Source organism: Canis lupus, chromosome 20 (genome assembly GCF_003254725.2).
Source record: "Canis lupus dingo isolate Sandy chromosome 20, ASM325472v2, whole genome shotgun sequence".
Lineage (NCBI taxonomy): Eukaryota > Metazoa > Chordata > Mammalia > Carnivora > Canidae > Canis > Canis lupus.
Window position 1 is genome coordinate 12,474,073 of NC_064262.1, and position 144,179 is coordinate 12,618,251.

A 144,179-nucleotide genomic window follows, 5' to 3' on the forward strand; every position below is an offset into this window, starting at 1 on the left:
GCTATTGTTATAAGGGTGATGCTGCTCTGGCAAATGAGCTTGAAAAAGCAGGAGCCTGAGCATAATTGAAGTTCATGTCTTGCTCAGGTTAAGTCTGTGGAGGGCATTCCTGATTGTTGGCCTTTTCTCCTATACCTGGTGAATTAGGAAACCAAGCTACTTCTATCTGTGGCTCTTCCATCCCCTAAAAATTCCTGGGGTCTACTTCCAGCTGGCTGATGGAGAAACTGTGTATATAATGTACACACACTTCTTACCACTGTGGGCCTAACAGGGATACTTCACTTCCACTCACACCTGATTGGCAAGATCTAGTCTTCAGGCCACATCTAGAAAGAAGGAAGGGTTGATCCATGGTTGAGGAACCCCAGAAGCAATCCTGTGCCATGGACAAACAGACTGAAATATTGTAAGACAGCTGGCTGCCTTTACAAGAGACGGTGGGCCTGGATTTCCTCTTCTAAAATGCAAAATAAATCTAGTCTTAAATAAAACATCAATCATGAGTCAATGTAAAGGAAAAATTATGTCCAATAGTAGTACAGGTGGTATAGGATAGACCACAATTTTGAGTGAATAAAATTTAGACAACTCAAGACTAGAGTACTATGTCAAACTACAAATAGGAACCAGACTACCTTCTTGCTGTTAATAGAGGTAACATTTTTTTTCTTCTAGTTTTCTACCCTCTTTAGGACAACACTATTTTTAATGACATATTTGAGAAAAGCATTTCAGCTAAGTTATTGGAGAAGCAATTAGCCACTTGACCCTTTCAGCAACAGGTAGAGATGGGACTCTCTCTCAAGGGCAATGTTCTCTGGGCTATTTGGGCTGGTGAAAAGAGAACACAGGTACAATCTTCAAATATGTTAAGTCCAGGCCCAAGGATACTCATAAGAAAGGTCTTACATTATAGTTGCATTTTTTTTGTTTGCAGACATTTATTTACACATTAAGAACTTATTATTAGCTTTCTCTTTATCAAGTACTCCTGTCTCTGTCTTTTTTTTTTCGGTCTCTGTCTTACTTGTTAACATGCTTCCATTTCTTATTTTTTCTCTCTGAAAATTCTTTGAGAGCTATTTCTTTTACTTCTCCCTTTGATGTCTTGCACAGAAATTGCACTTTTTAGACAACTGCATTTACTGAATGTATTTGTAAGCTTTTGCCACAATGTAGCTGTGTAAATAAAAAGATCCTACATTCTTAAATAAGCTTAAAAATAAGCATTTATTTCTCACTTGTGAGTCTGCAGGGTAGACTATGACTCTACCGAGCTTGGTTCCATCTGCCTCCAGGTTGTAGACTGCATTCTGATCAGATCCACATATCACCTTATTCTCCTTGAATTAGCTACCTGAAACATGTTTTTCTAATTGAAGAGGCCAAACCAACTACACATGCATATTTAAAGCTCTGCTTAATATAACATTCTCTTTTGATTCTATTCTGTTACATCCCCTTTTAGTTCTACTGACCAAAGCAAGTCACATGGCTATACTTAATATTAATGCAATGGGAATGTATCTTCCTCTTATTCTAGGGAGGCACTAAAATCATGTGGCAAAGGGTGTAGATAGATGCAGCAAGCTCTTACTGGCAGAGAATAAGGAATCTGGAGGGAAATAATCCAATCTACCTCTCAGACAAAATTTTCCCTTCTAAGCACCCTGAGAAAATTTACCACAGAGGCAGTTATCTTGATTCAAGAGGCAATGGAATGAGAAAAAACAGAGATCTTTGACAAATGGTATAAAACCAACCTAGGACGTCACTTGGAAACAACCCAAATACACTTAACTTTTCATGAGATATTTCTACTTGCATTTCATAAAGTAGTTAGTACCAATCCATCTCAGAACTGAAGGTAACAGAAAAGCTCACTTATCTCAATCCACTAACATTTGATTGGTGAAGTCTACTCTCACAGCTATCTTTAGGAAAAGTGGTTCCCTGGAGTCCTATGAGGACAAGGATTTTGGAGCCACACCTGGGATCATTGCCTGGGTTTTTACAATGGATTATTGATGTCTGAGGTTGTGAGGGGCAACAACATGTGAACATATTACTCAATGTAAAGAAAAAAACATTACATTAATAGTAGCATAACTGGTTCTTGACTGTGGCCATAATCTTGAGGATAATGTAAATCCAGAAAACTCTAGAACACAAAACTCTTAAAATATTGAACTCAATCCTTTTACCAAAGCAATAGATTTCTCACACATGAAAATATTCATGACCCCTTAATTCCATTGTTAAATTTCAGAAACTTAACCCAAGAATATAAACACCAAAAATTCATATAATTTTTAGCTAAGAAAATAATCCAAAACTCACACTGCATTAATCTAATGATAGCTTTAAGATTAACATAGGCAATGGAACCACCAACAAGTGCATATCTGGAAAATGAAGTCCAATTTGGATGCAATATTTTCTTCTCTTTTTTTTAAGACAGGGAGGGGATATGAAAGGAGGAGAGGAGGGAGAAGGAGAGAGAGAACTTCAAGCAGGCTACAAGCCCAGCATGGAGCCCAACATGGGGCTCAATCCAACAACCCTGAGATCTCGACCTGAGCCAAAACCAAGAGTCAGATGCTTAACCAACTAAGCCACCAGGCAACCACAGTATTTTCAAGCACACAAATGATATTAAAAGTATAGTGATTCAAACACGCAGAATTCTGCTACTCTAATAAATTAGCTCTTTAATTTTGTTTATCCTTATCCATATTTATATACAACAGCTAAAAAAATACAATCTTCATATGGTCACTATTTTATCCTCAGCTTATTCATTTAGTATGATTTTCACATATTTTCCCAAGTTGCCAAATTTTTTCCACATAAGAAACTTTAACATTTGCATAATAACTCATCAACCTATTGTTTGATATACCATAATACCACTTCATGTTCAATATTTTAATCAGATCCATTAATTATTTACAAAGCTTCAGTTAATTAAGTAACTAAATTTTGTTAAATGTTTACTGAAATTGTGTGGAAAATCCAAAAGACTCCCCCCTAAAATTGCCAGAATTCATATAGGAATTCAGCAAAGTGGCAAGATACCAAATCAATGCACAGAAATCTGTGGCATTTCTATACACTAACAATGAGACAGAAGAAAGAGAAATTAAGGAGTCAATTCTATTTATAATTGCACCAAAAACCATAAGATACCTAGGAATAAATCTAATCAAAGAGGCAAAGGATTTGTACTCTGAAAACTATAGAACACTCATGAAAGAAATTAAGGAAGATACAAAGAAATGGAAAAAAGCTCCTTGCTAATGGATTGGAAGAATACATGTTGTTAAAATGTCTATGCTACCTAGAAAAATCTATACATTCAATGCAATCCCTATCAAAATACCATCAATATTTTTCAGAGTTGGAACAAGTAATCCTAAAATTTGTATGGAACCAGGAAAGACTCCTAGCCAAAGGAATATTGAAAAAGAAAACCAAAACTGGTGGCATCACAATGCCAGACTGCAAGCTGTATTACAAAGCTGTGATCATCAAGACGGCATGGTATTGGCACAAGAACAGACACATAGATCAATGGAACAGAATAAAGAGCCCAGAAATGGACCCTCAACACTATGGACAACTCATCTTTGACAAAGCAGGAAAGAATATCCAATGGAAAAAAGACAGTCTCTTCAACAAACGGTTTTGGGAAAATTGGACAGCCACATGCAGAAGAATGAAACTGGACCATTTCTTCATACCATATACGAAAATAGACTCAAAATGGATGAAAGACCTAAAGGTGAGACAGAAATCCATCATAATCCTAGAGGAGAACACAGGCAGCAATCTTTGTGACCTCGGCCACAGCAACTTCTTACTAGATACGTTTCCAAAGGCAAAGGAAATAAAGGCAAAAATGAACTATTGGGACTTCATCAAGGTAAAAAGCTTTTGGCACAGCAAAGGGAACAGTTGACAAAACCAAAGACAACCTACAGAATGGGAGAAGATATTTGCAAATGACATATCAGATAAAGGGCTAGTATCCAAGATCTATAAAGAACTTAAAAAACTCAACACCCAGAAAACAAAGAATCCAGTCAACAAATGGGCAGAAGACACAGACATTTCTTCAAAGACGACATACAAATGGCTAACAGGCACAAGAAAAAGTGTTCAATGTCACTTGGCATCAGGGAAATACAAATCAAAACCACAATGAAATAGTACCTCACACCAGTCAGAATTGCTGAAATTTACATTAGGAAACAATAAATGTTGGCAAGAACACAGAGAAAGGGGCACCCTCCTACACTGCTGGTGGGAATGCAAGCTGGTACAGCCACTCTAGAAAACAGTGTGGAGGTTCCTCAAAAAGTTAAAAATAGAGCTACCCTATGACACAGTATTGCTATTGGGAATTTACCTAAAAAATACAAATATAGTGATCCAAAGGAGCACCTGCACCCCAATGTTTATAACAGCAATGTTCACAATAGTCAAACTATGGAAAGAGCTCAAATGTCCATTGACAAATGAATGGATAAAGAAGTGGTGTATATACACAATAGAATATTACTCAGCCACCAAAAAATGAAATCTTGCCATTTTCAATGATGTGGATGGAACCAGAGGGTATTATGCTAAGTGAAATAAGTCAATCAGAGAAAGACAATTATCATATGATTTCACTCATATATGGAATTTAGGAAACAAAACAGAGGATCATAGGGGAAGGAAGAAAAATAAGAATCGGAAAGAAACCATAAGAAACTCTTAATCATAGGAAATAAATTGAGAGTTGCTGGAGGGGCTGTGGGTAATGGAATGGGGTAATTGGGTGTGGATATTAAGGAGGACACATGATGTAATGAGTACTGAGTGTTACATACAACTGATGAATCATTGAGGTGTACCTCTGAAACTAATAATACACTAGATGTTAATTAACTGAATTTAAATTTTAAAAAGTTTATTTAAACTGAAACCTAGTTGTTATTGTTTTTGGTAATCTACAAATCTAATAACAGTATCCACCATGCAAACTTCCACCTAAGATATAGCTATTAGCCTTTCCTCAGAGTTCTTGTTCACTATAAGTGAACTGTGAAGTCTTTCAGGTTGGCATTCAAACACATTAATTATCTTGGTGAAAGCATTCCTCTTTAGAGAAGCAAAGACCAATTCTGAAATGGAATCTAAAATGCTATCATATATATATATATATTTTAAATTTTGATGTATCTTCATTAGAAATCACACCAGTTGGAGGTACCCAGGTAGTGTAGTCAGATAAGCATCTGACTCTTGGTTTCAGCTCAGGTCATGATCTCAGGGTCATGTACTGACCTGATCTCAGCCCTGTACTGGGCTCTGTGCTCAACATGGAGTCTGCTTGAGATTCTCTCTCCTGCTCATGCTTTCTCTCTCTCTCAAATAAATAAATAAGTCTATTAAAAAAAGAAAGGAAGGGAGGAGGGGAGGGAAGAGAGGGAGAAAGTTAGGAATCATACCAGTTGGTTACCAAAGGGAAAAAGGAATAGCTTCTTTTTTTCCCTTTTCTTTTCTTTCTTTCTTTCTTTTCTTTTCTTTCTTTCTTTCTTTCTTTCTTTCTTTCTTTCTTTCTTTCTTTCTTTCTTTTTTTTTTTAATGCATCAAAGAGTCTTGCAACTACTCTTGCCAGTGAGCATCAGGGCTGCGGAGAAATCTGAGAAGATAGCTGCATTGGTTATCTGTTGTTGCATAAAAAATTATCCCAAAATACAATAGCTCAAAGCAAACATTTACTATTTCACAGTTTTTGACCATCAGGAATCCACCATGTATGAGCTGGGTGGTTGTCAGGATGTTGGCAGGAGCTGCAGTCACCTGAAGGCTGAAACAGGTGGAGGATCAGCCTCTGAAGTAGTTCACTCACATGGCTGTTGGCTGGCGGCCTCATTCTCATGACATGGGCCTCCACAGGAATTGAGTGTCACTTGAGTGTCCTGATGACACGGCAGTGTGCTTCCCTCAGAGTGGTGTTCCAACAGAGAGAAAGGAAATCACACTACCTTCATAACCTAAACTCCAGAGTTGCACTCTTTCATTGTATTTTTTCTATCCTCCTGTTTAATAGAAGCAAGTCACAACATCCAGCACACCCCAGAGGAGAGGAAAATCAGGCTTCACCTCTTGAAAATATGAGTAAGAATTTGAGGACATATTTTAAAGCTGCCACAGTAACTGCTAAATTACAAAAAACAATAATGCAGTAAGTATAGATTTTGTATTCACATATACCTTTAAAATTCTGGCTTTGTCAGTTATAAGCTATATAACACTGAGCCAATCACTTGGGGCAATGCTCTTGACCTCTTTCTTTATTGCTATGCCTCAGATTATTTGTTGTCTACCTCTGCCTGCCTCACCAGATTATTATGAGACAAAAAAAGAAAGAAAGAAAGAAAGAAAGAAAGAAAGAAAGAAAGAAAGAAAGAAAGAAAGAAAGAAAGAAAGAAAAGAAGAAAAGAAAAGAAAAGAAAAGGTAACGTAAAGTGGTGGGTTTTCATAGTCACAAATAAAAATTGAATATTACAACAGTAAGCCAAGTAGGCTCTCTGTGATTATTACTCAGTACTCTTCAGGTAGTAAATGACCTCTCTTGAATCACACTCAACAAAAGTTAAACAGAAAACTGAATATATTGGTTCACATAAGCAGAGATACTTCAGGAATGGCTAGATCCAGGGTCTTAACATTGATAGAGCTCTTTTTCTTTCTCTCCTCCTATCTCAGCTTTCAGGGTTTCTTTTTCTTTTGTATTTCCCTCTTTATAGTGGCTCCTTTACTTCAGACTTATAACTGCCTCTCTCCATGTGGCCAGGAAAAGGATCGTAACCATTTCCATTTTATATCATCCTCAAAGCTCATAATCTGAAAGATAGGAAGCGCCCTCTCTCTCCCAGCATCCACATACCCCATCTTGGGGAAGATTCTAATTAATCCTTCTTTGTCATTGCTATATTCAAAACCTTCCAATGCCTTCTCTTCACAATTCAATCTACCAATGTCCTCACCATAGACTATAAGCTTCTGTATTATTTGGCCCCTGGCTACCTCTCTGTATTCATTCGTATCACTGTGCCTTCCTTCACATCATTCTAGCCACACTGCTACAGCCCTAGGGCCTTTGCACCTAGTTCCCCTTGCCCTAAAATACTTTTCTTCATATGCTAATATGGCTCATCCTCTCTCTTCAAACTAAATGTCATGTCATCCATGACAAGTCTTCCATGAACACTTTTTCTAAAAACACTACCTATCATCTTCATCACTTTCAACCCTCTTACATGCCTTTTAAGTAAAACCATTATCTGACACTTTGTTGTATTTCTCCTTACTGGTTTATTTTATGTCTTTTTCAATACAGCATAAATTCTGTAAGCACAGAGAACCTATTTGGCTTACTGTTGTAAGGTAACACTAACACAGAGTAGGTGCTCAGAAAATACTGTTGAATGAATGAAAATGCCCACCTGTGAACCAATCACTATGACTGGAGAATACAGTATCCTGGCCAGAACGAATGACATGTCATTCCCAGGGGGATCAAGATAATAGCACAACCAGAACAATGGATTTGGCAGTGAATCTCCAACCGAAAATCAAGGTACAACTTATCAGAAGCAGAGGGAAGGAATGCAGGGCAGGTAAAAACCACAGCTATCCCCCAGATCACATTTATACCAATTCCACACAAAACCCTCCAAGTAAATGTGAAAGGGGAGACCAGAGATAGATGGAGTAGATTTTAAAGCTGTTAGATATATACTCTTCAAGGCCAGCAGCCAAAAGCCACTGTGAAACTCATGCCAATTTCATAGACAAACACACATAACCAAAAATTACACAAATACAAAATTTATCACAATGCCTAATAAAAACTGCAACAAGCCCCAGCACTCTGAATTAATGATCATCAATGAGTGGCATGGCATTAGAAAAGTGAAAGGCATTTTGTGCAAAAGCAGATGTTGAGAGAGAGGCATTAAATCAAACCACAGTACCATGAAAAGGCAAAGTAGAGGTGGAAAGGATAATTTCTCAAAAAGTAACTTTCCAACTGAGAGAATGGATTGATAGTACTATCCGTTCTTTATAGGAAAGTTCCCAACAATGCATTTCCTTGTCATCATGATCTAATGTGGGTTACCAGCTATTACTCTCATTCGTCATGTTCCCCATCCGCGCTGTAGTATAAACAATATCAGGGATTTCTTCCCTCGTATTTCACGACACTTCTTGGAGGGGGTGGATTTTGCATTCAAGTGCAAACCAAAGTGTTCCAAATCTATCTAGGCTCATAAAAACTATAAATGACCTGGTCTGGGGCACACAGATGCCCACTGGTGCTATAAAATCTAAGTCTGATTTGCTGGAAGTCTTCCTTGCTTTAGAAAATTTACTTATCCTTACAATCTGATTTAAATTAGACTGGTCCCCATAAAACCAGATTGCTTCTATTCTCCATCTATGCAATTCCTTCACGCTCCAAGACAACTCAACTCTGATCTGCCTCCGTCTTGGAGCCCTATAAATTGTACCCCTTATTGAGTACCTAATACTTCCTGCTCAACTGCACACAATGTTTCAAACCCTCACAAAACAATCCTTTGAGCTACTGTCATCACCATTTTAGAGATAAACTACAGCTTCATGCCACTCATTTGCTTACTCAACCCACCCCCACCCTTCTCCCCTCTGACTAGTATTTTGGCAGAATGAATAACTCAACTCTGATTGGATTCAAAAGCCCATACTCTCAATTCTATCACATGCCCCACCCTGTTGGTTACAAAGTTTTCCCCTACTTCCTTCAAGTATTTCTTGACTATTACAAAAAATACAGTATTTCTTGTTGTTCTTGATTTTTTTTTATTTAAGTATAGCTGGTACACAATGTAATTAGTTTCAGGTATACAATGTAATAATTTGACAAATTCATATATTATGCTATGCTTACTCCAGGTTAGCTACCATCTGTCACTGTATAATGCTATTACAGTATCATTAACTAAATTTCTCTATGCTGTACTTTTTCTTCCCATGTATAATATTTTAACAGGAACTTCTGTCCCTCCTTTACCTCTAGGCGGGCAAAGCTCTCTGCAATCTGGCCCTATCTCCTTCAGTTGGAGGGCACTTCTTCCTGCCTCCATCATATTGATGTACTCTCCTCCCATATCCTTGTGACAGACAGAGCTAGAGAGACATAGAGACACAGAGCTAGACAGAGATATTGAGATGCAAAGATACAGATAGAGACAGAGATAGATACACAGAGAAAGAGAGAAACACAAAGAAACAAGGATAGAGAGAGAGACAGGGAGACACAGAAGGACACAGAGACAGACACAAAGACTCAAAGAGAAAAGGAGACAGAGATAGAGATACTGAAACAGAGAAACAGGAATGGAGACAGAGCAACAAAGATAGACACAGACATAGAAACACACACACACACACACACACACACACACACACACACACAGAAATAGATATAGCTACCCAGTGCAACTCACCCTGTTAGTTGTATGCAACTACTAGTTACATGGTGCTGTATGTAACCAGGTAATACTGACATAGTCTCAAAGCTATCTTTTATTGAGCTCTCACTGTCTGCCAAGAGTCTTATATGCTCTCAGCACCATCTGTACAATCATTTTAGGAAATATGTATTATTATCCCCATGTTATAAATGAGACACTGGAGGCTCTTACAGGTTGACTTTCTCGACTTGTAAAAGACAATAATAGCACTGGGTGTTATTCTGTATGTTGGCAAATTGAACACCAATAAAAAATTTATTATTAAAAAAATAAAACAAAATAGTTCAAATCAGGTGTGCACAACTCTCAATTCGAAGACTGTGTACAACAGCTGTTTCAAGATATTTTTTATTATCACATGGGTGGTGAGAGAAGGATATTGATATACAGTGAGCACAGGTCAGGGATGCTGCTTAACATCCTGTGGTACACAGGACAGCCCTCCACATCAAAGAACTGTCTGGCACAAAACATCAATACAGTGAAAGTTGAGAAACTTTGGTATAAACATACTACCCAAATCTAACATCCAGCTTCCCCCATATGCTTTAGCCCACACCACTCCTAGACATCAAATTTATCTTAATTATATATTTATTCATTAATTTAACATTTACTGAGAATTTCTGAATTCATAGGGACAGATGATAAAATGATTTGGACATAGCTCCTCATAATCTATTATAAAAAGCAATGAGATGGGCTTCTAGTTAAGGAACTACTATGTCACTGGAATAAAAGGCACAACGTGGAGATTATAGTCAATGGTATGGTAATAGGATTGTATGGTGATAGGTGGTAGCTATACTTATGGTTAGCATAACAGATAAATCTATCAAATCACTGTGTTGTGCACCTGAAACTAATATAACGCTGTGCATCAACTGTACTCAAAAAAATTCTTAAAGAAGAGAATTAAACATAAAGTTTCAAGTCAATGTGCCAAGTGCCATGATAAATATGTGTGCAAAAAACTACAGCAGTACTAACAAGGAGCATTTAACTCAGTAAATACAGAGCCATCATCCCCAATTCTTAATCCTAAAACCTGAAAAGTTTTGAAAATTGAAATGAACTCCACACAGCAAAGGAAACAATAAGAGGCAAAGGTAATCTACAGAATAGGAGAAATTATTTGCAAACCATCTATATGGTTAATATCCAAAATATATATAAGGAATTGTATAATTCAATAGCAAAAAACAAGGTATTGAATGGGCAGAGGCTCTGAATAGACACTTTTCCAAAGATGAAATACAGATGGCCAACAGACACATGAAAAGGTGCTCATCATCACTATCTTCAGGGAAATGCAAGTCAAAACCCCAGTGAGATAATAACACCACCCACCTGTCAGAATGGCTATTATCCAAAAGACAAGAGGTAGGTATTGGTAGAATGCTAAGTAAAGAGGTATTGATGGTGGGAATGTAAATTGGTATAGCCAATTAGGAAAAGGGGGAGCAGTTTCCTCAAAAAATTAAAACTAGAACTACCATATGACTCAGCAATCTCATCTCTAGGTGTTTATCTGAAGGAAATCCAATCAGTGTCTTAAGATAGATATATTTGTAGCCACATCTTCACTTCAGCACTATTCACAGTAGCCACGACGTGGTAACAACCTAAGTGCCGACAGATGAGTAGATAAAGAAAAAGTAAAATTTCACATATATAAAATATTATTCTGTCACAAAAAAAGAAGTAATTCCTGCCAATTGTGACAGCATGGCTGAATCTCCACAAGTAATCAGAGAAATCTTTTTCTGACAGATTCAACATTACTTTTTACCAGAAGCCTACACTGGACTGGAATAAAATTGTTCATCTGCATATCTCTCTGCCAAACTTCTTGTGAGAACTAAAGTTGTTGGGGTCTATTTCCTCACAATGTGATATTTATAATAAAGTCCTATTCTCAAAGAATTTTAGAGCCCATAAAGAATAGGTACAAGTACTTTTATTTAAAAAAATCTATGCCTACTGTATTCAATAAGGAACTAAGGGATTCAAGATTTCCTTCAAGAGTTCAATCTCGAGGATGACATTTACACAGTTAACGTTGGTACAACATTGAGAAATCAACATTAACGAATGCTTGGCACAGATTTTGAAATTGAAGGTTTGGAAATGGACTTGCATATGAAATTCAAAGGACTCCATGCAGGTAATAGAAAGTAGTAAACTGGGACACCTGGGTGGCTCAATGGTTGAGCATCTGCCTTTAGCTCAGGGTGTGATCCCCAGATTCTGGGATCAAGTCCCGCATCAGGCTCCCTGCAGGGACACTGCTTCTCCCTCTGCCTATGTCTCTGCCCTCTCTCTCATGAATAAAGTCTTTTTAAAAAGTAGCAAACCACCTTGCTTACCAAAGAAACTATCAAGTGAAAATAAGCTGCCACTGAAGAAATGCTGAGCTTTACTGATGATATACCAGCTGTGCTTTCTTTGAGTGATGGGCAAGGAACATTTGGTACAGGTAAATATAAGGACATTAGTAATGATGATGTGGATGTTACTGTGAACAGAGGTGAAAAAAATCTTTAGAGTTGAAAAGTTTAAAAAAAAAAAAAGAGTTGAAAAGTTAAAACCAATCCAAGCTCTCTGCTACTAATGGTTCTTTTCCCCTTTCTAACACATTTCAAACCACTCCACAACTCTACAGAGAAACAATATCTAACATATATACAAGTTCATTTTTAAGTTAGTAAAGGTTGGTTGTCATTATCAAAAAGACAATCTCTACTATATCCTGATAACCGGCGGTACAGGTGGTGAGAGTTTACTTCATATTCTCATAGAGCTTCCCTTGACTATATTCCAGTACTCTGCTCTTCCATGATTTAATGCAAAACTTGAGAAAGTTACTTGAATTTGATCTGAATTTCCCCCTGTGTAATGGCTATAATAATGCCTAATGTACCTTGTGCCAAGGTTATGAGAATTAAATGACAGTGGCTATAAAAGCTTGTTAATAAAGATAAAACTGTATGTATAATAAAACCTGAGTTCTACTTATCCCAAGACATATTTCTCAGAACACTAGTCTCAAGATAATTTGAGGGAAAAAATGGTTTCTGAAAATATGCTTGGAAAATGCTATTTTATCTTTCTCTTAGATATTCCAAATACATATAAAAGGACTAAAAGTTTTGGGTGGCTCTGAAATTTAAAAAAAAAAAATTGTGATTAGACCTTGACAGTAGGCTCAGATATGCTTCAGTTTCTGAACATTCCTATTTAGTGGCTGTGAATTTTGAGCAGATTATTTAACCTCTCTGAGCCTCCGCTGTCACATCTACAAACAGAAATGAGGTAATCCCACCCCCCTCATAAAATTTTAAGGAAATTCTATGAAGTGATGTGGATAAAACATTTAGAGTACCTGGCACATGGCAAGTGCCCAATGATTATATTTGCCTTATTAATTCTATTATTAACTTTTTTCTACCTCAGCTGTTTCCATACTCTTGGCCATGGCACCTCTTTTTACCTTGGGATAGATGAACAAACCTCCTCCAGCATAACTTCCAGGGAAGGCCATGTCATAGCTGAAGCAATGTATTTGTGTTCTAACCATCTCTCCTCTCTTCATTTTATAAATTCTTACTGTCATTAGTCTTAAACCAACTATGAGACTTCAGAGAGAAATTGCTCCCTTGCCTCAGGAAATGAAAGGTTTCTTCTGGAAATGGAAAACATTTCCAATGTCATGGGACAATATGTTATTAAGCGCAGATGAGGGTTCCTGAGAATAAGATGACATAGGTTTAGAGATGGAACGATGCCAGGAGGATCACATGGTAACAAGTGTGTGCTGGGGCATGCAACACTTAGGGTGAGTCTTGACATGAAGCAGGATTTAGCAGCTTTAGAAAGATGTGTGGGGGAAGAGGGAAAAATTCAAATTTTAGGACTACATGCAAGGCCTTTTGACCCACATTTTTGCCCTTGAACCCAAAAAAACTTAAAATGTTTTCCTTATGTAAGCTACTTGCCTCAGCTGATCTTCCCTATTGTCCATTACGCTTCTCTTAAACCAGCAGGAGTGATATGGCACCTTGTCTCCAACTTCAAGGGTTCCTGAGAGAAACCATGAGGGACACACAACCCAAAGTATTTCTTCCTGAAAGAGGCTTCTCTGCTAAGCCTGTCTGCTTTTCCACCCTCATCACCTGAGTGAGGGGCCAGAGGAGAATGGAGAAGGAAAGTTCATAATTCACAATTCTGTAAGTTAAGCCCATGTTTAAACCTTTTATCAAAATTCTAGGACAAGAATAGCCAAAATATTTTGACTCACATGCCAATTCACAATTCATCATTAATGGCTGTTCCAAGCCCTATGTTGAGAAGGATAACGAGGCCCCATCTGCGCTCAGCAAGGAAGGGCACTGTGATGGGTTTAGTTGACATCATCTGAGGATGGAGGAGTCTACAGTACCACATGGCTATCATCTACTCCAAACAATGAATTTCCTCTGCCCTAAGCTCTACTTCAGACTCCGAGAGCCAAGAGCCTTGGTAATGAGAAGGCACAGAGAATCTAGTGAGGATAAGAGGAACAAAGTACCTGCTTCCTCTCCCATGACTCCCATATGAATCCTCCTTCTTGGTGTGTAGCCAAGTGCATTCCCCCTGAAGAGGATGAGTGGAAGGGTGCTAAGAACAATCCATAGAGCTGGCCTTTTCCTGTGACTGCCTGCAGACCAGACTCATAGCCCCAGGTTTAAAATAAGCATGGGCTTCTTTGTGAACATAGGCAATCTCTGATTCATCTCTGAGACCTGCTCACATAGCTTGCTCACAGAAAGCACATTGCTCACAGAATAATGGAGCAATGATCAAGTGCTTAGACTCACCTAAAAAGCCCCGCCAATTAGCACTGAAATTTTCAGATTTCCTGCCTCATTGATCGTAACAGAGCTCCCCTGGGAGATCTTCCCATGAGCTGCCTCATTCAGCTTTCCTCTTCTTTTTAGCAAAATAGGTGCACCTTATAGGTTTACATCTCATCTCTATATGAATGGTCCTCTCCAGAGCAAACACTGTTTCATTTCTCTGACTTTTCCTGAGCTTGAGTGTGGCAGGTAATAAAGCTCAAGAAATGTGTATAAAAGGATTGAATAAAATAAACTAATAAAATCATCTAACAACAACAAAAATCAATGGATTAACTATTTTTAAAACGAGGAATAAGGAAACTCCTTGGAGTGTAAAAATTTCCTATACTCAATTTTCAGGTGGACTCTGAGTTTGTTAGAATCCTGCGTTCATTGAATTTGTTAGCATCAAACATTTATCAGTTCAGATTGAGAGGTGGGAAAGAGGATGAAAGAAATCAAGGAAAATAAGAAACCAGACTGAAAAACTAGAGAGAGAGAAAGTGAGCTAGAGAAATGAAGCGTGGCAATGTGTGTTTCTAGTCGTATTGCTAAGACATGATGTAATTCTCACGATGCTGACAATTATGAAAGATCTAACAACAAAGGCCTCGAGTAAAAACTATGCACATATTTAGACAATGTATGGTCTGGCTTAGAAATTGTTAAATTAACCTATAAACCTGCTGTGTTTTTAGTCTAAAATCATAAATCCTCAGAGATTTTGGCTTCATAATTTTTTTCGAAACTTAGAAGATGCAAAAGGCTTTAATAAAAATGATATATGCCATTTATAAAAGACCATGCAGATGGTCTGGGATGGGAGGAAGACAACCAAATGGATAGGAACTAACTTTAAATGTAAATTCATTTACAGGAAATTGTCTCTAATATGTGAAACATCCATGTCTGCCAAAGTTATGAAAATGTGGACATCCTGTAAATATCCATCTGATGCTTATTGTTTTTGAATTTCCATGAAATCTCATTTTGAGAAGTTAGTTTTCTGCTCAGTATAGTTATGACATACAATCAATTCAATAACATAGCACTGAATTTTAAAATAAAGTTAATGTGCTTGGATATTCAAAGCGTCAACCTGATTTCTTTTTCTCATCCTGAACACCCGTCTTTCAGATGAGATTTATGTTTCCCATGCCAAGTATGGATTTACAAATCAAAGTAATTGAAGCCATTGCATACAAGAAAAATACTTTGGGACCCTTATAACGTTTTCTGTAAATGCATTTTGAAATATGAAGTCTGAGACAGGTGTAACCTTGAATATGAATGCCTCTAAGAACTACAGATTTTTCTGTAATAGATATCACTGACCAGAACAGTCTCCTTTTACAAAAGGAGCAGCTCGAGAAGAATGGCCCCCAAGAAGTCAAGGAATTGTCAAGGTCCACGGTTAAAGCTAGAATCAGAAGATACTCAACATTCCCCTTTTAGTCCAAACCTTCTGCTACAGTGTACAGACTACACTCTACCAACCAGAACCTCCATAAAATTCTCTAGGCAACCATAGAGTAAGGTTTGTATGAGTTGTTGTTTACTGTTTTGCTAATGATAAGCAATTGCAACACAATGTCAACTCCATAACAGCACAAATTTATATCTGTTTTGTTCACTGTGGTATCTCTAGCACTGGAATAGTGCCTGGCATCTGCAAGGATTCAGTTAATTGACTTGTTTTATGTGTAAGTGGTCTCTATGTGTAAGACACCAGGATAACACTTCACATCCATGACCTCATTTAATGCTGAAAATATTCTACTATGAACTGAACTGTGTCCTCCAAAGTTTCTATGTTGAGTCACCCCCATTGCAACTACATGTAGAGGCATGGCCTTTAGGAAGATAATTAAGGTTAAATGGAGTCTAATCTAATAAAACTGATGTCCTTCTAAGAAGCAGCAGTGACAACAGGGAGGCACATAGAGAAAAGGACCAGGTGAGGACACAGCAAGAAAGCAACGTCTGCAACCAAAAGAAAGAGACTTCAGGAAAAAACAACCCTTTCAGCACCTTAATTGTGGGTCTAGCCTCCTGAACTGTGAGAAAATAAATTATTTCAGCCACCCAGCCCCTGGTATTCCATTCTAGCAGTCCAAACTGACTGACACATATACCATCATATCAACAGAATCTTCATTCCATTTTTTAAATTTTTTATCCCATTTTTTAGATGAAGAATCTGAGAGACTGGGCAATTTCACTAATGTTACCATGGCTGGTTTCTGAGTTTCTAGAAGGTTAGTAGTTAGTCAAAAACAAAGGAGATAAAATTTTAAATAGATTTTGATGTGTGATAAACTCTTATAGGTTCCATCAAGGAAGTACAAAAATAAAGAATAGAAAAGTGTTGTGGATAGCAATAAAATAGCTCTTGGTTTCCCAGTTTTCTTATTCTCCTCAAATTTTAGGCCACACATAATCATGGCCTGTTTTCCTTTCCAAGATGGCAATGTCAAGTTTAGGAATAACACCCACTCATGGCATCTTGAGTGGTGATGGGAGTAACTTTGACAGTCCAGAAAGGATCCTACACACCTAGCAGTACCTACGGGACAGTACACCATCTTCTGGGTCTCCCCTTTGGATCAGTAACCAAGGAAGAACATGCTTCTTCTCCTCAACCCACCAGCTTCCAACCAAAGCAAATTCCTTAGTGTCAAGTAAGATATTCTATTCCCACCTAAGTTCCTCAGTAAAGAACAGTGTAGATTCTAAGAATTCCTTATACTGAAAGGTATGTATGTTCATGTAAATCCATTTAATTAAAAACATAGCATTCATTTCAAGATTTCAGAAAAATGCCTCACTACTAAAAACTCTAGTCTTTTACATGCAACAAGATGAAATTTTCTTGGATCATCTTCATCCTAAGTCTGGGATCCTCCTTTCAGTTTAAGGTGGAAAAGCCTAACTATGTATCCCACATTTGGGAGGGTGTTGAAGAATGCAAACAAATGCACACAAAAACCCACAGGCAAAACAGCTTGTATGACATAAGCACGATTCATTTTGTCAGCAAGCTGATGCTTGATGAGTATTCAATCATAGTCCAGGACTCAACCAAAGTTATACTCCAAAGTGACCTTTCAACTTGACCACAATATGACCCTTGGAAAAAGACAAAGAGGTGATTTCTCTCAGGAAGTGTTCTTAAGTTTCCCAAGGGTAAGAAGTCAATTCTCAGACTCCACCCATAAATCGGCCTTGTTATAAGTCTGCTACAAAGCCACACAAAGAATCACATACCCCAAAAGTATTCTCTGAAGAACTTGGCAAAGTATAATTCTGAAGGGAAGCAACGAAAACAGAAGCCAGACTTGTATAATACATGTTCATGAAGTCCAAGTGCTGCAAGAATGCCTTGCAGTAAGGAAGAGAAAGCACAGTTTGAGGAGACCTCCTAAATTATAGGCTTCATATTCTTGCACTTGCAAACCAGAGGGGGCAGCACAGTACCACCCAGTCAAAACAATTCACCAAAAGAACATTCTGATAAGGCCTTCCAAGCCACTCTCTTCGAGAAAAAGTTTTAGCCTCCCTACACCTTATGTTATGAACTGGCAAAACATTTTGGCTAAATGTCTACATTCATAGGAAGTGCAAGATCACTATCCTAATAGCCAAAGAATTATATACCAGTTCCTCCTAATAGCATTGAGATTCTCCATTTTCGTCTGAAATAAGGAAATAAATGTCTCTACAGTTTAACATTTTCCCAGATCTTGTATCACACGGCAATATAATTGGCAACCTTGCCTTAGCAATATTGTGCTCAGGGAGAAAAGACATCCATCTTTTCAGTATACTTTTGTAGACCATTTAAAAGTGCAGAACTGAGCTGAAGAGCCACTTAAGGAGAAATCTGAGAGGGGACAGGACTTAAAACTATCATTATGCTGTCTTTCCAAGCTCCTAACTTGCCAAATGGAATATTCGAATCAGAACTAAGGCCCCCATCTGCAAACACATTGTAATCCGTACCTCTCAGGAGAGGAAGGCATATTGCTATCATGTAGAGAGAGATACAGTGTGCTCAATTAATATCAATTTATTCCCCCCTCCCCATAGAATTTAAATTCACCTAACACACTGAAAAGACTTAAGATATTTAGGCTCATAATACATTTTGTTAATATGTAGATAAAGAAACCACAAAAATGTTCTACTGCTCCTATCCAATTCTCCCCTCCTTACGGCTAGCTATCCAATCAGAAACCAGTTTTTTTGTTAATGTAAATCATTTTTGGGAGTTTTTTTTTGTTTGTTTTTGGTAGAGTGAATTGTTTAAGAATACAGCTCAGGAGTTAGAGTGTACAAGTCTACATAAGTCCAATGGATCTTCTGTATTAACCAAAATGTTCTCTAACGGTGTTGTTCAATCTGGGTGGCTATTAGCCGTGTGTGGCTCTTGGGTGTTTGAAGTGTAGCACAGGCATCTGAGGATCTGGTTTTTAAATATTTAAATTAATTTTAATATATATAGCTTCATGAGGCTAGTGTTCATATCAGACAGTGCAGTCCTATGCTCTACTCACTAGCTAAGTGTCTTTAAACATGTAACTTTTAAGTACTTTAGTTTCCTCACCCTTAAAACGGGGATAAAAATAATACCTCAAGGGGATTATGAGGGGATGAAGGATGGTAAACCATGCCTTGGTACAACACCAGAAACTCGGATTCTTCTCCCATAATGTCTTTTTCATTTCTCCCTTCTCTACCTTCCACTATGGTCCCCCCTCTGTCAAATTCTTAGTAAGCTCACACTATCAAAAAACCCTCTTTGGTGCACCTAGGTGACTCAGTGGTTGAGCATCAGAATATTTGGCTCAGGTCAAGATCCCAGGGTCCTGGAATTGAGTACCACATCAGGCTTCCCTCAGGAAGCCTGCTTCTCCCTCTTCCTATGTCTCTGCCTCTCTCTCTGTATCTCTCACAAATAAATAAAATCTTTTTTAAAAAACTGCATTTTGAATAAATACCACAGGAAGAAAATCTGGGTAAATATTTGATTACCAAACCAATGTACACCTTAAAAACAAAACCCTCAATCATTTGCTGCTAAACTTCTAAGTCCTGCTCCTGAAACTTCCCAAGTTGGATTTAAACATGTCTTTCCATCTCTTTCAGCTTATGGTTTGCTTGCTCAACTACTTTTCCACCTGTCTCTGAACTGCCCCTTCTCTTATCCTCTTGACTCTCCTATACCCAATTCTCCACCCTTGACTCCCCATCACATCAGCCAGCCCCACCTGGGAGAACTTCACACTTTTTCAGCCATCTGAGCTCCCATCCTCTAAAGCCTCTCTAAAACTCCATTCCAAACTATTTTCTCCCTTTCCATTGAGATGACCCTTTCCTACTTCCCTTAGCCAACAAAGAATTGAGAAAAGAGAAATATGAAGGTAACCAAGACAGAAAATATCTTGAAAGCTCACGTGGGTTACAGTATTAGTAGTGGTTTCTGGCACAGAAGAGATCTTTGATTTCAGGGAGAGTTGTCTACAAAATAAGGCTGCAAATAGCTTTTTGTCATTTGTACTCCCTTTCCAGACATTCTCTAACACTGTAGTTCTCCAACTTTGGAATGCATTCGAATCATCAGGAGTCCTTGGTGAAATGCTCATCTCTGGGCATCACTGCTAAAGAATCTACATTCATGTGTCTGGAGCTACCCAGAAACCCACATTCTAATGAAGACTCAGCCCCTTCTTCACAAGAGCAAAACCACACTGACAAACACTGCAAATGCCTCCTCTTCCCCTCTCAGCCAGGCTTCTGTTCCCTCTATATATGCCAAGGCAACAGGAATAACTACAGCAAAAAGACTTAAATCTCTTGGAAATAACAGACTCTTCCAAATGAGGGTAATTAGATGGAGAGGCTGGAGCAAGACATGATAAGCAGGCACACAAGGCAAAGACTAAAAGTCCTCATAGTAACCAGAGGTCAAAGCACATGGCAAATGACAAGTCCCAAGATAAGAGGTGGGAATTTCAGTATAAGCAGAAGGGGGTAGGGGGAAGAATTGCTACTATAAAAATTTAACCATGTGTGCAACATCACATTTAATTGCAAAATGTCAATTCTTAGAGGAGAAATTCACCACATTTTAACTCAAAGTATCTAAGCTGAGTCAGATTGAGTAATATGGTCCAAGACTCATCTAATCAGGTCATTTCCTGAGATCAGAGAAAGAGAACAAAGAAGAAAGGGTAATTTCCCAGCCTAAGCTGGGTCCTGCCATAGAAAGCAGATCAGAACATTTGCAGGAAATTGGAGGTGTTAAGAGAGAGAGGATCCTAATAATTATAGCTAGAGTGGCCACACATGCTTAGGCAGATGTTTATACCTGTTGTCCCAGCATCATTATTCATTTTGCCCCTTTACCTCCCAGAAGTCTTGATTTAGCAAATTACAAAGTCACCCTAATAATAGCTAACACTCAGTGCTAGGCACTGAGCTAGGTGCTCTACTCTTATCATTTAAATCCTGTTATTACACGGGACTGGCATTAATGCTCTTATTACATCCTTCATTGAGCTGAGCAATGCTAGAAGTTATTGGAAGTTAAATTACTTGCCCATGACCACACAGTCAGTAAATGACAAGACTTGAACTCATGTCTGCAGAGGCAGTTCTCTTAATCCAAAATTGGTAAACCACAGGCCACAGACCAAACCCAAACCACTATCTACTTTTTCCACATAGAGTTTTATTAGAAAACAGCTACCCCATTCATTGGCATATTGTCATGGTGCTTTCATACTACAAAGGCAGAGTCAAGGAGTTGCAACAAAGACCTTCCGGATCTCAAAGCTGAAAACATTTACTACCTGGCCCTTTTTGGAAAACAGTTGCTGATCTTAATTCTTCCTATTAGCACAGGAAAGGCACCCAAAGCACAAACTCACAAACTTGACTCTCCTATCAGGGATGGCCCAAGGTCAAGGAGAACATGACAAAAGAGTAAAATAATTTTTTCAGTGTAGATATTTCCAATTTATTTGGAAACGTATTTATTAGGCAGAAGGGATTTTTCGGGGGTCTTATTACCTTAAGGCTTATAACAGATTGAGCTATCAATAGCTACAATAAACAGAGCATTCTTGTGACAAAAAAGAAAAAAGATTATTCCAAAAAGCTTATAGTGAGGGCACATCAAGGGACATGGAAACCAGCTGGAAGAGCTCCCACTGGCCAAACGTTAAACAATTTAAGTGACAAAGTAATATTAGATTATAATCCAAAGTATAAATACCTGAAGCACCTGGGTGGCCCAGCTGGTTAAGCGTCTGCCTTCAGCTCAGGTCATAATCCCAGGGTCCTGGGATCAAGTCCCACTTTGGGCTCCCTGCTGAGCAGGGAGTCTGCTCCTCCCTCTGCCCCTCCCCCTTGCTATGATCTCTCTCATGCACTCTCTCTCAAATAAATAAAATCTTTTTTTAATTTTAATTTTTTTAAAGATGTATTTATTTATTCATGAGAGACATAGAGAGAGAGGCAGAGACACAGGCAGAGAGAGAAGCAGGCTCCATGCAGGGAGCCCGATGTGAGACTTGATCCAGGATCCCAGGATCATGCCCTGAGCCAAAGGCAAACACTCAACTGCTGAGCCACCCAGGCGTCCCTAAAATCTTTTTTTTTTTTTTTAAGTATAAATACTTATTAGTCCATAGTGATATAAATGACTGATTAAATAATAGGGTAGAAGAGAACTCCTGTGCAAAGTTCCAAATAATGTATGTAGATATTCCAACCTAAAGGAGGAGAAGCCAAACTCCTCATTCCTTTAGTGTGGCCCACATAGTGACTTCCTCCCAAAGAGTAAAGGATAAAATGGTGTAGGGGGAGTAACTCTGCAACAGAGTAACCTAACAAACATGACCTCAACTAGGTGGTCAAATCTAAAGTGATGAGTCATGTGGATAACCTATGCCCTTGATCTGATGTGATAAGAATGGTACTTTACCTCTGTGGTCTTCCTCCCTAGATCTATAACCCTCCTTAGTCTAATCATGAGGAAAACAGAAGACATATCCCAACCAACAAACACCCTACAAAACACCTGACCAGTTTCCTCAAAACTGTCAAGGTCATCAGAAACAAGAAATGTCTAAGAAATTATCACAGCCAGGACACCTGGGTGACTCAGTGGTCGAGCACCTGCCTTTGGCTCCCGGGGTCCTGTAATTGACTTCCACATCAGGCTCCCCATAGGGAGCCTCCTTCTTCCTCTGCCTGTCTCTGTCTCTCTCTGTGTGTCTCTCATGAAAAAATAAATAAAATCTTGAAAGAAAGAAAAAGAAAGACAGAAAGACAGAAAGAAAGAAAGACAGAAAGAAAGAAAGAAAGAAAGAAAGAAAGACAGACAGACAGACAGAAAGAAAGAAAGAAAGAAAGAAAAGAAAAATTATCACAGCCAAGAGAAGCCTAAGGAGACATGACAACTCAGTGTGACGTGGGATCCTGAATAGGATCTCAGGACAGATAAAAGGACATTAGGTCAAAACTAAGGAAATCTAGATAGAGTTTGTTCTTTAGTTTATAATACTTATCAATATTTGTTTACAGAGTATGACAAATATACCATATTAACTAATGTAAGAGGTTAAAGCTGGTGTCAAGTGTATGAGAACTCTACTTCCTGCATGATTTTTCTATAAATCTAAAACTATTCTAAAATTAAATTTATTCAAAAAAATAAGATGACAAAAATAGCACCTACTTTTCCACATTTAAACTCACAGAAGAAAAAAAAACCTCACAGAAGAATCTAATTTGGAAGAGATTTCCTTTCCCTGCACAGTTTACATACTGTAATTCTAATTTTGTCTGGAAGGTGCAAAGCACAGATTTCAAAATGATTCCCACATAAATAATGCAGTTTGTGATTAGTGCCTAAACAGAATAAATTAAACCTAGTATATAGATTACCAAGTTACTCTGAGCAAAATTCTGTAGAAGAAAAACAACACTTGGGATAAAGGAAACATTGCTTACTGAAATCCTAGACAATAGTACTCAGGCTTCAACAGGGTAGATGGTCTACTTTGCTTGGCTTTTGGATGAATACAAATAGGGCTAGTGTCACCCATTGTTCTTTGAAAATTGATTTTCCTTCTCAGGAAATGTCTGCAAGAAAAAAATACATCCAGCTTCAAACCTATATACCTTACTGTCCTCTCACTGCTAGAATGTCTAAGATTTCTCTGCAGATTGCTGGCAAAGGCCATTGGACACATGCTACACCAAGAGGATACGTGATCCAGCTCCTACCTCTGTCTTCAGCCACACCACCTTCTATTTCATAAATAGGCTCGATTAGCTTAACATGCTCTTTTCATTTTTTATATCACTGAATATAATTGTACCCAATTGTTTGTGTCATTATCCATAGAAGGCCCATCAGCCATCATCAGCTAAAAGCCTTGAGAGAGAACCATGTCTATTTTGCTCACTTCCATATTCTGAGGATTCTATGTACCCAAGTCCTGTCATGTAGTAGGCTCTCGATAAATATTTGTTGAATGAATGGATTTATCAATTGTAGGTTAGCTCAAGTCTACAGAAAACCCCCTAATTTCAAATCCATGCACTTCCTTCAGCAGTTATTTAATATATTTGTGAGGAACATCAAATTCTCATTAGCTTCATTTGTGCTAAGTCAGTGTTCTAAGTTCAAACTACTCAGTAAAGGAAGATAGATTAGCATTAGCTTCATGTTCAAAGTGTCAGAGGAAAAATATAGAAAGCAAAGAGTTATACGTGAGCTTCCAACCACATTATCGATTTCTATTAACATACTTACTTGTCTGGAGGCTAATTTCTCCTGGGCCTTAGCTACTTTTTTTAGACTATGTCACTGCAAGTCTGTGCTAATTCACATAGCTCTTTAAGCCATGATCTTATGTTTTAAATATTTACCTCCCAAATAACACCATGTCCAGCTTAGAAATGTTCATAATTTATAGAAAATTTAGATTCAGGGACACCTGGGTGGCTCAACAGTTCAGCGTCTGCTTTCAGTTCAGGGCATGATCCAGGGTTCTGCCGGGATGGAGTCCCATATCGGGCTCCTGAGCCTGTTTCTCCTCCCTCAGCCTATGTCTCTGCCTCTCTGTGTATCTCTCATGAATAAATAAATAAAATCTTTATTAAAAAAAAAAAGAAAATTTAGATTCAGTGTATTGCCATGGAAAGAGTATGCAACCAAGACTCAGAGGACCTTACTGAAGTCTTAGCTTAACCAATTTTACCAATTTCTTTTAACAGACTCAACTCTAGGCACACAGTGCAGTTGTAGGCAAATCATTTACACTATCTTAACCTCATTGCTAAATTAAGACAGAGAGATTAGGTCAAATATAGAATAAGTATATACAGCCACCATCCTGCCTACTCAAAAGTCCATAAAATAATATTAAAGTTATTAAAATAAATTTGTAGCATTCCACATTGTTTGGGTAGTATTTGCTGGATAAGAAATTGTGCATTGAAGCTCTTGGTGAGACAGAAATTCCAGGACTTCCTAAATGTGAAAGGCATGTAGAGGATCAATTCTAAAGGGATCCAAACCCAGAGAAAACTACAGATGACAATGCAATTTGCAAGAAGGCCACTAGAAAGTCTATGTGTTTCAGAAGAAATCTAAATCCAGCTAGAGATAATGAATAGGTGATTAATACAAGGAGGTGTTCATTTCACCAAGATGGCTGAGGGAGAAAGGAATGAGGATGGTAAATGACAACTCATATTTTACTGTGTATATTTAGGGGTTTATCTTGATTACAAAGAATATATTTAAGAGTTTATTTTGCATGTAAATAACACTGAAATAAACGTATTAATAGAATTAAGGGATAATTCATCCCAGCTCTAACTTCCTTTTCTTCTAAAGGTAGAACCACAAGAAAAGTATAAGCAAATTTCCCAGAGCTACTGAACCCATCACCTGGAAAAGAGCAGATGAAGGGACAGTTTTTAGGAATGTTACAAAATATCACATTTTATAATCAGAGTAACAGACTCTTGGTTTCTCCAGATGCAACACACATCTATGTTGTTGCTTCTTGAAGATCCCCCTTAAAATCTGAGCAGAATAATATGAAGACTTGCCTCTCCTGCTGTGAGTTTAAGTAAAGTCAGTACAGGTCATGAGAATTTTCCAAGGACAGAGTTGGTACAGGGCAAAGCATGAAAACATTTCTTGGTTTTCCTCCCATTTTGAAGCCCTGCTTTCCAAAGGCTGCCTATATCCGTTCAGACAAACCTCATTTCAATTAATCTCTTTCTCTGATTACAGGTTATCCCACTCTGTGGCTCCCAGATTACATAGCAGGAGGACACCAGAAAAATAAAGCTGGCATGTGGTTAGAAAAGTAAAAACTATAGAGGAGGCAGGTAGCAGAGTTATTACCCCCACAGTATGAATTTATCCACTGAATATCAAAAGGTCACTTCTCCTAATCTAAATTCGCCAGAGCATTACACAACTCCCATCCACTACTGAACCATTTCAAACTTAAACCCTAGAATAGGCTGCAAAAAAGGCTGAATATAAACTGTCTCCAGATGTCTTAAGTTGCTCTTAAAGGGTAAGAGAAATCAAGAGTTAAGTCTGGGACAATTGGTACCTTGCCCCTTTTACCTTTATACCATGGCTATCCCTTTATTTCTATAATATGGCAAGTCTCCTGGGAAATCAAAACTAAAAGGCAAGATTATGAATATAAAATATATCTCCATGCTATAGTGATAGACCAAAGAGACAGGCAGGAAATGAGGTTGAGGCTTTAGTGTCTGGGATAGAACAGAAGTTGAAATGCAAGGTAAGCAAAGAAAAGGGTTTGAAAAGGACAAAGAGAAAGAGGAATTTATTACATCTTTACCAAGTTGCTGTGGAGGAGGGGAGACTCTCAGACTCAAATAAAACCCACCTTTAGTGATGCTACACACTCAATATTGGCTTAGGCAATACAAACATGAGGTCTTTGACTTACCCCTCCTGACTTAGACACCCTCCTAAACAATAAGACTTAGGATATGATTTTACCCCACATTAGATTGACCATTGGATGTGCCGCTCATGGAATTCTGTCCTGTGTACTTTGTCCAAATAGATCCAAAATTCTGAGCCCAAGTATCATGCTTCTGTGCATAGCTCCTACCAAAGACATGAGCTCACATTGTATGTACATATGTGCACACATATGTACATGAAACAAAATCATGATTACTGACTCCCCGTTCTATTCCTTGTAGGCACATTCTTTCCAAGCAAAGTAGGCACATTCTTTCCAAGCAAAGGTAAGGGGAGGGAAAAACACTAACAGTCCTCTGAGGTTTCACAAACCCCCCTAACCTCCTCCAGGAATCAGAAGAAAGTATGTTCACCTTTTCTCACTCTGTTTCCTTAAATAGCCACAATGCCAATAAGTAGAACAGGAAGACAGAGCCTGCCATGTGATTTATTACCTGTGCCAACTCAAGTGGAGTTGATAGGTCAAGGAAGAAATTAGCAATATCCTAGGGTTTAAAACAACAGCCTCCACACACCCCTTTTGTTTATAACTCAATTTCCTACAGAGCTCATTTTGCATTACTTACTCCCCACCAGAGCTTTCCCACAAGGCGGAGCCAATCTAAGGATGTCTGACACCCCTTATAATTACAATTTCCTCATTTGGGCATCGTCTCTCTTATTATAATGTCATTATCATAATATGGGGTTTTCACTGACAGGGCAGCTAGCAGCAGAGTGACGGCTCTGACAAAAACCATTAACTCTGCTTAGTCACATGCCTGCTTAGTTCACGTCCTTCCTGATCCTCTCATGGCTGATTCCAGGCTACATCTTTCTCTCTTGCCTAGTCCCTGCTTTTCCACTCCCAGTGGCTGACCGATAAAGTGGCTCCTGAATTTGCTTATTTATGCTAATTTTTATGCCTACCATCTCTTTGATTCCTTCCCTCCACACAAGAGATTCCCCTAGAGGCATGTTTTCCTTTTTTTTTTTTAAGATTTTATTTATTTATTCATAAAAGACACAGAGAGAGAGGCAGAGACACAGGCAGAGGGAGAAGCAGGCTCCATGCAGGGAGCCCGATGCAGGACTTGATCCTAGAACCATGGGATCACAACCTGAGCTGAAGGCAGACGCTCAACCATTGAGCCACCCAGGCGTTCCTGTAGGCAATATTTTCTATTAAATAATAAGGAACAATACTATATTAGGATAACTAGAATTTATTAAGCATTTCTTTGTTTCTGACACCATGCTAGATGGCACATAGGATTTCCTTATACTACTGAATCTCTGTAACTATCTTATGAGAGGGATCCATTACTGTCTGCATTTGACAAAAGACAAGCTCAGAATGATCACTTTTCCAGCATCTGCCTGACTCCAACACCAGAGCTGTTAACCAATCCTCCACTGCCCACAGCAACTATAGGACCAGCATTCTGTATCAGGAAAAGGTCTGTACTATGGACTGCATGTTTATATTCCCACCCCACCCCCATACTCTTACACTGAAACTAACCCCCAGTGGGGAAAGTGTTTGGAGATGGGCCTATGGGAGGTTAGGTGATGAAGACGGGGCCCTGATAAAGGGATTAGTGCCCTTCTAAGAAGAGACCCCAAAGAACTTGTTGCTTTCTTTCTCTGTGCTTTCCAGCATGTAAGGGCACAGCAAGAAAATAGCAATCTATAAACCAGGAAGAGGGCCCTCACCAGGAACCTCATCAATTAACACTTTGCTCTTGGACGTCCCAGCCTCCAGAACTGTGAAAAATAAGTGTTTGCTGTTTAAGTTATCCAGTCTATGGCATGTTTCTTAAAGCAGCCCAAACTAATGGTTTGCCTCCCTCTATTTTCCTCTTAGTTTGATGACAAAGATGCTACAATGCCAAAAGCAGCAGCAGCAGCAGCCGCCGCCGCCGCCGCCACCCAAACTAAGACAATATATGTAGAACTGATTTAACGTTAATGCCCTAGGAAGACTGTTTGTATAAACCTATACAGATCTGAAAATGATCTTATTTGTATCCTAACTTACAGTTTTAAAAATTTAGCCACCACAGGCTAAGATGGGCAGGAAAATTATGATATATAGGAGGATTTCAAGAATTATTTCTTAGTTCATTTAGGCATATAAAGCTTCCAGGTGAGGTAGCTCATGATCCACAATTTCTTTCTGAGATTCTTAATAATTTTTTCCTTCCTAACAGGATTGGCTTTATTTATGGGCCCGTGGTACCTACTAATATTCACAGATGGGCACAGCATGGCTTCCAATACACAAGGCCAACAATTCTCCCCATTTTAACACCTAACATTCTACCATTTGCAGTTCTTTTGGGCTGTGTCCTTTTGCTAGATCCTCTTTAAAATATAAATAAATATATAAATTTATTCACTGGGAAAATAATACTAAGCTACTGATAGCTTACTGTGAATTACTACTACAAATGCTTCCTGGCCAAAATGAACTAGAACAAAAGGACAAAGAAGAGTCAATTCCTGGGGAAGAGAGGAGAGCCTTGAAATGCAGGAGGCTGCCCAAAGAGGATGGCAGATAATTCAAGCCAAACTCCCCCTGTTATGTTGGCCCAGAACAGTCCTGCTGTCTGTCATGAAATAGCTCAGCAGTGTTGTGTAGGAGGTGGTATCATTTATTGAAAGAATATTGGTCATAATCCTAGCCATTGGGGCCTACTTAGCCCCAGTGTATTAAGTCCAAAAAATAAAGTTGAAAGATTACACATGCTATGTTTGATCAGTTCCAATTGGCCAAGTGAGAGCCCCAACTGTAATAAACTTGACTTAAAGGTAGAAGTATTCAAGTATCATTTTTATTGAATCAAAGAGATCAGCTGCTTTTATCCTAATTAAAATTATACATCCTTTATTCATAAAACTTCAGTAACAATTTGAATTGCCAAAGTCTTTAATCCTGAAATTATTTGCCTTTCAGAATTGACAAGTAGTTATATTAAAAATGCCACCTGTCTTATCCAGTAGAGGTTGAGTGCAGCTCATTTAACCTGAATCTTTTACTAAATACATGGAGTATTTTATAACTTTAAAAGAATGGAGACTATGTAGAGAAATGTTTTTATTCTTCTTACCTCCTTAGTATCAGTTTATTTTTTTAAGAGGTATCTCAAGAGCCATATTTTACTAAATTATTTTTTAGTGTAATGTTCAAAAATACTAGATACCCAAAGGGCTCAGAAAACCAAGCATGTTCTTTCCTGTTCCAGAGCTGAAATCCATCAACACCAAAGCTATCAATATTGTTGAATTACAGTCATCAGAACTAAAATTTTAAGTCAAACAAACATCAATAAGCTCTGCCAGCCAGGACAGTTCAATCTTTAAAAACTCAACAATTTAAATTTTTCCTTAAACAGAAATAATAATTCTGGGCAACCCATCATATCTTAATGAGAACCAGAATCGTATCTTTTAAAATAACACTCTTTTTAAGTTGTTTAAAAGATTTATTTTGGGGGGCGGAGAGTGAGAAGCATGTACCTGAGCAGGTGAAAGGGCAGAGAGAGAGCGGGGAGGTGCAGACTCACTGCTGATCAGGGAGCCCTCCGTGATCTCGATCTCAGAACAGGGGCCTCGATCTCAGAACATGGAGATCATGAACTGAGTCAAAATCAAGAGACCTCGGCCTAACTTACTGAGCAAAGCAGTAACTCTTGATTATCCTATAATTTAGGGAGAGGAGCCAACTGAAATGGTATCTGAAAAAATACATTGAAATACTATCCAAAAATAAGGAATAACTATTGTAAATTTCAAAGTAAGCTCTTTCACTTTTCTAAATATCCAATTACAATGTCTGAAATGCCTCAATTTCATTGCACAGTAGGCTTCTATGCATTCTACAATCATGCAAGATCATCAGCATATATTCAGCTATCTCTGGAAAATATTTCTAGGTATTAACATATTCCTGAACCTGTACTGGAATCTCCTATACTTTCTGATCTAATTATCTTACTTCATTAAAATCTTAACTATCAGAAATAGGACTGAAAAGTCTAAGTAGAGGCCATAAAGCTTTAAGAAAAAAATATGTAAAGAAGCCAGAAAATAGCTAACATTTATTAAGCGATCATTTGGTTCTGAGCTCTTAACATAAAATTAAGCCCTTTAATCCTCACAATCACTCTACCAGGTAAGTATATTTATTCTCAAATAAAGATAAGACAACAGAGTTCACATAGCTAGTTAGTGGACATAGGCAAGTTATTAAAAGATAAGACAGGAATACCAAGCAATGCTAACTGTACAGAAGGCTTCTCCATCTCCCTTATCCATGGTTCTGCTTTCCGTGGTTTTAGTTGCCCAAGGTCAACCGTGATCTGGAAGCAGATGAACCTCCTTCTGAGGTACCATCAGACAATCATTAGTCACCTAATGCTACATCACTCAACTCACCTCACCTCACCTCACCATGTAGGCATTTTATCATCTCATATCATCACAAGAAAATTACAGGTGAGTACAGAATACTAAGATATTTTGGGAACTTTTTTCCTTTTTTCTAAGTTTTTATTTAAATTCTAGTTAGTTAACATACATTGTAATATTAGTTTCAAGTTACAATTTCGTGATTTAACATTTACATACAATTCCCAATGCTCATGACAAGTGTACTTTTTTTTTTTTTTTTTTTTATTAATGATAGTCACAGAGAGAGAGAGAGACAGAGGCAGAGACATAGGCAGAGGGAGAAGCAGGCTCCATGTACTGGGAGCCTGATGTGGGATTCGATCCCGGGTCTCCAGGATCACGCCCTGGGCCAAAGGCAGGCGTCAAACCGCTGCGCCACCCAGGGATCCCGACAAGTGTACTTCTTAATCCCCCCCCATCACCTATTTAACTCATGCCCCTACCCATCTCCCCTCTGGTAACTATATGTTTTCTATAGTTAAGAGTCTGTTTCTTGGTTTGCCTCTCTCTTATTTTCCCCCTACAATCCTTTGTTTCTTAAATTCCACTATGAGCGAAATCATATGGTATTTATCTTTCTATGACTTATTTCACTTAGTATAATACTCTCTAGCTCCATTTGCATCGAGAATGGCAAGTTTTCATCTTTATGGCTGAGTAATATTCCATTGTGTATGTATGTAATATATATGTGATAAAGATGTGTGTATATGTATATGTAATATACATAATATATAATTACATATATATACACACATATATATATAATAATTACATACACACACACACACCCTATGACTCACCAATTGTGCTACTAGGTATTTACCCAAAGAATACAGAATACTAAAATGTTTTGAAAAAGAGAGACCACATTCACATACATTTATTACAGTATATTGTTTTATTTTTTAAACCATATTACCAGTTATTGTCATTAATCTTTTACTGTGCATAATCTATAAATTAAACTTTATAATAGGTATGGATGTGTAGGAAAAAACATAGTATATATAGATTTCGGTACTATCCACTATATCAGGTATCCAGTAGGGATCTTGGAACATGTTCTCTATGGAAAAGAGAGACGACTGTATTTGCAATCAAGAAAGACAACCATATTTGCCCCTTGGTTCTTCTGTCAACACTGACTTCAGGCCCTCAAAAATATGGGGCTCACTATTATACTCTTCCATAATAAGACTAAGTCGTAGAATGGCACTATTTCCTGTTGAAACCAGTAGAAAGAATATAACTTTGTAACATCTTGGATGGGACAAACATCTCTGAACTGAAGACAGACAGGATGTTTTACCTAAAACATAAACTTCCACTGAATCTTAAACTAAAGAATCAGAAAATAAGCATCAAACATCCTTAATAATTAGAGGTGACAGATCTGATGCAGATTAAGTATTCAGAGAATTTAATAATGTATTACATGAGCTGTCTTGTTTTATTCTGAGATGGCTAAGACGAAGTAATAGAGATCAGGTTTAACTTCCACCTTAAACAAGTAGAACAATGAACAAAATCTATGAAACATCTTTTAGACACTGGATAATGAGAAATGCAGAACTGTGATCCCTGAGAGAAGGGAAACAAATGAGGTCATCCTAATGATTGTCCAGCTTTCCAACTAGAGGCAGACTCCTGACCACAGAGCAGGTATGGAGTTCAGGGCAGGGGCTGGGAGGGTCCCAAACATGGAAGTCTCACTGAATTGAGGAAATAAAGATTGGAGTTCAGGGTATTTCAAGGGGCTAGAGGTTACAGGGAAGAGATCTAGAGAGGAGAGTAGTTACAAACAAACAGAGCTTCTAAGTCTACATTGAGATAACCTGGACTCTCTACAGAACATGCATATGTGTAGAGTGAAACTTCAGGAGATAAAGCAAAGAGTAACCAGGGATCTATGAGATGAATGTCTTCCAGGTTTGCACAGATCTGGGTATCTTTTAAACTCCCAACAGCCAATGGGGAGAATCCCCAATGACCATTTGGAGAATTCAGAAGGGGCCCCCAAAAAGACCCCAAAGCAGTGAAAAATCGAAGTAAAACTAACTCCAAAAGTAGTGGAACTAAAGTATTCCTAAAGTAAAGGCTACATTCTCTCTGGCCTAACAAAGCTTTACAGTAAGACTGGAAAAGATTAAGCTGATCCGGGGGCAACTTAATTGTCTCCCAGAATAAAGCCCAACACTCTAAAGGAAGACAACAAAATCCCTACTCTCAACAAATCAAATATACAGTGCCCGCATTCAATTAAAAATTACTAGACAGTCAAGAAGTAGGAAAATGTGACCCACAAATTATTCAATAGAAACAGCAAGAAAACTATAGACTACATTAGAATATAAGCATCTGAAAACAGCTATTACATAGCTAATATTACATAATAATATTACATATTATTCCTAGTTCTGCTCTTAAATACTTTAGTATTTAAGAAAGACATGAACATAGTGAGAAGAGAAATGAAAAATACTTTTAAAAATACTCAAAACTTCTTGAGTTAAAAATATATTATCAAAAGAAAAATTCACTGATTAATATTTGTAACAAAGACGACATTGCTAAAGAAACGTAAGATTGAAGCTACATACAATGCAATAGAAACTATCCATAAATGAAGCACCAAGAAAAAAAAGAAAAGACTGAAAAAAATGAACAGCATCAGTAAACTGGGATGGTATCAAGCAGTTTTACATATGGATAATTGGAGTCCCAGAATTGACAGAGAGCAGAAATAATATTTAAAGCAATGATGGTCAACTTGAAATTTTATACCCAATTAAGTTATCTTTTAAAAATTAAGGTAAGGTACAGTCTTTTAAAGACACACAAAAACTGAGAGAATTTACAATGAGCAGTCTTACACTCCAAACACTGTTAAAGTGGAAGGTAAGTAAAATTATACCAGATAGAAACTTGAATCTACACAATGAAATGAAGAGTGCTGGAGATGGTAAATTTTCAAATAAATGTAACATGAATATGTGTTTCTGTTGCTCATATATGTAAAGAAGGAATGAGAGCTAGAGACTTCCTTATTTTGTGAGGAGAGGACCAACAGAAGTTTCTTTTTTATTAATTTTTTATTTTAATTCTAGTATAGTTAACATGCACAGTTACATTAGTTTCAGGTATATAATATAGTGATTCAACAATTCTATACATTATTCAGTGCTCATCATGATAGTGTACTCTTTAATTCCTATCACCTACTTCACCCATCCCCATAGCCACTTCCCTTCTGGTAACCATCTGTTATTCTCTATAGTGAAGAAAGAACTTTCTTTTTTTTAAGATTTTATTTATTTATTCATAAGAGACACAGAGAGAGAAAGGGGCAGAGACATAGGCAGAGGGAGAAGCAGGCTCCATGTAGGGAGCCCAATGCAGGACTTGATCCCCAGACTGGGATCATGCCCTGGGCTAAAGGCAGGCGCTCAACCACTGAGCCATCCAGGCGTCCCAGAAGTTTCTTTAAAAAAAAAAAAAAAAATCACATTGAAATATAAAGGCAAGTTATATGCATGCAAATGGTAATTATTTTTTCCCAGCTTTGAGATATATTTGACATATAAGATTGCCTAAGTTTAAGGTGTACAATATGTTGATTTGATACACTTACATATATTGTAAAATGATTACCATTCAGTGTTAGCTGACAACTGTGTCATGTCACATAATTACCATTTCTTTTTTGGGATAACACTTAAGATTTCCTCTCTTAGCAACTTCCAAATATACAATATAGTATTGTTATCTAAAATCACAATGTCATACATTCCATACCCCAGAACTTACTCATCTTCTAACTGGAAGCTCATTCCATTTAACCAAAATCTTCCCTCTTCCTTCATCCTCCAGCTTCTGATAGTTACTATTCTACTCTCTGTTTCTATTAGTTCAGTTGTGTTAGATTCCACATATAATTGAGAGCACATTTGCCTTTCTCTGTTTGACTTATTTCACTTAGCCTAATATCCTCGAGTACCATCCATTATATCACAAATGGCAAAATAATGTTCTTACCTATGGCTGATTATATTCCATTATATTCATCTTATTTATCCATTTTTATTGGTAATATGTTAGTTTGTTAGATGTATCATAATAAAACACCACCAAAAAGGCAGCTGAAAACCACACAATTTTTTTCCTTTCACAATTCTGGAAGATAGAAGTCTGAAATCAAGGTGTTGGCAAGTCTTAACTCCAACTGAAACTTAGAGAGATAATTCTTCCTTGCTTCTTCTAGCTTCTGGGGCCTGAAGCTATCCTTTGGCTTATAGATAAATTATTCCTAGTTCTGCTCTTTGTCACTAGACTATCTCTCCTCTTGTGTCTCTTTCCGCTTTTTATAATGATACCCGTCATATCACATATCACATTTACCTCATCTTAATTATATCTGTAATCATCCTATTTTCAAATAAGCTCACATTTTGTGGGACTGGGGGCTTAGAACATGTATTTTAAGGGTACACAATTCAATCCCTAAGAGCACTCCACTGCCCAGGAAAGACTGATTCATTGACAGTGTGGCCAGTCTCAGTTCTCAGGTAGACAGTGTGACCCGAAACCCTCATCCTAAATCACATGGTTGGTCTTTCTGGAGTAGTGAGGCCCTACTCCAGAACTAGCAAGTGTGGCCAGTGCCTGCCCTAAATAAAGACACTCCTACCAGATATAACAGAGATTACTTGCCAAACACAAGGACAAAGGCCAAGACTCTCTTTGGAGAAGGCCAAATTCTTTATTATACAAAGTTAAAAATGTTTGACACTGATCTTTCTTAAAGCACTAAATAAAAAGGTAAAAGACCCAGTTTTTTCAGGCTCCCTGCATGGAGCCTGTTTCTCCCTCTGCCTGTGTCTCTGCCTCTCTCTCTCTCTCTCTCTCTCTCTCTCTCTCTCTCATAAATAAATAAATTTTTAAAAAATTTTTTAAAAAAAGAAAAGCAGAAAAAAATTAGGGCAGCACGGGTGGCTCAGCAGTTTAGTGCCACATTTAGCCCAGGGCATGATCCTGGAGACCCGGGATTGAGTCCCACATCGGGCTCCCTGCATGGAGCCTGCTTCTTCCTCTGCCTGTGTCTCTGCCTCTCTTTCTCTGTCTCCCATGAATAAATAAAGAAAGAAAAAGAAAAAGAAAATCAGACCCAATTTTTTTGGAAAACCATGAATAGACAGTGGAAACATAGCAATTGCTTGCCAGCTTCTTCAATCAAGCCAAAAAATTAAAAATTAAAAAAAAATTAGTGAATCTATGGTCAAAGCTTTTAACAGAATTTAATTTCTAGAATTAATTAGAAAGAATTTCATTGTTTATAAATGCCAAGAAGACAGCAGTGAAGTCAGAGTGGAAAAGACAAGTATTAATGCATACTCTGAGAAATGTTTTAGGAATTACTTCAACATTCATGATACAAAATAACTTTTTAAAAATCCTCTTATACCCTGTTTCAACAAATATCAGTAACACAAGTTGGTATGGGACCCTGAGAGACCATCTTGATCTCTATATTCTCCTCAATATCCCTGAAAATTAAAGGCTACTCTGAATTGGAGATATAATCTCCTTATTAAAAGGAAGTGGGGGCAGCCCTGGTGGCTCAGTGTTTTAGCACTGCCTGCAGCCCAGAGTGTGATCCCAGGTCCCCGGGATTGAGTCCCACATCGGGATCCCCACATGGAGCCTGCTTCTCCCTCTGCCTGTGTCTCTGCCTCACACTCTCTCTCTCTCTCATGAATAAATAAATAAAATCTTTAAAAAAAAAAAAAAGAAGAAATGCTTAATTTAAAAAATAAATAAAAGGAAGGGGAAGCGTGTTGATGTTAGCACTTATGACTGGGTCCCAAGTAAAATCAGAAAATTGGTAAAGAATTTTTTAAATTTTTAAATTTTAACAAACTTTCTTAAAAGAAAAGTACCCTCAGTATTTGGGTTCCAAAACAAGTAATTGCCTATTTGAAAGAAATCTGCATAGAATTTTCCTTAAAAATTAGGAATATGTTAAATTTACATGAGGACAACCATATTCTAGATGAATCCACAGAAATTGAGTTCAAGAGACCACTCTTCACCTTCCCCATTTAATTCCAGCAATGCAAATCTGATGAGAAAAATAATTTTCCATAAATTAGGTTTAGGGTTTTCCTTGGAACACTGAATGAATCCAAAAAATATCCAAATTTTCTATTCTGCCCGGTTCCCACACCCTGAACCTGAGTTCTCTGAATATCAGACCACCCCTATCTAGCCTTTAGTTAACAAGCACTACCATTCTCTACTATCAACTTATGTGAGAAGAACACAAGGGTAACATTAAATGAGTATTACTTGCTTCTAGATCACCAAATTTGGGGATCTCAAACCACAAGCAAACTGAAAAAGTGAGAAGAGTAAAGAAAAGAGAAAAATTAAAAGTTTGGATTGGTCTTTAACATGCTTCCCTTACTGGATGCTAAAATGCCCTGCACCCAACCATTTTATTTTCATCTCTCAGGTAACAAGGGGTCACTCCCTCCAAGTACCTTCTCTGATTTATGTATTAAACTCCAACTCAACAGCAGCCTGAGTTCTCATCCTCCCTGCAGTAGCCTTTTATAGGGCTCACATGGCTGCACTGTTACTGTCTGTTTTCTTATCTCTTCATCAGATTCCAAACTAGGTAAGCACAAGACCTGTCTAACGTCATCCCCAGGTTAAGGATTTGTGTGGATCTTCGATACCTAATACAGTGTTTGGCACATAGTACTTGTTTTAGTCCATTCAGGCTGCTAGAACAGAATACCATAGACTGGGTGGCTTATAAACAGAAATACGTAATAGTTGAGGTGACTGGGAGGTCCATGATCAAGGCACCAGAAGATTCAGTGTCTGGTGAGAGCCTACTTACTGGTTCATAGACAGCCATCTTCTCACAGGGCTGAAGGGACAAGAGAGCTCCCTGGGTCTTTTTTATAAAGACAATATCATTCGTGATGGCTCCACCTTTAGGACATAATCATCCCCCAAATGCCCCATCTCCTAATACCATCACATCGTGGGTTGAGATTTCAACATATGAATTTTGAGAGACTCAAATATTCAATCAACTGCAATACTCAAGGGTTTTTTTTTTTTTTTTTTTTTTTTTTTTTTTAGAATGGAAAGGTATAGCAGGAAAGAAGTGGGACAGAATGGCAGAGCAAAGCATGGCAAGCAGTAGAGTGGAATGAGAGAACTAGAATCCCACAGATATCCCTCTTAGTGATCTAACTCCCTAAACGTAGTTTGTCTGACTCCCTAAACGTATGAAGATTGCCATGGGCCAAAAAGAAGTTGCATCAGATCCAGCTAACAACAGGTTAAGACAGCTTATTACATGACCCTTGAAGTAATGATGTAATCAACCAGGCAATATGGGAAAAAGACAAGTTCAACAACAGTATTTCTCTTGCCAGTGATGGTTAACTGTTAGCATGACCATGATAACAAGCAATACAGTAGTGCCTTTGGTTTATTCACAATTATTTTCTTTACATCACAAGCATATCGCAGACCCTTTCATACTATCTACATACTTCCCAAAGATGCATCCCCGAGTATCTCCTGCATTTTCTCCTTCAGCTTGTCATACAATCTAGATGGAGAGTCATTCACACATTCTCCAATTATTTATTGAGTTCCTATGATGTTAGATGTCTCTTGTTATTTTGAGAGACAAACTATTCAGAGCACAAGCTCTGGAGTTGGAGAAATGGATTTAAATGCTGGTTCCAGCACCAACTAGCACCTAGCACTGAGGGTCCCTCAGGCAGTTGTTGAACCTTTCTGCACCTCAGTTTTCTCACTTATAAACTAAGACTAAAAATATCTACTTCATGGGCAGGGTTACCATACACAGTTGGGTGTATTGTGCAGTTTTGTTCACGGACATAAGGGAAATAAATAAATGAAATGCCAAGTGCCTAACTCAAAATTAGCACTCTCAAGTGTTAGCTGATATTATCATGCTATGATGAATCAGTTATAGACCTTCTCCTCTAGAAGCTTCCATTGGAGAATGGGAAATGGGTCATGTGTAGATAGAAAGTAGAGCACCCACAACAACTGTCAGTGCAGATAAAGGATAAGTGAACGTGGGAAGAAGGGGACTCTTCCCAACTAAGAAGACTGCCTGACACTTTCTCCTTTGCCAGATGCAACGTTTAGGCACATACCCAGTTAAAAGAAAGTGTCAGTTCCAGGGCTGCCAAAATCAAAAGTGAAAATCTAAGAGGTCAAAATTCATCATGGTGAAGCCCCACATTGAGGACCAAGTTCACAGTGCAGACATAGGAGTACCGTCTGTCACATTCTGAGGTCCATGTAATAGCTACAGATGCAGCAGAAGTGGCCTGAATGCAAGGTGGTTAATAATTCATTTCAATTAAGGACCTGTCCTGGGCCTGCCTTTGAATATAAAACCCTCTGCCCATCAGCATTAATACTCTCATAACGCATCTTTTCCCCAGTAAAGGATTGAGCGGGACAACATAAGTCAGGATGGTCAGTTTAAAAATGCAGCTGCCTAATCCAGCTTTAGGAAAGCACGCTCAGCTCTCCTCGGGGGAACAGTTCCGATTGATGACAGCAGAGCACACTGAAATGAAAGACAAAGTGTGGCTTTAAACTCCAGCCTGTAGAATTAGGCTTGTTAGGCTTTTTATATATGTGTTTCAGACTTAACTTCAGCAGAACACAGAAGCTATTCCTCTGTTTCCTGTGTCCTCAGCAGGTAACTTCTTATGCATTACTAAAATGTAAGTAACTTTTCTAATTGCATGGCAAAAATATTCCACACAGCAACTGCTTCTAATAATATACTTACGGTTGGCCATTTCATTACCTGATAATTACCAGGTCACTAGAGCAAATAATACATTCTTGTGGGATAAACTTATGGCAGTAATTTCAGAAAAAAAGAATAGGAAAGCACTCTTACAGTCACCAGCAGACCATGTGTAGAATTAGCTATTGAAGGAAAGGAATATAAATGTCCTTTTTAAAAGTAAACAGCAATACAATGATATTTATAGCAATTTCTGGATTATGAAATTAGAAAGGAAATGGCTGGGTGGACATGGCTCAATCCCCTCATTTTACAGGTAAGGACAAGGAAGGAGGCCAGAAAAGTGAGATGAGCTCAACTGGTTCACAAAGCTATTATGGCAGAGTCCACATGATAACAGGTTTCTATCCCTTATCACAAAGCTCTTCCTTTTTCATCAAAAAAATCCTCTAAATGCAACATAGATTTGATTTTTTAAAATCTTGGTTAACTGAAATATTTAGGAAATGTAAAGAACTAGTAACTGGATTTTCTAGTTAAACTAGGTTTAACCAACCAAAAATTAATCTTTCTGAGTTACAGTTTTGTAGTGGCTGGAGAGCCCAGATTTAGCATGTCAAGTCTATCTTACCCTGGTTCTCAGCAGTGACCTCAGCCACCACTCCACCTGGCTCACTCTCCCTCATCCTCCTGATGGCAATATAAACACCCTTTTTCAACCAGGTCTTTCCTACATTCTAGACTAGGCAACCTCTCCCAATTATGTGCTTCTATAGCTTTATCTCCCATTGTGAAATCACAACTTTTTCCTATATATTTAATATTTCTTTCCCCCCCGGACCAGTTCTCAAATCTGACCATGCATCACAGTCCCCTGTAAGGCTGGTTAAAATACAGATTCCTGGGCCCTACCCTTAGACTTCCTAGATCCCATATATGGGATGGGGCCTGAGAATTCACATTTCTAACCAGTTCCAAGATAATGTTGATCCAGAGACCACAATTTAGAAACCACTAAGCTGTACTACTAGACTCATGAAGGCAGGGACTGGGTCTGTCTTATTCATTGTTCTATCCCTAGCACCTAGCACTGTGCCTGGCATATAACTGGTTCTCAGAAAAGACTCTAAGTGAATGACTTTCTTCATCAGGGCAAAAAGTCATGGCTCTGAAAGTTGTGTAGAACATTAGGGAAAACTTGGTGAATGATACATAGGAACTCTTTATTCTAATAGTATCATTGCAATTTTTCTGTATATCTAAGATTATCCCAAAACACATATGTATGCTATCAATGAACAAGAACAAAACTTTAGTATCAGGCCTGACCATGTGGTGAAGGCCTACACGTTTCCTTTTTTATTCAGTTTCCAGTAGAAAGAGATAGCTTTTCTTGGTTTTCTCTCGCTGGAGACTGCTGCCCACAGTCAAATGCTGAATAACTGAACATTCAGCTGGCTGGCTGCTGGTAAAGTGCTCAGTCAGTCCTTTCCCTGTAATTGTGGCAGATATATCTGACTTCAACTCCCCCGGACCAAATGAACCAGTGTGCACCTGGATGATGCTCTCCTTTATTCAATGTAAGCATCTTCACAGCAAATCACTGCCCAAGTGCCCTTTGAGAATGAGCAGGGCCTGTTGGATACAAAAGCTGAGACAGCAGCCATCTTTTGGATGATTTATAGGCTCTAGGAAAGCCCCTTGGCCCCAAATAGCCCCAATACTGCCACTGGCCTGGGATTTCCACCAGGAGAGAAAAGAGTCTCAGCTTTCAAGCCTTGCTTCTCCATAAGACTACTGCAACAGGGGCACTTGGGTGGCTCAGTGGTTGGGCATCTTCCTTTGGCTCAGGGCATGAGCCCAGGGTTCTGGGATCGAGTCCCACCTTGGGCTCCCCATGGGGAGCCTGCTTCTTCATCTGTCTATGTCTCTGTCACTCTCTCTCTCTCTGTGTATCTCTCATGAATAAATAAATTAAATTAAATCTTAAAAAAAAAAGACTATGGCAACAATGCCAGCATGGTAGAACTTTCAAGTATTAGCCATCATTTTGGCCCCAGATGAAATTAATTTATCAGAGTAATTGCTCTTATGACAGCCAGCCTTGGGATCCAGCAAAGGACACACAGGAGGCTTGAGTTCATGAGAGAGAGGCCTGCAAAAGGCCCTAAAAGGGAGGAAGCAGTTAAATGGTGAACACCTGCTTGCTGGCCAGCCCTGAACTCACCATGTAATTTTGCTGGATATCATACACAGAAAAGATCTCATCTTTGCTTTCTCAGCCTCCTTGGGCTACTATAACAAAATTCCATAGAGGGGCTTATAAACAACAAAAATTGATTTATCATAGTTCTGAAGGCTTGAAGCCAGAGATTAAGATGCCAGCATGGTCAGGTTCTCTGCTTGATGAAGGACCACTGCCTGGTTCACAGACAGCCCCTCTGTACCCTCCCCTAGCACAAGGGGCCAGGAGCGTCCTGACACCTCTTTTCTCAGGGCACTAATCTCACTCTTGAGGGCTCTGTCCTCATGACCTATCCAGCAGATCCCACTTCAAACACTACCACCTTAGGGATGAAGCTATAGCTTATGAACTTTGGGAGGACACAAACATTTAGACCATAGCACTTGTCTTCAATTCAGGTAAAAACCAAAGTGCAGAAATATTAATAAATAATAGAAGTTTAGCATGCCAGAGGCTGGACTAGTTCAACATGCCAGAGGCCTCACTTAATCAACATGTCCATGCATTTAACATTGCACAGGTACTCTGATATCTCATTAGATGCTGTTAACACCCTATGAGGTAGCTATTACTGTCTCCCCTTTAGAGTAAACGAGGCTTAGTGAACTGATTGACCCAAGCTCCCATGTTAGTTAAGATGCAGGAGTAGGGTCTGAACCTGGGGCTCTCACCATACTCCATGTTGTTTTCTTTGCTACTCTCCCCAAAATGAAAATGGATTATTGGGCACCCCGGGTGGCTCAGCGGTTTAGAGCCGCCTTCAGCCCAGGGCGTGATCCCAGAGACCTGGGATCGAGTCCCATGTCAGGCTTCCAGCATGGAGCCTGCTACTCCCTCTGCCTGTGTCTCTGCCTCTCTCTGTTTCTCAAATAAATAAATAAAATCTTTTGAAAAGAAAAGAAAATGGATCAGTATTGATAATGTGAAAAGCATCTGTCCAAACCTGACTGCTTCTTCTGGCTGCCAGTCCTTGGGAAAGTCATTAACAACTGCCAAGCCTCAGTTTCCATACCTAGAAAGTAGAGTTCCTGCTCCATAGTAAGCACTACTTCAGCCTTTGCTTTTAGTAACATTATTTTTTTTCATGCCTAAAATTACTTTCTTTCAAAATCCTGCTATTTGTGATCACCTGGATTGAAATTGAGGGCATTATGCTAAGTGAAATAGCCAGAGAGAAAAAGACAAATACTATATGTTATCACTGATGTGGGAATCTAAAAAAAGCCAAACTCATAGGAACAGAAAGTAGAATGGTGGTTACCCAGGACTGAGGGACAGAAGAAATGGGAAGATGTTGGTCAAAGAGTACAAACTTTTAGGTAGAAGACGATTAAGTTGTGGGGATCTAACGTACAGCATAGTACAATATTGTATCTTATATTGGAAAGTTGCTGAGAGTAGATCTTAAATGTTCTCACCACACACACACAAAAAAAAAAGGTAATAATGTAGTATATTGGAGGGGTTAGCTAATGCTTTGGGGTCATAATTTTGCAATATTTAATCAAATCAACACATCGTAGACCTTAAACTTACACCATGTTTTAAGACAATTATATCTCAAGAAAACTTGGAAAAAAATTACTGCCTTTCAGTTGAATCTCTATTCTAGAAATGAAGGATAGAGTGATAAATAAGGAAGGAAAATCCTGTAATTTCAGGGACAATACACTTGATAAGTACAAATTGATAAGTACAAATAAGTAAAACAAGATTACAGATGGTGATGCATGCAAGTTAGGAAGAAAACAGGATTCATGATGAATGAGTTGGGAGGCTGTTACCTTAAGAGAGGAGATTAGTCAAGGCCTCTCTGAGGAGCTGGCATATTTAATGCTGAATGTGACTGCTAAGTAGCCAGTCACATGAAGAGTTTAGGAAAGAGCACGGCAAGTAGAGGGAAATCCAAGTACCAAGGCCAAGAGTTGTAAAGGGCTGTGGCTTGTTGGAGGACTAGAATGAAGATGAGCATGGCTGGGCCTGGTGTGGAAGGAGGGAGGCAATGGCAGAGCAGACTGAAAGGCAGAAGGGAGCCAGAGGACACAGGTTGCTGTTGGTCCTGGTAAAGTCTGAGTGTCATTCAAAATGTAAAGAGAAGGGGCACCTGGGTGGCTCAGTGGTTGAGCATCTGTCTGTGGCTTCAGTCATGATCGCAGGGTTCTAGGATCAAGTCCCACATCGGGATCTCCACAGGGGGCCTGCTTCTCCCTCTGCCTATGTCTCTGCCTCTCTCGGTGTGTCTCTCATGAGTAAATAAATCTTTTTTAAAAATGTAAAGAGACGATATTAGACATTTTGAAGTAGGAGAGTGATAAGACTTGTTTTTTGTTTTTTTTTTAATCATTTTAGTTCTTGTGGAGAAAATGAAATGTAGGCAGGAGTACAAGAGAAATGGCCAGTTAGGATGCTTTAGGATACCCAGATGAGACACGGTGATGATGGTGATGAGAGAAGGGTACAGGTGGGAATATGGGCCAACATGCAAGGCACTTGGGAGATTCAACCTCAGTGACTCAGATTCCATGAGGAAGAAGAGAAAGGAAAAAAATCCCAGTTTGGGTCTAGAACCTAGTACACTGGTTTGAGCAATCAGTTATCGAAGACATAGAGGAAAAGAAATTAGGGGAAAAAAAATAAAATAGAAATCTGTCCTAGATATTTAGGTTTGAGATTCCTATGAAACATGTAAGTTGAAATGCTGCATAGGAGATACAAAAATCTAGAGCTAAGAGAGGAGAGGATGGGTCAAAGGTATACATTTGAGAATTTTCAGAATTCAGACACTTTCTAAAGCCAGGGAACTGGAAGAGAAACTCTGGAGAAAATATGTAGAGATGGAGAAAGGGGCTCAGGACCAAACCCTGAGGAGGGGAAGTCAGCCAAGGAGAACAAGGAGAAATGGCCCAAACAATGTGGCATAGGAGAGGCCTAGGCAGGAATGAATCAGGATGGAAGGAGTTCAAAGATGCTAAGAAGGTGCCAAGATGAAGACAGAAAAGGGCCCACTAGACTTGGCCTCAGGATGTTCAAGACAAGGCCCAGTTTTATGGGCCTGGTACATCTGGAAACCTGTCTTCAGGCAGTTGAAGGGAGAATGGGACGTAAGCAACAGGAAACAGCAAGGGAGATGCCTCTCACCATGTTTGCAATAAAGGGAAGAATTGGAATAGGGTGGAGGCTGGAGGAGGATGTGGCATCAGGCAGGCTGTTTGTTTTGAAGAGGAGTGAGAGCCAGAGCTCATTCATATACTGCAGCCAGCAAGCCAGTAGAGAGAGAAAGTGATGCAGGAGAGACTAAAGTTCCAGGCGAAAAGGGGCTAGATCCTATAGCATCCACAGAGAAGTCAGCTTTGGAAGGAGAGCAATAGGGACACTCTTTCTAGGCAAGCACAGTGAAACAAGGTAGGTGGGCAATGATGCACATGGGTTTGAGAGATGGATAATGAATGGCACCATCAAGACTTCCAACAGCCTTTGTAAAACACCCTTACTCTTGGTGTTCCAAGATGTCATGACTCTATAAGCTAGGATCACAAAACACAGAAATGGAATTGTTTTTTCCATGTGTGAAAGACGTTTAAGGTCAAATAATCCAGAGCCTGCCTTGCTCACAGAAGAGGTCCCAAGGAGTTGACTTGTTCATGACACACAGCTTCTTAGTAACATTGAAGAGAACAGAAATCAGTTTATCAAGATCTTAATCTTTTTGTATAACAAACTGTTCCATTCTCTGCCTTGTACTTTCATAGACTGAAAAGTTGTCTTAGTACATTGCAAACACTTAACATACCAACTTATGTTCCAGATATTTTCCCCCCTTTCCTGCTACAGATAAAATCATAGGGAATTAACCTTTGCATATAAATGTACCAAACAATGCTGCTGTGAAGGGTAGAAGAGGACACAAAAGCAGGAAACCTGCGGAAGGTCTCAATTAGAGCTCTGATGCTATCATCACAACAAGGGGTAATTGGGTATTTATGGAGCTATCCAGATTGAAATATTGCCATGGCAGATTTTTCTCTAGCCTCTCCACATACCCCTTAATCACAGTTCTGAAATGTTTGGCTTGAGGAAGAAAATGGGCTGGAAATCCAAGCCAATATGACAAGAGGCAAAGTTTACCACCAGAAAAAATGGTCTCTTGATCTTTTTGAAACCTGGGGACATCTTCCCACCAATAGCAGAACAAACCGGCAAGCTGATCAGCTCAAGCTAAAGGGAGGGGTTGAATAGACTCTTAACTATAACTTAACTAACTGATGATTAACTAGAAGGGAACTGGGTGGGGGGATGGGTAAAGTAGGTGATGGGGATTAAGGAGGGCACTTGTAGGGACACATGGGTGGCTCAGCGGTTGAGCGTCTGCCTTTGGCTCAGGGCGTGATCTTAAGGTCCTGGGATCGAGTCCTGCATTGGGCTTCCTGCATGGAGCCTGCTTCTCCCTCTGCCTACGTCTCTGCTTTTCTCTCTCTCTGTGTGTCTCTCATGGATAAACAAATAAAATCTTAATAAAAAAAAAAAGGAGGGCATTTGTCATGATGAGCACCAGGTGATGGATGAAAATGTGGAATCACTATATTATACTAATCTAACATTATGCTGTATATTGTGACTGAGTTTCTCCTACAAAATGGAGACAGGACATATTTAGCTCAAGGTACAAGGCCTAAGATACCATCAATTCATTAATAGATGTTAGAGGTTATGATCATTATTAAAAGTCACCCAGAATAGAAGAACAGCAGAAATTCAAGTATTGGCCTGATTCCTAAGCCTTGCTCTTAATTACTATACTGCCTCCTTTCTGAATGGCAAATGAAAAAACAGATGAACACAGTTACCTGATGATTTAACCCCTCTATCCCATGCACAGACGCCTACTTCCCTTCTGTGAGTCAGTACACCACCTCTGTACTAGTTTCCTAGAATTGCTGTAACCAAGTAGCCCAAGCAGTTGGCTTAGGCTAACAAATTCATTCTCTCCTAGTTATAAAGTCTGCAAGTCTGTAAACAAGATGTTGGCAGGGGCATTCTCCTCCAAGAGAGAGGCAAGAATCCTTCCTTGCCTCTTTCTGGCTTCTTACCCGCCTCGCCTCATCAGTCGTTGGCCTTCCTTGGAACTACACGACTCCAGTCTCTGCCTCTTTTGCTTCCATGGGGCCATCTTCTTATGGACTCCAGGGATATTGGACCAAAGCCCACCTATTCCAGTGTGACCTCAACTTTCATCTCCATCACATCTATAAAGATCCTTCTTCCAAATGAAGTCACACTCACAGGTACTAGGGGGCAGGACTTCAACTTCTTTTTTTAGGGGACACAATTTAACATGTAAGAATCTCTCAGATGGTTTCCAAAGTCATCCCAGACCCCATGTGCCCTTTTCTCCTCTCTTTTAGCACTGAAACCTCCTGTGCTCCCTCCTCCTCCATTCAAAACAAGCTTTTTGCAGTCCACTATTTATTAAAACATGGGAAGAGTCCACAGGCATTTTCAGCACAGATGGGCATTTCTCTCCAAGAGCAAGTTCAGCTTTTTAGCACAAAATCCACAAGCACAGGGGGCACTGTGCCCTGTTTTTATTTCAAGCTGCTTAAGTGATCATTTATGGCAGGACATAAAAATTATCACTGTTTTGAAACAGACACTAGGCTGGTATTCTAGGTAATGATACCTCTGGGCCAAGTCATTATTTTTCACAAGCTTTAATTATCAGGATGGGCACACTGTTATTTATTAAATCCTTTGCACTCCATAGACAGTGTCTGAATAGGATGAACACCATCTCTTTTCGCGGCTATGCTCAGTTTAAACAGATTCTTCTCACTTTCCCTCGATGCTGATCAATTAATGAAATCAAGAACAGGATCTGAATCAATATGTATACACATAGGACATTTTGTCCTAGTGCCCGTGGCCAAGTATGCATGCCTCAGAATGAAAGCATCCAGGTTCCAATCCTGGCTCTGCCACTTTCAGCTGTGAGATTTGGGGCACGCAGTCCCCCTCTTCCTGTTTCATGGATATGCAAGAACTATCTCCTGGGGTTTGTCCATAGTTGAAGTGGCATCAGAACTAATATTATTGTTTTATTCCTCGAGTTCAAAGACTTTTAAAGAAAGAAATGAAATGTATCCTCAGAGAGCTGGCCCATTTCCCTTTTCCAAGACCTGTAAATAGGCATTTGTTGCCCACTTTCTATTCCCCAATTCAGAAACAAACTCTTCACCTCTAAGTGGCAGAGGGCTGCTGCTCCAAAGAGAGGTCAGTCATATTTCTGAAACCTGCTACAATTTACCAAGCACTTTCAACTCTTATAGGGTCCCAGCAACCTGAGAGGTCGACCATTACTGTTACCCCCTTCATGTACTTACAGGTGTCCACAGCTTAAGTGTTTATGTGAGGGAGGCTGTGTGTAGAATGATTCCAAGTATAGATTCCAGCCCTCCTTTGTTTGGGTTCTAATCCCAGCCTTATCACCTATTTAACTTCTTCGTGACTCAGCTGCCTCATCTGTAATGTGGGAATAATACTAATACCAACCCCATCTCTTAAAATGCGGATTTTACCAACTTCATGGAGTTATCATGAGGATTGAAGCAGTTAATATGTGCAAAGTAGGGGCCCCTGGGTGGCTCAGTCAGCTGACCCTCTGCCTTCAGCTCAGGTCATGATCCCAGGGTCCTGGGATCGAGCCCTGCATCATCAGACTCCCTGCTCCTTGGGGAGCCTGCCTCTCCTTCTGCCTCCCTCTCTCTTTCTCTCTAATGAATAAAGTCTTTAAGAAAAATATGTGCAAAGTATTTGATCATTATCTGACTCATAGTCACTGCTATGAGTTAACTCATAATAAATGCTATGTAAGTGTCTGTTAAATAAATGAACAAATACATGGTAAGCTCTCAATAAATACTAGCTATTAATGCCTGTATATTACTGGCCATCTCAATGATTAGCAAATTTTGGGCCACAGGACAAATCTAGTTCTCTACCTGTCTGTGTAAATAAAATTTTATTGGAATACAACCATGTGTACTCATTTACTAAGGCTACTTTCCAACTCCAGTAGCAAAGTCGGATGGGTGCCACAGATACCTCATGCCCCACAAAGTCTCAACTATTCACTGTCTGGCCCTTTAAAAAGGTATTTGCCAACCCCTGGTCTCTTAATTCTTCCAGGACAAGATTGGGCTTTGTTTCACTCACCATTTTATTCCCAGCATCCAGCGCAGTTCCTAGCACTCAGTAGATGTTCTATAAATATTTGTTTCAATAATGAAGAAATAACTGAAACCCTATTTCACACATCAGGACATAAACAGTAACAGCCATTATTAAGCACTTCCCACATGTCAGACACTGCACTTCCCACATGTTAGACACCACGTCAAGCACTTTGTCTTGTGAAGCCATTTTAACCCTCACATCAAATCTTGAACTCAGGTACTAATATCATCCTAATTTGGGATAGGAAGAAACTCAAGTTGAAAAGGCAGAGAATTGCACAGAGACTTAGCTGACGTGGGGTCATGCTGAAGCTCCAACCCTGGTCATCTTACTCAAAATCCCATATTCATGTTACTCCCTATCCAGGACTGAACTATTTGAAAAAAAAAAAAAAAAACAAGCCATAGGGAACTCTGGCTATCAGCTTCAGACTGTATTCTGTATCCCTTTAATCTGGACTCTTGTTTTCCCTGATATAAGATTCTAGGATCAACGACCATATAAAAATCTGTCCAATTTACCTTAAAGGTTGAAGTGAGCCCCCAACTACACCAACCTTGCCAGTTGCAAAGTAACAAACAAGTCTCACCATCACTCATCTTCTCAAAACTACAAAATGCAAATCAATAAATGACTGGTTTGAATTTCTGCAGTGGGTCAGGTCAATTTTTTTTTTCAGCTCGTGATCTGCACTAGACTCCTAACAATATTTTTTGTGTTGGGAAAACTAATAGTAGGAATGTCTGACGTCTTAGAAATCAAACCAGAAATTTATTCTGATAAGTAATTTGAGGTTCATTTTATTTTTTGCACTTATGTTTAACATAAATCTTGCCTACACATAGATTTGCCACCTGTTCTGGACCTATTTTATGCTTCTCTGTGGATTTGCTCATCCCCACCTACCCTCCTCAGAGCTCAGCCCTGTGCTCAATGGAGAATGCAGCCTGCTGCTCCTTTCACCTCTTTCCCTATCACTACCAGGTGTCTCAGCCTCCTCCAGATAGAAACAAGCCAAATTCTGGAGTCACCTTTACAAGATGATCATCAAGGACAACTCTAGCAAGCATTAAACTGTGATGTGGTTAGTGTGTTATTACAGCATAACCCGGCATTAGCCTAACTAAATCCATTATCATTTCTCTTTCCACTCTGCCAAGAGTTTGAGACTCTCTGCCTTCAGCTATCCCCACAAGGCAAATTGGAACATGTTGGGCCATGGTGAGTAACCATCTTCTGAGATATTAGAGTGCTGGGTGGGAACAGCCCCATGATGTCCCAGTAATAAGTGACCTATCTTGTCTAGTGGCAAGCTCAGCTCTTAAATTGAGTTTCCCCAGAAACATACCTGAGGCAAGGATTCAAATGAATTAGTTCAACTGGGAAGTGCTGGCCTGGAGTGGAGACACGAGATGGGGACAGGAAGAATATCAGTTAAAAGTGTGGTTGGAGTAAATTATAACCGTGGGCACTGGGATCTCAAGTTCTTTGGAGAGCTCTGCAAGACAGAGTGACACCTGTCTCAGACTTTTCCAACCCATAAGCAGGGGATCTGTAGCTCTTATTCATCAGCTCTCCATCTGCCTTTAGTTGAAGACTATCCCTCCAGGATAGCCCAGAGCACCATTCCCCCACCCTAGACACACACAGCAGACTCAACAACAAAGAAGTCCCTTGGGCAGAGGCACAGGGTTATGTATGTAGGCACATGTGTCCTGTGTGTAGAACTTACTGCCAAGAGTGTGAGACACACCCCATGTCAGCTATACCCTCTAAATCCAAATTATGCCAAACTCAAACTTATGCTAACAAACTGTTCTCCCCTAGGCAGAATATATTGTGTCTGTCTATTCAAAATGACCTAAACAGGGCAGCCCCGGTGGTGCAGTGGTCTAGCGCCGCCTGCAGCCCAGGATGTGATGCCAGGGACCCGGGATTGAGTTCCACGTCAGGCCCCCTGCATGGAGCCTGCTTCTCCCTCTGCCTGTGTCTCTGCCTCTTTCTCTCTGTGTCTCTCATGAATAAATAAATAAATATTTTTTTAAAAGTTCAAAATGACTTAAACAACTCAAATTTCCTATCACAAATATACAAAGTTGTGAAAAGGTGATTAATCTCTAGGTAGTGTCTACACATCAATTTAGTGCTGCTCATCTCACTTGTCAGCCCAAGGCATTTTTGGTGGGTTGAAAAGCCCAGTGCCCTGGCTACTCTGCAAATGCCTCCTAACTAAACTCTTTAGGTCCAGATTTCTTGGCACAATGTGGCCTTCAGCAGAGCTGAGGCATCCTGAGAAAAAGCTATTCCTTGGAAGCAGCATGAATGTAATCAACAGCATTCCATTTTCCGTTCTAAGAGTCCTCTCTCAACAAGTCCCCATTTCTGTAATGAACTGCCTAATCTTGGACATTTTCCCCATGGAGAAGTGATTAAGTCTATCACCATTATTGTAGGGGCGTCTTAGTCCCATTAAAATGACCTCATTGCCGTTGTTGATTCACAGACCACTGCAATTATTTGCTGAGTCTTTGTGGGTTGAAAAGGCCAATTGAGATCACTTTACCTTCCTTTCCTATGCATGAGTTAACTTAGGAAGGTTCTGGAGAAGTATAGGAGTCACAGTTTAGTTCTCTTAGCACTGATACTGGATTGCGTGGGGCTGGGGTGGCGGGGGGGGGGGGGGGGGGAGAGTTACACAGAAATTTTAGCACCAACTTTAGTTTTAATGAGACAACTGTTTGAACTCAACTCCTCCAGCTCAGCAAATCAGCTACGGATGGCACAGAAGTGTCATTTTTTTTTCCACAATGTAGATATTCAAGGTGACATTGAGATGGCTCCTGTATTTTTTAACTAGGTAATTAAAACAAAAAAATGATTATTTGCAAGTGTAGGGGCATGTCTGATTAAGTACCAGAGTTGAGAATTACCATCAATTCACTGATGCTGGACCAGCCCATATTGGAGAGCCATATGGATGACATTACTAAAAGAGGCACTAATATACAGTTTAATTTTAGATAAAATTGTCTCCTGGTTTTATTAAAAAGGAGGGGGTGTTTAATGATCTAATTATTTGGAAATAGGTCAGTTAATTTAATTGTACCATACAGAAAGGAGGGTTCAAGGGAAGACGACATGATTAATAAGCTCCTACCAGGCAGAGAAGGCAGCAGAGTGTCCAAGCCATGTGAGTTATGCTTCCTTGACAGCTTTGGATTATTAAGAAAACAATTGCCAAGACATAAACTAATATTCAGAAGCAGTTGCCAGATAATATGTTGTCTTTCCAATGGTTAGAGTATCTCATGAAAAGCCCTCTTGACAGAGCTACTCTCTTCTAGGGCTGATTTACAGAGCATCATTCCCAGGAAAAAGCAGTTAAGTTTAATTTATAGTGACCCAGGGCTAACCAAGGAAGTGGAGTCAGCAGATAGCTGGCATGAGAGTGAAAGATGAGTTTAGCTACGCATGTAAATCTTTCTCTATTTTATTAACTACCGGACATCAAAGACAACCAGCTTTCCAGCTACTTATTAGTACTTTGCCCCTCCATCAAAATGACATTAGCCATCCAAATCTTAAATGATACAATGTATCCTGTCCTTGCTGAAAGGGATTTGAAACATCATCTAGTCCAACTCTTTGGGTTTCCAAGTGGGAAAAGTGATGTCAAAATGATTAAGTGGCCACCTGAGATCAAACCAGGTAGTATGTGGCTGAGTAGTGCTATAACTCTGGATCAGGTCCCTACCTTTGGCTTAGGGCTCTTTCCACCACTTCCTCCATCAAAGAGCTCTGGATTTTTTTAAGACTATTACTAACCATACCAGACTGGATAAACTGTAACATCTATTTAGCCAGATCTCCAGCCAGGCCTTTTGGGTCAATTTAGGTACATTCAGAAGCTTGGTTAATAATACTCAGATCACCAGGTTACGGGTACACTGAAGAAGTAACTTACTAAGCAAAGTCCATATGAAATAAACATCCAGTGATCTTTTTCTCATCACAGCAATAAGATATGAAGCTACCAAGGGAGAGTCTGGCCATCCTGCAGGAGCAAATAAGTAGTTTCAGGCTTCACCTGTTCGAGAACAGAGACAGGGCCCAAGTGATCTCCAAATACCTCCCTTGGTTCTAAGATTCTATAAATTCAATTTATATATTTCAAGGTTGAATCTGTCTAGCTCTTCACCGGTTACAAAGCGTGTTCATTTATATAAACTCATTATCTTCTAATAACTCTTAGAGGTGAGAAAGGCAGGAATAATAGGTTTTGAACAACCCTGGAAGAGAGCAAAGCATAAAGGTAAAGAATAACAAGACAAGAAATCTGCATACAAGCCTCAGCCCTGCTCCTCGATACCAGTGACCTGATGAACTTCTCTGAGCCTTGGTTTCTTCATTAGTAAAATAACTATCACTGTATCCAAGATGTGATCAGCAAGTCTTTTTAAGAAAGTAGTCCAAGTCCCCTGAACCCTATTCCAGATGGTTTCTATCTCACCACTCTGCCTCTCTATTGTCTTTCCCCACCTGCCCCTGGCATTAACCAGGTCTTTCATTTTCTGTATTCAGATGCTTTGACAGGCCTTAAGGGCCTCCCCCTCCAGAGCTAGTCAGTTCCTAGAAATAATGAACAACTCACCCAAAGATACACATTTCAAAGACAAACCAATCCAGAGCCCATACTCTCCCCACCAGCTCTTTCATAGGACTCTCCAGACCACTAGCCACTTTCCCTAAATGGCCCAGGGCCAGGCACCAGAAGACTATGGACAGCCCCTATGCCCCCCAGAGCCCACTGAAACTGTTCAAATCAGCCAATCCTCCATTTTCCCGCCCTGCCTTTCCCATTCCTTCCCTCAGAAACCATGATAAAGACTCTCACCACAGTCTCATCCTTTCCCTCTGCCCCTGACTGACTCTGATACTTCCTTCTGTGCTCCTCTCCTCTTGGGAGCTGCCAATGACTATTCCTTCAATGACAATCATCTCTGTCTTTTGGCCTCATTATACCTGAACTTTCTGATAATACACTGTACTTTGAGGTACCCCCACTGCATTTTAGCCACCCTACCACCAGCACAAAAGGTTGCGTTGTAGATAATCAGTAAGCGACTGTCATAGTCAATTTTATGTATCAACCTGGGACACAGTGCCCAGGTATTTGGTCAAATATTATTCTGGATGTTTCTGTTCAAGGGTGAGGGTATTTTGGGGTGAGATTAACATTTAAATCTTAGAGTTAAAGCAGTTTGCTCTCCACAATGTGGAGGGCTCTTCCCATTAGTTAAAGCCCTAAAAGAAGACTGACCTTCCCAGGGAAGAAGACTGCCATCAAATCACCATTAGATTCAATCCACAACTTTTCCCTAGATCTTCAGCCTGCTGGACTACCCTGCAGATACTGAAATTATGGGCCTCTATAATCACATGAACCAATTCCTTAACATAAAAAATTATGCATATATACCCTTTTGATTCTGTTTCTCTGGAGAACCCTAATCTAGTAATAGTGAGATTAAATGGACAAAAACACACCTTCTATGAAAAGAATGCTCATAGCAGCCCTCTGTAATAGGCAAAAAGAAGCCAATGGTTACTCACCAGGGTTTGGATATATGATGGTCCACTCATCAGATGCAATACCAGACAGTGGAAAAAATAAACTGGAACTACACTCAACATAGACAAGTCTGCAAGCATATCATTGAGCAAGGCAAAAACCAATCTGTGGTGCCAGAGGCAGGACACGATTACCCTAGCCAGAGGAACTGGAGGAGGTGGGCACTTTTGGAGTGCTTCCCACAATGTTCTGTTTCTTGACCTGGCTTTTGGTTACCATATGAACCAATTAGTGAAAAATGCATTAGTCTGTATATTGATGATCTGTGCCCTTTCCTGCCTATACACAACCTTTACAAAAGGATACAAAGATAGAAAAAAATAATTTTTGAAATAATTCATTATTCTAATCTGCAGCTCCCCTCAAGAGAGAGCCAACGTTCATATGTTGGAAACTCAGCAACATAGAAGGGAAATGTTAAGCTTGCAATTATCTTACATAACTGAATGTGTTATATGTTCCCTACACTGAATTTTGGAAAGCATGCTATGGCATCTGTGTCTTATCACTTGAAACACTGAGAAAGATCAGGCTTTTGAGCCTTGGAATCACCCAGCAGATATATCAAGTGCTCTTTTACTTCCACAGGACACAAAGTCCCACAGAGAACTTGACAAAATAACCCTCCCAGCATCTAGGTTTTTTCAGAATATGGAATTTCCCAATGTAATTATCTCAAGTTTCCCTGGGCAAGTTGAATAAATTAGACATGCAATCTGTACTGCATACTTCAAGAACTGTGAGTTATTCCCTGAACTGGAAAAAAATAAAATTAAAAGCCAAGCAATCTAGAAAACCATTTTATTGCCCAGACAATGACAGGAAATGTGCTTGAATGTGAGGCTTGTAGGCAGGGGGAGTGGTTCACCTTTCCTCTTTTTTAGTAGTTATGAGAGGTGGTTTCCCTCAGGGAATGTTGTTGGTTTGAAAATGTGGCTTCAGCTATCACCTGGGAAAGGAGCAATGTGGGCAGAGGAGATCTATGTGGGCCAGAAGGTCTTCAGGCCCTTGTGTCTGTAGCTCATGGGTTATGGCCTTCTCTACTGGCCAGGGCCCTGCAAATACAGTCTGCACTGCTTAGGCTGCACCCTTGCCCTGCCCCATTCCACTCTGTCCAGCCTCTCCCAGCTGCCCTGCCACACTGCCCTGTTCACCATAGCACTCTTCACTTCTGACAGTTACAGCAAGGCTCCAGGCATCCAGACAGGCACACTTTTTAGATATATGGTGCTTTATCCGGAAAGCTAAAACATGACAAACTCCTTCTCACAGCCTCCAGACCTGGTTCTCCTTCCAAAGGCTTTCCCTCACCCTCCCTACACAGGGTCTGTCCATGCCAGACACCCCGCCGTCCTCAGTACATGCCTTTCCCAGGGTACTAGCCATGATACATCACAACCCATGGGTACCTGTCTACCTGTTTGGCTGGATTCTGAGCACCTTGAGGGTTGAGAATGTCACTTTCAGTTCTGAATCCCCAGCAACCTCTCTCTGGTCCTGTCCATCAAGGTGTGTGTCTCTCTCTGAGCGTCCTCCCCAAACTCCATCCCCATGTGTGTGTGTCCTCTTCCCTTTCCTATCCCCCTCCTGCTCAGTCTCTCCCCCGCTTCCCCTCCCGCTCTGCCTCCCTCCCTCTCTTCCTCCCTCCTATCCTTCTAATCCTACCTCTCTCTCCCTACCCTCCACCCTGCCCTCTCTCCCTCTCATGCTCCTCCTGCTATCTCTATCCACATAACCACTCCCTCTCTTCCTCTCTCCATCCCCTCCACACTCTTTCATATTCCTCTCCATCTGTCAGCACTGGTCTCTCAGAATTAACCCTCCCATGTCAAGGGGCTTAACCATGTGGTCATTCTTATAGCTCCATGACCAGAGAGAAAAGAGAGTCTCCTTTGGTCCTGAATTCAGTAGAAAAAGTCCTGGGGAAGAATTCTGATTTGTTTAGCTGGGGCTCCAGGCCTTTCCTTCAGACCAGTTACTGCAGCTGGAGATGGGACATCTCACACCCTGAGTTGGGAGAAAAGGGAAGAAAGGAGAAAGGTGCTGAATCAAAATAGCATATATTTAGTATTTTAAATATGCTTATTAAATATCTGAATGAAGAAAGGAGTAAATGAAAGAATAGGGATTAGACAGCTGGATGCTTAATGATAATTTCTTAAGGCAACTTGAGAACTTCTCTCCACTAAAACAGATGTTCAGTTTTTAGGGTATAGATCCTTTACCTCTTTGATTAGGTTTATTCCTAGGTATCTTATGCTTTTGGGTGCAATTGTAAATGGGATTGACTCCTTAATTTCTCTTTCTTCAGTCTCATTGTTAGTGTATAGAAATGCCACTGATTTCTGGGCATTGATTTTGTATCCTGCCACACTGCCGAATTGCTGTATGAGTTCTAGCAATCTTGGGGTGGAGTCCTTTGGGTTTTCTATGTACAGTATCATGTCATCTTTGAAGAGGGAGAGTTTGGCTTCTTCTTTGCCAATTTGAATGTCTTTTATTTCTTTTTGTTGCCTGATTGCTGAGGCTAGGACTTCCAGTACTATGTTGAATAGCAGTGGTGAGAATGGACATCCCTGTCGTGTTCCTGATCTTAGGGAAAGGCTCTCAGTTTTTCCCCATTGAGAATGATATTTGCTGTGGGCTTTGCATAGATAGCTTTTAAGATATTGAGATTTGTTCCCTCTATCCCTACACTTTGAAGAGTTTTAATCAGGAATGGATGTTGTATTTTGTCAAATGCTTTCTCTGCATCTATTGAGAGGGTCATATGGTTCTTGTTTTTTCTCTTGTTGATGTGATCTATCACGTTGAATGTTTTACAAGTGTTGAACCAACCTTGCATCCCAGGGATAAATCCCACTTGGTCATGGTGAATAATCCTCTTAATGTATTGTTGGATCCTACTGGCTAGTATCTGGTAAGAATTTTTGCATCCATGTTCATCAGGGATATTGTTCTATAATTCTCCGTTTTGGTGGGGTCTTGGTCTGGTTTTGGAATCAAGGTAATGCTGGCCTCATACAACAAGTTTGGAAATATCCCATCCCTTTCTATCCTTCAAAACAGCTTTAGTAGAATAGGTATTATTTCTTCTTTAAACATTTGATGGAATTCCCTGGGAAGCCATCTGGCCCTGGACTTTTGTGTCTTGGGAGGTTTTTGATGACTGCTTCAATTTCCTTGCTATTGGCCTGTTCAGGTTTTGTATTTCTTCCTGTTCCAGTTTTGGTAATGTGTGGTTTTCCAGAAAAGCATCCATTTCTTCTAGATTGCCTAATTTGTTGGTATATACCTGTTCATAATACACTTTTAAAATCATTTGTATTTCCTTGGTATTGTGATCTCTCCTCTTTCTTTCATGATTTTATTAATTTGAGGGTGTTCTCTTTTCTTTTTAATAAGGCTGGCTAAGGGTTTATCTATCTTATTAATTCTTTCAAAGAACCAACTCCTGGTTTTGTTGATCTGTTCTAAAGTTCTTCTAGTCTCTATTTCATTGAGTTCTGCTCGAATCTTTATTATCTATCTTCTTCTGCTTGGTGTAGGCTTTGCTTCCTGTTCTTTCTCCAATTCTTTAGGTGAGGTTAGCTTGTGTATTTGAGGTTTTTTCCAATTTTTTGAAGGAGGCTTGTATTTTGATGTACTTCCATTTTAGTACTGCTTTTGCTGTATCCCAAAGATTTTGAACGGTTGTATCTTCATTTACATTAGTTTCCATGAATCTTTTTAATTCTTCTCTAATTTCCTGGTTGACCCATTCATCTTTTAGTAGGATGCTCTTTAATCTTCATGTGTTTGAGTTTCTTCCAAATTTCTTCTTGTGATTAAGTTGTAGTTTCAAAGCATTGTGGTCTGAAAATATGCAGAGGACAATCCCAATATTTTGGTATCAATTGAGACCTGGTTTGTGACCCAGTATATGCTCTATTCTGGAGAAGTTCCATGTGCACTTGAGAAGAACGTGTATTCAGTTGCATTTGGATGGAAAGTTCTGTATAAATCTGTGAAATCTATTTGATCCAGTGTATCATTTAAGGCCCTTGTTTCTTTGGTGATGTTCTGCTTAGAATATCAGTTATTTGCTGAAAGTGCCATGTTGAAGTCTCCTACTATTAGTGTATTATTATCTAAGTATCTCTTTACTTTGCTTATTAATTGATTGATATACTTGGTAGCTTCCTCATTAGGGGCATAAATATTCATGATTGTTAGGTCTTCTTGTTGGATAGACCCTTTAACTATGATATAGTGTTCCTCTTCATCTCTTACTACAGTCTTTGGTATAAGCTTTCATTTATCTGATAAGAGGACTGCTACCCCTGCTTTCTTTTGAGGACCATTTGAATGGTAAATTGTTTCTACCCCTTCATTTTCAGGCTGTAGGTGTCCTTAGGTCTAAAATTAGTCTCTTGTAGACAGCATATAAATGGGTCTTGCTTTTTTTATCCATTCCAATAACCTGCATCTTTTGATGGGATCATTTAGCCCATTCACGTTCAGAGTTACTATTGAAAGATATGAATTTAGTGTCACCATATTACCTATTCAGTACCTGTTTTGTGGATTGTTTCTTTGGGCTCCCTCTTCCTTTTACAGGGTCCCCCTTAATATTTCTTGGCAGAGCTGGTTTGGTGGTCACATATTCTTTCAGTTTCTGGAAGCTCTTTATCTCTCCTTCTCTTCTGAATGAGAGATTTGCTGGATAAAGTATTCTTGGCTGCATGTTCTTCTCATTTAGTACCCTGAATATATCCTGCCAGCCCTGTCTGGCCTGCCAGGTCTCTGTGGAGAGGTCTGCTGCTAATCTGATATTTTTTACCCCATATAAGTTAAGAATCTCTTGTCTCACACTGCTTTAAGAACTTTCTCTTTAGCTTTGAAATTTGCAAGTTTCACTATTAAATGTTGAGGTGTTGTACGGTTTTTATTGTTTTTTTTGGGGGGGGACCTCTCTATGTCCTGGATCTGAATGCCTGTGTCCTTCTCCAGATTTGGCAAGTTCTCAGCTATGATTTGTTCAAACATACTTTGTGGCCCTTTCTCTCTCTCTCAGCCTCTTCTGGAATCCCAATTAGACATATATGCTTCCTTCTCAAGCTATCATTTATTTCCCTAAACCGTTCCTCATGGGCTCTTAATTTTCTCTTTTTTCCTCAGCTTCCTTCTTTACCATCAACTTGTCTTCTATGTCACTCACTCTCTCTTCCACCTCATTAACCCTAGCAGTTAGAGCATCCAGTTTGGACTGCATCTCATTTAATCTATTTTTAATTTTGGCCTGATTAGATCTCAATTCTGCAGTAACAAAGTCTCTAGGGTCCTTTATGCTTTTTTCCAGAGCCACCAGTAGCTTTGTAATTGTGCTTCTGACATTGCATTTAAATCCAAATTCTGTAACTCTGTGGCAGAGAGTATTGTTTCCTGTTCTTTCATTGCTAATTCTTCCTTCTAGTCATTTTGTCCAGGGCAGAGTGGCTGTATGAGTGGGCTGAGTCAAAAACATCAACCATAATCTAAGTACAATACACTCTAGATGATTCTGAAGAGGTCAAAGACTGGAAAATAAAAGAAAAAGAACAGAACAAAATAAAACAAAAGGACCATTAAAGTGAAAAACAAAATTTAAAACAAAGTAGTAGGGCACCCCGGGTGGCTCAGCGGTTTAGAGCCACCTTTGGCCCAGGGCATAATCCTAGAGAACTGGGATTGAGTCCCACATCAGGCTTCCTGCGTGGAGCCTGCTTCTCCCTCTGCCTGTGTCTCTGCCTCTCTCTGTGTGTCTCTCATGAATTAAAAAATAAACTTTAAAAAAAATAAAAAAACAAAGTAGTAAAAATAAAAATCCAAAAACCAAAAACAAAGAAGAAAAAAGAAAAATAAAAGTAAAGAAAAGAGAAAAAAAGAGGAATGGTGGTGGTGAGGAAGTGGTAGTGGAGGGAGAATATAGTCTACCTGAGTGGTCCTAGAGGGTGATCTTCTTGGTTCTGAGTGTATTTTGTTCTGTATGTTAGGAGCTGCTCCATCCCAAATTTATATAAACCATCAATACTTATATAAATCCCCAACACTGGGATCCCTGGGTGGCGCAGCGGTTTAGCGCCTGCCTTTGGCCCAGGGCGAGATCCTGGAGACCCGGGATCGAATCCCACGTCGGGCTCCCTGCATGGAGCCTGCTTCTCCCTCTGCCTGTGTCTCTGCCCCTCTCTCTCTCTCTCTCTCTCTCTCTCTCTGTGTGACTATCATAAATAAATAAAAATTTTAAAAAAAGAATTTAAAAAAATAAATAAATAAATCCCCAACACTGACCACAAAAACATAAACAAGATAAAAGAGGGGGGCAAAATGAGAAGAGAGAGAGAACATAATCTCAGAATGAAGCAACACGTATTCCACTTGGTTCTGGGTGTATGTTAGCCATGTTTTAGAAGATAGTAACTTCCACCATTGTAAAACAAAACGAGGCAGAAAAAAAACAAATACCCATGTCTCATATATCTACGAAAATTAAATCGAATATGTTGAAAGGAATCCAAAGTGAAGAATATATCTAAGACAGTAATTGTAGAAATATGAAAGTCAGAAAGGAAAAAACTTAAAAATGAAGAGTTGGTTAAATATTGTAGTTAAGGTGGGAAAAGAGAAAAAACATTGGAAATTTTTAGTCTGATATAAAAACGAGTCATAATGGAAAAAGAAAAAAGAAAGAAAGAAAAAGGACCCTCTAGTTCTATATACTAATTTCCTTCAGTCCTAGAGCTTTCCAGCACTGCTTGCTTGTTCAGTAAACTTGCTCTTCCCTTGTTCTTCCAGCTGGTCTTCTGGGGGAAGTGTCTGCTATGCTGATTCTCAGGTGTCTGTGCCTGGGTGGAAATGTCCCACCCCTCACTTGGTGCCGGGCTCCAAGTGAGCTGTTTATCCTGTGAGGCCTCTTTTCCCTGGCAGCCCCACCTCTCCCAGGCACATGGTGAAACAAGAGGAAAAACAACAATGGCAGCGGCCAGATTTCCAGCTCTAGAGTTGAGCTCCCCAAGAGTAACTAACCTCAGTCTCCCAGTCCACACTGGTCTAGATGCCCCCCACCCCTGGGGGCAAGAGGGAGTGTGCTGATCTGCACAGCTTGCGGGGTGCCAAGCAGGAGACTTCTTGTTGTCCTGTGCCCTCCCCACTTCCACCTGTCCCAGGGGGAATGCAGGATCACCAGCTTTGTCCACTTGGGCACCCTGGGATCTGGGGCCCTGTGCTGCTGGACCCATGCCCCTGGGGACTGCCTCTCCTGGAGGGAACAGGGTACAGCCACCTCCATCCATTGCCAGCCTCTAGGGTAAAGGCAGTTCCGGAGTTAGCCCACCTAACCGACTGGGTCCTCCCAAATGCCCCAAGGCATGCGGCACTCCAGCCCTTTACCGGTATCAGACCACAGTTTGCAGTGAGTTCCCCTCCCCCCCGGGCGCCCCTCCTCTTATAGTGACACCGGGAATCTTGAGGCTTCACTGGCTCTCCTCTATTCTGCCCAATTTCCCTGCTGAGCACTTTTCCATCAGGGAAAACTCCAGCACAGATTTTTAAAGTTCCCGTTTCTCCAGGGCTCGGCTTTCCTGTCCCGGAGGCTCTTGCCCCTCCACTTTAGCTCTGCTAGTCTTGGTTCCCCTCCCCCACTTTATTCTTTTTCCTTTTTTTCCACCTTCCTACCATGTTAGAAGGGAAAACTTTCTTCTCTGTAGCATTCCAGCTGTTTTCTCTTTAAATCTCAGGTTGAATTGATAGATGTTCGGGATGTTTTGAAAGTTATCTAGGTTAAGTTTGTGGGGCCAGGTGAGTTGAGGACCCCTACTCTTCCACCATCTTGCCCCTCCCTCCCACCTGTAGCTCTTTCTGCTGGTTCTTTCTTGGACTGGTTTTCGTAAGAAATCCTGAGTGTCTGACCTATGGGGCCTCTGAATGAAAGAATCAGCCCAGGATTCCACCTGCCAACATGGTCAAACTAAAACAGGCTGAAGCTCAAAACAAGAATCTCCCTTCCTAATGTCATGTCTGACCCAAGCTCAGGAGGCAGATGAAAGTGAGGACAAGATCATTAGGAACCAAATCTGTACAAATAGGGATGCTTACAAATAAAAAAATCAACACAATGACCTCTTTCTGGGCATTGCATCATTTCTGACATGGCCCCTTTGGAAACAGCCTCTCATGATACAGCAGGCATCAGAAGGACCACATGAAACCGAATAAAACATCAGTGCTGGACAACTATGGTTCATCATGCATTTTTAAAACCCCAGTCTGCAAAGAACAGAGAATTGGCTCTGATCAACCAGACACACATACAGCCTTGTTTTAGCTGGATGAAACTTTCATCTTTCAACTCACCTCAGGGCTTTCATATTTAAAAACCAGGCAGGAGTGCAACTAAAACTGCAATGTATGTTCAAATACCAGTTCTTTAAAAAAATTTTAAAATAAAAATAAAAGATTTATTTATGAGAGAGAGAGAGGGAACAAGCAGGAGAGGGAGAGAGAGAAACTCCAGCAGACCTCATGCTGAGCACAGAGCATGATGCGGGGCTTGATCTCATGACCCCTAGGTCACAACCTGAGCTGTAAATAAGAGTCAAATGCTTAACCGATGATACCACCTAGATACCCTGACACCAGTTCTTTCTAATGCGCCTATTCAGCACGTATCTTGGATGTGTCAGAGTCACTGCCACCCCTTCTCTCAGTTTCCACATTTATACCACTAGAACAATATGCTCACCATAGGTCTGCAGAGACTTAGGACAAATTAAAAAACAAACAACAATGCCATAAAGTACTTTGTGCTCCTCAGCTAAAACACAGTCAGTAGATTCATGGTGTCGGGCAAGTGAGCTAGGGTTGTTAAGCATTATTTTTTTCTTATCTCTAGAATAATATCTCCTTCTTCTCATGGTGACTCTGATGACCAAACCTAAAATAATGTAGGGAGTGGGGGGTGAACCACCTGAACCAAGGCAGTGCTTGGCCTTTGGTCAGTATTTCAAATATGTTAGTTTAAACCTAAAGAGAGAGAGATCCCGAACTTCCATTTCATTGTTGTATTTCAACACAAATGCACACACTCAACACTCTAAGAGGCAGAGATCCACAAGGTACAAAGCTAGACCTTCAATCGGGACCCTGCCCCTGAGACTCCACCCCCATACCAACCCTACATTTATTAAAAACAAAACACAGATAGCAGGAACCCCATTAGTCAAGGAGAAGGGAGGACACCAAGACAGAGGATGGTACAGAGAGAAGAAGTAACAGAAAATGACAACCAAGACAACTGAAATAAAATTTTCTATTAAAAAGGGAAAGCAAGCAAAGGATATAGGAAGAAAGAAGAAGGGTTATGGGGACAGAATTCTCTGTGAGCTAGTCCAGGTGCTCTGCACAGTACACAGTAAGATGGGATTACCCCTTCAAGGATCTTATTAGGGGAAATGCCCTGTGGCAGAACACAGAGGGAGTCGCCACAAGGAATGCAGGTCTGCCCCTGGAGTGAAGGGAAAGGAAGGTAGGTCAGGGGACTGGTTCCCAGCCCACCCTGCCATCTAATGGAAGCTCGTTAAGGTCAGGATCAGCTGCACAGAAGTGGGGGAGGTTTGCCTCCAGTGCTCATTGCAACACTTCCACAAGTCAGCATTTTCCTTAATAGGGCAGACAGCTGAGCTTCTCACTCCAACTTGGTGACACATGAGCCTGTCTTATAGCACAGGTCAAACAATGAACAAAATGACAGGCAATAGGGCACCTGGGTGGCTCAGTGGTTGAACATCTGTCTTTGGCTCAGGTCGTGATCCCAGGATCAAGTCCCACATCTGGCTCCCCACAGGGAGCCTGCTCCTCCCTCTGCCTATGTCTCTGTCTCTGTGTCTCTCTCATTAATAAACAAACAAAATCTTTAAAAAAAATAGCAGGCAATAGAACACACCACACTAGGACTTAGAAAGCTTATTAAGTGAAGGGAAGAACTTATGGCTCTTGTTCCAAACAGAATAGTCAGGGGAGACTCAGTGATGTGAGACTCAGTGAGTCTCAGGGTTGGGGGAAGAGACAAAAAAAAAAAAAAAAAAAAAAAACACATCAGAATATACTCTCGTCTTGATTTGGGTTCTCTAGAAGCAGAACATGAGACAAGGATTTGGTTGGCAAGTATTTTATTTAGAAGATGAAGCAGGGAGGCAGGAGTGAGGGGGTGAGGAGATGGAGGCAGGCAAAGACGCTAATGTAAGATGTGCTACTGAGGTAGCTTCAGGCAATGGGAGCTCAGGTCACCCCAGGACCAGAGAAATGCAGTGCACCTTACAGATATGGCCCAAAGGACCACAGTCTACAGCATTTATCCACGGACTGGCATAGAGCTATCCATTGGGAAGCTGCTCCCCTAATTTTCCAAATAGGAATGTTCCCTATATTGGAGAAAGCCTCAGGCAGAGAGCCAACTCTTAGGGTAAGACATTGCCAGTGGCAACCAAGTCTGAGTGTGCATGAAACTGCCCATCACAGCTACAGCAAATACCAGAGCTGGGCCCAGAGCTGAGGTAGCATAGCCATTTGGTATAGCTCCAAGGACAAATGGTATATGAAGGGACTGTTAACCTTGCATCTTGTTTCACCTTTATGCAACACTCTCCATTACCTTCGGTCCCAATCCCTGCTATGCTGTGGCATGTAACACTTTACCCACCACAGCCATCAGGGCATTCACTCAATAATGGAGGAATCTTAGATTCAGCCCTGTGGCCCAGTAGACCAGAACTCAGGGTAGGGGTGAAGGAAATGGGGCAACACCAGGCCATTCTTTCTAAAAAAATTTTCTAGAGAGAGCATGCAGCAGTAGGGTGGGGCAGAGGGAATGGGAGAGAGAGAATCTCAAGCAGGCTCCATAACCAGGGTGGAGCCTGCCTGACACAGGGCTCAATCTCATGACCCTGAGATCATGACCCGAGGCAAAATCAAGAGCCAACTCTTAACCAATTGAGCTATCCGAGCACCCCAACACCAGGCCATTCCATCTTGAAACCAACCCCCCTCTGCGTAACTCCCACCCAGAATGAAAACATACCTTGCAGGAGGGTGGATGCACAAGGACTTGGCACTTGAGGTAGGATAGGTATCTGAGTTCTGGCTCATATCACAGCGACCTCTTTGCCACTGCAGGTAACAAACTTGTAACCAAGCGGTTTGGAACACCAGCAGACAAAACTACTTCTCAGACCCCAAGCTTTGCTCCTGCCACACTGCAAGGAGATTTCAGACTGGTGAGAAGCTACCACCTTCACCTGTTGCAATTAACTAAACATTTAAGTCCGGTGGTATTCCGACTGTGGTGTTTATCAGGACCTGGAGCGCTAAGAAATCCCACAGAGAACTCTGCTGGTTGAAGTGGAAAGGGCCTCAGAGTCTTGACCATTCCCCCCAGGAGATTCTGATCCACACCAAAGCTTAATAACCACTAATGTAATAATCCTGGATCAGAGAGTCTCACATTTTACAGTGCATATGATTCACCTGGGGACTTTGTTCAATTACAGATTGGCAGAGCAGGCCTGCTGTGGGGGCATGAGCATCTGCATTTCTGATGGCTCCCAGGCAATCCCTACACAGCTGGTCCACAGGCCACTTTGAAGAGCCAAGGCCTTCAAGGCCTTACAATGGCTTCACAGAGAATCTGTAGAATAGTTTTCCTGGGTACTGTTTTCCCAGTCCCTTGGTTCCCCTACAGTGCATGTGGCTCCCAGTGACTTTTTGGGTGCAGATAAGGAAAAAAGTTTTTGCTATGCTACTGCCCTTTTTTGAAATTTAATAACATATTTTATTTAACCCAGTATATCCAAAATATTATGTTGACATTTAATCAACACAAATGTTATTAATGAGGTATTTGATATTCTTTTCTTTCTAGTGCTAAGTCTTAGAAATCCAGCATGCATTTTATACTTCCAGCCTATCCCATTCCAAATAATAACCACATGTGGCTACTGGCCCCTACACTGGATGACCCACTGCCCTCTTACTCTCTGACTTACTTCACAGTCTGGAAGTTCTTATTCTGTCAACTGATGTCCTTCTTTTCAAATACTGGGCACTCCTAGTGTTCAAGCCAAAATGGCATTAGAAACAGCACACTTATCCAGAGAAAGAAAAGGTGCCCAGGCATCCCTGAACAATTTTTTTTTTTTTTTGCCTCTAGTTTTTCAGTGGCCTCCTGGAGGGTCTGGGGTGACCCACCATCCTAGGTGGCCTTGGGCTGTCCCAGGTTTAGCACTGAAAGGTCTATATCCCAGGAAATGCTTCAATCCCAGGCAAACAAAGAGAGTTGGTCACCCTTGCAAGTCTATTTCTGTACGGATCACTTACTGCCCCTACTAGGGACTCTTTTCCATGAGTTCCAGAGCTTCCCAGGTTCAGCCCAGGATGGGAAATGTGTTCAAGTTCCCTTGAACACATAAATATCTGCACACAGGAATTGTAGCACAGTCAGGGCCCCTCCAGGCCTATAAGGCCCCCAAAAGTTATATAGCTTCTCTCTACTCCCATCTGCTATAGTTCTGATATTGATTCTAAGCCCCAGCTTATTTCACTAGGTTTCATGGGCATTTTAAGAATGTGAAAGCATTTTGAAAACTGTCAGGTATTAAGTAAATGTGTCTATTATGAATACTAACTAAGCAAGTATTAGATGCCAAGTCCTAGGTTAATGCCTTTATGTTCATTATAGGACTTAATTCTCACAACAATCCTATGAGGCAACCCAGACATTATTTGGAATGGGATAGGATGGAGGTGTAAAATGTATGCTGGATTTCTAAGACCCAGCATTAGGAAGAAAAGAATGTAAAAAAAGCCTGTTGTTGTCTTTATTTTAAAGATGAGGCAATGAAAGCTCCAAGAGGTTACATAACTTACCTATGGTCACAAGCCTTATTCAGTCTCAGATGTATAGTTTGAACATAGGACTCTGATTCCAAAGTCTAGAAAAACAACAAAGCAAAATAGGAAGACTGAGAATGGAAAGATACATTGATGACAAGACTAATCTCCATACTGCAGGAAAAACACTCTAGATATAAGAGTATATATTACTAACTTTAAATGGATTTGAAGCTTGTGAGGCCTATTCTTCCCTCTACCCCCAGCTCTGAGTAGGAGCACCTGCTGTTCCCTATGCCTGGAATACTCCAGGCCCTAATCTTCAGGTGAAGGGAGCTCCCCTGGATGGAGATCATCATTCTGTCCCATTCCTCTGCTTTATTTTGGTGTAATACTCATCAGAGATCTGCTGTTAACCTTATGTCTGTATTAATGAAGTTTGTGTGTTATAAGAACAAGGTCCCAAAACAAACAAACAAAAAAAGGACATCACCATGTCCTGGAGGCCTAAAACAGGCCCTCAAACTTTTGTTGATTATTAAACAAACATAGTACCTGAAAAATTGTGGAATAAACTGACAACAGGGAGGGAAAAAAAAAAAAACTTCTATGTGATTTTTTTAAAGAGGCCTGCAATCAACACAGAAAATCACCCGTGGTGCAACAGCTTATTTTCTTAGGATTGATATATCCCCATTTGCAAACTGACCAAACCACAAGAACTATATTGAAATCATCCCTTGTGGGAATGAGTTCACTCTCTGATTACAGACTAGAGCCAATTGATTTCAATTACCAAAAGTGTCACCACAAGAGACAAAGGCCTTGGCTCTGTAGAAGTCAAAACCCAAGTCAGCCAAACCAGAAACACCTTCATGGATCTGGTTGTGTTTTGAATCATTTCCATAGAAACGGGAAGCATTCCCAACAGAGGCTTCCTAACTTCCAGTAATTATCTTAAGGTCTGATTAGCATTTTAAATGTCACCTGTATAAATTAAAACTGTTTACAGCTCACAATGGCATTATTTTGTGATTCATGATTCTGCAGCAGTAGCCAAAACTCACTTTTTGGAAAATCCCATTCTGAATGTTACCTGCTAGATTGGGCCTGGTTAACTATCCAGCTTCCCTTTTCATTCTTCAATGTGGTAATCTCCCAAGAACAATTTGAGTATTGGGGTTATCAAACTTGTCAGGCAGGCTACTTGAAAAGAATTCTTCAGGTTATATAAGTTATTCAACACAATTTCCTGCTGGCTTACAGAAAACAAATGACGATTTCTGCGTGTAGTTCTAGATCAGTCAAGCACCACTCATTATCATCTATCTTGTGGGCGTGTAGTTAACTTTCCCAGAGATTAGGGGATGGGACAATGAGTCTTTGAGGTCACTTCTAGTCCTGTTCATTTTTTACAAAAATGGTACTTTAAAATAGCTCCCTTTTATGCATACTTTATGCCACCAGCATATCACACTGATTTTACTTAGTTTTGTACCACAGTTATAGAGTATAGAGGCATTTTCTGCTCCTCTGGCCAGAGGCAGCTGGGGAGAGAGAAACACTTGGGCTGCAAAGTCAGTTGGAGAGGGATTCCAAGCTTTCCTCCACCACTTAATGCTCTTGGACCTTAAAGTCCCTTAGTCTCCATTTGCCTCAGCTGTCTCACGTCCAGCTCCACAAAGGGAGCAAAACAGAGTATGGCTTAACACTCAGACCAACATGGGAGAAAGCTGGATGGAAGCCCCTAATGCCCTCCCAGGCACCGTAGTGATCTCTCCAAACTTCCACTTCCCTGCTTTTAATCCTTTAAAGCAGAAGTTAGCAAACTTTCTCTGTAAAGGGCTAGATAGTAAATATTTTGGGGTTTGTGGGCCATACATTCTCTGTCTCAGCCACTCAGCTATGCCCGAGTTAGCACAAATGAAGCCACAGACAATATGGAAGGAAAAGGGAGGCTATGTCCAGTAAGACGGATCACCTTTCTAGCCCCATCTACCAATCTGCCCTGCCTCCACCATGCTTCAGCCACACTCTTTCTGTTTCTGGAACAATTCAAGCTCTTGCCTTGAGGCTTCGCACTCGCTATTCCCTTTTGGGGGCAGCCAGTTCTGCTCCCAAATTGGCATATGCCTGATATCTCTCAGTTTATCATCAGTTCAGAGAAGTTTCCATAACCACCAATTGGTCAGCAGGTCTTTAACAGTTGTCCCCGCTTTATTTTCTCATGGTGCTCACCAGGCTCTGATAAATGACATAGAGGAAGCAGATCCCACAATAATAGTTATGCATACAGACCACTGAACCTTTCTCAATATTATGTGTAAAGTTTAACAAACTTGTTATCTTATCCATTTCTTTGTTTCTCTAAGTCTTATCTTTAATTGTGGTAAAATCACATAACATAAAATTCATCTTACCCACTGTTAAGTTTACACTCAAGTGGCATTAAGTACATTCACATCATTGTGTGACCATTACCACCATCCATCTCCAGAACTCTGTTCATCTTGCAAAACTGAAACTCTGTCCCATTAAACAACTCTCCTGCCTCTGTCTTCCCAGGTCCTGACAACATCTTATCAAGTTTTAACATTAAACCTTACTGGGCAAAATTTAATTAAGGAAATATCAATGTCTCCTGAACAATTTTACTACCAAATTTCTACCCCTGAGTCCCTTCAACGTGGAGGTTCTGGGACTACCACTGAGATCTGATACTTCCTTACCTGCTTTTTGTCTGTTCCTGTCTCTCTCCCTCACTACAGGATAAGCTCCATAAGAACAGAAACATCATCTTTTCCCTCACTGGGTGACAAACAACTAGCACAAGCTAATACTGAACAACAAATGTTAGTGAAATGAGTAAAGAAAGATGGGAATGATCATGATTGGGTTAGACCTTGAGCTGGGCTCTCCAGAGGCTTTGGATGTGTAAATAAGACAGGACTTCAGCTAGAGGGTAACAGTAGAAAACATAAGCTCCTGGAGGCCTGGGTAGTATCTAAATTGTATCAGCAGAGGCAGGTACCAGCAGGTGGAGGAGGAAAGAAAGGAGAGAAAGTGGGAAGAAGCAGGTAGGAATGTAGAAAGAAAGGAAAATCAGAATGTACTGGAATCTCTGCCCAGAGTATGCATTTGAGGGTCATGGAAAGAGAGGACTAAGGAAGTAGGGAGTGTGGTTGTTAAAGACCTAGGAAGCATGGTCCTTGACCAGGGAAAGTCACGATGCTAGCTGGTGAATAAGGAAAATGTCACTTGCAGCTTTGGCAATATCAAGGTGAAGAGGTGTGTCCAGGTGTCACATTTCTCATAAAAACTTCATTTTCTGAACTATAGCAACAACTGGAGGCAAATGTTGACATTTCCATGGCAAGAGTCTCATCGTAATGAATCTTCTCAAAAAGTAGAGGGAGAAAAATGGTACATCTGTGACAATGTACCGACTGATCTTTCCCACCAAAAAGAAAGAGAAAAAAACCTGTCCCATGGAGCCCGCATCTCCTTGATACACCTCTGATCTTGGTTCTGGCTTTTAGACCTAATGTCCCTGTGATCCTGGACTTTGATCAGATAGATGAGATGCTAATCAACAGTGTGTAGGCTGGGAGGCTGTGTATTTCCTTACCCAGGAATGATCATTCACAAAGGATGTGACTCACCAACGAGCTCTGATCGTGATTTTGTGCATCAGGCCTCCAGGAACCCTGACTCATGCACATGCCATAAAGAGATTGTTTTAAAGTGGTTGAAGGCTCACAGCAAATTTATACAAACAGAAGTGAGTTAAGTGTGGGATTTACTGATGTAAATCTCTACTCAATGATTCAGATAGTGTCCTCTCATAATTAGTCCTATGTGTAATATCTACCTGGAGGTATTGTTCCTGTTGGGCTTAATAAGCCTTGGCTGAAAAATTATTCTGTGTAACTGATCCTATTAGGGAGTTGAGTCGGATAACTATACATCTAAGCTCCAAGTTCTTGAATTTCAATCCAGTAGGGGAAATTAGCTCAATTGAGCCAAGAGTTGTTACAAGGATGGTGTTGGAAGGAAAGTTAAAAACCAGCTAGTCCCACCTATGTATTTTGCAGTCTGGGAAACTGATTGGCTAAGGTTAAGGTTCAGGAAACTGACACACAGCTTCATGATCTGACCCACAAGCATGGGTCTTTATACCCTTTATATACTGCCAGTGAGCTGCATGCTAGAGAAGGAAAGATTAGATGAAACTAAGACCTCTACCTTCCTTAAAGAACTTAAGCTTCCTTAAAAAAGCTTAAAGAACTTTGAAAGAAACCAGCCTTAACACAGAAATGAGTGATGTTAAGTGGCAGGTGGAAAAGTTCAAGAAGTGGGCAGGAGTAGTCAAGGAGGACCTCCTGGAGGAGAAGATGCTTGGTCTGGGCCTCAAAGGAAGGGGAGGATTTGAGAGGAAGGAGTGATGCATGACTGCAGAAAGTTAAGAACTGCAAGTGCAAAGTCTGACACAGGCAGGGCAAGAGCAGACAGAGAGCCTATAGCACACTCACCTGCAGAAGAGCATGATCACATAAGGTCACCAAAAGTCACAGCTTTGACCCATCCTGCACCTCTTGTGCTGGTAAATGCTTAACAGCCAGCTTTTGAATAAGAAGGAGACCTGATTTACAGCCTCTGCTAATTGCCATGGCGTAAACACTCTCTCCACAGATGATTACAAAGATGGATGACTTTAACAAAAGGCTCACAAATTTTCTGAAATTTTAACTATTGGATCTTGCAAGAGGCTCCAGCACAGTTCTGCCTGGGACCTCTGTTTACATGGATTCCTCTCTCCTCATGTTCTTTTTAATAGCTGCCCCTTACTGAGAACTTACAGATCAGAGTCTATGCTAACACTTGACATTCATTAGCTTCTTAATTGTTTACAAGAATCTCATGGGGTAGTTAATTTTTAATAATTACTATTGCTGTTTTGCAAAAGGAAAAGTGATACTTAAAGATATTTTAAAGCCAAACGCTTATCACTCTAAAACTCATACTCTCAGCTTTTTTAAATTTTTTTTTTTTATGATAGTCACAGAGAGAGAGAGAGAGAGAGGCAGAGACACAGGCAGAGGGAGAAGCAGGCTCCATACAAGGAGCCCGACGTGGGATTCGATCCCGGGTCTCCAGGATCGCGCCCTGGGCCAAAGGCAGGGGCTAAACCGCTGTGCCACCCAGGGATCCCATACTCTCAGCTTTTTTTTTTTTTTTTTTTTAATTTTTATTTTTATTTATGATAGTCACAGAGAGAGAGAGACAGGCGCAGAGACACAGGCAGAGGGAGATGCAGGCTCCATGCACCGGGAGCCCGACGTGGGATTCGATCCCGGGTCTCCAGGATCGCGCCCTGGGCCAAAGGCAGGCGCCAAACCGCTGCGCCACCCAGGGATCCCACTCTCAGCTTTTATACTATACTCCTCCTTCTCCTCTGACCACTACTAATACTATTGTTCATAGTGTTATTGCTCTTCTATTACTGATCTTAACCCTCAGAACTCTTCTGACCCAATGCTGAAAAAACCACCCAGAGAAATGACTTGCCAGCGGATCCACTGTCTATCTTCAAATATGAAAATTAATGAGGGTAGCTGTCTACCTTTCTAAGTATATTTTATTGATTAGATTTTGAAATCTTTATATTTCAATAAACAGGTTGAGGAAGTGAAGCTATGCCTTATGAGAAAATGCCAATATATGAGTAGATGAAATGGAAAAGAAACTTTGGCTTCTGACCTTTAAGTTTTAGATCTCACAGTGTTTTTAGGAACAAGTTAGTAGAAATGCATGACTACTGAATTTTGTCCTCTTAACAATCCAAGTTATTCTACGACAATGTCTTCAGTGAGGTTCCCTGGAAAAAGAGCCTGAGAGGAGGATTCTTTTAGGAAGGAAAAAAAAAAAACTAAAGGAAGTGAGAGAGACAGAAGAGGCAAAGTGAAGATGTGGTTTCAGCTGGAGTCTAGCCCCAGCCTGATCCTGTATGAAGTTCTGGAATACAAATGGTATCATAGCCCTGCCCCTCCTCAAGACAGGAATAAAAGACTTCTATATCATACCATTGGCTGTGGGAACCATAACCTCCCAGCCATTTCCCACTGAGGTTCTGACTGTTGGCCTGTGTTTTAGAGAAAAACACATCCATGAGTCTTAAGCCAACACTCGTAACAGGTAAGGGAGGTGGGGGTAAATTGGGCACAGGGGGACATTTCTTTGGAGATTGTGGATGGCCTAAGTGGAAAGATCACTGAAAGTTCCCCATTTAAAAGTGGTGTGTCAATGGCAAGTCGGCTTTGTAAAGCTGCAATGTTAAGTCGATTTAACCTGCTTGCCAAAGAAGCTAAAAAAGAAGATTTACTTGAGGCTAGTACATACCATGCAGCAAAGTGTATGTCTGGATCCTATCAAGAAGCTAAAACTTTGTTGAAATCCTACTTGCAGCAGCATGGCTATGGCTCCTGGATTGTGAAATCTCTATAGAACAATTTAGTATGTGATTTAGGCAATCCATTGTCATATTAAAAATCTTTTATTTTTTGGTGTCTTTGACTAGTAAAAAAAAAAAAAAAAAAAAAAAAAAAGGATCAAAGATCCATTGGTTAAGAAACCAGAAACTAAACTCAAACAAGAGACAACTTTTCTAGCATTTAAGAGAACAGAGGTCAAGACGTCCACGGCTTGAGGTGAGGTAAATGAGAGCACACAGAGCATCAGACAGGTAACAAACTAAACTCCTAATCTAGCCCAATTTGCTTTTGTTCAATCAGTCAATCACAGAAATTTGTCAGCAAGGTTGGATGCATGGGAAATCTTGCATCCTGGGTTAAGATTTCACATCAGCCATAGACTCAAATGTTTTTAGTAAAATACAGAATTTCTTGGTAGGGACTGAAATTGTCTTTGTCTTCATATGTCTAAAGATCTTCTAGGGCAAGGACAGAGTTTTATTCACTGTGGGTCCCTGGAAACTAATAGTTAGCATATAGTAGATGCTAAATAAATATACTGATAAGTCAAATGCTTAAAAATCCCTTATATATATGGTGACTAACTCAGTTTCCCTAGAATTGTTCAATTTTAAAACTAAAAGTCATGCATCCTGGACACGTGCCTCAGTGACAGGCAAACCAAGACAACTAGTCACCCTACCCTGAGTCCTCTCTGCTTCTGCATTATGGCTGCATTCAAATCAATTAATCCCTTCATCTTTCCTACATGTCTCCCCAAAGGGAAACTTTTAAAAGTCTTTGTGTAATAAACCCATAGGAATATCTTCAAAATGACTAATAAATGTTTCTACTGCAATTTGAATCATTTCTACTTTTCTTGACTCTAAAAGAAATACGACAACCACCCTCAAGCCCTTTCATAGGAAACAGTAACCTGTAGTCCTTCTGTCCTTCCTTTTCACCTTCCTTGTCACTGCCGAGAGTAGCCAGTGTCCGTGGGTGGGTCTCTGAAGGACCCCAAAGCCTTCCTTCAAGCTTAAAAAAAGGCTGACTACCACTATGGTTCCAAAAACTTTTCTTCTACATCCCCTCTATCAAAATGTATCTGTCCTGTGTCACACTCTCCTGCCCAGATAGTAATGATTTGATCCTCAGAATAACATAATGGTTTGACCTAGTTAGGACAGCAGAAAGGTAAACACTGGGGCAGCTTTTCTACTAACAGGGACCCTTGGCATGTATAACAATATTAATAATAAAAAAAAAAAAGGTTAAGGAATAAGTGAATTGAAATGAACAATGAGGTGTTCATATTGGCTTGCATAACCCAAAAGACATGGCTGGTTTAGGACTACCCATTCTGCTCTCCTCTACCTTGCCATCTTTCTGTTCCAAACTCTCTTCATTGGGGGACAACTACATCACTGACAGAGTCAGGCTTCTACGGTCCTTGCTGCCCATATTGCCACAGAAATAGGGAACCCCTCCTTTCCAGAATCCATACAACAAATCCATCTCACAGGAACTCAGGTTGTGCCCACCAGGGTATGTGCTTGTCCTGAGCCAGTCATTCTGGCTGAAGAGAGCAGGTTCCTCTGACTGGTCAGGTTGGGATCACTTGCCCCCTATGTGGCCAATGAAGGGAAACAGAGAGAGAAAGCAGAAGGAATAGATGTGGGCCCGACAAAAACTAAAGCTTTGAAAACCTCAACCATCTGGCTCCATAATTCACCTACCAATGGGGTTTTGCCTCATCGCCATCCTTATTCTATCTTAAAATATTCTGGCCAAGGTCCTGGAGCCTTTTTAGAACACTTTGGGGAAGGGGCAAAATGTGCTATTGAAAGTAATAATTGCCTGTGATGAATTTTAAAAGTCAAATAAATATCATAGCTAAGGTGCTCCAAAAATGTGGGAAATTTTCCTTAAGAGTGGGAGGTTGTGTTGGAGCAGCCTAGAGAAGTTTACAGGTGTTTTGGCAAAGCTATCCCTGGTGGATGCCAGAAAGACCTGCCCCCTCCCAGCTGCATTCTCCATTTTTGGGGGCCCTCAGTAGCAACTTCACTCTCTAATTGCCTGGAGTTAGTCATTATGTCTCAGCTGCAAGACTTGGGAATGCCAAGAAACCAGCTCACCCAGAGGCCTTTTGTGTTTTAAGTGTTTAAACCAAAAAAGAAATTTCCTAAGGAAAGTTACCACTTAGATTTATGTGGGCCAACAGGCTCTGGTTTGGAGACATTTCCAGGCAATCCAACTTTGAAATCCTTGGGGTTCATAAAGAAATTCAGAGTAGCAGTATACATAGAAACGAGAATTTATAATCCTTTGCACTTATTCTTGTGTATGGCACAGACTACTAAGTAAGTTGGCCAAATCAGTTTGGGGAATTCAATTCAATTCTATGAACATTAATTGAGCTCTGTTCAGTGAGGATGCTTTCAGCTGCAAATAACAGCTGAAAGAGCCAATTAAAATTGGCTTTAAATAATAAGAATTAATTACCTCACATAACACAAAGTTGGAAAGAGGCAGGTCCAGAAGTTGGTTAATTTAGCAGTTAAACAATGCCAGAAATATTGGTTGGTTTTTTTGAGATTCCCATGGAAATAGAGTCATGATTCCAAAATGGCTACCACAGCTTCAAACATAACATCCTCACACAACAACATCCAAAGGTAGGAAGTCAGGTGGGATTTCTCCATGAGCACCTCTTTCTCTTTTTCTAAAAGAGGAAATCTTTTCCACAATTCATCTCAACAGACTTTTCCTAGATCTCTCTGGGGAAAATCAGATCCCATAGCCATCCTTAAACCAATAAGGCAGGAAAGAGGAATATGAAGGCCATAATGCTTTAGTCGATTGTGATTCATTCTTAGGTCTGGGCCCGCCTTCAGAATTTCTAGAGCCCTCGCCTCCTAAATAAATGGAGGGATTTGTTGATTAGGAAGAAAAGGTGAAGCAGTGGCTACAAAGTAGGCAACAATTAGTATCTTCCACAGCTACCTCTGAGCTCTGCTTTGGACATATGAAGATGGATAAACCATAGCCCCTTTTCTCAAGGATCCACAGTGATAGAAGCATTCACTCAATAATCTTTATTGCTTAATAATAAAATGTATTTGAAGTGGTAAAGAGCTATGCCAGACTTCATTTTTTTTAGAAATTTCTACAAGCGTCTCCCATCCCACATGCTCTTCTTACAATGTGGTTTTAACATTCTTCCTATCAAGAGGTGAAATCTACATTTTCACCCTTTGAATCAGGGTAGACTTCAAACTCCAGCTGAAGTGGCACCACAGGTCTCCTAATGCTAAATTTAAAAGTCAATGCAACTGCCACCTGGTTCTTTTTGGAGGCTCTCTCTTGGAACCCAGCCACCATGCTGTAAGGAAGTCCAGACTTCCCTGTGGAAAAGCCCTGTACTAACCTGCCAGCCATGCTAGTAAGCCATCTAGATCCTCCAGCCTCAGTTAACCCACTGTAGCTGATGCATATAGAAGAGAGATGGATTGCTCTATGGCCTCTAGCCAAATCATAAATTTGTGAGCAATGTAAACAATCACTGTTTTCATAAGCCACTAAATTTGAGGGGAGGGGGATTGTTAGGCAGTAACAGATTATTGGATCTGAGCTAACTTTAGAGCTAAAGAAAGGAGTTTGAAGATGGTATAAATTACCTGCTATCAGAGCACAAAGGAAGGAAAAATAAATGTTTACAGGGGAGAAGAGAAAAAGCAATTACAAAGGGATCAGACACCAGGGAAGAGTGGTCAATGTTAAGTCTCAGAAGATAAGTAGACTGCAGAAGATGGACAAAAGAAATGCAAACAAAGTGAATGTTCACTGTGCTTTTGGAAACCATGGAGTATATATGGTAGATATCTGTTGGGTTTGACTCCTGGGGTAGACCTTGCTGGCACTCACTGAGATTCTTGGTTCTCCTCTCCCCTTCAAGACACACATCCTCTTTAAGTGAGGTGTGACCATATGACTTCCTTTGGCCAGCTAATTGTCATAGGAAGTGTCATGAGTCTCTTTTGGTGAAACATTTAAGAGTCCATATGCAATTCTCCATTCTCTTAACTTCAACCAATCTTGAGGTGTCATGTTGAGATGAGGAAATCATGAGACGATAGAGTTTCTGTTAGCCTGAGTCCCTGATTATAAAAGTTTCTCGAGTTTTTTAAATGCCCTGACTCAGTTTCAAGGTCCTAGCTAGAGGCCCATCAGTTCCTCTTCTAGAACAGCTGATGAAGTTCACACCCCCAACCACTTTCCTTATCAGCCTTTCACACCTCAGGTCACTATACTTCCACCCTAATTCCTCCCAGGGCCAAGTTCCAGACAATGAAGGATAGCCCCTATGCTGCAGAGTTCACTGAAATTATTCCAGTTAGCCAATCATAAGCCTGCTTGCCCTGCCTCACCCTTTTCTTTCCACATAAACCACAATAAAAGTGCTTGCCCATAGTTCTCTCTCTTCCTCTGGCCCCATGACCAAGCCCAGTGCTTCCCCATTTGGCCATTCATGGGGTGCTATGTTCTCCTTCTGGAAGTTAGGAGTAAAACAAAACTGTGACATGCTTTCTGGTTTCTCTCTTGATCTTCATCGAGCCTCATTTAACTCAAGTTAAAACACTAAACTACTATAATAAGCATGGGTTTCCTGCTAATCTATGTTGGACATGCAGCTGGTGCCTCAAGTAAAACTTGCTTTAAGCCACTGAGGTTTGAGGCTGTCATCGACTGTAACATAATCTAATCCATCCCAGCTGAGAACTGCCCAATTTCTATTTCCCTTCCTCTTGTGACAACACATCAAATTTTCATTGGTAAACCATCTCTTTCTGACTCCCATGTGGTTAAGGTGTTGACTTCAGTTCCCTGACTCCAAGAGAAATGTCACCCAAGCCCAATCAGCATAATTCATTTACCTTCAAAAAATATCCCAAATTTGATCATTCCCTTTTACCCTCATCAACCTGGTCCCTGACAACTTCATTTCATCACTGGGTAACTACATTTGCCTCTTCTCTGGTTTCCCTAGTCTCTTCTATAGTCTGTTTTCAACAGAGTAATCAGAGGGATCATTTTGAAAAATAATTCACATCATGTCACTCCTCTGCTCAAAACCCTCCTACAACCACCCATCTTCCTCAGTAAAAAAGCAAAGTTGGAAGGACTTTGGTCAACAAAGTCATACCTGATTTGCCCCTTCTCACTTCTCTGTCCTCTTCTATTTCTTTCCCCCTAGTTCACTCTTTTCACTGGCCTCCTTGCTTTTCCACAAATTTTCCAGGCTTCTTTCTGCCTCAGGGCCTTTCTACTAGCCATTTCTTTGGCCTGGAGCACTTTTTCTCCATATCTATATAGCTTACTCCTTTATCTCCTTCAAATCTTCGTGCAAATGTAACCTTCTCGGTAAAGCCTTCTATGACACTGAATCAAAAATTCAAATCTGCGAATCCCCAATATTACCTATCCTTTTTTTTTCTTACTTTATTAATTTTCTTACTTTATTAATGACCACAACACCATCTAAAATGCTGTACACCTTAGTACTTACCTGGCTTCACTAGTATATAAATTCTATGAGAGCAGGAATTGTCATCTGTTTTATTCATTTATATTCCCAGAGAGGAGCATAGTGTTTGGCACATAATAGTTGTTGTAAATATTTTTTAATGAATGAAAAAATTAATGAAAGACTTCCATCTCTAAGGTTATAGTTATTAATCTAAGGATGACCCAAATCAGACTAAAACTTAACTTCAGAGTCTTTGGTTGGAAATATTAGAAATTTGTGGCAGACTGACTGCTGACAATCAAAAATGTATGCCCTCCTAAAGAATTAATGTCAATCCTTCTCAAACTTTTCCAAAAAATCAAATAGGAGGAATCCCTTCCAAACACATTTTATGAGTCCAGCATTGTTCTCATAGCAAAGCCAGATAAGGATATACAAGAAAAGAAAATTATAGACGAATATCCCTGATGAACATAGACGCAAATATTCACAATAAATACTAGCAAACTGAATTCAAACCACATTAGAAGGATCATACACTATGACCAAGTGGTTCAACATATGCAAATCAATGAACATGACACACTGCATTAATGGAATGAAGGGTCTCAATGGATGTAGTAAAGGCATTTGAATAAATTTAATATCCTTTCATGACAAAAACTCTCAACAAATTAGAATAGAATGAATAAACCTCAACACAATAACCAAGGAGTTCAAAGATCTACATGCTGAAAACCATAAGAACACTGGTGAAAAACACTGAAGAGGATAGCAATAAATGGCAGGATAACCTATGTCAATGACTTGGAAGAGTTAATATTGTTATAATGTTCATACAACCCAAAGCAACTTACAAAGTCAAAGCTATCCCTAACAAAATGCCAATGGCATTTTTCACAGAAATAGAAAAAAGGCATAAAATTTGTATGAGAATACAAAAGACCTCAACTATCCAAAGCATTCTGAAGCTGAAATAATAAATCTGGAGGCATCACTCCTCCTGATTTCAAACTAGAGTGCAAAGCTATGGTATTCAAAATGGTATGGTATTGGCATAAAAACAAACTCATAGGTCAATGGAACCCACACATATATGGCCAACTAATCTCTGACAAGGGCACTAAGAATACACAATGGGAATAGAATAATCTCAATAAGTGGTGTTAGAAAGACTCAATATCCATATGCAAAAGAATGAATTTGGACCCTTATTATACACCATACACAAAAACTAACTTGAAATGGATTAATGACTTAAATATAAAGCCTGAAACCATAAAACTCCTAGAAGAAAACATCAGGAAAGAACTTCTTTTTTTTTAAGATTTTACTTATTTATTCATGAGAGACACAGAGAGAGAGAGAGCAGGCAGAGGGAGAAGCAGGCTCTATGCAGAAGCCCCACATGGGACTCCATCCCAGGACTCCAGGATCATGCCCTGGGCCAAAGGCAGGCACTAAACCACTGAGCCACCCAGGGATCCCAGGAAATAACTTCTTGATGTTAGTCTTGGCAATGATTTTTTGGATATGACAATGAAAGCACAGACAACTTAAGCAAAAATAAACAAGTGGAACTACAGGAAAATCAAAAGCTGTTGCACAGCAAAGGAAACATCAACAAAATGAGAAGACAGTCTATGAAAGAGGAGAAAATACTTGCAAACTATATCTGATAAGGGATTAATGTCCAAAATATATAAGGAATTCATACCACTTAATAGCAAAAGAAAAACAAAAATATATGACCTAATTCTAAAATAGGCAAAGGATCTAATGTATTTCTTTCCAAAAAAGACATGAAAATGGCCAACAGGTTTATTAAAAGATATTCAACATCACTCATGATCATCAGAGACATGGAAATCAAAAAATGAGGTTTTGCCTCATACCTAGTAGGATGTCTATTATCAAAAAGAAAGGAGATAACAAGTATTGGTGAGAGTGTGCAGAAAAAAACTGGTGGGAATCAGGAACACCTGTGTGCAACCGTCATGGAAAAGAAAAAAAAGTTCTTATTGTACTGAGACAATAAATCGTAAGGGCTTGCTTGTTATACTAGCTAGCATTATGCTAACTTATTCTGAAGAAGCAGCTTTGATGGGTGCCTGGGCGGCTCAGTTGATTAACTGTCTGCCTTTGGCTCAGGTCATGATCTCAGCGTCCTGGGGTCCACCCTCACATCAAGCTCCCTGTTCCGTGGTGAGTCAGCTTCTCCCTCTCTCTGTGATCTCTCTTGCTCTCACTCCCTCTCAAATAAATAAATAAATAAAAATCTTTAAAATAAAATAGAAAAAAAGCAGCTTTGATTGCTCTGGCTGCTGAGCAGACAGGTTGCAAGCCTAGGGGTATTAGGGCTACTGCAAGGGAAGAGCCTGCCTGAACTAACTGGTCATGGAGTAAAGCAGATCTGAGAAAACATCAAATTCACAAAGACATCAATTTGAGCCCCTGAATAAAGTCACTTCCACCAATGAACTTTTTCCAGTAACTCAGCCAGTAAATTCTCTTTTGCTCAAGCAGGTTTCAGTTGCTTTTACTCAGAAAATTCCCAAGACAGAAAGTCTCGACTGACAGTAGATGAGTGGAGGAACATAGGGGGAAAAGGATCCAAAAGGAGTTTGAGTCAAGATCATGGTAAACCTGCCCCACCCAAAGACTTTGGAATTTAGAATCATTCACTTAAAGCGAAAAGGACAGGAGATTAGGATTTGAGAATCTGCAACATCTTGTTACTTAACTAGCAATAGGCAGTGTTCTTTTCCAAAGGGGTAAACCACATCAAAACTGGAATTTCTTTCTTGCCTAGAAGCAATTTGTTGCTCCATCCATGTACCCTTCTGGATCTGGCTTGCAACTCTATAGCAGTAGATCTCTACAATTTACCTCTAGGATTGAGAATTTTCAGATTTTAAAAGACAGGAAGAAAACTGAGGTCCAATTTTCTTCAAGCAAGTAGGCATCTTAAATATTTTTGGCAATGTCACCATAGAGCAAGTACTCTCCCGTGATCCATCAGTGCTTCAGGTCAGTTACCTTCCTGGTGGCTACTATGGACCACAGTTTTCCAACCAGCTGGAGAACACCTCAAAGCTGTTTAAAGTCCTAGAATGTTAAAGCTAAAGGAAAATTACTACAGTATGACGTATTTTTTACCTCACTGTGCTCCAATGCCCTTGTAAAAAAAAAAAAAAAAAAAAAATATATATATATATATATATACACACACACACACACACACACTCATATATATGGGTTATTGTAAAGAACATAAGACATATTAGATATAGCACCTAGACATGTGCCTCCTACATAATCAATCAATAAATGTTAGCTATTTTTTTCCAACAAATATTAAGTACATACTATATTCCAGGCTCTGGTTCTGTGCTATATACTGGGAATATAATAGCATGCAGATAGATTCTGCCTTTGTGGACATTACAGTATAATGAGGAAAAGAACTGAGAAAATAATTATGCAGACAACCGCTAAGTTACAACAGGAATAAATGCTATCAGGGACCATACAACAGAGTGGCCTGCTCACATTCCATTGGCCCACCCAGAAGTCAGATGGCTGTGTATATAAGAATTCCCACATGGAAGATAATCAAACTTTCTGGACTTCTTCATACACATTTTCAAGTTTAGTGTTGTTTTCACTCTGAATCACACACAGCAATTAAAGTGGGTATAGGCATAATCTTTTTTCAGGGCTCAAGACCTCCAAAGAGTCCTAACATGGCAGAGAGACAGGAGGAGTGAGTTCTCTTTTAATAAGAGATAGTCCAAATTATTTTACTGTCATAAAAATTGCTTGAAATAATTGGTTATTTAATGGACACTTAAAAATCTTAAGAAACATAAATTTCTGTCTAGCAGTACATTATAATGGAAGCTTGATACACTCTTCAGTAGGCAGACAGATAGATGCAAGAAAAATGCGAAGATTGTTCTAAGGAGCTCTTTATAAGGCCTTCTTGTTCTTTAAGGCTCTAAGTACACAAGTGAGGGCTTATTCCTTGGGAAATCTTTGTGCATGATAGTTAATGGAAAAGATTATGAAAGTAGATTAGATGAGGGGACTAAATACAGCCAAAATTTTCCCCCAAAATTGCTTTACATTTTACAGCATTAGACTCAAGGAGAGTAACACTCATTATATCTTCATTTCCTATGGGACAATCCAGTTCAACTAATTAAGGTTTAACTGGAAATTCAATACATTATGCAAATGTCCCATTTACGTACTATCATGTCAAGCAGGTCCTGAAATGTAGTTGTAGTTAAAAGGAGTAGGATGATACCCTGGTTCTCTTCCGGAGACACTTCAGAAGCCATGAGTGGCACTCTACAGCCCAAGCACAGTAGAATAAATCTTGAAGATAGCTATGGTCTTGTTACTACAATGGCTCTCTCTCAGTGCAAAGGTGCTACAGGAGAGGGATTCTCAATTTCCTTATTTTTAAAGAAACTGAGGTATAATTGGTTGCTTCTAAAGGGCAGCATGACTTTTTGCGGCTTGTCAGGAACAAATATACAAAGCAGGCTAGCCAGTCTCACTGCAGGATAGAGAAATACAAGCCTGCCAGGCAAGGGCCAGGGCCAGAGTACAGTGAGAGATTTTAGGAAGTGAACCACATTTTAGCAACAGAGGGAATGAGAGATGAGGCCCATATTTTCCCCTCCCCTAATGGGACCCTACATATATCCTAGACTACCATGACTCACTATGCATGCACTAGGCCAGGCCTTTGCTCACACCATGCCTAGAACGCCCTCCTATCATCTCCCCGTGCAAACTGCAAACTACTTGCTATGAGAACCTGCACAAGTCATTTAAGAAGTGACTATACAAAAAAAAATAAAATAAAATAAAATAAAAATAAAAATAAAATAAAAAATAAAAAATAAAAATAAAATAAGAAGTGACTATACTAACTACTCGACTGGCTTAGTAAGAGGATTAAATACGATCTTGTATTTAAGTACCTATCACATTGCCTAGAGTACACTAAATAATGTTTAGTCATAATAAAATAATTACAACCTATAGAGTACTCACTATGTGCCAAGCCCTGTCCAAAGGGCTTTACATTATTACTTTATTTCATATCAAATCACTAATCATCAGGGAAATGCAAATCAAAGCTACAATGTGATATCACCTCACACCTACTAGGATGTCTATTAACAGAAATAGAAAAATGTTCTTCATAGAGGGAAACCACGTGCAAATGGCCTGTGGTGGGAAAAATCAGTTTATATATGAAGGATTAAAAGGGCCAGTGGGGCTGGAATGCAGAGACAAGGAGAAGCACTGCAAACTATGTATTTTGAGAGTAAAGTGGGGACCAGACACATGGGACCTCTCCAGCTACGTTGAGGAATTTCATCTCCCCTAACCATTCATGAGCTTTATTCGGTCTTAGTTTCAAGTGGCTGGTCATTTACACTTAGCCCATTCTACTTCTGTAGAAAATTCTTTTTCACATTGGGTTAGAATCATGTTTCCTTCGGCTTCTAGCTGTCGGCTCTGTCCTCTGGAGCCCTACAGAGAAAACCTACTGATTGCACTGTTGTCTCTCCAGATCACATTTCCTCTAAACTTCCTGCTACTAAGTTTAACCCATCCTCATATTACAAGGGTTCAAGATCATTTTCCATCAAAGTTACTAGAGTGGAACACACTCTAGTGTGTCAGTGTCCTTCCTCCAATGTGATGCTCCGAACCAAACACTGGAGGTTGGGCCAGGTAGGTAAAGACTTTCACCTCCCTCGTTTAGGATGCTTCACTTCTGTTGATGAAAGTCCTCTTTTGAATGCCACCTCAGTCTGCTGATTCATAAGAAGCCTGCAGACAACTAAGACCTTTAAATCCATTTTTTGTAAACTCTATTAAGCCAGGTGTTTCTCATCCAATATGTATATAGGCATTTATTTTTAATTTATACTTTGTTTATTTTGGAAATGACTGTCAACCTAGAAGTGAAACAAAGTATATATCCACACATTTAAAATAAAGATCCAAGGGAGGGCAGAAACATTACATTTTCAAAGTAGTTTTTCTGAGTTTAAGGGCAGGAATGTATATGTTCCCCCATTCAATTTTATCCTATTGATTTAGGACTCTTGGCACTGTTTTCCCAAATCTTTCCTTTTTTGAGACTTAAGCCACTCTCAGCAACGAACCATCTGCCAATTTGCTGTTGATCTATCACCATCCTTACCTAGCTCTTCATTCTTAGGTCAGAAATCTCAGTTCCATTATTTATTAGCTGCGTGACCGTCAACTGGTTAATTAACCTTTTTGCACCCCATTGCTGTGAGCAGCATAATTGTGCCCACTTCACAGAGATGTCATGAGGATTAAATAAAGAAATTGATGGGATTTTTCCATACTTTCTTTCCCCCTCTTGCTAGCTAGATGAAAAGGATTCTGAGCCTAAGGGAGGGTGAGGCCCTGAATCTCTCCAAGAAGAAAAGCCACTCACCAATCAGGGACACCTGCCTCCAACTGTCACGGGAGAGAAAACTAAGCCAGTTGTAGAATGTCACCTGCCTCCACAGTCCATTCTGCCCAAGTCGAAGAGGCACTGCCTGCTGCTTTGTGAGTTCAGAGGCAGAGACAGGGCTGCATTGGTCCTGGACCTATTTGTCCCCAGGTCCACTCCTCCCCATCCTCCTGCTTTGTCCTGCATCACAGCAAAGCCTATAAGATGTGCTTTCCAGGCACCTGCCTCAGCTTGCTTCCTGTGGCTTTGGCCAATGGGAAGCACTGGCAAAGCAGGAAGAGAGAACAGCCAGGGGTTATTTCCCGGGCCTCACTGGGAGTGGCTGTATCCCCTCCCTGCAGACACACCCACTGGTTCTACCAGCTTCCTAAGGTGACCCAGCCCCTAGGGTCCAGGTGTACATCTCTTGCCTTTGCCCCTAGAGCTGGGGAGTACAAGGGGCTTCCCCCTATTCTTATTTCTGGTTGCCTCGCTGTCTCCTGCTAGGCATGTCAGTCCTCTGTCACCCATGCATCTGGCTGTCTCCATGAAAGCGCTTCTATATTAAATATTCAAGGGATTTCTGTTCCCTGGCGAAATCAATACCCTAAAAAAGGGAATCATCATTCTTCACACCATGATTGAGACATTTACTAATAATGAGCTTTGATGACTTTCTATTTCACCTCTGATTCAGTAAATGGCACATTCATCTCAGACAGTGAACATTCTTTTGTTCGTTGGGAGTTTTTGGTTGGGAGTGTGTTTTTTGTTTTATTTTAGCCAGACACAAGGAGGCATATTTTAAAATTCCTCTGCCTCCCCTAACTCCAGTGTAATCTTGGGACCCACAAGATCCTCCTAACTTGTCTTGCTCCTCCTACTCTTGGCCCCTCAATAATCTGTTTTCAACATGCAGCCAGAATGAGTCTTTTTAAAATGTAAAAGTCTGGGATGCCTGGGTGGCTCAGGGGTTGAGCATCTGCCTTTGGCTCAGGTCATGACCCCGGGGTCCTGGGATCCAGTCCCGCATGACACTCCCTGCAGGGAGCCTGCTTCTCCCTCTGCCTATGTCTCTTGCTCTCTCTGTCTCTCATGAATAAATAAATACAATCTTTAAAAAAAATAAATAAATAAAAGTCTGATCATGTCACTTGTCTACTTAAGCCTGCTAATGGCTTCCCATTACACTTGGAATAAAATCCATACAACTCATGGGGTGCCTGGGTGGCTCAACTGGTTAAGCAGCAGACTCTTAGTTTTGGCTCAGGTCATGATCTCAGGGTGGTGAGATGGAGCCCCACATTGGGCTCTGCACTAAGCATGGAATCTTCTTGGGATTCTTGCTCTCCCTATCCCTCTGCCTCTCTCCTATTCACATGCATGCTCTCTCTAGCAATCAATCAATCAATCAATCAATCAATCCATTTAAAATCCAAACAGTTTGGGTGGCTCAGCGGTTTAGTGCCTGCCTTTGGCCGAGGGCGTGAATCTGGAGTTCTGGGGAGTGCCACATCGGGCTCCCTGCATGAGGTCTGCTTCTCCCTCTGCCTGTGTCTCTGCCTCTCTGTGTGTGTGTGTGTCTCTCATGAATAAATAAATAAAATCTTAAAAAAAAAAAACAAAAAACAGTCCACCATGGTCAGCATGACCCTATGTCATTTCCAGCTTTCCTGTCTTCCCATCTGGATCTCCTACCTCTGCTGCTCCTTGGCTCATCCTACTTCTAGCACATTACTTCCTCCTGTTCTCTCAGTCCACTTGTTCTCATCAGCTCCCCTGCCCCCCAGAACCTAGCCTAGCTTTCTTATCATTCAAATCCAACTTAAATTACCTCCCTACCCCTTGGTCACTTTCTATCTCTTCAACCTATTTTTCCCCCATAGAAGTGCTAATTAACAACAACAACAACAACAACAACAAAAATAGCTGGTTCATTTATCTGATTGCTTATGTGAGAGCACAACCACAATGATCCTATTCTTCCGCTGTCTCCCCAGCATTCAGAACACTTAAGACACATAGATACTTATTGAACAAATGACCAAATCTCATATTCTCAGATGAGGAGACTGAAGCCCAGTAATGTTGATTAACTGGCATAGGACCTCCCAAACTAAGATCTGATGTTATACCTTCTTGGCCCCTCTGCCATACTAGTCCAAACATACCCACCTTCCATCCTAGAACTTCTAATGCTATATGGCCAACACTTTACACAGTTTGGACAAAAGATCACCCCAGAGTTGGGTTGGACTCTTCTGTGGCATATTTGTTTAATAACATGGCTGCCTCTTAGCATTCCACATCTCAATGAACTTGGGCTTCATGAAAGCCAAATAAACAACCACTATTAATTGCACATTGAATTTTGTTGTGAATACACTCATTGTTGAAATATAATTTTTCCTGGTTATAGATCCTCACATAAATGAATTTATGTTTGCAACTATACATAAATGTTTAAATAATACCTCCTTCTCCCACAATCTTGTGCTTGCCCTTGGCAATTGGCTCTTGAACTTTTACCTGGCTGAAAGATCCACCATGGTGCTTTGTTCTTTAAAAGGTATTTCCCTTGAGGGCAGCCCCGGTGGCGCAGCGGTTTAGCGCCGCCTGCAGCCCAGGGCATGATCCTGGGGACCCGGGATCGAGTCCCGCGTCCGGCTCTCTGCATGGAGCCTGCTTCTCCCTCTGCCTGTGTCACTGCCTCTCTCTCTCTCTCTGCATCTCTATGAATAAATAAATAAAATCTTAAAAAAAAAAGATTTAAAAAAAAAAAAGGTATTTCCCTTGAGGTCCTGGATTTTCTTGTTATAATTTGACATTAAAAATAAATAACAAAATTGTTCGGCCAGCTCAGGGATCTTACCCATCTCAGCTGAGCTTCAAGCTCACACCAAGAATCTAAAAGGTCTGAAAGAACTCCCAGCCTATTCTTTAGGGAGTGTGGAAAACTGAAAGAGTTGTACCACATACATGCTGGCAGCCAGACTAACAGGGAGCAGTGTTGTCACATTTCATCTGCCGAAGGAAAAGAGAAAGGACTGGACGTGGACTTCAAGATCAAGTCTTGCTTTGGAGACTGAATTCTGAAGACATTCCCCAGGGCAACTCAGAGAAAATGTCTCAGGTAATCATATTTTCCCAGACTGAAAAGGAGGACACACAAATATATGAAAGAAATTCCCTTTTTTTTTAAATTTATTTTTTGCTTTTTGTTTGTTTGGATGTGTGCAAATACAAGTAGGTGTGTGTGTGTGTGTGTTGATTCTGTGTATATGAAGAAACCAATCAAATTTAGAATATATTTCCAATGTTGGATTTTTCAGGATCTTGGGATAGATTGGTTTTATTTATCAAAATGGAAAGATTTTAAAACATGATTCTCAAAAAGTGCTATATGTAATATACACTGTTAATGTCTACCTTTAATTCAGCTTCAAAAAGAGACAAATAAAATACTTTCCATTTCTCGCAAAAAAAAAAAAAAAAAAGAACACTTTAAGTAGTTCAACTTGCCTATATAGTAGATTGGAAAATTCTTAGGCCAAAACTCAGGATTCTTTCAATTTTATACATCTAATTTTACCTCTTTTATAACTATTAGTCAGCATAGGCTAGGCTTTTGCTGCAGTAACAAATAACCCTCAAATCACAGCCTCTTAACTTGGCAAAGGTGTATTTCTTGCTTAAGCTACGTATACATCAAAGATACAGATCTGCTCCATAAAGTTATTCAGGAATGCAAGCCAACAAAAGCTTCATGATCCTATAATGGATCATTAGAAGTACTGTCCCTCAGTCTGGAAACCAGTGGCCCCTGAGGGTGGTGTAGTCACAAGAATAGACTGGGAGCTTGGTTTCCCTGGACTTTCTGGGCACTAAGCCTCCTGGGATGCTCCTCTGAGGAAGTGCTCTACTCTTTCAATGTATTTTTTTTAAATTTCTCACCAAATGCCTTAGGAAACAGTCAAAATGTCAACTAGTGCATAAGGCAAACACGGAGGAAGGGTAGAAATCCCAGAGGAAAGACAGCCTGGGCCTGTCTTTTCAACCTATTTGAACACAAATCTACCCTCTGGATCACCCAAGCAGGGGAAAAGAAGCTGGAGAATTATGTACAGGTCATTCAGTGCCTGAGTCCAGAAGATATACCTTCTGCTCACATTTCTTTGACCCAAATTAGTCATGTGGCCTCACGTAACTGCACAGAGGCCTCAGGAATGGAAAGGAACAAAGGCAATATTGGGGTGATCACTACTGGCTCTGCTACACACAAACCCTCCAGCCCTCAAGTAGAATTGACCAAGAGCCCCTCAGAATCAGACAGACCTAGTTCCCAGTTCCTCTTAATTACTTGCATGACCAGTGGCAATTTATTTAACCTCTCTAAGCCACAGTTTCTTCATGTATAAAATGGCACTACTACTACTAATACTAATACTAATGCTAATAATAGTGGATATGTTATCAGGTTTTTGCTAGAATTAAGTGAGCAGATTCATGTAAAGTACTCAAAACAGTGTCTAATGCATAGTAAATCCTCAATCCATGGTATTTATCTTACTGAGGAGCATAAAAAGGAGGATATCCAATTCCACAATTCTTAAGGTGCCTTCAAGAATCTGTAGCCCCAGGTCTTTCCCATTTCCACATCCACTGTGGCTTATCATGGATGGTCAGAAAGTTTAAACAAATGTTAACTCAGCTGCCATCTCAATACTTCTCAATTCTTCTCCCCTGTGTGCCACAGCTCTCCCTACTGCTGTCTCCTCATCTAGAATGTCCGGCTCATGTCCAGCTGCCTTTTCAATACTATTCATCCTTTAAGCCCACTGCCACCTCAAAGCTTTGTCACACCATACTGATGCATAGGCACCCATTTCTCCTTCCTCACAATTTCTACTCTCTTCTGTGCTCACTCCACATTCAACACTCTGATCTTCCTGTTAACAAGACTGTTTATCTCTTAGAGTAAAGACTGTCTATTTTGTGCTCCCAGCAATAATTCATAATAACAGCAATGATAAAATACCACTATTTTGAGCATCTACCAGCCAGTTTCTGTACAATAGCATTTTGCAAACTTGAGCACGTCTCGGGGTCACCTGGAGTGAAACACAAATCACTTTTGTTAAATAACAGATCACCACACTCTGATTCAGTAAATCTTTGATAGAGCCTGAGAATTTGCATTGCTAACAGGCTACCAGGTGAGGCAATGCTGGCAGCCCAGGAACCACACTTTGAGAGCTCCAGTGACACAAGGTGTTTGTCATTGTGTTTAATCCTCACCACGATCCTTTGAGGTGGACAGACAGAGCTTACTTGGATATCTAGCTGATGACACTGTAGCTCTTGGAGCAGAGAACACTTGCCCAAGCCTACCCTACCGGTAAGCAGCAGATGCGAGACTGTGACTCAGCACTGGCTAAGGCTCTGCTCTTCATCACCAGAGGGATGGTGGATATTGATTCTGTCATGATATACAATAGTTCATTACTTACTGAAAGAAAGGTCCCCTTTCCCTTTGTATTAAAATTTTCATCAAATTTGAAAACCCAGAGCTCAGGAACACTAAGGTATTTTTTGCTCTTAGAGAAGTTTGCCCTAGCTCAAGATAAAGATGAATCTTCCCTGGTAACTGCAGCCCTAAATCAGAAGCATAATAATAGCAATGGATACAAGAACAACAAAATGTGAGCAGCAGCCACCACCCAGGCGGCTTCCTCTCTGAGACCCAGGCTATCTTTCCTCTGGGACTTCTACCCTTCCTCCAGTGTTTGCCTTATGCACTGGTTGACATTTTTGACTGTTTCCTAAGGCATTTGGTGAGAAATTTAAAAAAAATACATTGAAAGAGTAGAGCACTTCCTCAGAGGAGCATCCCAGGAGGCTTAGTGCCCAGAAAGTCCAGGGAAACCAAGCTCCCAGTCTATTCTTGTGACTACACCGCCCTCTAGGGGCCACTGGTTTCCAGACTGAGCAACAGTACCTTTGCTTCTCTGCCTGGATAAATGCTGTTGAGATCCAAAGATGGGGTGACCCCAAGGATCTTAGTAGCATGGCTTGTGATATTCAGAGAGATTTGCGCATTGAAAATAAAGAAAATGGCAATAGCCTATGTGACCCCCTCCTCTTCCATGATTCTCTTGCTGCACAAAACCCAGTATCCTAGGGAATGTCTAGCCTTGTTTAAGTCTAATTGTCCAGTATACCTAGAAACATATGCTTGCTCAGTTACAGAGTGGACAAAAGCAAATATAAATGCATGGAACACGTGGAGGTAAAATGATCATGATGGTAAAAGAGACTCAAAATCATGGAACATAGTTAAAAGAATAATATTTAGCAAGAGCAGATTGAGGACATTGAAGCCTTTGCAAATGTTTCAAGTGTTGGCAGCACTTCCAAAATGGTGTCCTGTAATATATTAAGGGTCATTCCCTGCAGGAAGGCTCCGAGGGCAAATACATTTAAGGAATTTGGGTGAGCAAAGTCCAAAAGATTTCTAAAATGCAGGACTTCTCAGGGCCTTTCATATTATTACAGGTCTTGTGACTCTCCAAGGGGGTCATAGGTACAGTGTGTTTGCCAGGCTTATTTAGTGAGAAACTCTCTTCCCCTAGAAATACCTTTCATATTTTTCACAGGATACTGTGTTTTCCTGGAACACACACAGATTCACATACAGGACACTAGTTTCACTATGTCCAAACTTGTTCAAACTTGAGAATAATTGTACTAGATGACTACGGTTTGGTCTGCACAGCCCTAGGAAACAATAAAAATAAGTTGCCATATAGCACTTTACAAGGCTTATATCTTCTCTCATTTAATCCTTACAGGAATCCTGTGACAGATGCCAACCAGCAAACCTATTATTTAAAAGTAATAGATCAGCGCCTCGAACTAATGTCACCTCACTCCCAGTTCATTGGGCATTTTCTGAACTGACTGGAAGAAGTTAGTGAATCCTCCATCCCTCCAAGTATCTGAGCCTTTTCCAAGTCTACACAACAGCCTTAACTGCTAGCTTTTATTAAGTTATTAGCATCCTGTGCTAAGCTCATCTCATTAATTCTCACAAAAATCCTATGAGGTATAAACTAGCATTACATTCATTTTCCAGATGAGGAAACTGAGGCTCACAAAGATTAGGGGACACACCCTCTGTCCTACAGTCAGATTTATGTTAATCCAGAACTGCTTGTCGAACCAGCTGACCTGTCTCAGGGAAGCTCGAAGAATAAAAAGGGGATTGGTGACATCTGCTGTTGTGATGCTCTCTGAGAGTCATATCTTGGTACAGGTTTTCACTGCCCAGGGCCCTATCCATTCCCTACCCTTCCCTTCCCGCCACCCCCTCCCCCAGCCTTAAATGCAGACTCAGCAGTTCCAGGAAACACCTGCTAGAAACAAGCAATGCCACTGTGTCTAATTACCTACCCCACAATGGTTTGCAAAGTATGTGGTCTCTCCTACTTCTTTCTTTTTAGTAATTTATGGTGAACAAGTTAAAGTCACTTTGGGGAACCAGATACAGAAAGAAGCACCTGCTTCTTCCAGAGAAATGATGACAGTGGCAAAAACCCTTACTATTCACAGGGTTTGTTTAAAGAGACATTCTGTGAACACCTCCTAATGATTACCTGAGGTATTAATTAGCTTTATAGGTTTGTTGTTACCCCATGCTTCTCCTTTGTCCCTCTGCTTTGTAAAAATTAAAGTTGGAAACCAAAAAGCTTCCAAACATTTTAACAGCAAAAGTTTAAGGGCTAGGCAGGAGGAAGTGATCATAGATCACACGCAATTCAGAATCTGTGCTGTGAAACAGAGTAAATTCTCATGACTTGTTATCTCAAATCAGTAACCATTCAAGATCATTTGGGGTCATCATTCAAGATCAGATGAGGTTTTCATCCCTCATCTTTCTTTCATAGAATGTCAAATGTGTTATTTCAAGTGAGTTAGAGCCACAAACTCAGAAACACCATACCTCGGTATGATGATTTTTTTTTTTTACTTAGTCCGTGTATTAGTTTGCTTGGGCTGCCATAACAAAATACCACAAACTGGGTGGCTTAAGCAACAGATGCTTATTTCCACATAGTCCCGGAGCCTAGAAGTCTGAGACCAAGGTGCCAGTAGGGTTTGTTGCTCCTGAGGTTTCTCTCCTCAGTTTGCTGGTGGCTGCCTTCTTGGCTTTGTCCTCACCCAGTCGCCCTCTGTGCCTATACATGTCCTAATCTCCTCTTAATAGAACACCAGTCATACTGGACAGGGCCCATCCACATGACTTTCTTTTACCTTTATCCCTCTTAAAGTCCTATCTCCAAATACAGTCACATCCTGAGCTATTGAGGATTAGGATTTCAGCATATGGACTCGGTGAGGACACAATTCAGCCCATAATAATCCCCAATATATACTCAGCATCAGCCATGTATGTGGGACTGGAGATTCAATGTGGAGAAGATGCAAAGATCCCGCCCTCTTGGAGCCTATAGTTTGGTGGAGACACCAAAATTAATGCCTACTACAGTACACGGCAACTGGTTATCACAGCCATACACAAAGGTGCCATCAGTCACAGCCATAGTCATGAGGGAGCAGAAAGCAAGCCACCGGCAAAGTACAAACTGATACCCCACATCCTACCCTCCAGGAGGGATACGTGTGGCATTCCTCAGGCACTTCTGGCTGCCCTAGAACAAAGGAAAGGGAAAAACAAATGGTGAACTGAAAGAGCTCACAATCCCGCAGGACATGAGTCTTCATCAGTCTGCAACTGAGAGAAAAAAAGCAATCTCCAGAAACCTGTAGACTCAATTTCCGGGAGCCCTAACATCACCCTCCCTTCCACAGGATAGAAAAAAATCTTATATAATCAGCCACCCCTCCTAACCCCAGTGCAGCTCTACCTGCCCACTGGTCCTGTCCCCAGGCTTTAATAAAACCACCTTTCTGCACCAGAGACCTCTCAAGAATTCTTGCTCGGCCATGAGCTCCAAACCCCAGCACTCTAAACTGTATCAGCAGTTGAAGTCCTGCTCACAGCCTTTCATTAACAGTGCTCTCCTGGTGATTTCTCCACTTTTCTGCCACGCTGTTGGTTGACCAACTAAGCTGGCGCCTCTGATAGCTCACTGTGAGCATAAGGATTTGTTCCCTCTTATGTTTCTTGCACTCAGCAGATGCACCTGACACGGTGACCCACGCCTGACAGCCATTTTTGTATGGGTGGGTTGGTGAGGCCCTGGAGGCCAGGAAGCGTCTAAAATAGCAATAAATTGGGGATCCTTGGCTCAGGGTTTAGCGCCTGCCTTTGGCCCAGGGCACGATCCTGGAGTCCGGGGATCGAGTCCCACGTCGGGCTCCCGCATGGAGCCTGCTTCTCCCTCCTCCTGTGTCTCTGCCTCTGTGTGTGTGTGTGTGTGTGTGTGTCTGCCTCTCTCTCTCTCTCATAAATAAATAAATAAATAAATAAATAAATAAATAAATAAATAAAAATAAAATAAAATAAAATAAAAAATAAAATAAAATAGCAATAAATTGAGAGTCACTGCTCCGGCCTTCAAAACCCACCTTTGTTACTGATTTCTTGACGTCGTGCCACTCACATCACCTTGGGCCTCGATCTGGTGTGTATGCGAGAGGTCTAGAGCAAACCAAGGCTCCACGGCGCTCCGAGGCAAGCGAGCAGGGGGCCTGCAGGACAGCGAGCAGCCCCGCCCCACGGGACCCGCAAGGCTTTCTGGGAAACGACTTCTGGCCAGCGCAGGAGGCAGAAGCCAGTCATGGGCCTGGGCTTCAACCAGGAGTCACCTTTCTGTCTCACCTCCTGCACTTTGCATAAAATTCTGTGAGGTAGGCCGCCCGGATGGCCCAGGGATTTAGCGCCTGCCTTCAGCCCAGGGCGGGATCCTGGAGACCGGGTTGGAGGCCCACATCGGACTCCCCGCATGGAGCCTGCTTCTCCCTCTGCCTGTGTCCCTGCCTCTCTCTCTCTCCTTTCTGTGTCTCTCATGACTAAATAAATAAAATCTTAAAAAATAATAAAAAAAAAAAATTCTGTGAGGCTTCTACAGCTAAAGAGCTTTGAAACCCACTACGGATTCTAAAGGTCATTCTGTTAATATCCGGGTAATGACTCTGTGTCCGGAAGCCACCCCGAAGCCACACCGGAAGTCGTTGTGGGCCGCGCCATTCCCAGCAGCCCCTCCGAGGGCCCGAGTGTCCGGTGCAGACTGTGCGTGACCCTCAGCGCCCTGGACTGCCTCAGGGATGCGTGAGCTGATTGTACCCGGAAGTAAGAAAGAAGTCACGTTGCCCAGAGAGGTAAGGGGTGGGGGGAGGGGAGAGGGAATATCTCCCTCCTGTCCTGGGAAAATCCCATGTCACTTGTTCCCTCAGGCTTTTCAGGCAGTGATAGAATCCCCCCCTCATCAAACCTTCTAAATGCATTCCTCTTCTTCGCCTCACAGAGCTGCATGACACCTGGTGCTGTCACAGCCTGCCTGAATTGAGGAAATCCCCCATTGCTGTTTATTTTTAGCTTCCTTGCTTACGTTCTTATTTCCGACTCAAGCTGGATGTTTTCTCTTCTTCACGCTCTCAACCTGGCGAGAAGACCCAGATCTTTGGGCGCAAGCGTTTGAGCCTGCCAGTCTTTTGAAGGTTTGACCTCTGTGGTCGATAGGTGGCAACCCCTACATGTGTCTCAGTAAATACATTTAGGCACTGGCTGTTTACTCTGTGCAAGTCTCTGTTCTAGAACACTAGAGGCTTCGAAAATGAATCTGGTATGGATCCTGCCTTGACAGACTTCAGAGCAAAGATGGGGGGAGGGGGGACCGGAAGTAACGAGGAAACTCAGGGCCTCAGGCGACAAAGCTGGAAACCTCCCCTCTGCAGCCCACAGGAATGTGGTTAGTGAGCGACAGTCGGCCTGGCCGATGAACAGTGCGTGCCATGAAACGGAAAGTCACTATTCCCGGGAGGCTTGTACTCTGGGTCCCCACACCCAGAATGCCTGTGGTTCTCACGCCACCAGGAAACACGATGCAGAAATATCTCAGGGCATTCTTTGCAGGCATCCAAAATAAGAATCCCTCACCTCTGCAAGACTCTTCCTAATACCAGAGGGGCAGCCATCCCAATTTTTGACAGAATTATGGTTTAGGCAACTGTATAGACAAAAGTTTAACACAGCAGGTCTGCAGCTGCTATTCTTAGAAAGGATCTGCTAGCAAAGGTAGCCCTTAGCTGGGGTTGGGGAAACTGGACTTCAGGAGGGTGCCACCATTCCCTAATTGAGGAGAGTGGCCTCAGTGTGCCTAAATATGTTGTACAAACAAAGTTATGCTAGGAGCCTGGAATTTTGTTCCAGGCCATACATGACCAGCCCCAGTAAAAACCCTGGGCACTAGGTCTCTCATGATCTTCCCTGGTAAACAACATCCATACGTATGTCACAACCCAGTGCTTGAGGAAGTAAGCATATTCTGTGAGACTCTGTGAGGAGAGGGCTCATGCCTGGTTTCCTCAGGACTACACTTTTTTTTTTTAAGATTTTATTTATTTATTCATGATAGAGACAGAGAGAGAGAGAGAGAGGCAGAGACAGAAGCAGGCTCCATGCAGAGAACCCGATGTGGGACTTGATCCCAGGTCTCCAGGATCACGCCCTGAGTCAAAGGCAGGTGCTAAACCGCTGAGCCACCCTGGCTGTCCCTTTTTGCTGATTTTGCTTTGCATCCTTTCCCTATAATAAATCTTAGCTGTAAATATGATTTTATGCTGAGTCTTGAGAGTCCTCCTAGAAAATCAATGAATCTTAGGGACCCACAATGCAGTGACCCTATCCAAAAATCCCAAAATTCACGGGCTTCTCTGAACCTCTCTTCTGAAATATTGTATGGACATGTACCTACCCCAAGCCCCCACCACCAAACACATCACTTGAGTCATAGGATCTATCTGGTTCCCTGCATCACATACCTTCCCATGGCTGGCACCATTTGTATATCACCAGAAAGCTCAAAATCCCCCCAACATCTAAAGATCATTCTCTCCCTGACCAGGGGAACTTTTAAATCTCCGGTTCAACAAGTCACCAGATTCAGCATGAAGCTTTCTTGCTGCTAATTGTGCTCTTACTTTATACACTAATCTTATTCCAAAGACCAAGGCTCTATCCTGTCCCCTCAATTTGGTCACTAAACCTGTCTTGATACCATTTCCAGCCCCTCTTGAGTCCTGCTTGAATTGTTTTATTGACCAGCACCAGCAATTCACCACTCTAACTGTGACTCTGACGTCTCTACATTCCATAGACATTCCAGTGGATTTGGAAGCAAACAACAAAAACAACAAAACTAATGGAAATACAACAAAACAAACTAAGGAGTGAGGAGCACACACAGGTACATCCACACTGGCCTTAAATTATTGATGGGGTTAGGCTATTACTCACATATACTAGTTGATTACTTGCAATGTTGTTGCTGGCTTTTGTGAAGCAGGAAGCATACTTGGAATTAAAGTACCCTGCTCTACAATGCTACTGTTTCTAAAATGAGTACTTAGAGGATAGCATACCATAACCTGGTTGTATAGAATGGTTGGGATTTGAGATGCAATAAAGATCATAGATTTTGGTCCTCCATACCTTCTTTATTCTCTATAACATCAGAATTGTTGATCATCCATGAATATAAAAACTGCTTATTTATCTAGGATCTAGCCAAGAAATGGTGAAAACTCTATTTCCTTTATGCACTGTGATAAGCACAGTAGAGAATAAAGGGGTGGAGGGATAAGCAAAGATAGAAAGATAGGTGCACAGGATGCAATGTTGGCAAAACTGTGACCAGCACCAAGCATATGTGTGGAATGAAGGATCTTGAGGACAAGATTGACTTCTAAATAGCCACAAAATGGAGATAATTTTTTCCCCTTACAGATCATCACTATCTGGGCTTCTATTTCCTTACTTTAATTATTGGGTATTAGTAATCACGCTAGATTTGTTTTCCTCTTTGTAAGTAATGCAATAATTTAGATAGTCTGTTACCAAGTAGTGATGATCCACCAGAGATGGACATCAAAACTCAAGTCTTATTTGGAACATGGGACTACAATCAATGATAACTCTTTGTTTAGTCACCTGCTATGACAATGAAATGAAATATATGTACATGGATTCAAATATGTGTATATATTCAAATATGCCTTCACTACACATTTAATGTACATTTTAAATAACATTCAAATATACATTTCATACATATATCAAATCTTGATGAAACACATTAAATGTCTATTTCTAAAGCAACTCTGAAGTTAGTAGACTCTAAAGTATAAGTTAGTAACTTTGCTTTATGAGTTTACTCTTTCTTTGGCTACAGCATTCCTTTTAAGTCACCCTGATCCACAGCCCAAAGTCATAACCTCAGACCTATGTGTCACTGAGGGATTAAAGTAGTTTAGCTTCAAGAACTCCAGAGCACCTTCTCTTTGCTGCTGGCTAGCACTACCAAGTCCCAATTGACAGGTGAACTCTTCACCTTCCTAAGCAGTTTGAGTTGATCAAAGGAAAATCTTTACTTTGTAGTTCTATCACACATCTGAGTAGCAACTAGAAAGATGCTTCCCACTCCCTCTAGTCTCCTAGAATATAGTCTGCCTCGTTTTTCCCTTTGGAGCAGAAAGATAAACAAAATCTCTCTCTCTTTGAGCAAGGCTTCCTTTATCCGTATTGGAAAGTGGCATTTCCCCCATCTTGTTTGCAGTGGCGTTCCCTCTAATTTCAATCCCCATACCTGTCTTTCCTCCCTTCTTCAAACACTGATTAAATCTGAACATAACACCAAGGTGATGTACTTGGACTTTTGACTTTACTTAAAACCCATTTTAAATATAAAATGTTTCCACTGGTGTCAAAGAATTCCTTCTAAAAGAATTGAATATTTTTTAAACATTTTTATTTGAGAGAGCACATGAGAGAGCACAAACAGAGGGAATGGCAGAGGGAGAGGGAGAAGCAGACTCCCAACTGAGCAGGAGTCCAACGTAGGGCTGAATCCCAGGACCCTGAGATCATGACCTAAGCCGAAGGTAGATGCTTATCCAACTGAGCCACCCAGGCACCCCAAGAATTGAATATTTTAACACAAATATTTTAATGAATAAAACTGGAGTTGAACTTGAGTTTTGGATTAACAGAGGTAGACTTAAATATAGATGCTCCCACATAGTTCTGTGACCTTGACAATGACATGAAATTCACCTCTCTCAAACTTCATTTCATTATTTATGAAATAGGAAGGATAATATTGACCTGAAAATGTTATGAGAACTAAGTGAGGTGAGGATGGCATGCAACAAATGTCTAGTGCATTATTGGTAACCACAGGAAAACGAGCAGCTGCAATTGTCAGAGTCCCACACTGTATCTAATGTATCAGGACTTTGGGAAAAAGCAAATGGCTTTGAGTAAGAACATCTGGCTTCCAGTAATGCCCAATCCAAGCACCGACTACAGATCTTCAAATAAAGCAACAGTGATCATATATGTCCACTTGCTAGGGCCAGCCTGGCTGAACACCTCTCATCTGGGAGTAATAATAGCACCATCTTGCACTTTCCAAAGGTCCAGTTTGGGAGTGTAAACTATACAAGTACTCTAGTTAAATAAAGTTAATTTGTTAATTAGGCAATTAGTTATGGCTTTGTGCTTCATTTTCTTGTAAAAATAGGAAAATACCTGTCTAATATATCTCACTGATTTATGAGGAAGAGCCTGAAAGTGTTATTTTTATCATAAGAGCTATCGAGGAAAATTTATGTTTTTAGGACAACAAATGAGGATTTGCACTGTCACATAAGAAAACAGAAGATCCTCTATTTATAAATTTTTCCTCCTCCTAACCTCATTTTGCGGTAAACAGAGCTAAAAGCCAGAATCAGCAAAACTCTATAGCCCTTCTCCTGAAAATAAACTATGAAAAATGACAGAGTCTTCACACCCTGTTAGCTCATAGCACACTCACCATTACCTCCTGTCTGTGTCCAAGGCAGACATTACTAATCAATCACAAGATTTTACTGCATAGCCCAAAGCCGAATGCAGACTCCTCTGGGCACTTGAAGCAACCACTCTTCTGAACTAAAGTTGATACACAGAACAAATATTTCCCCTCCCAATTTAGCCTAACAGCTTCATTTTATGTTCAAGGACACTAAGAGAGAAATGACCCAGTTAGGGCTGAATCTGAGAGTTGTACCCAGGCCGATTATTTTCATTATACCTTACTGACAGATGACTGGCCTTAAAAACACATTTTGTGGATCAAATCAAAGCAGACAAAATTACACTGGGGCAAATGGTCTGCTAAGAGTTTGGTAAATATATCCACAAAATGTATGCATATAAAGTAAGAGTCTCCTTTCCTTATATATTCATCAGCATCTAAACCAAGGCATTTACAGTGGCTTTCAAGGTTATAAGTAATCTCTGATTGTATTTCCTCCTGTTCCCTACTCCAGCCACGGCCTCCTTAGGAACTTCTTCACACATACCTAGTTTGTTCCCCGCTCAGGGGGTTTGCACTGGCTGTTCCCTCTGCCCAAAATGCTCTTCCCCAGATATCTGCATGGCTCACTCCCTTACCTCCTCCAATCATTGCCTAAATGTCTCCTTGTCTCTGAGGTCTCTCCTAACAACTAATGTAAAATGATAACCCACTCCCATTCCAGTGGCACCTCCAGCCCCCTCAGCCCTGGGCATATCCAGAGCCCTGATTACCTTCTAACATTCTATGTCATTGAATTATTTATTATGTTTTCTATTTATAGTATGTTTCCTCCAGATAGAATATAAACTCCAGGAAGGTGCATGTGTGCATGTTTATCTGTGCACTCATGTATGTGTGTATGTGTGTGTACTTCACTGTATTCTCAACATCTAGACTAGAATTGGGCATATTGCTGGCACTTGGTTCATGTCAAATTTCCTAGTTATAAGGAAGCAATATATACCAATAGAGATGTAGAAGATCCATATATTTGTGATGAGTTAGCTACACAAAGCATCAAATAATTTTCTAAGGTATTTGTCTGAAGAATGCCAGGAATTCCACAGGACTGGCTGAAAGTCAGCCCCTCTTCCCACCCCCATCAGCAGAAAAGAAGTCTGAACACAAGCACCCAGGAAACAAAACCTCACGTAATTAGGAATGAGTAGAAAGATGTGCATATGTCTTTGTGATCTCACAAAGTCAAGGGTGAATCTACCGGACAGGCAGAGACCATAAATACCCTATAATTTGTGAATCTAAGATAGACAAGAACCTAACTGGCTTGCTGTTTTGTTTGAGAGTGTTGGTTTCTGGAATGGGGTTGTGACTACACTGGGTTTTTAAAAGGTGCACTTTAGAAAATAAGATGTCAACCATAGCTGTCTTTGTTTCCTCTGAATGCCATAAGGACCAAATTGCCTGTTAATTACCATACAACCTAGCACTTGACTTTAATCTTTTTTATAGATCTCAACTTATTTTTTATGTGTAGATCTTCACTGCGTAACTAAATTGTAAAAAGTTAAGGATGGAAACTGCATTTGTTCTTTGCTTTGTGCCCTCCCAGGTGGTCCTGGGCACACATTGGATGCTACCAAATCATCAGTACTGTTCACTGAGGGTTTATTTCCTCTTCATTCATGTTCCAAAGAGTCACAAACATCTCTGAAGGACCTTCCTTCTCAGCAAATGTGAATAATGAAGCTGCACTAAAAAGAACTCAGAAAGAAAAAGATAAGATCCCATCCTTGAGAAGGTCGTGGTAAAGCTGGAAATACAGATGTGGGATATAGATGATAAATGTTCTATAGCACAATAGCAAAATGTTCCAGAGGAAGCTAGAAGAGAGAGCAGCCTGAGGTTTCAGGGAAGGCTTAGGGAAGTGAGAAGAAGGGATGGTAGATGACAGAACAAAGACTAAATTAGGTTACATCCTTACTGTTTCTGGACTATTTCTTGATGCTCACTTCTAATGCAATGTATCTGCATAGTTCTAATGGATCATGGCGGAAAAATGAAGGGATCTAATTTCACCACAGAAAGAACCGCCCTACACTAGCTGACTATCTTCCTCAGAAAAATGGGAATTTTCTGGGTACCAAAGCACAGCTAGGATTGCCCAGGAACCATAACAGAGAAGAACTCATGGTTTCAAATGAAAAGTAAAATAAGACATGCAAGCCCTCCTTCTTTTTCCTCTGAGTCTGTTGTGACTAATTACTTGTTCATTTATTAAATTAACAAATCATTACTAAGTACCTACCATGTGCCAGCAGGAGGAATAGTAGTAAGCAAGAGCAACAGGATCCTTGACTGTATAGAGCTTCATTTAGCACCCCCAAAATGACTGAGAATCTGCCAAGAATTGGTTCTAAATCCAGCAAAGAGACTTGAGTTATTAAGAGACAGGAATGTGTTGCCTGGAAAATCCTATCCAGCAGGGTGAGTGTAACTGAATCTTACCTTATGGTACCTCCAAGTCCCCAAATGCCATAAAATGGTAATGCAGACTTTCATGCTCCCATGATAAAAGGACATTCAACATCAGGCTACCTTGCTAAACAAAATCAGTCCCTGTCTTACTTAACCTTCTCAGTGTAAATATGTTTCAAATAAAATAAAGACTGTTTTACATGACCACTGTCAAGAACATCTGACTATACATAGCCAAAGAAAGAAATAGCTATAAAGGAATTCAGAAATTATCCAGCTCCCTCCTTCATTTTACACATGAGATGTCCTTACTTGAGCTAAGGAACTTCATGAGAAATAGCCCAGACTGGCCCCTGGGTCTCCTGATTCCTAAGACAGCACATTTTCACTACTGCTTTATCTTCTCTCAGGCTCCAGTCCAAACTAAATACTTTTTTTAAAGTTGTGTAACAACCTGGACTACATTTGATACTCCCACTGAAGTCCCAGGCACCATAATTACTTCTAGCATTCGTTGATGGTTTGCTATCCTCTCTGCGGCATAGGTGATTACATTTTATCAGACAAACCTCTACAGTATCCCCAAAAAGTAAAGGTCAGCAACCTGCAGCCAGCCAGCGTGCCCACAAAAAGTCCCCCAGCAAAGTCTACAATGCATCCAATGCCTTTGGAGAGCCCCAAATTGAGAATTAAAACAGCAAACTGAGCCAGCCACCAGTACGGATTAAACGTCTACACATTTTATCACCTTGTAATTGCTTCTCGGGTAGTTTTTCCTCAGTGCCACTGGCTTCTGAATAAAAATTTTAATTTCAAGGTAGCACTGTAATTTATTGCACCTGTTCCTTTTGTAGTATAAAAGCCAGTGTAATCTCTCTTCAGGCAAACAAGCTCATGTTGCCATGATCTGTGGTGCCCTCTGTGTCATGTTTATGCGCTCTACCTTAATCAGTTTATAATTAGAAGGTGAAGAGAATGGTGGTGTTTACAAATAGAATCTGAAATGGAGGATGAGGCAGCCACCAATAGATCTGTCTGGAATGTTCAGCACTGACTCCTTTCATCCATCAAAAAAATAAAGGCACTAAAATTATCCATGCCCGTGGCAGAGAAGGAAAGCTTCCATTTAGCTCGTGACGTGGGGAGGCTGGATGCTAGATGCTGCTGTGTATGTAATGTAGGATACATAGGGATAATGAATCATAGAGCTTGAAGGAGGTGCAGTGTCCTGCTAATAAAATCACCATTTCAGGGGAGAAAGGTCACAAAGAGGTGATTGATAGAGGTGTGGAGTGTCATGAATTTTAAAGTTTTGTTCCAGCCTTGTTCCCCATCACAGGAACTAGAGAAGTCAGAAGTTTCCTGATGTGCACAACACACACTTCAGATTGTTGGACATATTAGTGCTTATGGAACTGTACTAGGCAATATGATGTTAGAGGCAAACAATACAGACCAGACCCCTGCCCTCATGAAGCTGACATTTCTGGTATGAGAAACAGCCAAAGAACAAGTAAGTAAAATGAGAATTATGGATTGTGATAAGGGCTTCAAGTTAAAGAGATACAATACAGAATAACTGGGCAAGGGGTGACAGGAAGCCTTCAACAATCATGGGTGACCTCTTGGAGGAGATGACATTTCACCTAAGACCTAAAGGATGACCTCATGGCAGACCAGCAAGTCTAATAAGGGTTAAAGGGGGTCAACTTTATTAAGTGCCTAGGATGATACTCAGTTTCAGTGATTTCACAACTCCAAAACTTTCCCCCCACTATCCTCTGAGTTCTCATTTCTCTCTTGTCACACTGAGATGCACTATTTGGTAGGTATGGCTAAACGGCAGTTATATGCCAAGCACAGCTCCTACACTTCAGGTCTGATAATACTTTGAATCCTCATAACAACCCCATGTGGTGGTATCCCCACTTAATAGAAGAAGAAACAGACACCAAGAATCAGAGTGATTTGCCTGGGTCAGACATCTAGCAAATGAGGAAGCTGGACTTCAATGGATCAGCTGCTGGGGCCTGAGCTCTTAATCCCACAACAGGCTACCTCTCAGGGGTAGGTCTCAGCACAATATAAAAGGCCAAAGACTAGGAGTTAGATGAACACCTCTTAAAAGATAGCAATGTGATCTTAGACAAGTCAGCTCATCTCAGATTTCTTGATTGGGAAGTAACCATAACAGAACCCAGCCCCAAGTGCCTCAAATATGATCATCAGCATGCAAGCTCCTTGAGAGGCAGAAATCTCTTTTCAGTTGTAAGATGGTACCATCACTGTTATTTTCAAATTGAAGACCAGATCAAGCCCTAAAAAGCCTCAGAAGGTTTACCAAAAGAACACTGTAATCCTCCAGGAGAATTCCTGTTACATCTGGCATCTCTATTCTCTGACCTCAGGAATCACATCCACACTAAGTGAATACCTACGGACCGAATTTTTTCAATTGACTTTTCAAAGTTTTGGATTCAAGAAGGCTTCAAGACCTACCCATGTTTAAGTCTTCTCACCCAATGAGACCATGAATCTCAAATCTACTCATTTACGGTCCCACACAGGCATCTATACCCAAGTGGCTTCTTGCAACTGTAAGCGAAATAATGAAAAGTTGGTAATTTTTAAGCATCTTTCCATCCTCCTGTCAGTACCTATGTATCCTCTTTGCTTCCTGTAACTTCCTATACACTGCCTACCCCTGTAGCAAAGACTCCAAGAATTTGAGTGCTCCACATCAGAGTTCATCTTTCCTGTATCCCAGGATTCAAACAAGGTCTAAGTGACACAAGCTTATCTAATGAACAGATACCATCATCTTACATCCATATAGCTCTTTAAAGTCTACAGAGTTCTATAAATATACAATCTAATTTAATAGCATGACAGGCTTCTAGGTATTGTCATCCCATTTTACAGCTGCAGAGATTGAGACTTGTCAATTTGAAACCATTTGCTTAAAATCACTCAGCTAATATGTGACAAAGTTAGAGCTTGAACCAGATCCTGGGATTCCACACTATCATACTCTCTACCATCCAAATTTCTGTTAGATGATATTCACAATGCAGGAGTTTTTAAGATGGCATCCATTAACATCTCAAAGCACAGCAAAATGTTAAGCATAGGGCAGCTCTGGTGACTCAGCGGTTTAGCGCCGCCTTCAGCCCAGGGTGTGATCCTGGAGACCCGGGATTGAGTCCCATGTCGGGCTCCCTGCATGGCGCCTGCTTCTCCCTCTGCCTGTGTCTCTGCCTCTCTCTCTCTCCTCATGTCTCTAATGAATAAATAAATAAAATCTTTTTAAAAAAATGTTAAGCGTATGACTTTTAATCAGAGATTTTGGGAGAGAATGTGTCCATGATTGTAGTACTCATCAGATTATTAAAAATACTCAAGACACAAATAGATAAGAAGCACTGTTAATATAAGTGATGAGGTACTCACTCCTCAGGAAGGTGATAAGTCTTATTAACCTTCCAGAAAGGTCAATTTCCTCCATTCATCCTTAGCTGAGTTGTGTTGTACAATTCCATGCTTTGATTAAAATTGAAAATTAGAGGGAAAATTGCTTTTACTTCTATTAAAAACTATTTTTTAATCATCATTCTTTATTGTATCTTAAGGCTAGGAGAAGGAAGGGATCAACTAACCCAGATCACAGAGGGATAATAGAGCCTCTAATACATTCCCAGTGAATTTTCCTTCCTTCTTGTCCCCAGCATCCTCTCAAGGCCTAAACTCACTGATTTCCAAACTCAGCACAAATGTTAGGGTAAAGTAGAGTAGGAAAGGGATAGATGATATATTATTCAGTGTTCTCCAAAGAAACAGAACCAAAAGACACATGATAGATAGATAGATAGATGATAGATAGATAGATAGATAGATAGATAGATAGATGATAGATAGATAGATGGATGATAGGATGGGAGGATTTATTTTAAGTAATTTATTTATTTTTAAAAAATTATTTATTTATTTTAAGGCATTAACTCACATGATTGGCAGGCCAGCAAGTCTGAAATCTAGAGGGTGGGACAGCAAATTGGAAACCCAGAAAAGAGCCAGTTCTGTAGTTCAAGTCTGAAGGCTTGACTGCTCAAAATTCATTGTTGCTGGGAGGCGAGGGGCGGGGGGAGTCTTTCTATTCTATCTGGGCCTTGTCTCCAACCAACAAAACATGGATGGTTTGGCTCCTACCTGTTCCCAAAATCTCAACTCATACTTCTACTCTACTTTTTTCATTCCAGTCATACTGGCTTTCTCTCTTTGTCTGCCTACCTCCCTCCCACCACAGGGTCTTTGAACATGTTGTTCCTTCCACGTGAATACCCTTCCCCACCCTTAGGTCAACTACGCAGCTCCTATTCAAATCTCAGCTCAAGCCTCATCTGGTCAGGAAATTCCTTTCTGACCTCCATGGTTGGATCAAAGTCACCTATTACAAATTTTCGTTGTCACATTTAACTCTTATCCATAGTACTTAGAATACTAGCAAATTTACTGGTGTTACACATTTACAATGTCAAACACCCTTTCCACACTGTCCCCAGTGACTGCCATAGAGTTTGTCTTTGGTTAATATTTGCTGAATGAATAAGTAAATAAAGCACATTGCTCTATGATACATTCAGCAGTGGATAATGCTACAGCAAGAGAAATAGGTCCTAAAGAATTTCCCTTCCTGATTTGATTGTTCTAAATCCAGACTATCTAAAAAGAAAGACCTTCTTTTATTTTTCTAAAAGAAAAACCTTTTTGAGAAGTCCCGCATCTCAGTTTTATCTGCATCTATCTTTAATCTGCCACTTCCATGTCTCAGCAACCCGGCACTGTAAACTATCTTCAAATATCATGTCCCATTTTCCCAGAGTTACTTTCCTTTACTAACAGTGGAGCAGATCTCACATTGTCCCAGAAGCAAAATAAACCTTTTGTTCTCACTTCGGAAATTATCTCTTTAATGAAATCCATAGTATTGAGTTATGCACAAGCATCTGATTTCAATGCATCTGCCATACTAGCTTTCAGATTCAAAATATCCCCTCTTGAGCAATAATGTTTTTCTCTTTCCAAAATAAGGAAGTCTTTGTCTCTAACACTGGGTCTAGGTACTGACTCAACTGAAGTCTTTGCTTGTGAAAGTGCAAGCTATTTAGAAAAAAGGACTCAAGGGGATCCCTGGATGGCTCAGTGGTTTAGTGCCTGCCTATTGGCCCAGAGCGTGGTCCTGGAGTCCTAGGATCAACTCCCACATCAGGCTCCCTGCATGGAGCCTGCTTCTCTCTCTGCTTCTCTCTCTGCCTATGTCTCTGCCTCTCTCTCTGTCTCTGTCTCTCATGAATAAATAAATAAAATCTTTAAAAAAAAAGAAGGAAGGAAGGAAGGAAGGAAGGAAGGAAGGAAGGAAGGAAGGAAGGAAGGAAGGGAAGGAAGGGAAGGGAAGGGAAGGGAAGGGAAGGGAAGGGAAGGGAAGGGAAGGGAAGGGAAGGGAAGGGAAGAAAAGAAAGAAAAGAAAAGAAAAGAAAAGAAAAGAAAAGAAAAGAAAAGAGGACTCACAGCACACCCACCCCTACCCATTGCCTTGTCAATTAAAAGCCAAACTACTGAGTTCATCATTCAAACCCCAGGATTAGGCATCAACCTGCTGTGGCATTATCTCTTTCTGCTACATCCCTCCATGTATCAGTGAGCAACCAGTATGGAAAAATAGACTCTTGCCATTCTCTCAACATGACTTGTGCTTTCTCATATTTTATTTAGTACTTAGTATTTATAAATGTATAAAGAATTTTTAAGAGATGTTTACTAGTAAACTTTATCAGGATATTCCAGGACTGCAATTATTCACTCTATTCGGGTCACACAAGTACGATTCCCTAGACCACTTTATCCCCACCTAAGAGATGGGTCAAGACCTCCAGCCTTTTTTAAGCTGGTCATTATGATGATCCCTATTCAAGCTCATCACTTGAACTCTGGTTGCTACCCATTTTAATTTCAGAGAAAAAATATTCCAGATAGTATAAGGACTACTCTGGATTCTTGGGAATTACTGTACCATACTCTGCCTATTTTCACATTTTAACACCTCTGAAATGAGATGTATCTTTCAATCACTGTTGACCAAGTAGCAATTGTGATAGACTCCCTAGTGCCAGAGCATCAAAACTTGCAGAAGGGGATGGGGACTCAGAAGAAACCTGAGAAACAAAAGTTGAGAGCATTTTTTAACCCCACCTTCCCAAACCAACTTCTTGCAAAGGATGGTGAGAAAAAGGAGGTAAGCTAATTAATTTAGTAACATTCTAGACACTGGAATCCATAGTCACCTAGCTCTCCATAATTACACATCTGCTGGGCAGCCCAGGTGGCTCTGCGGTTTAGCGCCACCTTCAGCCCAGGACCTGATCCTGGAGACCGTGATCGAGTCCCACGTCAGGCTCCCTGCATGGAGCCTGCTTCTCCCTCTGCCTCTCTCTCTCTCTCTCTCATTAATAAATAAAATCTTAATAAAAGAAAAAATTACACATCTGCTGTAAGAGTCTAGCACTAAAGGCTTGATTTTTTTTTTGACAGATTCTTTCACAAAATACTTTATCACCCACATACTTCAAGGCACAGAGAACAATACTATGGAAAAACACAGACAAAAAAGACTCTGGATCAAAAAGTAATTCTAACGAGTCAAACTCTGAATGAGAAGTTCAAAGAAAACCTTAACTATTTTATTTCACTTTTCTTTCATATATACACAAGATTGATGTACGATTTTTAAAAATCTATGTCTAATTATAAGCGCATTCTTTCAATAAGTGTAAAATAGAAACACTATAAGATTTTTTTTAGGCATAAAGTCCTAGTTTAATTGACAGTGTTTTTTTTCTTTCCTAGCAGTTAATGATATTATGATTTATAATAACAAATATATATTTGGTCTTTGTCCACTGTTCCTTCCACAGACCTCTGAAAACTCTTGGAATTTCCTAAGTGATGAGAGTAATAGAGAAGCCTTGTATTATGTTAATGAGGTAGCTTTTGGACCCCTCCTAAGGATAGGGGCTGGTTGCTAGGAGAAGCAACCATGTGATTGAAAGGCTGAAACTTTCAGTCCCACCCCACTCCTACTCCCATCACTGGGGGGGGAAAGAGAGGCTGGAGGCTGAATCAATCACTAAAAGCCAATAGCTTGATAATCATGTCTAGGTAATGAAGTCTCTGTAAAAACCCAAAAGGATGGGGCTTAGAGAGCTACCAGACTGGTGAACACATGGAGATTTGGAAAGAGAGCATGCTCTAAGAGGGCATGGAAGCTCCACACCCTTTCCCCATGCCTTGCCCTATGCATGTTTTTCAAATGGTGGTTTCTGACTTAAACCTTTAATAATAAACCACTGATCTAGTAAGCAAAATGTTTCCCTGAGTTCTGTGAGTAGTCATTCTAGCAAATCAATCAAATCCAAGGAGGGGGTCATTAGAACCTTCAGTCTATAGCCTGTGAATCAGAAGCATAGGTGACAACCTGGAGTTGGAACTGGTGTCTGGATTGGGGTGGGAGGGGGAAGTCTTATGGAACTGAGCCATTAACCTGTGAGATCAGACCTTATATCTAGGTAGATAATGTCAAACTGAGATGAATTGTAGGACCCCAGCTGTTGTCAGAAAATTGCTTGATGGTGTGAAGGAACACACACACACATAGAACACACACATTGTAATTGGTATCAGAACCTATTTAGTAGTACATAAAATAATGGCATATCTTACAATGGATGGTTTCTTAGATTTGATGAAATGTGATGTTTCTCATTTCAAAGTACTGTAGTGATTTTCCGGGTTAACCCATTTTACTGAGATGATTGATTAGCATGTAGGGGTCCCCTGAGCCATCCCAAGTATGAAAAGAAAACAGATAGTATAGATTTTCAAGAAGTGCAAATCTGAGCACTGAACCCTAGGACGTGATAAATCCACTGAAGTCCTTTCACCCTGTGAGAACTAAATAAGACTTCCCCCTAGCACTCATCAAAAGCCATGCCTTTGGACTCCTAGAAATTGAACACTGTTTTTTATTTTTTTTTATTTTTTTTTGAACACTGTTTTATATTCATTTCTGTGTCCCTCAGAATGCCTAGCACAAAGTTTCACACATGTTCAACCCTCAATGAATGTGTATTGAGATAATGACTTCCACTGAAACTTCCTTTCCTCTTTGAGTCCATTCATCCAATACCTCTCTGCTCCAAAGCATACATCAAGTCACTGAGATCTTGATACTTAATGTTGCTCCTAACAAAGCATGCCATCAAATAAATATTTGCTCTGTTTTCCTATTAACACTGCGTGTCTGCTGTTGCTGATCTTTTTCATCTCAACCCTGAGAAAACCTATAGTGTTTCCACCAATGGGATAGAACTCATCTTTCCTGCAATCCACCAGATTAATCACAGCTGGATTCTATAAGGAAGCAACATGGGCTTATGTGTGTCATCTCTGATCAGTTGATAATAGCTCACAAAAAAAAAAAAAGAAAAAAAAAAAAAAAGAAAAAGAATCCTGAGGCCATATTTGGTTCAGCAGGGAAGAGACCTATGATTGATTATTAATGTCTGCAGGAGACATCAAGGTACCACCATACATGTGTCACACCACACGATTCATGCAGCAAAAAGAATTTCCCTCATAGTCTCCCACAATGTAAACATTGAAATGAATCCTATAAAAACATCTTTTGGTGTTTATAACTTGCTTTTCAAGATTGTCTACGATTTTTTATTGTGTACAAAAATGTGTGTGTGTGCATTGGTTTTGCCACATAATCAAATCTATAAATTTTTCTTTATTGTTTCTGGAATACTTTTCACTCTAAAAATGATTCTATTCTAATACTATGGAAACTTGCATACATCATTTTAAGTAATACTTTTTAGGCTTATTTTTATATTTAAATCATAGATCTACTTGGAATTAATTCTAGTGTAAGTAGTGAAATTGTGAAACTTTTTATCACATAAAATATCAACTTCACATCAATTATTGAATTTTTTTCCATTTATGTGAACTGTCTTTTAGATCTAATATTCTAGATGTTAGAATTCTACATTCTATTGCTCTTCATTTCTGCCCATTTCTTTGCAATTAGCATTATATGTATATATATATATATATAGCTTTACAATGTATTTTAATGTCTCATGGAACAAGCTCTTCTCTTGTTCCTCTTGTTTTTCAGCAATAACTGGCCAATCTTAAATGTTTATTCTTTCTTTAAAAAAAAAAAGATTTATATATTTATTTATTTGAGAAAGAAAGCACATATGCGAGAGTGGGGGAAGGAGAAGAGGGAAAGAATGTCAAGCAGACTCCCCACTGAGTACAGAGCCCCAATGTGGGGCTCAGTCTCACAACCCTGAGATCATGACCTGAGCTGAAATCAAGAGTGGGATGCTTAACCAACTGAGCCATCCAGGTGCTCCACATGTTTATTCTTTCAAGTAGACTTTGGGATCATTTTTTAAAAGCTCAGGAAAAAAAAATCCAATAATAATCTTAATGAATTTTGTATTTATAAATTACATAAGGAATAATTTAGTTCTTTATAATATTGTCTTTCTCCTCTCCCAAATGATTATCTCTTAATCTAGCAAGGAGTCCTCTCTAGTCACACAGCAGAGTTTCATTCTTTTCTTTATCAATATCCTGAGCATTTCTTTGAAGTTTATGCCTAAATAACTTATGTTTTAAAGACCACTGGGGAATGACTCTTTAACCAGTACATTCTCTTGCTAGCTCCTGCTGACACTTAAAGTTACTTTTTATAAAATCTTTTTAGTATATGCCTCACTGAGTGTATTATTTCTAAAGTTGTTAATTAATTTTCATTGTTATTTTGCACTAAGAGCATACAAAAATATAATTTCTCCCTTTTTTTCCAAAACCAATTCCTCTTGTTTATTTCTGTTCTGTAACTACATTTGCTAGCACTATAAGTAAACAATGTTCAAAAGCAAAGGTAAGAGCAGGCATCTGGTCTCAACTTCTATCATAAAGAAAAAATACTAGTGTTTTAGCATTGGCATGACTCTGGCTACCAGTTTGAGATTCTGTTAAGGAAGATATTTTCTATGGTCATTTCACTTAAGGAGCCGTATCAGAAAGACATGTTAAGTTAAGCAAGGGCTTTATGAGCATCTACTGAAATAAAGATTTATCTTTATTCCTTAGTCTTGTGTATTAGTCAACTATGGTTGCAATAATGCTGTGTAACAAACCAGTCCAAGTTTAAAATTTTAAATATTGTTCACAATAGCACTTTAAAAAATGAAATATGTATAAATTTAACAAAATATGTATAGGGTCTGTAGACATAAAACTATAAAACTCTGATTAAAGATATCAAAGAAGATCTAAGTCAATAGAGACATTCCATGCTTACAAAAGAGTCAATATTGCTAAGATATCAATTTTTTTCCAAGTTGGCCTATAGATTCAACACAACAGACTGATCTTAAAGTTAAAAACAAACTGAATCTAAAGTGTGTACAGAAAGCCAAAAGACCTAGAATAGCCAACAAAACACTGAAGTAGCAGAAAGTTAGAGGACTGATACTATGTAATTTTAAGAGTTATTACAAAGCTAAAGTAATCAAGACACCCCATTAGTGAGGAAAGAATGAACACACAACTCAATGTAATAAAATAAAGAGCCTTGAGATAGCTCTATACATATATAGTCAACTGTTCTTTGACAAGGGAGCAAATACAATTCAAAGAATCTTTTCAACAAATGGTGCTATGACAATTGGGTGTCCAAATGCAAAAACAAATGAACTTACCCACACACCATATACTTTTTACAAAAGTTAATTCACAATGTATCATTGACACAAAATTATACAACTTCTAGAAGAAAATATAAGAAAAAATCTAGTTAACCTTAGGTTTAGTGGTGATTTTTAGATACAACACAAAAGCATGATACACAAAAGAAAAACATTATAAATTGGACTTCATTAAAATTTTAAAACTTCTTTACAAGGGCACTGTTGAGAGCCTCAAAAGACAAGCCACAACCTGGGAAAATATATTTGCAAAGCACAGACGTGATAAAGGACTTGTAGCCGAAATACATGAAACATATTAAAACTCGATAATAAGCAAACAAACAACTCAGCTTAAAAATGAACAAAAGATCTGAGCAGATACCTCGCCAAAGAATATGTACGTTGACAAACAACACATCAGTCTGCTCAGTTGGTATTGTATCAGATAGGACCATTTGGTTGCAAGCAACAGAACTAGTTTTTTACTATCTTAAACAAAGAAAAAACTTATTGGATTTGCATGGAATAGTTTACAGAACCAAAAGAAAATCTAAAGAATGAAGGCTCAGAAATATAAGAAGCAGGGAAACCTCAGGGATCTGAGTACCAGAAACTAAGGGTCCGTCTCCATGTCTCTCTGCCACCCAAACAGGTGAGCACCTACCATTTCTTACTCTTGTTTCACTATACTCCAAATTCAACTTCCCAGAAGAAAGGGTATAATTCATCTACTTTAGTTTGATGTCCCCCCCCAATACTACTAGGACACTAGTACCTGAATCAGGGAGACGGAATGTGTTTCTAGAGTGAATTCTGTCTGACTGTGTTGCTATTACCTTAAGACACTGCAGAACTCAATTAAGATTTTATTTAAAACTTTCAAATACATACATACAAGAAAACTCTCTGGGTGTATACTATCTTTTGTCTCTCGAAACAGTGCCTCTGTTTTAAAAAATATGGATCCTTGTCATGACTGATTTTTGTTCCAATAGCTTATATCGACTAGGAATTATGCTCCTTAAAATTCTAAAGGAATCTGTCCATTAAAACATCTGGATGCAGTGACTTTTTAAAAAAATACAATATTTGTATTTCCTACTACTTAAGTCAATTTTAGAAATCCATATTTTCTGCAATAAAACATATATTTTATCCATGTTTTCAAGTTTATTTTCATTGGTTATATCCTCTTGTTATCTTCTAACTGCTCTTTTGGTTTTTCTGCTGTTTTGCTATTTATTGTTTTCTCATCCCTAACTTATGTCTTTCTGTTTTCTCTAAATTTTTCCCTTGAGTTTTTTTAAATTCAAATTTATGTTTTTATTGGTTTTTAAAGAATTTTTAGATTTATCAGTTCTATCTTTTTCTAATTAATTACATTATCATTAATTAATAGTAACTAAATTGTATGAAGTCCATATTTATGCTTTTGTTAGTTTTTTATTACACTTATTTTGACTTCTAGCACTAAACAATTAATTTATTTTTCTCTCACTCAACACAGATTTTTAAGGTCATAAACTTTCCACTCAATGCAACTTTGGCTACATTCCACTACTTTTTTATATATGGCTTTTTCAGTATCTATAGAATACTGAATATAGAAATATAGAAACTTTTGATTTTCTCTTTGGCCAAGGAATTATCCAATAAAGATATTTATGGTTCCTAATCAGTGAAGTTTCTGCTTATCTATTTGCATCTCCATTCATTATATCTAGGTTTATTTATCAGAAAATGTGACTCAGTCTATTTCTATTTTGAAGACTCTATTAAGAGTCTCCATGTGGCTGGATGTACTTAAGTATTTCAGAGAGAATCAGAGATGATGCAACTTTATAGTCTAAGGAGCAGTCCATGGCTAGTGTAGAAATCCATCAACTACCTACCCCTATCTACCCCTGTTATTTTAAAAAGTTGCTTCCCAGGAAACCTATGTGAATCCTAAAGTAAACTGGTAAAGTGAAATTCTCCCTAGTACTAAGATGCTACAAGGCATGGCACTGGGGGATATGAGATCTGGATGCAAACTCCCAGCTCTACCACCAGCCAGCTAAGTGACCTCAGGCAAGCTTCTCATCCTCCCTGAACTCCAGCTTCACCCTTCAGCCCTATAAAAGAGGCTGAAGCACAAATATTTGCAAGCTCCAGTCTCTCTAAACCCAGAGGCTTCAAAGGGCTTTGGGAAGCACTATCTCTAACTCCATTCTGCAACATGAAGTGATATAACTAGATGATCCATAAGATCCCAACCAGCTTTAGAATTCTCAAAGGAAATGAATCAGTCACCCATGGTCCTTGCTTCTAGGGCCTGGATTAAACAATTGTACCCAGATTAAAAGGACCCACAATATAGAAAAGAAAGTAGGAATTAAGTCCAAGTTTTGATGGTAGATATAGCTGGACATCTACTGTCCAACTATTCTGACCCTCACTTATCTCATCTTTAAAATGGATATGATAATCACCAATCTCTTACAAAGTTTAAATAAGATAATAAATAGAAAGCACTTTGTAAACTGTGAAGCACTGTAAAGCATTAGTTCCCATTATTAAATACTCATGCACACTGATGCCTCCAATATCTTATGTGTGTGTTATAGGGTGTTAAATTTAACGGAATTGTTAAACTTACTGCCTTTTATTAAACAGGCAGTCACAGGCAAGTCTAAACAGTAAAAGCAAAGGAATAGGTATTTTGCCTGAATTACCTGGGTAATCACAGCTAAATCACTTTGATGCGTTAAGAAGAGTAAGAATTAAGAGTATCTCAAGGCTGGGGAAGGACTTAATAACCTCACTACATTTTCCTCTTCCCCATTATTTTATAAAATTGAGTCTGAAAGAGAATTCCATTACACTACATACTGAAAAGGAAATGAAGCCATAAATTCACACTAGACTAGCACATTAGAATGGGACAAAGTCATATCTGGTGACTAGTGTGTCAAATGAGTTTTCATGTAAGGTGCTAATTGTTTATATTTTATGGAAGAAGGTAATAAACCAACACTCTGTTGCTTTCTCCTAACTCAGAGTTGTATGAGGAGTCATTTTGTAAATCCCAGCCCAGTGATACTAGTGGACACAAGGAGTCTATAATCGCATTTCCCTAGATGCAGGCTAGAGAAAATGGATTCAAAAGATTTCTTCCTCCAGCAAAGAATAATCCCGTGTTTGTCTGAGGAAGTCTGTATGCATATTGTCCTTTTAGCTTTTGAGGAAAGCATCACAGCAATGATAACAATTATAAACCGACCATCCTCCCAACAATTGAGAACGTCAAAGTCATGCCTCCTGGAGCTGGGCTCTTAAACCAAAACCATGCCAACTGGCACAGAGAGACTCACTCAGGTGTCACTCAACCACTTACATGGTAAGCCCAGCTAAATTGCTCTCATTCTAAGGGGAAACCTAACACCACACTTCTTTTTTTTTAACAGAAGTCCTCCTTGGAGGGGAAAGAAAAGTCATCCTTGGGGCACCTAGGTGGCTCAGTCACTTAAGTAACTACCTTCAGCTCAGATCATGATCTCAGGATCCTAGACTCAACTCCAAGTTTGGTTCTCTGTTCAGTGGAAAGTTTGCTTCTCCCTCTCCCTCTGCTCCCCCTCCCCCATTTGTGTTCTCTCCCTCTTTCTCTCTCAAATAAATAAATAAAATCTTTTTTAAAAAGGCTTCCACATAATCATTTTTCTCTTCAGAGCAAAGGATGATGTTAAAGAGGCATTGATTCAATCTCCATCCAGGACATATAACTTTATCCTGTTCTTTTTTTTTTTTTTTTAAGATTTTATTTATTGGGCAGCCCCCGTGGTGCAGTGGTTTAGCACTGCCTGGAGCCCAGGGCGTGATCCTGGAGACCCTGGATCGAGTCCCACGTCGGGCTCTCTCTCTTCCATGCAGAAGCCCGACGTGGGACTTGATGCCAGAACTCCAGGATCACGCCCTGGGCCGAAGGCAGGTGCTAAACTGCTGAGCCACCCAGGGATCCCCCTTTATACTGTTCTTAAGCCATGATTTATCTGCCTGTGTCCCTGTATCCTTGATTCTGAAAAGCATCTATAAAATGGGAGTAATAATATTCTCACTGCCTACCTATAGTAGGGTGAATGGTAACCCCCAAAAGAGATGTCTGTGGCTTAACCCCAAGAACCTGTGAATGTGACTATTTGAGAAACATAGTCTTTGCAGATGTAATCAAATTCAGGATCCCAAATGAGAACAACCTGGATTATCTGAATGTGCCCTACCTAAATCCAATGATAAGTGTCTTATAAGAGTCAGAAGAGCAGAAGATAGAGACAGAACAGAGATGGGAGTTATGCAGCCACAAATCAAGGAATACCTAAAGCCGCCAGAAGCTAAAGGAGGCCAGAATTCTAGCCCAGAGATTCAGAGGGAGGCAGGTCCTGCTGACACCTTGATTTTTTACTTCTGGTCTATGGGACTGCGAGAAAATAAATTATCATTGTTCTAAACCACCAAGTTTGTCGCCATTTGTTAAGGCAGCCACAGGAAATGAACACACTACCTTAATAGGGTGATTACTAATTGTGAATAAAGAATTTAAATCATTTCTGGACTGACCAAGGCCTGCCTGTGAAAATGATGGTCAGAGTCCTATTTCCTCGGAATCTATCACAGAGTTGAGACAAATGTGTGTGGAATGTTACATCAGCCTTTGCTACAAAAGCCTGGAGTGTGGAGCTATGAGTTGACATGCAGACCATGCACTTATGTGGACAGAAGTGTGTAAAAGTCTGGTGGCAAATGGAGGCCTCAGCTCTTCTCTGTCAAAGTGACCCACATACAAGGTTCTTGTTCTGGATAAGCCTACACACCTTTTTGGGTTAGGAAACAAAGGAATCTGTGTCCTTGGGTAGCTGTTGGGTGTACCAAAGAGATAAAGCCACTGTGAGCCTACATTTCCTGTCCTTTATACAGCTGGAAAAGATAGAATGTGATTCAGTCCTATTGCATCTTGTGAAAGTGATCGCCAATTCCAACCTGCACTTACCCCTGTACCAATAAAATAAAATAATAGTTAATACATACTGACACACCTACATACATATGCAGGGTGTTATGTGCCATTTCTCCATGAATCCTCACGTCCTAATGAAATTGGAATCATTATTCCCATTTTAGAGATGGAATATAACATTTAAATAACCATTCAGTAATAATTCAGAACTTTGGGAGTTTTTTAATTATAAACTTCACATTAGGGAAGCCCGGTGGCTCAGTGGTTTAGCACCACCTTCAGCCCAGGATATGACCCTGGAGACCCGGGATTGAGTCCCACGTCAGGCTCCCTGCATGGAGCCTGCTTCTCCCTCTGCCTGTGTCTCTGCCTCTCTCTTTCTCTCTGTGTCTCTCATGAATAAATAAATAAAATCTTTAAAAAAAAAAAAAAAACTTCACATTAGGACACCTGGATGGCTCAGTTGGTTAAGCATCTGCCTTTGACTCAGGTCATGATCTCAGGGTCCTAAAATCCAGTCCCAAGTCAGGCACCCTGTTCAGTGGGGAGCCTGCTTCTCCCTCCCCCTCTGCCATTTCCCTTGCTTGTGTCTTCTCTCTCTCTCTCTCTCAAATTGAATAAATAAAATCTTTAAAAAACCAAAAAACAAAAAATTAAACCTCACATTATGCTTCTACCTGTTGGCAAGATGAAATAAGTTCAGGGTATCTTGTCAAAAAGTCACAAACTGATATCTCTCAGGTTACATCTATTTCCCAGACATATTCTATTTATAAACTGTGTTAGTTGTCAGTTGTCTGAAATCAGGAAATTTCACATTAAAATCTGAATTTCTGGCTTATAGTGAATAAACATATCTTGCAACACAGGGCTCACCTTCTTAGCATATGTGGGAGTGTAGCAGTGAAGGTGCCTTTTAGACAGAACCCTTCAGTTGACCACAGTCCCCACTATTCCCTCTTGACTCTCCAGACACTGAGGCATAGGGTCAATTACCATTCATCACTCCTCACTCAGCTCAAGAAATCTACATGTACTCATTTATATTTCTTAGATTTCTTCTTGGCCACTGCTGATGTATGAATTTGTAACCCTGACATATTAGTTTTCTATTGCTGCCATAACAGATTACCACAGTTTTAGAGACTAAAAACTAATTACCTCACAGTTCTGTACATCAGAAATCTAGAAACAGCATGGCTAAGCCTATTTTCTGCTCCAAGTTTCATGAGGTTGAAATCAAGGTATAGCACGGCTGTACTCCTTTTTGGAGGCTCTCAAGATAGATTGTGCCTAATCTCACTCAGATTGTTGGCAGGATTCAGTTCCATGTGGTTATAGGACTGAGATCCTTATTTCCCTGCTGGGTGTCAGCCAGAGGTCATTGGCTGCCAGTGGAGCTAGCTTTCCAGGGCTCAAGGCTCTCTTCCACCATCTGAAATACCAGCAGTGGCAGGTTCAAGTTCCTCTCATGCTTCAAATTTCTAAGATGTCCCTTTCTAAAATATTTCTCTTTGCCTTCCTTTTCCACCACATTTTCTTACTTCCTCTTCAGTCTTTATGGGCTCATGTGATGACAATGCATCCATCCAGATAATCCAGAATAATCTCCCTATTTTATGGGGAGATGATTAGTAACTTTAATCTGAAAATCTCTTCATAGCAGTGCATAGATTAGTACCAGCTTTAATGAACAGAAAACAATTTATATTGGACACATTAACTTGTTACATGCAAATGATTCTTATTAGCACAGCATGAAGACATCTTAGGCAAAGTATATAGATGCTCAAAAATGTGCTAATAGCAGTAAAATGGAAGTAGTATATGCCTCATATGGATAAGATAAGGATTAAATGAGATCATGTAAAGTTTTTAGCACAGTAGTAGATATTTGTTGTTTGCCTCCCAAAATATACTCTTCATTCTCTGGGGAAGAGAGACCCTATTGTATTCCATGACTCTTGCACTCACCCATCCACTTCTAGACACAGTCTTACAAAGATTGGCAGTGAAAAACCCAAACCATTTATTTCTGGAAAATGAATGGGCACATTACTTAAGCCAGGAATAATAAATTCCTCCATGGCATCTGAATCTTAAATGGATCACATCTGCTACCTAACATAGTTCCAAAACTGATACAAGAAGTAGCATATATATATATTATAAACTTATAAAAAATTGATTTATCAAAAAAGATTATCAAGATATCTATACTGAAAGCTATAATACATTGCTGACTGAAATTAAAGAATATCCAAATTAATCGAGATACATACCATATTCATGGATTAGAAGATATTTATAAGATGTCCCCAAATTTATCTAGAGTCATGGACCTCTTACAAAATTTCCAAGATTTTGTACAAATTGACAAGCTAAGTCTAAAATGTGTATAGAAGGTGGGATCCCTGGGTGGCGCAGCAGTTTAGCGCGTGCCTTTGGCCCAAGGCGCTATCCTGGAGACCCGGGATCGAATCCCACGTCGGGCTCCCAGTGCATGGAGCCTGCTTCTCCCTCTGCCTATGTCTCTGCCTCTCTCTCTCTCTCTCTGTGTGTGACTATCATAAATAAATAAAAATTTAAAAAAAGCTTTTTAAAATAAAATAAAAATAAATAAAAATAAAAAATAAAATGTGTATAGAAGGACCTAGAATATCCAAAACTATCCTGAAAAATAATTTAAAATGTTGAAGGACTAGTATTCTCAATTTCAATAAAAACTATTCATCCACAGTAATCAAAAATGTATAGCACTAACTTAAAGATAACTAAATGACATACTATATGTTGATAAATTGAATTTAAATTAAAAATATATAACCAATTAATGAAACAGAATATAGAATTTATAAATAGAGCTACACTTACACAATCAATTGATTTTCAACAAAGACACCAATGCAATGCAGTAAGAAAGGAAAGTGTTCTGAAAAAATGATGTTCAAATAGCTAGGTATCTATACTGAAAAATGAATTTTGACTTCCGTCTCATACCATACACAAAATATAACTGATCATAGACCTAAATATAAAAGTTAGAATTGAAACACTTTCAGGTAAAACATAGGAGAATATTTGTATGACTTTCATGTAGATAAAGATTTTTTAGACAGGGCACAAAAAGATGTGCCATTAAAAAAACATACATAAATTCAACTTCATCAAGATGAAAGACTTCTGCCCATCAAAAGAGGCCATTAAGAAAATGGAAAAGTTAGCCACAGAATGGAAGAAAATATTAGCATTGCATGTTTCTGACAAAGACTCATTCTCAGAACATTTAAATTTCTATTAATCAAGAATGAAAATGTAACCCCATGTTAAAAAAAAAAAAAGTGGAGGAGAAGAATTGAATAGACATATGGCAAAGGAATGCGTACAAAGGGCCAATAAGCACGCACACACAAAAGTGCTCAATATCATTAGTCATCAGAAAAATACCAATTAAACAAACTGTGAGATAACCACTATGCACTCACTTAAATGGCTACAATTTAAAATTGACACTACCAATGTCATACAAGCATTTTGGAAAACTATCAAGCAATTTTTTGTTACCGACCCTATGACCCATCAATTTCACTCCTAAGATATTATACGAGACTATTTGTAGCAACTTAATACATAAAAGCCAAACCTTGAGGCAGGGAAGATCTAAGTGCTCAACAATGGGAGGAAGGATAAGTAAATTGTGGCATATTCATACAATGAAATACTACTCAGCAAAAAAAAAAAAAAAAAGTAATTGATACAACAATAAAGATGAATCTTAAAACCACATTGAATCAAGGATGTCAGAATAAATAAAGTCCATTCTATAAGGTTTCATTTATATGAGGTTCAAGAACAGGAAGAACTAATCTCTGGTGGTAAAAATCAGAAAGTAGCTGCCTCTGGGTGAAGAGATTGTTTAGAAAGAGGCACAAGCAAATATTCTGCAACATTGGAAATGTTTTCTATCCTGATGGGAGCCATAGTTACCTGTGTACATCATTTTTCACAACTCATCAAACCATATACTTAAGATCTGCAAATTTTACTATACATAAGTTAAACCCAACTACAGGAATATACATTTATTTTTAAAAGTATGCAGAAGAAGAAATAAACGTCATTGAAAACTTGTCGTTTCCATCCCTGTGCTACTTTATAGCAAACGTTCTCAAACTTAAAGCTTTACTGACTCCTTCATAAATACCATTTTTAGCTTTATATTACTCCCACACTTCATTAATGCCAATTTGGGTTTTTTTTCCTTTTAGTGTTGAACAATTCTCTAGCTAAGCATCTTCCAGGACATGCATCATGCAAACACTGCACCAAATGAGAGAAAGTGAATATGCCTAACCCCAATTACATGGTATAAAAATAAAAGCCTTGTTATTGACCATGGGAACTATGTGAACAAATTAAACATGGCTTAATTGTGCTAAGGAAAAAGGAAGCAACGGTTAGAGTTTAATAAGGTGATCCATGGGGTTCATTAACATGAAGTAGAATTTATCAGAAGAGGTTTTTGGAACCTAATTAATTAAACCCCCATCAAATAGATGCATTCGATTAATATGATCTCATTCTGAGTTTAAACATCAACACTAATTAACCCCATAATTTATATATTTCCCAGCCATGAGAGGAACATTAGTCACATTAATAAAAAAAAATCACAATATTAATGAAAATAAATCGAGTAGCAAATGCAAATGAGATGATGTGACCCTTTGGCCCATCCCATTTTAAATTCATTTCTATAAATGAATGATCTAGAAAAGTGTCAGGTGACAGTATGTGGCAGTATTTCTTAAAATTAAGTATGTGTATGTGGCAGTATTTCTTAAAATTAAGAAATATATGTTCTATTCTTAGTTTTGCCACCAACATAGCATAAGACTTCAGCAAGTTACCAGGAGATTTTGTCTTGGATAACAAAATACAGGATGATGTGGGAAACAGAGTCAGAAGAGAAATTATTAAATTTCCTTAGTACCTACAGCCCACTAATAAGTCCTTGAAACAGGCAGAGTGACATTCCTCAACTGCCTCCATGTTAATACTTTGCTAAGGACAAAAGGCAATCTTAGCCTGGTGCCCAGGATCCTGTCAGTCTACTTTAACATATGAAAATTCCTCTAGAAATAGATTTCATATATTTCTAAACCCTCCAAGATATGTGTTGGCAATCATCCCCCAAGCATATGGCCCACCGATATACATCTGAAGGGTCTCATGACTAAGGGTTTATTAGACGGTCATAAATTACTCTTTCCCAACAACAGCTAGCCCCCTCAAGGTGCTGGAAACCTTGTTTCCAAAATTCCTTAGAGACTTAGCTATCCCTAACCCCATCCCAGCTTGAAAGTGTATAATGGGCCGCTCCTCGTGACTCCAGTGCAGCTCCTTCTTCCCATGGTCCTGTACCCGTGCTTTAATGAAACCACCTTCTTGCACCAAAGATATCTCAAGAATTCTTTCTTGGCTGTTGGCTCTAAACCCTAACATCTTTCCTATATCACAGGATCTCCCTGTTTCTCATGGTTTACCTAGGAAGTGGGCTTTTGAAGAATCTGGTGCCATGCATGAGTCTTGTTCTTTATGGACACCCTGATTATCCATGGCTGCTATCAGAAAGTTACTGAATCATGGCCTATTCTGAAATGCAAGACTTCTTAAAAATGCAAACCATTGTCTTCTAGAAATACAAGCTGTTTTCTTTTAGAAATGTTTTCTTTTTTCAGGAGGAGAAAAATTAAACGTTTCAGGTAGGTCAGAATTAGACTGAGGGCAAAATGGCAAGACTGCTTTTTCCTCCATGTAGAATCCAAAGATTGTTCAAGTCCTCATTGGGCCATGTACTGTTTGACTTGGGCAAACCCTTAATCACTGATAGAGTGAAAGAAGATAATACTACTGCTGTAGGATAACTCTCAAACAGTTGAAATTACGATATTCCTGAAAATATAAAACAAACATGTGTTTAAAATTTTTATTCAACTCATTCATTAATGACACAGCCAATAAAATACCATGATTGGTTCAAAGGAGAGTAGAAGGAACAGAAATATATTTAGTCACTCAAAAGGATGCCAAAATAAATTTGCTCATAGATGCAAAACTGGTTAATACCCTACAAGGCAATAAATGGTAATATTTGGGGCTATCCCTTTTTACCACAGGGAAATCAACTACATCTCTCCTGGACAAGATTTATTTGCATCCCTGTGGAGAGGAATTATTTACATTCCTCTCAGACAAGAATCATTTGCAATGCTATTCATTTTTTACAAGTTAATTTCTATCCCTACAGAGTTGTAAAATAGCCTAGTTCAAGAGCCTGAGAGACAAACTACTGCCCATGGGTCAAATCCAGCCCACAGCTTGTTTTTGTACAGCTCACAAAATAAGCATGCCTTTTACATTTTTAAAGAGCTGTTTTGAAAAAGCAGAGGAGAATAAAAATATTCAACAGATAATATATATATTCCACAAAGCCTAAAATATTTAGTATCTAGTGCTTTATACACATTTTCTGACCCCTGGCTTGGTCAATAGACAGTCTCACTCCCTTATAGACTTAGATAATCCCTGGAGGATTTGCTAAATAATGTTTGTGCAGTAGTGAAAGAAAACCATCCTCCCTTTTGCCTATTTTCAAGTTTTGGATCATTTTCTTAACACTACCTTTCATGCCAACCTACCAGAATTGTTGTGAAGTCAGTTTAGCTAATAACGCAGTTAGGAAACTCTAGAGTGTCATGTATGCCATACATGCCTTAAGTGAAGGGTTGGTGGTTTCAGAAGTAATCCTTCAGGGGCACCTAGGTCAACTGGCTCAGTCAGTTGAGTGTCTACTTTCTGCTCAGGTCATTCTGGGATGGAGCCCCACATTGGGCTCCCTACTCAGCAGTGAGTCTGATTCTTCTCTCCCTCTGCCCCTTCCCTCTACTCATACTCATTCGGGAGGAAGGAAGGAAGGAAGAAAGGAAGGAAGGAAGGAAGGAAGGAAGGAAGGAAGGAAGGAAGGAAGGAAGAAAGAAAGAAAGAAAGAAAGAAAGAAAGAAAGAAAGAAAGAAAGAAAGAAGAAAAAAGAAAGAAAGAAAGAAAGAAAGAATCCCTCAGGTATGATGAGTTCATAAGGACATCTACCCAAGGTGGCCTCTCCAAAGATATTTAGAATCCTGAAGTAAGATGTGTTTGCCTCCATGAATTCTGCTCCACTGTGTCATCTACAATACCATTAGGTTTTGTAAGAAAATCTGCACTTTTGTCCTTCAGCATTGGCTCATAAATCGTTATGTATATTGGGCCTTTTACTAAGTTTGTACTTTTTTTAAAGCTACAACTGCTTTCATAAAGACAGCACTGTCCTCCCTCCCCCACAGCCCAGTTAAATATGACGATAACCACCTCGGTATATTAAGCTTTTTCCCATGCCAACCAATACTTCCTGAAGCTATTAATATGTTTTCTAATAAATGAGGGTGATTAATAAAATTAAGCAACGCTTTCTGCTTGCCCGCTCCAAAATAAAACTCCTACTGATAATATATGAAAACCCATTCCAGCTTTATGAAATATACCATTTATCTCCATTAGTTGGCTTACTAGTATCTATTGACCTCCCACTGGGTGTGAAACATTCTGCCACATATTTTAGCAGATGGAAAAATAAAAAGAAGATCCCATGCATGTCCCTAAGAAGCTCAAAATCTATTTTGAGCAATGCAAACCATACATCGACAAGGGCAAACCCATGAAATGCAAAATCCAAAGTATGGTGAGATCAGTAGGGGTGATATCTTAGCCTTAGGAATCAGAATAGTTCATGTACTTAATTCCAGGAAGTAGTCAAAGAGAGGTTTCCTATTTTTGTAAGTATCTTTGCAAACAATAGTTACTACCATGAAAAATCAGGGTGTTTCAGATAAAACAGAATTACTGTTTTTCTTTAAAAAGTCTGATGAGATGGCAAACCTGGACCAACATTGTCATATGGCAACAATCAACTAGATTCTTACTTCTCAGAGGATGGAAGATGGAATCATCTAGCAGTTTGTTAGAAATACAGAATCTCAAACTGGACAGCCACATGCCAAACAATGAAACCAGTCCATTTTCTTACACCATACACAAAAATAAACTCAAAATGGATCAAGGACCTAAATGTGAGACCTGAAACCATAAAAATCCTAGAAAAGGACATAGGCAGTGATGTCTCTGACATTGGCCATAGCAACATTTTTTTAGATATGTCTTCTAAGGCAAGGGGAAGAAAAGCAAAAATGAACCATTGAAACTACATCAAAATAAAACATTTCTGCACAGTGAAGGAAACAGTCAACAAAACTAAAAGGTAACCTACAGAATGGTAGACATATCTGATAAAGGATTAGTATCCAAAATATATAAAGAATTTATGCAACTCAACACCAAAAAAATCCCAAACAATCAGATTAGAAAATGGGCAGAAGACATGAACAGACATTTCTCCAAAGAAGACAGAGAGCCAACAGACACATGAAAAGATACCCAATATCACTCTCCATCAAAACTACAATGAGATACCACCTCATACCTGTCAGAATGGCTAAAAATAAAAAACACAGGAAACAACAAGTGTTAACAAAGATGTAGAGAAAACGGAACCCTCATGCACTGTTGGTGGGAATGCAAACTGGTGTAGCCACTCTGAAAAATTATATGACTCAGTCGGTTAAGTGTCTGCCTTCAGCTCAGGTCATGATCCTGGAGTCCTAGGATCAAGCCCCAATTCAGGTTCCCCCTCAGCAGGGAGTCTGCCTCTCCCTCTCCCTGTGCCCTTCCCCCTGCTTCTTCTCGGCCTTTCTCACTCACTCTTTCAAATAAATAAATAATTTTTTTAAAAATAGTATAGACTTTCCACAAAGTTAGAAATAGAACTACCCTATAATCCCACAATCACACTACTGGGTATTTACTCAAAAAAATACAAAAACACTAATTCCCTGGGATACATGTACCTTTATGCTAATTGTAGCATTATTTACAATAATTAAATTATGGGAGCAGCTCAAGTGTCCATTAATAGATGACTGGATAAAGATGATGTGGTATACATACAATGAAATAATATTCACTCATAAAAAGAATGAAATGTTCCCATTTTCAACAACACAGATGGAGCTAGAGAATATAATACTCAGCGAAGTAAGTCACCCAGAGAAAACAAATATATGATTTCACTCATGTGGAATTTGAGAACCAAAACAAATGAGCAAAGGAAAAGAAAGAGAGACAAAGCAAGAAACAGACTTTTAACTTTAGAGAACAAACTGATGGTTACCAGAAGGCAGGTGGGTAGAGGAATGGGCAAAATAGGTGAAGGGGATTAAGAGTACACTTATCATGATGAGCCCTCAGTAATGTTGAATTGTTGAATCACTATATTGTACACATGAAACAAAATAGAGCACTATTCATTAATTACCTTAGAATTAAAATTAAAACCTTAATCAAAAAAATATGGAATCTCAGCCTCCCTCCTCCATTCCAAAACTACAGCCCCATAGATAAAGTGCTCAGGAGGTGCCCAGGTATATTATAGGTATTCAGTAATGAGAGTATGAATGTAGTAACAAATAAACCAATGAGTGGAGGAATGTCCTATTAAAGCCAGAACTTCAAGTGACAAATATTTATGTCCCATCAGGTACTGCTAGGCCAAGGGGATGCAGATAAATAAAATACCATTCCTACTCTCAAGGAGTTCCCAATACATCTGGCAAGCCTGAAAAATAAGCCATAATTGCAACACAAGAGAATCTGAGCTATAATAGAAGTGTAACTGTTATCTATTGCTTTAATAACATACATACCAAACAATCACAAAACCTCAGTGGCATGCTGCAATTATTACTTATTGATCATGAATCTAGGGTGGTCAGCTAAGTGGCTTTGTTGTTCTTGGCTTGACTTAATTACATACCTGGGAGTGAACTGAAGGTCAGATGCTCTTGGTTGGAATGACAGGCTCACCTCCCCATGTGTCTCTTGTTCTCCAGCATACTGGCCTGGACATTTTCATGGGAATGGCAATATGTACTTTTTTTTTTTTAACTACAAAAGGTTTAAATTTTATTTTTTCTTTAGATAGGAAAATCCATTCTCCCAAGGAAATAATAGTTTTGCACAAAGACTAAAGAAGCTACATCTGCCTTGTGATTTAGGTTTGTTTTACAATCTATGAACTGCCAACACTGCCTATTCACCTGGCAGCACTTCTCAGTGATGCCCTTGGCTTTGAAGCCCAAAGCAGACTGAAGATATGGCAAGAGACAATTTGAAAGAAATAACTCACTGCTGAGCCAGACTTTGTGAACTGTCCAACTGGAACTGACCTTCAAAGGAATCCTAATAGGATTATGGACAATACTTGGAATTTCATTGTGAAATGACTCAGAACCAGCAGAGACACTCAATGGCTTTGTCAAGTCTTTCTCTGCATTATGTCCACTAACATTTCATTGGCCAAAGGAAATCACATGACAAATTCAGAAACGAGGGGCAAGAGCTTCCAAGTCACATGGCAAAGGGTATGGACAGATGAAGAAGAACTTGGCCATTTTTGTAATCCACCATAAAAGGTATGAAAAAATTGCTGTAGGCAGAAACTTAAAATCTAAGCACAGGAAAATGTACTTAGAAGATTTTCCATTCCACAACTCCAAAATCATTTTTTCTAAATGCTATCCAGACCAGAAAGAGCACTGCCATTCAGAGCCACATAGAAATAACAAATAGAACTCACTGATCCCTTTCAGTACGTCAGGCCCTATGCTAGGCTCTGCACACATACTAACTTATCACTTCCTACCCAACAACTCTAAGACGTGCATGACTACTATAGATAAAGAAAACCAAGGTTCAGGGAAGTTTGATGACTTTCTCAAAGCTGCACATCCAGGATTCAGTCTGAAGCCTCTGCTCTTCTCACCTACAGCATAGAAATTAAACTCATGTCCATCCCCTTATCCTTTTTCTTGCTGACAGAGGCTATGTAATGGTTTTCACATAAAGATCATTTCTGACCAAATGTAGAGTCTCAAGAATTAAAATTTCAATAAGTGAACCATCAGGAGTAAATTCTAGCACAGGTCAGCCATGAAATTGCAGTGTGTATATTTAGGGCTGTTGTATACTAACAGACAAGGCCTATTTGTTTTCTTTTTCTGCAATATTGAATTTTTAAATTGCTTCCTTGGTTCAAAAAGTTCTGATGCCATTTGTGTTGTGTCAGTTGCAAAACAAATTCAAGTAATCCTGAAGAATCTAATAATCATGTGTCAACCAAAGATGAGGGCTATGTTTTTTCATTGTATGAATAATGCATTTTTAATGAAACCATTTCACTTCTCAAGTTTGAAAACTATAGCCTAAGTATTCCCTCCTATTACATTATTTTGTTCTGGGTGGTCATCTGCCTGACTTCGCTCATAACTTCAAGATATAAGAAAGGAAGAAATCAAGTCCATAGACATGAGCATTCAGGGTCACTTGGTGTTGAGTTGCCATCCAAGAAAACTTTCTCACCCTAAAGAATTGGATTCTCACTTGGTGCAACCCATTTGCTTTCTCTCCTGAAATACACAATTTTCCGTCTGTTCCAGAAGTTGGCTTCCATCAATGTCTGGTGTGGAGTAAAAAGCTCAAAAAAAAAAAAAAAATCAAATGAAGCCTTGCCTCAGCAATCCTGTCAAATTCCTTAGTGGAACTTCTAAAATGGCCCACTTTTCAAAGTGACATAACAAGCAATGAGCCATTTAGTGATTCAGTTGGAAATACAAAGCCTAGGCTGTTTGTCCTCAAGCATTCCCATAAAGAAGGAAAAAACCCAGCCAGGAGAGAAGAGAAATATGACTTTTCCTTATGATCTACATCAGGGATGGTAAGACTTCCATTCACATGACCGTCAGCTCCTGTCAAGTGGTGGCTCTACCTGGAATGCTATGTTTAGAACAATTCTGAGCTCATGGGTGGACATAATGGGACCTATGTAGCAGTCAGTTAGTAATGTCTGCTTGCAGAAAGAGGAGCAGCAGCCTGTGGGCCATCCTGGCTTCCTTCTTCAAAAGTCACAGTTGTTTAAACATTCATTCATCTAGTTATCCAGGATGCCTGATTATACACAGACGGTAGAATAACTCTTCTAATGCCCAGCATAACAAATGGCATTAAAGAAATTAGTTGATCTCAGCATCTTTCCACAATGGGTCACTGCGAAGAAAAGTGATCTAGGGCTTTTCTCTGCCTAACAGCATCAGAAATCCGTAACATACTTACATTTTTATTCTTCATATCCCAGTTCCATAAAATAGGCTTCACCCAGCTGGATATCTCTTTAAAGATAAAGAGTTGCGCTTTCCTGTTCTCTCCCCACAGTTTAGAAATGGAATGGTAAAAAATGACCATGTAGCCATGTCTTTCTGCAGTCCCCAAATCAGATCAGTGGCCTCCTGCTGGACAGACGGTCAGAGGATACCAAGAGTCTACTCAATAAAAGCCATGTAACCCCGGAGCATGACTCTGAGGATCACAACAGATCATTAGGTAGAAATTAGCTGCCTTTCTGGTCTGGTACCTCATTAAAGTTCAAAAATAATTGTTGTTCTGACTAGTTAGCACGTATTGTACATCTCTCCTTATCACCTTGTAGTGCTACCAAGAGAGAAACAGCCTTATTGATTGATGTCAGCACATACAACAACAAATGGCATTGTGTCCATCGCATCAAGGTTGCCCCCCACGTGATGTGCCCACCATGGTGGAACAGGACAGCTTTGGCTTAGCCCATGTCTAAGCAGCATGAGCCAAGAAGCAGCCCCCCATCCCCATTTCTTTTCTCTCCTCTTTCCATCTTTCTTTTCCTTCCATTCTAACGTGTTCTTCTTATTCCTTTTCACTTTCAACTTTCCTCACACTTTGTTACCTTTCAACTTTTCTTTCTGCCTTTTTTTTTCTTTACGTTTTTGCTTTGATTCTTACCTTCCTCTTTTTTCTTTGTCTGCCTACACCGTTACTTATTTCTAGCCACTGAGCCTCTGAGTTCAACATGTATCAAGAGTGATTTTTCCCACGGTCGCACATTTCACATGGTCATGATCACGGTGCCATCAGATCCTTTCCAGAGAAGGGATATATTGCTGGCTGGGAGAGGCATGGGGAGTGAGGGGGATAAAGTGCACTATCCAGCTGAGCAATGGTGCTGTCATTGCTTAAAAAGAGTCAAAGAAAAGTCTGCTTCTAATAGTCCTGAAGCTTCATCCAAACTAATGGGATAAACTGTGGCAGTGGGATGCTTTGGATAGAAAATAATTTTAATCCATATTTTAGTTCTTTTTTATTATTCTTTTAATAAGATTTGGGGGGAAGTTGCCATTCCTTGGTTGCAGCCAATTTGGCCTGATTCTCAGCTTGCCCAGCACCCTGGGCAACTCACCTCAGAAAACAAGTCAATGGCAGGAAGGCTCAGGGGTCTCCTTTGGCCTGGGCTTTATATCAGTGGTTGGTCATGGCTAAGAGACTCAGAGCTGAAAATTCACCAGAGCTCACAAAATACTTTAACCCCTCTCTCTGGCAGATCCTTCATTCTTGCTTTCCTGCTGAGTCCCCAGTTCCTATACACCACATCTGACTTTCCTGAGAGAAAGATTTACTATAAAATCTGGATCTGTGTTTAACTTATTATTAAAAGATTGCCTTTTTCAAGGGCTTACGGATACCAAGATTTTTTCATAAATTAATCCCTTTTAATTTTCATAGCAATTTTCTGAAATGAGCACTGTTGCTGTTTCCATTTAACAGATGTGAACACTGAAGCCTAGATGTGGAATTTATTTACCCAAGGTCACATAACCAGTACTCGTGCAGCCATGACTGACAACCCTGCAAAGCTCTTGTTCTTTGTGTCTTTGCTCAACCATCTCCTTCGAAAGCCTGCAAATGCAGCTGTACAATGACCAACTTCAAGCCTACAGAACCCCATAGACTGGGTACCCAACCTCCTAGGCCTCACTCAAGTTTCATTTTCTCTGTGATGCCTTTTCTAATGCCCCAGCCTGCATTGGTCTCTCCCCACAGAGGACTGGTCCATGTATGTTTAACATTTTGTACTGAAATTTCACTTCCTTTTTACCATTTTCTCTGTCTCCCTACCTAGAATATGAACTCCTTCAGGGTAAAAACACTTCCTTCCACTTCCTATCTTTGTCCAAAAAGGATAGAGATTCTCCTACCAGGCTCTGCATATCAGTGTCATCCAGGGAACTTGCAAAAAATAAAAATGGCTAACACCTGTCCCTGGGCTCCTGAGGGGCCTCTCTGGGAAGGGCCCTAGCATCTGTACTTTAACCCATATCACTAAGTTCTTCTGAGGCATAGCAAGGCATGTAAATAGCTTATCTACAACAGATTTAAGCAACTCTCCTCTCAAAATGGCTATAGAGTCCAGTCAGAAATATTTTTCACAACAAAACTCCCTATCTTCCTCTAGCTCCCACAGCTCCTGATAAAATAACAGGTCTGGATAGTCCCCTGTGCCCTCAAGTGACCTGGATCCAGGACTGTACTAGATCCTGGCCCAAGGGCGTTCCATTTTCTCAGTGGAGATAGAAGGCCGGATTTATGCATACATTCTAGGGAGTTAAACTATACTAAATGCTGTGTCAGAGGTATATACAAAATGCTCTCTGAAACCTGCAGAGGAATTGGGGAAGCCTTTGCTAAGGAGGTTAAATTGGTTGAAGGATGAATAGATGTTGTAGAGTGGGACTGGGGGTGGGTAATAATTGACTTGTGAGGAGACGCAGAACATGTACAAAGGCAAAGAGTGGGACTCAAAAACTGTCGCTGTTGGGATGCCTGGGTGGCTCAGCAGTTGAGCATCTGCCTTTGGCTCAGGGCACTATCCCAGGGTCTGGGATTGAGTCCCACATTGGGCTCCCTGAGAGGAGCCTGCTTCTCCCTCTGCCTATATCTCTGCCTCTTTCTCTGTGTCTCTCATGAATGAATGAATAAAATCTTTTTTAAAAAGTTGCTATTTTTTAACCAATAGAGAACTGGTTATAAATGATAATATATCTATACAGTGGAATACTATACAGATGCAAAACATGAGTGCAGAATTCTATCAAGTAATTTGGAATCATTTCCAAGATACATTGCTAAAACAAAAAAGAAAAAAATCAGGGTATAGAATTATGTGAATTATACGATTTTATGTGTGCTAGAAAAAAACATAGAGGGAGACTGTGTATATACACACATTTGTGTTAAAAATATTCTGGAAACACAATGAAATGCACTGTGAAGAGTGACTGGGGGGATAGATGTCAAAAGAAAAACAGAATAAGGGCACCTGGGTGGCTTAGTTCGTTAAGTGTCTGCCTTGGGCTCAGGTCATGATCTCGGGGTCCTGGGATGGAGCCCCATGCCCAGCTTGCGCTCAGTGGGGAGCCTGCTTCTCACTCTCCCTCTGCTGCTTCCCCTACTTAAGCTCTCTGTCAACTTAAAAAAAAAAAAAAGACAATATTTCACGATGTACCCTTTTATACTGATAGGTTAATGTGTATACATTAATTCATTGTTTAAAAAACCAGTTAAGTGTTTTAAATATATTTTGTTGGTGATCAAACAAAAGGATAATGAATGCCATTCTACAGAGTTGTTTCCAGTAAAAAGTGCCCCATCACTCAGGTGTTCGAATGCAACCTGGTCAACTGCCAAGCCAGATGATGTAGACAGGGAGAGAGATGGATTCAAGCAAGTTAGTTGGATGAGATGACCTTCTAGGTATCAAGCCACCAGGAAACTCGAAGAGGCTCCATGCAAACATCTGGGGGCAGGGCTTGCATCACCAAATTCAATTAAACAAGCCCACGAGGCAACTAGCATTTACAGCAAATATTTTTCTCACATATGCTACTTCTTGGTGTCTGTTGAAACTGGCTTGCCCATTGCACCTCATTATCATCCTCCAGCCCAAGAAGCCGTAATCTCCTCATTCCTGCTCAACTCCAGGGTGGCATTACCTTTGTGATATGATCAGGCACCTTTCTTAAGAAATTTCCGTTGAGCTCCTCATTGTTAGAAAAGAAATTTCCTCTGCTGCCTGAAACCCACTGGTGGGTGTAATTTGTGGCATTATGCCTTACCACCAGGAGGGTGCATGAAGGCAGGAACATTAATCAAATTTGGAAACAACGAAGAAACAGTGGGCTCCGAGTGGATCAGCATATGATCAGCAGCCCACAGTATCAGATTTTAGAATGTGAAAACCGGAAAACCTTGGGGCTTAGCTGTGCATGTATGAGATTAAAGTGCCAATCTGCAGACCACCCCAAAGCCTTTGACAGCAAATATTACCTCCAAATGCATAATATTAATGTCATTTATTTACTAATTGTTTGTATTTCCTTTCTCTAACATGAGCTGCAATTTTTCTGAAAACTATAATTTATCAAATCTATATAAATTTAGTATCATCCCTAGCATGGCACCAATGGCATAGAGATTTAATAAGTGCTTCTAGCCAATGAAATGTTTGTTGAGCACCTACTATTTACAAAGGGCACCCTTGAGGACATATTGTTGGATGTTTTACCAAAATAAGTAGTTGAGGGTGCCCTGGGTGGCTCAGTCTGTTAAGCGTCTGCCTTCATCTCAGGTCATGATCCCAGAATCCTGGGATCCCTGTTGAACAGGGAGCCTGCTTCTCCCTCTCCCTCCTCTGCCACTCCCTGTGCTTATACTCTCTCACTCTCTGTCAAATAAATAAAATCTTAAAAGAAAAAATTGGTCTGTGTGGTATTTTTTCACCTCTGGGCCTTTCATACATTTCACCCTGCCAGAAACATCCTCAATCTTTGAAGATTCTACTCCTCCTTAAAGGCATAGTCAAATCCCTCGCCTTCTGTCCCTGATCCTCTGATAACCTTTTTCCTTTGAGATCCCATAGTGCTTTGTATGTCCTGAGAACACTCTTCATGAACATCACTATATAACAGTTATACTCCTTATTCTCCCTCCCAGAGATAAGGATCCTGATTTGCTTGATCAGTATCCCCTCACATACAGTGTCTAGCACAGAGCCCTATAAACATCATGTTCCTAATTTTTTTTAAATAAAGAATAGGAACAACCATGTGATATTGTACTGGATTGACTAGTACCCCTCACATCAAAAAAATGTGTCCACCTGAATGTGCTTATTTGGGAAAAGAGTCTTTGCAGGTGTGATTAAGGATCTCCAGGTGAGATCACCCTGCATTAACGGAGGGGGGACCCTAATCCAATGACATGTATTCTTACAAGAGACAGAAGAGAAGACAGAGATACAGAAAAGGAGAAGGCCCTGGAAAGTCAGAGGCAGAGATCAGAGCAGCCCTGCCACAGCCAAATGCCTGGAACCATCAAACCTGGAAAAGACAAAGAAAAATCCTCCCCTAGAACTTCTGTAGATAATATGTTCCTGCCAACACCTTGATTTCCGACTTCTGTCCTGCAAAACTGTAAGAGAATAAATTTCTGTGGTTTAAGACTCTATATTTGGGGGCCTGGGTGGCTCAGGTCAGTTGAGCTTGATTTCAGCTCAGGTCATGAATTTGGAGTTTTTTTTTTTTTTTTTTTTTTTTGAATTTGGAGTTTTGAGATAGAGCCCCATATTGGGCTTTGTGCTCGGTGAGGAGTCTGCTTGAGATTCTCTCTCTCCCTCTACCCCTCCCCCTGCTCGCTTGCTCTCTCTCTTAAATAAATCTTTAAAAAAAAAAAAAAGACTCATGTCTGGTGGTAATTTGTTACAGCAAGCAGCAGGAAACAAATACAGTTACGGTCTCTGGTTTTAAAGGAATTATTGGGGAGACTGTGACATGCAGTTTGTAAAAAGATATTCACACATAAAAAGACAACAGTAAAGTCAGGTGTCGTTAGGAGCTGGGGCAGTTGCACGGATTTCAGAAACCAGGTGCTTGTTGATTCCGTAAACATTGATTGATCATCTCTGACGCTCCAGGCTCTCAGAATTCAGCAGTGAACAAGGCAGGGAGACGTCTAGCCTCATAGAGCTTACTGACAGCAGAAACTATAAAACTCAAAAGCCTACAGGGGCCAGGCAGGTGATGGAAAGCCATAAGGTAGGGTGAGTGAATCTATCATCCACCTTCCCACTTTTGATAAAACAGGCTTAAAGAGAATTATTTCTTTACTTTAAAAAATATCAGCCACAAGAATGATGATAAATAGCGATCAACACTCAGACTTCATTTGGAGTGAAACAGCAGGGACAGGTAGAGACTAGAAAACTGCAGACACAAAGCCCCCAACTGTTGCCACATGGAAATGAGAGCACAGACTTGCTTGAGTTTTACTCTTAAAGAAATGAGAATCCCAGGGTCCCCCCGCCCCCGTTTTACTGAGAAATAGTTGGCACATGTCATTATAAGTTGAAGGCATACAGGATGAAGGTTTGATTTATACATATTGCAAAAGAGAACTTCACATTTTTTTTACTGCAATCTCCTTTAAATGAAGGCTCCAATGTTTAAAAATGACTGTAAAATGACTGTACATGCCAGAAAATAGACCCGTGCACTTGATGCAGCCCTGATGGCTCCCAGGCTTCTGATTCAGATATTAAATTGGTTCAAAAGAGAAAGATCTCCCTATGAACTGTACCAATGAAAGAATGCCGCAGAGCCCGTGAGACCTGACCTGGACCTTTAAAAGCAGGGAATATTCTTGGCAAGGAAAGGAAGAATATTCTAGTATTCCCAAGGCTCTTATTGAATGGGAAGCTACAATCAAATATTTTCACGGCCTTTCCAACCCTGAGCTGGATACAGAGATGGGAATGCATAAGGTACATGCCAGGCAAAGAATAGACATGTGTAAAATGTAAGAAAGACTGTTAAATGGGGATAAAAGAACCTTCCTCTTTTAAACTCTGGGCTTATTTAGATCAAGTGGAAATGCAGAGGTTCCTGATTCTGACCATGGCTTGTGCTTGAATTCATAGAGGGAACAGCTGTTGATAATGATCATTTTATGGGAATTCTAAAATTCAGAGACATCTTAGAGAAGAAGAGCTAAAGATTCATTTATGCACTTATTTATGTATATGTGTAAAGCATCTGCTAAGTGCCAGGAGTTATTTTATTTTTTTTAAGATTTTTATTTATTTATTCATGAGAGACACACAGAGAGAGAGAGAGAGAGAGAGAGGCAGAGACACAGGCAGAGGGAGAAACAGGCTCCACGCAGGGAGCCCGATGTGAGACTCGATCCCAGGTCTCCAGGACCACACCCTTGGCTGAAGGTGGCGCTAAACCACTGAACCACCCGGGCTGCCCAAGTTATTTGAGAATACAGGGATGCAGCTCTGAATAAAGCAGGCAAAGTCCGCATCTTCAGGGAGCCTCTATTCCAGTGAAAGAAGAGAGATAACCAATAAACATGTAAATACATAAAATGTCAATTGTATAAGCCGTGTACCTTTCTGGGGAGGAGTTCCAGAAAGAGTAAAGAGCAAGTGCAAAGATCCTGAGGTGAGATTGATCACAGCATGTTGAAGGAATACCATGGAAGGCAAAACTAAGAGAATTCTGCGATCCCCCACTCCCTGCCCCACCACTGTGTTACTTCCATGTTTATATATGTTAAAAGAATTTTGCTGCTACAATTAAGACTACTAATCAATCAGTTGACCTTTGGTTAGGAAGATTATCCAGGTGGGCCTAATTTAATCATATGAGTACTTTTAAAACAGAGCGTTTGATCTGGCTGGCTGCAGAAGGGAAAACCAGAGAGACCCAATGCAGGAGAAAGATCCACCACACTTGCTGGCTTAGAGGATCTAATGCATATTTGCTAGCTTAGAGGTGGAGGGGACAAAACATGGCAAAGAATGTGGGTGGCCCCCAGAAGCTGAGAATGGCCATCAGCAGACAGCCAGCAAGAAAATGGGGACCTCAGTCCTACAATTGCAAGGAACTGAATCCTGCCAAAAAACAATGAATTTGGGAGTAAACTTTTCCCAAGAGCCTCCAGACAAGAGCCCATCCCAACAGGAAAGCTGATTTTGGCCCGAGCAGAAAATGTGGCTGAGCCTGCCCATACTTCTGAGCCACAGAACTGCGAGATAATAATAAATGGGGGTGGTGTGTTTTGAGCTCCTATACTTGGAGCAATTTATTATGCAGCAACAGAAAACTAATGGAAATAGAGAGGTGGCCAATATGGCAGGAGTGTAGTTAGCAAAAGGGGTTAAGAAGATGAAATCGGAGAAATAGCCAGAGGCCGGACAATGCAAGCCTTTATGTGCCTTGGTCAAGCCACTGGACTTCCACCAAATGAGATGGGACACCCCCAGAGGGTGAGTAGAGGAAACGTGGCCTCGACTTGCTCCCCAGAGCTCATGTTGCTAGACCAACATATATCCAGAGAAAGCAACTTTGCTGTTGGAGTTCCCAATGACCTTCAGAGGCGCTGCTAACTACTGGATTATAAAATATTCAGAAGAAGCCAGCAAAACAAATGGAGAACGGCTAGAGAGGTTGAGAGATGGACCATACCAAGCAGAGGATTAAAGACAGGCCTGCAGTTCAGCAGAGCAAATCCGTCAAGAGAGATCACAGAAGGCGGCCTGAAATGCAACCGCACTGCTCACTTTCTCGGGCCCTGTGTGCAGTAGGACAAATGCTTGCAGGAGACGTTTCGCTAACAAACGTGTGTGCCGTGCAGACGCAGGCTCGGGAATATCTGAAGCTTGCCCCCACGCCATCTGGCGAATGATTAACATGTGATTAAACCCGATGATTAGGCACGGCCAGGAATTTGATCGCTAATAGTCAGAGACTCAGAGGGCAACTTTTATCGACAGTTGAGTGCTTTGCCAGACACTGCCTCCCAGAGGGGCTGGGGGGTTGGAAAGATGACTAAGGAGCCTCATGGTGGGAAGAATGAGACTGTAGACCCAGTGAGATAATAACAGCAATAGAGAGAGCCAGAGCCTCCCACACACACACCAAGTCAGAAATACCTCAGGTATAATTAAACCCTACTCCAGAATTTAGCACCTTTTTGTAATAAGAATCTTTACATGCAATCCTCAGCATTCTGTTGCCTTGGCAAAAAACCTATCTCTTGACATTCGGGAGGTTTCCATCCCATTTTCAAAGAACAGTCCTGGTGAAGATGCCTTTAAAGAAATGTGTTTTGTATCTGCAGGGACTTGGCCAGTAAATACCCCCTTCCCCAGCAGAATTGGTTCCCATTCTCTCCCTGCCTTCTCCCCACCCCCATCTGCACTGGCAAACCTGGGGCTGGACCTGCTGTGGGGCCCCAGCTGGTGAAGAGGATCCCCAGCAGGCAAAGACCGGGATCTCCATGTCACATGCTTCCCGGGGAGGATGCCTTGGAGTGTCCACTGTCTGCTGGCCTTTGGTTCTGGTCCCTGGGAATGGTGGACTCCTGAGTCAGGTTGGACTTGGATTTGGGACCGGTGACTTATGCTTTCTTGACTGGCTTCTCATCAGTTTTCTCTCAACCACCACTTTATGAGAACTCTGATTTTCTATTTCCATTCTTGTCCATATTTGCTTTTTCCCGCCTTCCTGTTCTCACTTCAAGATCCAGGGTCAGAGCCTAATGCTGTTAGGTGTAAACTAGAACTAGAAATTCTGTTACACTAGGAATACATGTGATTTGAACACAAAGTGAGTTTGTGATGATTTGGACGAAAACGCATATAAGGCCCTATGCAGTGTGGTTGGCACATTACAAATGCTGAACAAACGTTAGCCATTTTTAGCAGGAAAACTGGTGGTTGTGTGGGAAAGGATAAGGATGAGACCCAGACAGTGTGCTTGTAGGAGAGGAGACAGGTGTGGGAAGAGAATTTCAGAATCCTATTTACAGGCAAAAGGCACCATGTAATGGACCCCATTTTATGAGGATCAATTCAGCCCTATGTTCACAGAAATGCAAAATGTGGCCCTGGGGAGTTTGCCTAAAGCCATGTAAGTTTCAGTACGCTGTATTTGAAAATCCTAGTGATGGAAAACTCGCTTTAGTCCTCTCACCTTCTCCACCACGGTGGTGATGATCACCTCACCTTCATTCGATAATTATGTATCAAGTGTGTGCTGTAGGCTAGATCCTAGGTTACTGCAGAAAGCAAAAAAAAAAGTCCTTGCCCTCCTGCATCTTAACAGCCTGGCCAGGAAGATAGATAATCAATATATACATATCATAGTAAGTCATCACAGTCAAGATTAGTGGTATGAGAAATAGGAAAGAATCTTTTTCAGAGGGAGTGTTCAAGAAGGCCTCCTGAGGGGCTCCTAGGTGGTGTACTCAGTTAAGCCTCAGATTCATGATTTCAGCTCAGGTCACAATCTCATGGGTTGTGGGATCAAGCCCTGTGTAGGGCTCAGTGCTCAGTGGGGAGCCTGCTTGGGATTCTCTCCCTCTGCCCTTCCTCCCACTCTCTCTCTCTCTCTTTCTCTAAAATAAATAAATAAATCTTAAAAAAAAAAAAAGGCCTCCTTCAGAAGGTGACATCCAAACTGAGGTTTGAAGCAAATGAGAATAAACAAAGCAAGCCAAGAATGGGAGTAAAGACCTGAAGTGGGAAAGTGACAGCAATCACCATGTATTGAGCTACTTACTACATGCCAGCCCCCTTCCAAGTCCTCTCACTTGACTCCACAGCTCTGCGAGGAAGGTACAATTTTTCCAGGGGTGAACTGAGACTCAGCTCAAATAAATCGCCTGAGGCAAGTCACAGTGCTAATATTGAGTGGCATCAGCATCTAGCTGTGGTGCACAGCTTTTGTTTTGGAACTCCAAGGTCAGAGCAAGGCAATGGACCAGAACCAGGAGCAACACAAAAGACAAGCCTTCTGGGCCAGGGGGGAAAAGACCGGAAGCCACCACAATGGATTTCAAAGGATTCTCTTAAAGAGAATCATAATCATCATCATCACTATTTCCTCTGTGATGCTCCTGTGCCAGGCACTGACTGCTAAGCCTTCCACCAGCAGCTCTCAGGTCCTCCTCCCAGCTCCCCCTAAGTTGAGCAGTGCTACATCCCTGCTTTGCAGGTGAATAAAGGGATGGAACACCCCTTCCCCTGTTTCCCTGTCTCCCCGACCACCAGGTCACGCACAGACCCAAGTGGAACCCTGATTTCAATCTGGGGTACTGACTGTCAAGGTGAGTGATGAGGGAGACTTAAACCATGTCCTATGAGCACTGACCAGAATACAGTTTCCCTGAGGAAAGAGTGCAATTGAGAGCCAGGGATGGGACACTGCGAGTATTTAGAAGGTTATTTCTTAGGGAAGCTGGGCTAGATTTGTTGACCTCAGATCATAGAACTCAAATCAGTGGATGCAGTGGAGGCCATCAGCATCCCACTCAGACCCCCCTTTCCAGGTCCATCCTCTCAAAGCCAAGTGGCTGGGTGTGCTGGCAGACACGTTCTCACAGTGGCACCGTTTTCTGGAGAATTGGCACAGGAGATTCACCACAAAGCAACTCAATGTTTGCTCTGTCCCAGCCATTCTTTTGCAACTAAATTTTGACACGTATAATGACTGTCTGAAAATCCAGCCCCCATTTCTATACAGCTTGCTTTAACAATAACTAAAAACAAAAAACAAAAAAAAAACAAAACTGTGATTTGGAAACAAAATGAATTCCACGGTATTCTGATTCTCCTCAGCAAGTAGACACATACCAAAAGAGGACACAGGTAATTAGCACTCTGAAAATACGGTTTGGGAGTTTCTCCCTGCCGGTATTTTATTTAAGTCTTGGGGCTTTCCCTCCCTTGGCTAATTAACAGGTCAGTGATTTCGAGTCTCTTTGCACACCTAATATTTGCTTCCTTAGTTTAATCAAGGAAAGATGGAGGCAAAAGCAAGGACATCTGACTGTAGCAAAAAGCACTTGTAAAAAGCATTAAGCCAAAATCAAATATTTATGCTTCGGCAAGCTAGCTAACTGATTGTAATATCCAGGGATAATAAATCATTTGAAAAAAGGGAGAAAAAGCGATCAATGTGAATAGTATAATTTGCCTTTCATCAGGAGCTTTTGATTTTTTGTTGTTGCTGTTCCTCTAACAATGATAGTTTCTGATTTTTTTTCTTCTCATTTCAAAATACTTTTCATTTCCCTCCCCGCACCGCCCCCCCACCCCCGCCGGCCACTCAGATGTGCAGTGTTATTACAAAAGATTTTGTGAAGGAGGAACTGGATTTGGTGCACTGCAAAAAGGGGACGTGTGCACTTTTCTTTAGCCCTCATCTCTGTTTCAGTGGCTCCTGCTGTGGTTACATGATTAAGAAATTGATTGAACTTAGGGAGACCAGAGCATTTCAAAGAACAGCCATGTTCAAATTACAAATTTCAGTAAATGAGACTTATGAGAAATATATCAGCCACCAACTGGCCAATATTTTTCACCCGCAGCCACTCCTCCCTCCCAGCCAAGCCCAAATGGACACCAGGTAATAAGCA

General features: G+C 40.1%; 2 long non-coding RNA genes across 4 annotated transcripts; one reads left to right on the top strand and one right to left on the bottom strand.

The window, feature by feature from the left end:
- Positions 1-5,612: 5,612 nt before the first annotated feature.
- Positions 5,613-96,412, bottom strand: LOC125753097 (uncharacterized). Of its 3 annotated transcripts, none has more exons than XR_007404116.1 (4): positions 95,875-96,412; positions 67,821-67,885; positions 65,977-66,151; positions 5,613-5,695 (listed from the first exon to the last, which is right to left on the bottom strand). It is a non-coding gene; the product is annotated as an uncharacterized LOC125753097 (long non-coding RNA). The 3 variants fall into 3 exon arrangements; XR_007404114.1 differs by lacking the exon at positions 5,613-5,695 and adding an exon at positions 30,737-30,862 and having other exon boundaries at positions 95,875-96,378; XR_007404115.1 differs by lacking the exon at positions 5,613-5,695 and adding an exon at positions 56,589-56,891 and having other exon boundaries at positions 95,875-96,378.
- Positions 96,413-112,228, top strand: LOC112662536 (uncharacterized). The gene is made up of 3 exons (XR_003138639.3): positions 96,413-96,627; positions 98,625-98,714; positions 110,388-112,228. It is a non-coding gene; the product is annotated as an uncharacterized LOC112662536 (long non-coding RNA).
- The last annotated feature ends 31,951 nt before the right edge of the window (positions 112,229-144,179 follow it).